The 110,123-nt window shown below is 50.6% G+C and overlaps 1 protein-coding gene and 1 long non-coding RNA gene across 2 annotated transcripts; both read right to left on the minus strand.

Moving 5' to 3' along the window:
• Positions 1 to 10,166: 10,166 nt before the first annotated feature.
• Positions 10,167 to 11,602, minus strand: LOC122374808. The gene is made up of 3 exons (XR_006255288.1): positions 11,543 to 11,602; positions 10,937 to 11,057; positions 10,167 to 10,304 (listed from the first exon to the last, which is right to left on the minus strand). It is a non-coding gene; the product is annotated as an uncharacterized LOC122374808 (long non-coding RNA).
• Positions 11,603 to 21,509: 9,907 nt separating this feature from the next.
• On the minus strand, positions 21,510 to 76,706 carry LOC122374806 (protein turtle-like). The gene is made up of 16 exons (XM_043353791.1): positions 76,594 to 76,706; positions 69,138 to 69,262; positions 67,094 to 67,328; positions 66,384 to 66,499; positions 64,854 to 65,013; positions 63,676 to 63,963; positions 63,067 to 63,257; positions 62,516 to 62,725; positions 58,656 to 58,796; positions 55,803 to 55,933; positions 51,262 to 51,434; positions 49,713 to 49,760; positions 45,055 to 45,240; positions 33,836 to 34,060; positions 32,827 to 32,896; positions 21,510 to 24,551 (listed from the first exon to the last, which is right to left on the minus strand). The coding sequence occupies exons 1-16, from the start codon at positions 76,670 to 76,672 to the stop codon at positions 22,724 to 22,726; spliced, it is 4,206 nt and encodes a 1,401-aa protein (XP_043209726.1). The 5' UTR covers positions 76,673 to 76,706; the 3' UTR covers positions 21,510 to 22,723.
• Positions 76,707 to 110,123: the final 33,417 nt, after the last annotated feature.

Consider the following 110,123-nt stretch of genomic DNA (forward strand, 5'->3'; position numbering starts at 1 on the left):
CCTGTGTCCCTCCCGCGGGTCGGGCACTAACGGGCATCGCCCGGGCTTCTGGGCGCGTGCCCGGCCGGGGTGGAACGGGGGCGGTCATTGACACGGACCGGAAACGCCACACTTCCTGTCAGGGAAGCCTGCGGCTCCGTCGCCGACAGCGCACATCGCAGCGTCTCGTCGCGTACGACGTCGTCCGATGCGCGCCCCAGGCCGCACGTCTGCTCGGCCCGCTGCGGCACGTCTGCTCGGCCCGCCGCGCGTCTCAGGACGAATTTAATCAGCCGAGGATCGGCTCAGGCCGGCCGGGCCCCCTCCGGCCACCAATCACCGTTATGGCGGGCCGGCAGCGCCGAGACGACTGAACGGTACAAACATGTCTGGCTGTGTCGCCGCCGGCGTCGACTGCTCGCTGCCGCCGCCGCCGCCGACGCCGCCGGGCAGACATTTAGCATTTTGTGGGTGCTGAGCATCGGCAGATGTCAAGCTTCGGTGAATAATAATATGACGTGTTTTAGCACGAGTGATTTAGACTTGACACAGGAAATCATAAAAATGCTATAAGGCTTGCTGACCTGACACATGCAGTTCGTTGGGATTTTACTACGAAAAAAGACAAAATTTTGCACCGTACAAAATGATGCTGTCTGTACGATGCTCACAAAGGCGAACACAATTTGTAGAAGTGTAAGCAATAAACAAATATGAAGAAGTGATGTAAAAACCTGCACAAAACTATTGGCATGATCATGGCAATACAAAAAGACATTCTCAGCAATTTGAATGAGACAAAGCAATTGTAAATTAAATGGATCGTATCAAGCCAGCGGAAGGAGCACCGCTGTTAGATGTTCTGCAGCCTCACAGGAGCCTGCAAAGAGTACTGACATGCGGGGCTGCCGAACTGCAATTTGCAGCACCTTTGATGTTAAATTACCAAATAGGAATTGAAGTACGTCTCAGAGAGCAGGGTTCACAGACGGCAGCCGCGTACCTACCTCTAATCGGCAGGTGGCCAATTTAATCAGTCATGCACGTCAAATTAATAAATTAACGTTAAATTAATCCAAATTAGATATGTGAGAAGAAGGACATAAACATCTCACACCATCAACGTTTATTTGAACATAACCCTTTACCTATCCTGTTTTGTCTTGTGTTGCAAGATTGACAACAGTCGCTCGACGTCGCATTTTTTTCCTGCGTATTTGTATGCTGCTGAGGATTTCATCGATCTCCGATCCTTCCTCGAAAGTTCAACAAAAGGCAGGCCGTGCCTTCATAGCCGTCTAGCAAAGGCTGGGATTCGTGCTCTGCACCGGGAGCCCAGTCGACCGTCATAAACTAGGACACGACAGACTCGAGACCCGACTTTATCGGCGCTGATACGTGAAGAAGTCGTCGAAACGGGACCAGGAATACACGGCAACAATCGGTCAGTTGTTACAGCGAGATGCTTTTGAAGGGATCGTCAACAGGCACGGGAATGTTACAAAAGGTAACATTCCCTCTTGTAAATATCTGGTAGGTCCAAACCCAAAGTGTCTGACCGTGTGTTATTTCGTAGGCGCAGCTCGTCTGCGAAGCTCCAAGAACTATGCTAATTATGCTATGCAAGGCATACCTTCTGGCTTCATATTGCTCTTTGCTTCTTGTGAGAGCTCTTCTTATGATTATAATGAATCAAAACACTCTCATTAACTCAACAGCGAAAACAAGCCTCAGTCCCCAACCCCTTTTCTCTCTAATTATTTTTTTTTTGCTAACTATTTCCCGTCAGTTCTCGCATCTAGTCTGCTGTTCAACGAGCAAAAGCAATATCCAGAGTCGAATCGGCTCGGCAGAAGCGTTCCACCCTAACCAAGGTCATGACGTCTGTGCGTCGACCCCTGACCTTTCCCGTCGCGGGTGTCACGTCTGACTAGGACTGCGTTCGGGACTATGACTGCGTTCGGTGCCGATGTTGTGGCTCATGACTAGACCACTGTCTAATCACATTGTCCCCTCCCCCCCCAATGGTCTGTGGACAACTGGTGTCCCTGATGTCAGCAGGCCGAGGGACATCAGGTGATTTGTAGGGTACTTGCCATGACAGGCAGGAACGACATGCGTTTATATTCATGGTCTGAGAGACAGTCAGCCACACGGCAAGTGGCAGAGTATCCACCTATGCAAAAAGCCGTCGCTAGTTATGCTAGTAAATTAGAGACAAATGACACAGGTACAAGAAAAAATATAATGGTGCATCACTCAATTTGCATATAAATATGTTTCTTCAAGTCAATGGCGACGGATACGTATAATTCGATGCATCTTATTGGCGCCGTCTGCTGATGGGTCCGTCTGTCATTATTCATTCCTATTGGCTTTATCTATTTTTCTTTAGTCTGATGATCGTAAGCTTCGTCATAAATCAGCTATCGACGGCCCAGGTCTGTTTTATACATTTGGCAGTCAGCCTTGCAAAATGAAACACCCGAGCTACTGGGAAACGTTAGTGGTCACATAAAAAAGCAAAGGTCGCAGGCTATATATACATACAGCCTGGTGTAGCGCTAAAAATGGGCACAACAATACAATAATGGGAAGCGATCAGGACGATGTGGACTACAAGAGCTATAACAGCCTCAGGCTATCTGATTCTAGCTGACTCAGTTCTCCACTGCTGGCGTGGCTCTGAAAGACCACGCGTTGCAATCTGCGGTGTTGAAAAATAACTACCGTGTCGCCTCCAACACGAAATTGTACGGAGAGAAAGGCTGCTCCAATCCCCAAACTTACTGGGTCAGCGGCGCTTTTGGATACTTTTTTGGGGAAAGGGGAGCAACGTTGAACCTGTTCATATACCATGAAGATCTAAAGCATATAGCAGATATAAATAAGAATGTATAAAAAGCACAATGCTGGCAAATAAAAGAAAGACAAAATGAGAAATTGAAAACATTTTAATAGTCCTTCATCTGGAGCCCAAGCAGTAAGCCGGATAGATGGATCGATCCTCATGCAATGCAGATGCCAATTGTGAAAATTTAATGACTGTGAAGTCCTCAGCTATAAAGTGACGGGCAGCTGGATGATGAAAGACAATAGCTGTCAGTACAAAGTGCATTCAGCACTGTGGTTGAGTTATTGTTGTTGTTTTTTTTGTGTGCATATTACCTGTTACCAAGCAGATAATATAACATCTAAGCTGAAGATATGCTCTGCGCTTACGGCAGGCTGGGATAGTCTGGGATGGACGTATTGCTATTCGCTTACCAACTTCTTCATAATGGATAACTTAAATAAGCCCATAAGCCCCTTAGAGGATACCGACCTTCTACTTAGGTGACCGATCAGCTTCACATCCGCACTCTGCGGCGCAAACAGCCGTATCCGAGGAGCCTGGATCGTGCGCCGCTGTCAACACTCATCACCTCCGGAAGGGGCTGCACAACAGATGGAGCGCCACTCAGCTTTGGAGCTTCACGGTAATTATCTCAACTATGCGAGCTGTGTGCTGAACTATGAGGCTTCTTCGACCCTAAGTTCTACTATAACATAAGGTATTATGTTACAGTATATGATATTTTAGTTTGAAATATAAATAAATGACAGTGTCCAATAGGATTTAGTTTCGGACCGTGGGATTTTCTACGACTAGATGCCGGCAGCGCTCTTGCGTTGCCTTGGGCCAGAATTGGAGGAACGGTACTGAGGGCACACACCGGGCAAAACCACCGAAACCCAGACTGAGCAAGGCAAGGCCCTATATACCAGGTAGGTTCATTAGGGAATTTTTTACGTTCCCCCTACCGGCCCCGGATGACGTCACTGGGATGCTCCCGCCGCGGCCGGCCTATGCATAGAGCATTACTACGGGCTTTCCGGTGGCATTTTTTCGTGTTATAACGCCCAAAAAGCTTTCGCGAGCACTTTTCGCACGAGAAATGGAAAATATGTCGCATTTTAACCCTCGCCCATGTAGGGGGGGGGGGTTGGTGCAACCCCCCCCCCCTGAGGTTTTTCGGAAATAGTGTAAAAACGGCGGCGCGCAGCGCCGCCAAATTTTGGGTACCTTATGGGGCAAGTCTTGCGCATCTTTTGATAAAAAAATTTGACCGGGTCATGTCAGGTCACGGAGTTATGACGTCACAAAGGGAACAGCCTCCGGCCGGATTTTCACAAACTGAGTGCCAACGCCCGAGGTTTCCTGCCGGTGGTACGGACATCGGTTGATGGATCGTGATGAAACTTCCCATGCATGTTGGGGCAAGTATTAGCTATCATATGGTATAAGAAACTTGACCGGGTCAGGTCAGGTCACGGAGCTATGACGTCACAAGAGGAACAGCGTCCGGTACTATTTTTGAAAATCGCCCGAACCACTATTTTGCTAATTCTTGTCAGCTCAATGGGAATATGCAGCAATATTAGCTTCTATAGGGAGCAAATGGACCTCCCAAATCCAAAAATACAATCAGATTTCAAAAATTTAAATTTTGATTTTTCGAATTTCTGCCGCCGACTGTGACCTTGCCGACTTCCGGCGCTCCCAACGCGCCATTTTTAGAGCTAGGGAAACGAAATACATACCAAACGATAGAGAATTGATCAAGGAACACGATAGTGAAGGTTTCAAGTCGATATCTCCCACCGTTTTGCCGCAATCGCCGCGGAAAGTTGAAAAAAGTCTATTTTTCCGAAAATTTGACCTTTGACCGGTCAAAAGTAGGTCAAATGTTGACCTAGGACCAAAAAATATACCACCAATCGCGAGATCTCGGCAAGAGCAATCCGATGGTCTTTTCCGCTAAGCTCTACGACGCTCCGTTTTCAAACGCCAAGGGGGGGGTCGCACCAACCCCCCCCCTGCATGGGCGAAGGTGGCAGATCGCCGTTTACGGGCGAGGGTTAAAGTGAATAATAGTGATATAAGGTCACGTCCAGGAAGAGTGGGCCGAAACCAGCGAGGCTTGTATGGGTCCCAGGGCGCAGGGTTATGGAATCGGACCGGACTTTTGAATCGGATTGTCGGAGTCGAACTGGAGCCGTAAGCGGAGTCGGAGTCGATTTTGGAAGTCGGAGCAGGAGTCAAGAGTCGAAGTCACCAAAAATTCATCGGTTACGCAGACTGCGGAGCTGCAGGGCTGCGAAGTCTGAGCCGGAATCGGTCAGAATAGACAGTTCTCCCGGACCGGAGTAGGAGTCGGAATTAGTTTTTGGAACTAGGAGTCGGGAGTCACCGAAATTACATCGACTCCGCTGCCCTGCTAGTGCGCTCAGGACGGATGCACTGAAATTGCATTGCTGAAAAAAATCGAGTAAACATTGCCACTAAATATTATAAGTTTCACTTACGGGTGGCCGTTACTCACAGCTGGTGGTACAATATTGAAACGCACAGCCGTTACCCAATGCCGAGTCACACAGTGAGTCGCACAGCCGTTACACACAGCCGGAGGTGCACCATGCCGAGTTACACAGCACCAACAGAGCCGGCCGTACCACATCGAGTCGCAAAGCCGTTACACACAGCCGGAGGCACTATGCCGAGTCGCACAGCACCCATACAGAGCCGGCCGCACCACACCGAGTCACACAGCACCACGCTGAGTCGTAGTCGCTACACGAGCCGGTTTACCAGCTCACCTAGAGCTCCTTGCATGATGGCCAACTTTTCTATCGGCTCTTTTCAGCTGCCGGACCTCGTCCAGTCAGGCTAAGGAACCGAAGGGAGAGGTGGAGACGGGTGCTCGCCAACTTCCTGGACACGCGGGTGCCGAGCTGAGGCTGCCTGACGGCGATGAACAGCTTGAGATGCTGTATGACTCGCGGCCACTGATCTGCAGTTGCCCCCATCAGCAGGCAGAAGTTCCGCTCGAACTCCTCCACAGCGGCCACCCAGGCTTGTGACGGAACAAACAGCTGGCCTCGGCTGATCGTCGCAATTCAGCTGTTCGGCAGGGTGTTCACTGCAGACATGTGCATGGATCCGAGTGATGGATCTATGATCTCAGTGGATCTCGAAGCAAAGTACAGATTGGGATCTATGATCCCACCGGATCCGGCGTGAAAAATACATCTTGGATCTATGATCTCATATGATCTCATATGATCTGACGATAAATTAAGAACATGGATCTATGTTCTGAGTGGATCCCACCATGCACCACATTTGATACCATGTTATAACCCTCGCCGGCACAGCCCATTTGGCGTCCTTCGACGGCACAAGGGGGTTGGTACGACCCCCCCCCTCGCGTTTGGCCCCTGATCGAGCTAGAGCTTCGCGGAAAAAACGAGCGTGTTGCCCGTCACGAGAGGAAGCCGATGATACCCAATTTTAAGGTCCTAGGTCATCGGGTGACCTCCCAGGTCAGGTCAATGACCCGAAAACCGGGAAAATCGGGACCTGTTAGAAAGTCGTAAAGTGTGCCTGCTATGTGGTTTTCCGGGGTGCTGATCACGAATATCGTGTTAGTTTTGATCAGAGATGATGTTGCATTTAGACCAGGTCGGGTCAGGTCAGGTCAGGTCAACCGGTAGGGGTTGTGACGGGTATTCGTAATACGTGTCAACCGCCTCTGACAGCTTCGTAACATGTTACGAAGGCCCCAAAACTACTTCGTAAATGTTCAAATGGTTGCTAAATTCGAATTCAGCTCCAAAAACTAGCCTAGAAACATGTAAAACTCGAAAAAGTGAACCGAGGTCACCCGAGGTCACCAAAGGTCAATGACCTGACCTGACCTTCAGGTGACCTTGACACCCACCCTAATGTATGGGAGCAACATCAAATCACATGTTTGAACGTTTGAAACCACGAAAAGCTTGCAAACGCGCGGTTATTGCGAGCCGGCATACGCCGAATCGCGATTTCGGCCAAACATGGTCACGGAAAAGAGGTCACAGGTCAAAGGTCATTGGGGTCAGGGGCATGACATTTTCAGGGTAGGTGTAAAATTGATCAATGCGAAGGTACTGAAAGTTTCGTCGCGATCGGTCGCTTTTTACGCGAGTTATTCGCGAAAAAAACCTTAAGGGGTTGCATCAACCCCCCCCCCCTTTTGCCGGCGAGGGTTAAAGGGTTTCTATGCCAATAAGTGACACAAACTATGGATTATGACGTGCGATCACATAAAATCACTAAAACAGAACGTTAGTGAGTTGAAACAAGTGCTTTTTTGGGATATGTGTTGACAAAAAATAAGTGAGGATCTATGATTTCACTGGATCTCAGGCAAAAAATGAGGCTGGGGGGATCCGTGCTATCGTAAGTTATATCGGACGTGGCTGCGAAACTTCTCTCGGTACGAAACTTCTCTTGATCGGAAGAAAATCGGAGGGATGAAAAAGAAAGAGCGGCAAATCGGAGCTACGTTGTACGTAAGTTGTTTCGCAGCGTTTAAATGCCAGTTTTACTACGATTTAAATGCCAAGCAGATCAGCTGACCTCGTAGTACCATGTCGATAAGGTCGAATTCCCCATACGTCTATAGTGTAAAAGTGACCCCTATTGCAAATGGGCTGTCAGGGACATCTCCTCCTCTGTAAATTTGGAGGGATCATGTGTCGGCATTCCCACGTTCGTTTCGGAGTCCATCTGTTCCATTTGGAGCCCATCAGTTGGCGTCAAGAGTTGGCGCAGCGAGCGCCCCGAAGACTGCGTCTGCGCACGAGGCTTCGCGATGGAGGAGTATTTTGACGAAATCGCCCTCGCTGCAGAAGAAATAGAGGGACTTGTTGAGAAAGAGGAGGCTGCAGTGTGCCGACGACTTTAAACTGTACGCCAACCCCAAGACCAAGGCAATCAGGGGGCGCTCAGATGATCGGGAGGTTTCAATTGATCAGGGACTCACCAGGTGACCAGGGAACCCTCTGATAACCAGGGGTCCTTTCAGTAACCAGGGACTCCTTCAATAACCAGGGGCCCCTCAGTAAACGTGGGCCACTCAGGTTACTGCAAGAGACAGGAGTCCCTTATAACCAGGGACCGGCAAGGTCTCTCAGGTCCGTTTTTGACAAAGCTGTTATTGATGTCATATGCGAGCCCTTTGCACCAGCAGAGGGCCCTTTCAAGCCATTTTAGGGCCGTTTAACGTCGAGCTTGAGTTTCCTTTGAGGCTAAGGGCCTCTTCAGCAACCGAGGGGTCTTTGAGGCCTTTTTGAGGGCCTCTTAACGTCAGCTGAGGACCGTTGGACGCCATCTGAGGACCGTTTGGGGCCTTCTGATGGCCAGTAGATGCCAACTGAGGGCTCTCTGACACCAGCTGAGGGCATGCTGACACCAACTGGGGGCCTCCTGACACCAGCTAAGGGCTCTTTTATATTTGATACGAGCTCAGGGCCCTTTGACGCCCTTTGAGACCTTCTGAGGTCCGTTTGACGCCAGCAGAGGACCCTTTGGGGTCATATGAGGGTCCTTTGCTGCCTTCTAAGCGGCCTTTGAGGCTTTTTGAGGGCCGCTTGACGCCACCTGAGGACCGTTGCGGTTGGACTCCAGTTATGGACCGTTTGAGGCCTTCTGATGGCCATTTTGCGCCAACTGAGGGCCGGGGGCCCTCTGACACTAGCTGGGGGCCCTCTGACACCAGATAAGGGCCCTTTAAGGCCTTCTGAAGTCCGGTTAACGCTAGCGGAGGGCCTTTTGAGGCCAAATGAGGGCCCTTTGAGACCTTATAAGGGCTCCTTGAGGCTTTTGAGGGACGCGTGACGGCATCTGAGGACCGTTGTACTCCAGCTGACGACCGTTTGAGGCCTTCAGATGGACTTTTGGCGCCAGCTGAGGAGGGCTCACTGACACCAGCTGGGGGCCCTCTGACACAAGCTAAGGACTCTTTAAGGCCTTCGGATGGTCGTTTGACGCGAGCTCAGGGCCCTCTGACGCAGGTTTAGGGCCCTTTGACGCCCTTTAAGGTCTTCTGAGGTAGATTTAACGTTGGCTGAGAGCCCTTTGAACCCATCTGAGGGCCCTTTGAGGCCATCTTGTGGCCCTTCATTTGGCCATCTGAGGGCCCTTTGACACCAGATGAGGGCCATTTGACGCTAACCGAGGGCCCTTCGAGACCATCTGAGGACCCGGTGACCCCATCTGTGGGCCCTTTGAGGTCTTTTGAGGGTCATTGAACTTTCACCACAATACCCCTGGCTGCGCTACTGGGCATTTATGGACTCGTATGGGCCTGCTGGGGAACGAGATGGGCCCTCCCGGTCTTTTTAGTCATTATTTCAGTTCATTTTACATGGTCTTCGGCGGTCTAAAGATTAGGGGCCCCAACTCGAATGGGGGGGGGAGGCCCGTGTGCCCTCTCCTGTGTGCGGCCTTGCCGACACTACACCGCTTCCCCTCCCTCCGCCATAAACGCACCGCTGCACTGCTAGGCGCCGACAAATACGGACCGGCGCCGCAACCGGCTCCCCCGCGGCCTGCCTCGCGTTGACATAGCCCTTCCCGAACACCAGTGTAACCCCCACGCGGCCTAGGTATCGCCGCGCCCACCTGTCCGCGGCGCGGCCTCTGATGGCGTATCGGATCATTGATGGTGCGATACATGTTTTGGTCAGATTTTCGCAATTAACGCGAAAAATTGCCCAAAACACTTTTTAAATTTCAAAATTGAAAAAAAATGATTACAAAAATGACGTGAAAGTGACCGTTTTCAACGTGTAAATTTAAAACGCTCTAGCGCAGCCATTTTTGAAGAAATCGACTTCAAATTTTGCACACGTGTTCATCAACCATATTTGTTTAACATATATTTCGGTTTTGTGAAAATTTTGAAAATTTCTTATATTTTTCTCTTGAGAAAGAGGTAAAGCTTCGCTACGATCGGCCTTCCGATCGAGCGAGAAGATTCGTAAAGTTAGTTCGTATCTTCACCATTTGCGATACAACTTGCGTATCTACTTAGCCTACGATGTGATGGATCCCTCCAATATCTGTTCCGATTCAACTTACGTTTGATCGCAACTGCGAGGTGCCTTGCGATCACATGGATCCCCCCAGCCTGAGACTCGGATCTGTGATCCCTACGGATCTCTCGATAAATTACAGAGCTGGATCTATGATCCCGTCGGATCCGAGATCAGGATCCGTGGGATCAGATCCCAGATCCATTTTCCCGGATCCATGCACATGTCCGGTGTTCAGTGTCTCCGGCGGCGCCCGAGAAGTCAGGAGACCGACTGGCGACTACCGAGGGTGGCGTCGATGTGGTGACACTTGTATGCCACGAAGCCGGCAACAAATGCCAGCCCCTCGCGCTGAGCTTCCAGGTTGGAACTCGTCAGCTCGGCCCCGGCCATGGCTGCCAGCGTCGACACCGGCAGCGGCACTGTGAAAGCAGTATTACGCTACATCACTTGAAAGACATTGGCAATTTAATATTGTGCAACAAAAAAAAAAAAACGATAACACTTAAATGAGCCTAGTCTACGCATTGAAAGTGACAGATTTCGCGGACAACGAAAAATTCATGCCCTTTGGCTTTGCATTAATCCATTTTCCTGTTACTGTTGATTATTGGAGCCTCGTTTGGCGACTGCCCCTCAAATTCGCTCGTGATTAGCATGACACTTTTTCAGAAGAAAAAACACTGCGTATAAAAATGTTGAAACACCAACCAAAACTGAAACACCACTCAGCTTTTTTCTAAGCACTAGTTAGGACCAGCATAGGTCATTATCAGAACATTTAGTGGATGTGACTTGAGACATCATCTTATTGGATTGAGTGGCCTTATCCCGACAAAGAAGTTACCATTACTCATGGCAAAAAGAATGTTTTGATGCATTTTAACAATGGGAATAAAAATGATGGTGTCGCTCAAGACGGGCCAGAACTTTTAACACTGATGGATATTTGTGAACACTTTTAATGTGAGTGAAAACATAAACCAACTTTTAACACTGATGGATATTTGTGAACACTTTTAATGTGAGTGAAAACATAAACCATTAGACTTACTTGTCAGAGGTGCCTGCTGGCTGATCTAGAGGTTGCTCGCAGGTTGCTCCCAGAATCTCCTTGACCTCCTTTCTTTGCAGTGGTCCTCCTCAGGGACCTACTCGCCCTCGCCTCAGCTTTCCTGTAAACAGAAAACTTTCAGCACAAACAAATTTGGCTAACATCATGCTGACAGTACAAGCAACTAATAAATAAATGTTGAATAAGATTAAGCACCTACCCATGAAATAACTTCAGTGACCAATTTGAAAATAAACAATAATACCATGCAAAAACATTTTGATTTGTTTTAATTTTTACAGCTCTGATAACATTGCAACGAGATTGAGATGAACCCAGCCCGCAGTATGTGACCATACTATATACAATTTAAATTTTATTGCTAAAAAGTAAAGAGCTCATTTATATTTCAATTTGACACTGTAGTACTAGTTTGTTTACATTGCGTGTTTGCTCTAACCATTTTATTTGTTGAGTGTATCATGTTAGGTCAAGGTGTTTATGCGCACTGCGAGCACTGAAAAATTATTACCAGCTTAATTGCAAAAATGGAAACTTAAAAAAAAAAACGCCAGATTATGTTTAGATCCATTGCAAAATGAATACCTTGGTTGAGGTTCCTCAGCATGATCCCAGCTTGAAATACTTGGTTGTTCTTCATGATATGAGACGAAACGTAATACAAAGTGTGGTTGCCACTTATGTTTAGCTTTTGCGACCTTCAAACACATGAAAACGTGTTTATATTATTAAACAAACATATTAAAACTTTGCGTAACAACCAAAGTAATAACACGCAACGGTCGGAAAACACTGCGCCGGTGCGCCAGAATTGACTACATTACTCGAATCTCAGCGACCAATCAGCTTTCGAGCATCCCAGTTACGTCACATTGGCAGCATTTGGTAGCAATTTCCTTGTACGTGTGTCCCTATGGCGATGAACCCCCCCTGGAGCAAGGACTGAGCTTGGACTGAACCTGAAACCAACCGAAACATCCCAAAAATGCTTGAAAGCACGCGAGATTGGTGTGGAGATCTATATACCTACAGTAAGATATGAATTAACTGCACGTGCATAGTTCATGTCCCAGGCACCCCAGTGCAGTCATTTTCATAACATCATGTAGCGTGTGTCTTATTCTATCAGTGTACCGACTTTTGTGTCGCTAGATCGACGTTTCCCGGGATCAGAGGATCCCTCGTCAAAACCGTTATCCGCCCCCCGCACGCGCAGCTTGCACCCCTCGGATATTATCTCGCCGGAATGTCGTGATCAAATGTATTCTTCTTATGACCTGCAAGTTTTGAACCAGTTAGAGCTGCCGTTTACCCTGCAGGCGTGGCAACGTACGAAGGGGTGCAATCGGCTTGCACGTGCATAGCTCATGTACCACAGAGTTTAGCTCAACCAAATGTGCATTATTTTGGAGGCCTTGCCTGGGACTACCATTGAACCGATTTTGAGGTTGATAGCTTAAAATTTCTTTGAGCCAGAGGACCTCACGTCAAAACGGTTTTCCGACCCCAGCACGTGCAGCCTGCACCCCTCGCAGACGGTGCCCCCCTGGAAACTGGTTCAAGGTGTTACCGATGTGTCCCGCCAGTATGGCTTTGCCCGTGACCTCGGGTTGACCTGTAGCCTTGACAAAAAATTTCGTGTCACCGAAACTTTGAAGCGGAATAGCATGTGCCACGAAGCACTGAGCGAACCGAGGCCAGTACCAAAAGTTTACCTCGCCGGAGACGAGTCGAACGGTCCCACTTTCGTCCCGATCGGTCCACCCATTTTGACTCCAGGTCCAAAAAAGCTTGGACAAACTCACATACTCACTCACATACTCACTCACATACTGACAAACACAAGGACAAACAGGCTTGGCCGAACTTTTCTTCAGCGACCCACCAACGGGAATTTCCGGATGCAAAAGCATGCTATCGCATGCTTTTGATCCTCCAATTCTGGAAAAGGAAATGAGACTTTGGACTATAAGACTCGGTACAGCCCAGAGCTGGCCTTAACCTCCAGTATAAAATTGGATCCACGGCTTTAAACTGACAGAGCAGGACGAGACGGCCATTTTCAGCCTGTAAAGTGTTAATGTCATCACGGAAACTTTCCAGAGTCTTGTTCTGTGAGTTAAATGCGTCGGACTTTTTTTGTAAGAAAACATGAATTTCATTCTGCGCTTCATGTAGCCAAAATCAGTCTGCGGGTAACCTTACTTGATGTGATTTACTTTCTGCAACGTCCTGCATAGTTTTACTGACGTGACTACTAAACCAGTTGCCTAATACTTTAAAATTATCGAAAAGTCATGGAATTGAGCAGGGAATGTTGTTAGCTTTCATAAGCAATCAGAATGCAAGAAGCTGCACCGAAACATAGAAAATGCCCAGCTAACAATTTGCCGTTGTTACAACGTCGTTTAAACGTTGTCAAATGGTTACCACAACGTCCCGATTTGTCGTTGTGATAACGTAATTTTGTAGACTCCAGACAACGGCGTGACAACGTCATCCGACCATGCATTTGAATGTCATCACAACGTTTCTGTAACGTGGCCGTGACGTCCCAAAACTGTTCTTACAACGTCCCGCCAACGTTATGAAATGTTTTCTGTAACGTGCCAACAGTGTTTCTGGGACGTTGTCACCACGTTTCCACAACGTGACTACAACGAGTATAGAACGCTTTGGCTACGTCTCTGTGACGTTTCTGAACGTTTTTATCACGTGCGCACCACGTTGTCGCTACTTCGTATTGCCGTCCCTGCGACCCTGAGTAAACGTCCTAAACATTTTCGCAACGCCCTCTCAACGTGTTCGCAACATACTCAGAATGTGTTTCCGACGCTCTCTTCCCGTTCTCTAGACTTGTAAAAAAGGCATGTAAGAAGTGTATATTTCAATATATCATACAGGTCAATTTACAAAACAAAAAACGACGGCGGCGGCATCGGTGATGGGGCATGGGGCCCAGGGGCGCCCCCATGGGGGCGTGAGACGGAATTGGGTTCTACGGCTCTGGCGCTAGCCGCTAGCACGCCAGAACTGGTGGAAGTTCACTTCTTCACTAACCCTCGCTGGGAGGATCACTCGGCGGACCGTTAGGCACCGGCTCATTTGCGGCTTCGATGTCCCTAGGCAGCTGGCAGTGCCTGACTAGACGGTCTGCGCACCCCCGTTCCGGTCGCAGCTTCCGGACAGCCACTTCGCTACCGCATTGCCGACAGTAGGCCTGCCACAAGGCGCGCTGACGAGTTGCAGGACGTCTGCGGGAAGACATGAGGGAAAATCAGACATTCAATATAACAGCCGCGTTTACATAGGGATAGTTGCAAGCCTCTAGCTCCGCCTGTGATGTTGCAAAACATGCCAATGACGCTTTGCAATTTACACATGTTATATGATATATATATATATATATATATATATATATATATATATATATATATATATATATATATATATATATATATATATATATATATATATATATATATATATATATATATATATATATATATATATATATATATATATATATATATATATATATATATATATATATATATATATATATATTAGAGAGAGATAGAGAGAGAAAGGTATCAGCATTTACTTGTAAAAACACCGCTAATTATTCAGTACCTATAATGTCAAGGTTGTGAAAAACCGTTTTAACAACGTGTTGGCGACCACCAGCTTACAACGTGAACAGTCCAAGTGTTAAAAATGTCAAATTTAACGATGAAAACTGAATATGCGCATTGAAAGTCAAAGGAAATGCATTATATGGCCATATATGTCACCATGCATTATCAAAATATAATGCTGCAAGTGCGCAGTTGCTGCAACGTACCAATAAAACGTTGTCACGACGTTTTACCACGACTTTCGGACCAAACCATGGCTTCACAACGTTCAGAACGTTGCTACAACGTAATTAAAACGTAATTTCGCAACTTACCGAAACACGACGTTGTGACAACGTTGTAGTAACGTTTCCTGTTAGCTGGGTGAGGACGCTGATGCAATGCAAAGTGTCTGGCTGAACCTTCCACTTTGCGTAAAAATGTGAGCATTCAACATAACAATAAAAAGCAAAAATTGCCCGATTACGTATGGTCTGTAAGTAGCTCCCATGAACATGGAAAATAAAACTTCTAGGGTCCATTATTGTTCGATATCGCTTTAAAATCCGGGATATATGACGTTTCTTTCTCAAATTTTCTGGGATGGCTCTGAAATATCTCCGCAAGAGTCCATGCACTTGCTACATAGATGGAGGCATGGATCTGTATCTACCTACTCAGCGCTCCCCACATTCGGCAATTCCCTTGTCTTTGTCCATCCCTATTCCCTAACAGATCTTTGATGTTAGCTGAAAGGCGCACACCACACGGTAAATCAAAGGCCACTCGGCGGAGAGAGAGAGAGAGAGAGAGAGAGAGAGAGAGAGAGAGAGAGAGAGAGAGAGAGAGAGAGAGAGAGAGAGAGAGAGAGAGAGAGAGAGAGAGAGAGAGAGAGAGAGAGAGAGAGAGAGAGAGAGAGAGAAGAGAGAGAGAGCGAAAGAAAGAGTAAGAGACAGAGACAGAGACAGAGACAGAGAGAAAGACAGACAGACAGATAGACAGACAGACAGACAGACAGAATGAGCAAGAATTCACAGAAGTGTCTGATGGCTGCAATGACTGAGGTGCGCGCGTCACCACGGCCCGGTCCATGATTAACGACGTCAGCCAGGAGGGCCGCCCGTCGGCCGCCGGAAATCCTCGGTAACCATGGCAACGCCGGCCATCACGGAAGCGGCCTGTCTGATGCGCGTCGGATGCACCGCGCCACTGGTGACCGACCCGGGTCAATGGACATAACGAGAAACCTACGCAAAGGCGCCACCGAATCATCGTCGAAATGAGGTCACGAAAGAGCGAACTTCTTTCCAAATAGTTGGTGGTGCTCACAAATATGCCTATGCTCGAATATTTCATCTTTATTTAGGCTCGAATGTTCTAATGCTTCCCCAGTCCCCACTCTGATCATATAGCTAACTCAGTCCTTTGCTGTTGTGAGTAGCATGCAACGCTACTTTGTATTTTGTCTCCATGTGCAAATACAGGTGGCGGCCGCGGCAGGCCCTTATCGGTCGTCAGCCGGCGGCGACACGGGCAGGATATATGGTCCCCAGGCGACCCAGCCCGAGGCGCCCGCCTCCATCTCCACCCGGTCACGCACAGTGGGTTAAAACTGCTGCCGAAACCGGCGGACGTCCTCCCTGCAGACACACCCATTTCCGGCGCTCGACAGGAATAGAGAGACCGGAGACAAACACTCGCTCTCCTATAGACGGGAAATGGAGAGGACGGCTCAGTCGGGCCGACATTCACTCGGATAGGGACTCGGAAGCTCGACCGGCGCCTGCGGGGGACGTCTGCCGGTGCTGCGTCCGGCACCCTGTCTGTCTCCGGGGGCGGACGGCGCGGGGTGGTGGGGCTGACCGTCTCACGCCTTAGCCAAGGTCTCATCGCCAGGGATCAATGGCCAGCCATTACCGACAAAGGAAAAGGAGCCGGCGTGAGCCGATCGTGTGAAAGGGAGAAGGAAAGAGGTGGTGAGAGGTGGCGAGAGAAAGGAGGGAGAGGGTGGAGAGGGGATGAGAGAGAAAAAATCGCCAGAACAACGAGAAGGAGGCGAAAAGTATATAAAAAGTATATATGTGTGTATTACAATGAGTCAGGGAATGTGCAAGTGACTTTGGAAATTCAGTGACTGCTACTCTCGGAGAGCGAGAAGATGCAGCGAGATGTGTCACCTTGTATTGAATATGGCAGTGCTGTACCGCTGAGAAAAGTTGTCCCACGAACGGAAAGCCTATCGACGAACAAGCATCCGTTATGTGCCTAAACGGCCACACTTTATGGCCCACACTTATCAGTAGGTAAGTACAACATCCAGTTAAATCTGTAGCCCAAACAGCCGAGGCGCTACGGCGCCAAGCTATGCACCGGACGAGAGCACACCCAATAGGCAGTAGACATTATTGAAAACCCCAGATGGACCTGCATAGGGATTTGAGATGGAATTATCATATGGCAACAGACGACACACAGCGACCGTTTCTTACAAATGCGATGAACCGCGGGACAGCGTCATGAAGCGCATACCAATCCAACAAAGTTACAAGGTGGCTGACGCTTTCATGTAGATACAGGCAAAAAGGCGCCCAATCCTCCGAGTAGTGTTTACTGAGAAGCTGAAATGTGGTGTGATAAAACCAGATCATCACAGACATGAGCCTGGCCGTAAAAACAGGCACTTTTTGTGCGACCAGACGTCATCTGGCATAGTCCAGTCACATGGGGGAAGTGGTTGTCTACACCTTCCATTTGCTTTTGTTTTTTGTTCTATCCCACCCTTTCACGATTTCTTGTCTCTCCCAATTTTCCAGTTTAGTCATTCATGTCGGTCCACAGTAATTGTGGCTGACGTGAGCGCCTTAATCTAAATCAAAACAGTCGAATCTCGTGCAGTGGCGGCGGAATAGGGGGTGCAGGGGGTGCAGCTGCACCCCCATCGAAAAACATGGGGGTGCAAACATATCTTTTTGCACCCCCAAAATCCGTACAAGGGGCCCGTCGCACCATCCAATACATTTCTCCTGAAAACCAGTGATCGGGAAACGAACACTGATGTGGAATCATCCGGGATGTCCCATTATGGTCAGGAACGCCCCATGCTAGTCTTTGGGGCCCCCACACCGGCTAGAAGTGTCCCGAGCCGCGTTTGGTGCTCCACGCGGCATCTGAGGGCCCCACGATGGCCTCAGAGGGCCCTTTTATGACGATCTCTGAGGGCTCCCACTTGAGGGCTTTGTCCCCCGGGGCCCTATAACGGTCACTAAGGGCCCTCATGAAGACCGCTGAGGGTCCCACAGAGACTCCAGGGCCCCAAAGAGACTCCAGGGGCCACGCTGGCCTCTGAGGGCCCCTATGACGGCCTCTGAGGGCCCTTACGATGATCTCTGAGGGCTCTCACGACGAACTCTGTCCCCTGGAGCCCTATAACGACCACTAAGGGCCCTCAGGACAACCGCTGAGGGTCCCACAGGACTCCAGTGGCCCCACTGGCCTCTGAGGGCCTCTACGACGGTCTCTGAGGGCCCTTATGACGGCCCTAGACCCAAATCAAGTCTGAGGGCCCATTTGGCTTCAGACGGCCCATAAAGACCCTCAATATGGCCAAGGACCCTCATGACGACCTCTGATGATCCTCTCGAAGGCATCTAAAGGCCCTCACAACAACTTCTGAGGACCCCAGGACGGTCCCTGAGGGGCTGAGGGCCCTGACGACGACCTCTCTGGGCCCTCACGATGGTCTCTAAGACCCAACGCAAGCTCCAAAGGCCCACACTGCCTGGCGTCTGAGGGCCCCACGACGGCCTCTGAGGGCCTCGACGCAGGCAGGCTCCAGGGGCCATGCTGACCTCTGAGGGCCCTCTTGACGGCTTCTAGGGCCTAACGAAGGTTTCAAGGGCCAACGCTGGCCTCTGAAGAACCCTACGACGGCCTCGGAGGGTCTCAACTCAACGCAGGCAGGTGCCAGGAGACATGCTGGCCTCTGAGGGTCCCGCAGAGTTCAGATTCAGAGGATCCAACGACCTTTGTGGACCTTACGAAATACGAAGGTCTCCGAGAGCTCACGCAGGCTCCTGGAATTACACACTGATTCTCAGGCCCCATGTCGGCTTGTTGAGGCACTTTATCTGCTCTTGGTGCCCCGTCGCCGACCTCTGAGAGTCTCAATGTCGGAACTTATGGGGCCATGGGCCCTACACCGGCTTTTATGGCCCCTACATCGACTCTTGGGACTCATGACCCATGAAATGTGGGTCTAAGCGGCTTTTAAGAATCCCCATGCTGGTTCCAGTAGCCGCCAGCCGAATATTAGGGCTCACACGCGAGCTCCTGGGACCCCGTGCATAGGTACCCCAGGGGTCTACCTGCCTCTAAGACCCCACACATACTTTTGGGGCTCAAACGCTTGCCCCTGAAGGCCCCACTGAGACCCCTTTCCTCTATTCAGTCCTCCATACCAGCTCTTTAGGCTAAACATCGGCTCCTGTGGCCTCCATCCCGGCTTTGGAGGGCCTCCATATACAGGCTTTTTTTGGGGTCGGATGCCGGTTTCTGAGAGCCCTCAAAAGACTTTCGAGCCTATACTGCCTTCTGAAACCTTTCAGCAACTTTCAAGGGACCGACCCTGATCGGAGGGCTCATTCAGTCTGGGGAGTCATGTAGGTCTCTGGAGGAGTCTCTATGTGGTCGGTTTCCAAGGGGCTTCTAAACACGGTCTTCTTGGAACGGTCTCGTAGAGCCCTCAATGGTCCACTGCGGATCCAGAAAAAGTGGTTTGAGACGCTGCGGGTGGTGACTAGACTAAAAGATTAGCCGATAAAAACTAGCTGCATTTGCTTCTTTATGCTTTCATTATTTGAGACAGGTAGGTACACTGCAATTTTAAACCTTTTACAGAACTTGTGCGTATGGGGAGAGTTTTCCGAACTCTTCGTTTTTCATAAATCAATAAAAATCACCCAAAAAAAACTGAAGGGGGCCCAAAACTTCCAGAGGGGCCCCTTCAGAAAACTTTGCACCCCCATCCAAAATTACCTTCCGCCGCCACTGATCTCGTGATGCTTAAGATGGAAACTGGCGACACACATTGCGTGTTACTTAAAAGTGACATTGATCACTGATGGAAAATCATTTTTCCCTGCACGACTATTCCAAAGTGGCTTAGATTTGATTTCGTTAGTAATTAACTACATGATATCAAATGTCACAAAGAGGCCATCATTATTCTGATGATCATCCTGTCTCCTGATGCAAAATCTACACGGTAATTGCAGTATCGAATGTAAATGATTCCTTGAAGCAGCAGCGCCAAATGATCTGTCTATGCTAATACCCGTTATAGCAATGTATGTACGGTAACAGAGGGAACGATAGAGCACAGTCCAGATCGGGCCAATAATTCTAGCCACCGGACCCGCCGACAGTCTGGGCTCCCGTCTAGTCCAAGATTGGTCGGTGCGCTACCTGAATATGTGAATATCCGAGTAACCAGCCCGATACTGGTGGCCAAGGACCGTCCCGGCCGCCAGAGAATTAGATGTGGCGTTATGCGCTGCCCTACTCGGCGGTTCGATCGACTCCAGTCAACGCCCATTCTATTTACTCCTCACTTCTGAGCTTGGTGAACGGAGATTTAAAGTTCCAACTTGTACCTAGCTATGTTATAATGAATGCCATGTTGGGCACGTTTTTTGTGCAGATGTTTCCTGTTGGCATATTCTACTGTTTCGTGATTTAATATTTCTAAGCAAGCAAAGCGAATGAAAGGGCATAAATCAATCACTTCTATACAAGACGAGTAATAACGATCCACAATGGATCATGACGTAGTGTAAAGATGAAACTTTCATCCACCCAATCGCAGCCTATTTCACCGGTGAGTCATCCTCCTAAAGCATAGTATCCCCTCCTCACTATATTTTTCATTCCTCGAACTATCCGAGGCAACAAACACCCTATTGCACGGCAAAGTAATTTGATCATCTCCCAGCTGCAAAACAAATTGTTCGCTCGTCTCTGAGGCGACCTACCGACCGCGGTTTCCATAGAACCCGAGCCCGGATCCACGGCGGCAAAACGTCTCATCCTGCTGACAGGAATTAAATTCCTGTCACCATGCATCCTGCTATTTATTTATCGTGCAGCGCTGTTGCTCGTGACTGTGATGGTGCTTTGTTTCCCTGACGGACGGAAAAGTCGACGGAACGTCAGTCTGGAGCACTGCTTCCATGGCATGGCCTGGCGGTGACGGCTTATCTGAGAGTTCATCGCTCAGGCTTGTATAGCTGACACGACGCCAGACAAAGGACGACACAAAGACTGACACAACAGCACACTCAGTGGTCAGTTGGCACAACAGCACACATCAGTTGATACCTTAGCACACAGCAGTTGATAAAATGGCACACAACACAACCGAACACATATTGATACAACAGCACACATCAGTTGCCACAACAGCACACTGATGCAACAGCACACATCACTTGGTACAACAACGCACATCACCTGATACAAAGACACACTTCACCTGTGACCTGATAAAATGGCACACACCACCTGGCACAAGAGCACACATTAATTGGCACAACAGCAAACATCAGATGATACAATGGCACAAAAACTAAGAGAAAACAGATGGACGGATGCAACGGACAAGGAGCTGGAGACTGAAGCACCCACCATCCAGTACCATCCTCCCGGCCATGTTGGGCCATTCAGCCAATTGTGGCTGAATGTTGCTGTTTGTCTTAGTCCTTCATTCTGATAGCATCGAAATGACTATTGCCCACAATAACGCAGCTAGGGCATCAATTACCGTGATTTCGTTCATTCGCGAGTAAGGTTACCAGCCGTTTCCCCAAACCGTTACCACTTACTAAAGGTAGCCGTTCCTCAAGGCTCCAGCATATTGCACCCCGTAAAAACGCTGGCAATCCTTGTACAAAAGAACACTGTATTTGACAAGTGGTACAATATATAATACATGCGACGCCAAGCAAAGGTGATTCGGTCCGGCCGCCGTGACCCCACCGGCCCACGCCTTGAGCAATGAGCATTCGTTGCGTCAGTGACTAAAACAGCATGCCCGTGAGGTAATATCGAGGGAAGAGAAACACATACTCGGCGCGCGGCCCCCGCCAAACGTGAACAGAGTCCGGGCCGACAGCGCGAACCGCTTCAACAAAACAACGCCGCCAGTCGCCGGCACGGCGGCCCACACACTCGAGCTAGCACTAGACTGCACGGGTCATGTCACTGAGGGGGAGCCGCGGGGGAGAGGGGTCGCGATCGAGCGGCGGGTCCGAGCGGTGCACCTAGTCAGGAGACCGCACGGGGGGGGGGGGGGGGGCGTCCGGTCCGGACCGGACCGGGAATTAACTGGCCGGCAGTGGTCCACCCGTCGCCATGGAGATCAACGGATGGGGCCATGGTTGCTAGGCAACCGTGCGGCAGTCGCGGCCGTCGAACTGGGTGGAGGGTGGCCGCGTCGACCGGTCTGACGGACCACTGCGTTCAAAACGACTACTGGGGAACGGGGGACGGGACGCGAACAGCGATACAAAAGACGGTATGTACACAGACTTGTATGACGTCGCGACGGATCTCGCGCTATGTACAGGTTGTGGCGCCAGTCCGGGGTCCGATTAGACCCCCGCCGGACCTTGTGGGCCCCGCGGGGACCCGGGGCTCCGAGAGGGGCCTCTCTGGCGCGTCAGTTATCACAGGATCGTGCTCGAGGGAGACACGGCCAGCAGACGAGTCTGGCCGACCGCCACCGCCGCCGCCGCCGCGTTAAAGCTGTCACATTTGAACCAAGGAACGCAAATGCAATGCCTCGACAATGCAGTTCACACGCGATAACGACGCAACAAAATGTCTCACCAGCTGCCGCAACAAAAATCACAAACACTCGAACAAAATGCCGGGCGAAAAATCGAGACAAAAAAAACGAACAAAACATCGCGAGAATACCCAATCGAACCAACAACCAACACACTAACCAACCAAACAAACAATAACGCTCGAACCACCGGCGAGCGCAAGCAACGCGCTGAACAAAATCACGCGGGTTGTACTGTGGTGGCTAACGTAAAGCAGAATGGCAGTAGCGTATGTACGAACACAGGGGGTGGGCGGCGGGCGCCTCTCAGCAGACGGTCTCCGTCACCGGCTCGTCACCGCTGCGGTGCCGGCGCGCGCGACGCTGTCGGTACCGCTGGAACTCCTGCCTCATGGCCTGCACACGCGCCTCCATCTCCGGAACGTGCCGGACTCGCGAGCGGGGCAGCACGGGCGCCGCGCCGCCCGGAGACTCGGTGCCCGGAGTCAGCACCGGGTCGAACTCGTAATGGTCGTCCACGGAGATGTCGAGCGGCTGCGCCGGCGGCAGGTAAGCGGGCGGCGGCAGGTAGGGAGGCAGGTAGGGCAGCTGGGCCGGCAGCTGAGTGCCCGGCCGCTCCACCGGCCGCCAGTGGGTGGGCGGCAGTGAGGGCGGCAGCGCCGGCGGCGGCGGCGGCGACGGCGGCGGCTCCGTCAGCTGAGAGTCGGCCAGCTGCTGAGACAGACCCGACGACGAGTGGGTCCGCTGTGAGGTGTTCTTGCTGCTGGAGCCGAGCCCGCTGGAGCTGGACTTTTCGTGCGGCGGCAGCTCATCCTCTGGCCACCGGGAGAGCGCCGGCGCGCTGGCCGGCCGCAGCAGACCCAGCTGGGAGCGCACCCGGCCGATGGCGGCCTGCAGCCGATCGCGGGTGTAAGCCAGCGGCCGGTCGGTGCGGCCCAGAGAGCTGGAGGGCGACTCCTCAGTGGTCGTCCGAGCGGGAACCGCTACCGGGGGCACCACTGCCGGCGGCACGGCCACCGGGGGCACCCCCACCCCTACCGGTACGGCAGGCACCGCGGGCACGGCCGCCGGCCGCGGCACCGGCGCCTGCGGCTCCGCGCGGGTCACGAAGCGGCGCGGTGCCGGCGGGGCGGCCGCCACGGGCGGCGGTGAGCTGGTGGCCAGCGGTCTCTGGGGCCGGTACGGGTCGCCGCCGGCCGCCGACCAGCGCGGCACGTTGGCGTACACGGGCTGTGGCCGCTGCCGGGGCCGCGGCCGCGGGATGTCCGCTATCCGCGGCGGCTCGATGTGGCCCACCGTGTGCACGTGCTGGCCCGAGTCGCGGAACGCCAGCCGCGGGTCGAGCAGCCGCGGCAGCCGGGTGTCGGCCGGGCCGGCCACGGCGGAGCGCCACCGGCCCTCCACGGGCCAGTTCTCGTAGTGGGGTGACGCGCCGGCCGCCGCCGCCTCATGGATGGTGCGCAGAGCCGGCAGTCGCGGGTCGGGCCGCCGCCGCGGCGTCTCCTGCGGCGCCGCGTCGCGCCGATGCACCATCGCCGCCGCCGTACCGGTGGCCGGGGTCGCCCCCTGCGACGGCTGGGACCCAGACGACAGCACCGTGCTGGGAAACGTCCTCTCTATCGAGCCGGGCACGGCCACCGAGCTCAGGTCGGAGAACTCGAACGGCCCCAGCTGGCCGGCCAGTGGACCGGGCGAGGAGGCGCGGAACCGGCGGCCGTCGGGCGACAGCGCCACGGGCGAGGTGGGCGCGTGCTCGGGGATCTGGTGTTTGCCGAACCCGTGACTCACCCTGCGTCCAGCCGGCACCGGCGTGCGCGGAGAGCGGCGCGGGTGGACGTGGTAGATCCCCGACTGGAGTGGCCGTGCCGCCTGCCGCAGCCGCCGCCGCCGCTCCCCGCTCGGCGTCAGAAAGCCGCCGTCGTCGTCACCGTTGACGACGAAGCGCCCGTCTGGCGTGCGCGCGATCCAGGCCAGCGGCTGACTGTACTCCATCTCGACGCTGTAAACCATTTTGGCGCGGCGCGGCGTCAGGTCCAGGTCGTCGATGAGACTCTGCGAGAGGCCGGCCGAGAGCCGCGGCCGGTACAGAAGGTTGCTGGCGTGCCGAATCAGACCCGGTACTCGGCGGACAAGGCTGTGAACACGGCCACACGGTGGGCGATGTGAGACATGTAGGGAGGGAGGAGGGGGTCACACTTAGCACGGGGCCCCGATTCAGGGCGGGGTTTGGACGGGTGATGGGCGGTGATAAATGACACTGAGATCTTACGTTGGAACTTTTACATTGCACGATGCATATGTAGTTAAAAAGTTCATTTAATCATTGAGCCAATGTTAGTACCCAGTGAAGCGAATTGAAGAAAAGACATGCAGTTGATGTTATATATATGTTTTAATAGTCGCATTGCATGCATGTTACGCAAAAGTAACTTACAAAAGTAACAGAGACATGCAAAACAACAGAATCACAAACATGCAAAATAGTCGCATTCTTTTTAACATAAACAGCGAAACGTCGGGAGTTAAAGTGTTTTTTACAACGTAATGAGCGACGGAACGGCCTTGCTGACACTTGCATTTTTACACACATAGTCGCATTCGTATAAGCATTGGTTTGGCATCAGAATGCGAAGGAACAGTTGTATATTTTCAGAGAACTTCTTCAATAAAGCGTCGATTAAATTCGTCTTCCACCTGTTTTACTGCAAAGTGATCGGATCTCAAAAAGTTGCAGTGCCGTTGTATCCCCCAGAATGCAGCCTGGTATCCGTTAAGTACTACATTTCAGGAAAAATCCCGAGGCAAGAAGGAATACCTAACCAGGCACATCATGTAGGCTGCATTATGCGGCCAGAGCCGCATTTATCATCTCTGTCACAGACGGGCGCCATTACATGCATACCTTTCGGCTGTAGGGAATCACAACACGAAATGCAAAATTCCTGTTTAGATGAGATAAATGGATGTCCTAGATTAAATCACGTACCTCGTGCATGTATTCCATTAAACAGCATATATGAAAAACGTCCCTCACAATTCTCCTCATTGAGCATTGAGATGTGCTTGTGGCTATAATCCGACGAATGCCAACAGCTACAAAAAGAGGTATTGGCGAATGTTATTCCGAGGCTGGAAGATTATATGACGGATGCTGTAGCCTACTGAGGCTATATCTACAAAAGAACTTAATGCTGGAGGAACCTCGTATGTTCCTGTTGGGCGAGTCTTTATACTAGCAGTAGAAAAAAGAGCCTGGTTGTAAAAAGGTGAAACAATCGAATAATAATCAATTTATCTATTGGATTTGAGATGTTTGAGAAGGTGCTGAGAGGGAGACTAGCGGCTCGTGTTCCTGAACTCCGGCCGTTCAACAACCGGGAACAACACCACAACTTCGGCCCGGCAACACTCTAAACACAGCGTCCAATATCGTCCCGGTCGCGGGGTCCCACAAATGTAAACCTAACAGCGGTGGTCACCACCACCACGCAGAGTTCGCATTTACAGAACTCGGCAGAAAAAGTGCTCGTCCAAAAATGAAGACAGATGTGTCCCCGGAGGGTGTTCAGCCCGACGGACGGCCGCAAAAAGGCATCGCCGCGCTGCTGTGAAACAAGATCGGGAATCGATGTCGGCAGAAAACATCTGTATTGAAGATTAAACTGAAATCAACACGTCGAATTGAGGAAGCCATTACAATTTGCGGCGGGCTGTGGGCTTAACGTTTTGAACAGGCTGGATAAGGTTGAAGGATTTCGGTGAAGCTTTTAGGATAAACACTAGATTAAAACTGAATGATGATGGCCGGTTTTGACAGCATATATTCCCCGATGCCCATAATTCAGTCACAATCTGACAAGAAAGGTTTGGATATCAATCAACGTTTAGTCAAGCATAATGCAAACATAGCATTAATGGTTACCGTATCAAATAGATCGATACATGAAAAATGATATAAACGGTGATTTTCTGGGGCTATTATGTTGCCTCAATTTAATAAACCATACAAATTTTAACAAAAACGACAGAGATGTTGGCATGACGACGTTAAGTTGTACAGTGAACAACTTCTTCCACTGATATCGCCGTTTATGCGAAGATGACGTAGGAAAGGCAAAGGAGGGTGGCGGGTCGGGGTAAACTGGTCATCGAACCCCAATCAAAGTCCATCAGTGCTCTAGTTACAGTAAAACTCAGCTCGATGAGACGAACGGCAAATAACTTCGAGCTCGGAGATATAATTGGATACCGTGCAAGCTGTTTTCCGTTATAGTTGCTGTGTACAGAGGCTCGGCCCAATATTGCCCATCACCTATCTAAGAGTTTGCCCAATGAAGTTTGGATTCTTAGTAGCAGGCTCTGGAGAATTTTGTAATTACTTGTTCTGATCGGAGCTTTGAACTTATTTTTGATGAGCTACAAACATGCTTCAGTTGCACAGCAACATGCATAAAAACCTATCCCTGATTAATTAAACGACAGGATTGTCGAGAATGAAACAAAAAAATAACAGTTCCAAAGGAAAAAAAGAATCAAAATTACCATAGTGCTCAGTGGTAGAGCCTGAATAATGAATATCTTAAAGGGACCCTCCCACCTTAACATTAGATTTGAGTTGAGATAGCCAAATTGATGGCCATGGCCTGAAAATACCGGTTTGGGCACTCACAACATCGAAAAATGCTTTAATTCGGAGATATCGAATTTCAAACTTGCAGTTTTCGGATTCTAAGGGGCTAATGCATTGGTATGCCCCCTTAGAATTTGTGACGTCAGCGGAGATCTAACGATATTAAATCTTTTACTAAAACGTTTGGTAGCACGCGGTGGTATATGCTGCTTTGCGCGCAACAAATGCCGCACTTTCAAATAAAGTCGCTAGGAACAGCGGAGATCCCAAAAAGTAAACAAAAGTAAAAGTCTAATATCTTGAAAACCGGTGAATATTTTTCGATGAAATTTGGTAGATATTCGTTTTTGCTCTTTCTGAACCGAGCGACATCACTTTCATGCCAATTCATTAACTTTTTTGAAGGTGGGAGGGTCCCTTTAACTGAATAATCCCCTCTCCCTTAGAGCAACTGATCCCGATAATAGTGTTTCGTTGACAGGGCGTCAACGACGTGCGCTACTGTCGTGAGTACCGTTCACGAAACCACTTCCCTCAAATCCGACCAAACATATAAAATACGCCCGTATCGACCCTGACACGGTTGCGCTGCAGCTGACACTCAATTTCGCCGCCATCACGTGACCCATCAAATGGCGACAGCCTTCGTCGAGCCACGTGTCACGTGATGGGAAACAAGCCCACGCGCCGTATCGTCCGACGCGCTGTCATTGAGGGCAATGAGAGATTGTCAGACCAAACCGAGACCTCTCGGCCTCACACTGAGCGGAGGTGACAGCGGCGGCAGCAGCTCATGACGGTCGGATTTGGACGGTCGTTTGGCCTCATCACAGTCGGCGAGAGTTGCGGTGACACCCATCGTGGAGTCAATGACATGGGAGCGTCATCAGACAGTCATGAGCAGCAGATGACGTCTGTGCGACCCTGGACGCCGCCATACGGCGCGGCCATTGTCCGGGGAGCGACGGTCGTTTACAGGGTAATGAGCACGCGCTAGGAGGGGGGGGGGAGACGATTTGGAGCGCTCGCGGGTAGAAAGGTACACACGCGAATAAGAATGTAGCAAGAGGGGTGGTTTGTTGGCTTTCCGACTGTTGTTAGCCTCTTCATGTAGTTTGCTTAATGTTTGTGGTAAGAACACGCACGTTTGACACAAACTTCCCAGAACCTTGCTAGTCATACCTTATCACAATTGAATAGCAGCTGCAAGTTGCGACTAACCTCTTAGCATCTAATACCTATGTCTTTGCGTATAGTGTCTACATATACTGAATGATTCTGCGTTAATTTCACTAATGTGTACTGATTATTCATGAGAGCCAAAGCAACGAAGTTATTCACCGATTTCATTGGAAATGTGTCGAGCTGATAGGCGTCGCTTTGTCAGGCATTGCCAGAAGTGGTTTCACTCTAAACGCATTTAACTTTGGCAATTAGCATACTATTATAGTTAACAAGATTAGCATCATACCCAATTTGGAGCAATGCTAACGCTATATATGTGTGTCTCCCAAAATTAATCGACCTCATAATCAACGTGTTTTTATTACAAATCCACGATTGAAAATTGTCATTATTTCCACACTCAGACACCTTCCCTAAAGAGACCGTTCATTTAGCTGAGACCCCATCTGGCAGGAAACCACTCTCTCGAGAATAATACGCTTCCGGCGAATCCTGACGCTGGCTAACTTTGCAGCCCGACTTCCCGCGGACTTTAGACGACTTTCACGGACTTTGATATCAGCCTCTCGTGGTCGCCGTGCAGGGGTTCTGAAAGCCGAATCCGCTATGGAAAGGTGTTCCGACGAACCTAATAAGTCGGCCCACAATGCACTTGAAATACATTAAAGAATACAGCATTGTGTTATGAAAATCGTATGATTCGCTGGGCGACGCACCATTCTTTTGTGTCAAGTAAAAGCCCTAGTGGCGTGCTGGATGAGCGAAACAAAAGTAAGATAAATTTATTTAGCTCGCTCCCAATTCACTTAAATAGAGTAGTTCCGCCGCAATTTCAACAACTCTGATAAGAAGCACCTCTTATGAAATGTAACATTGTCCTGTACCGCAACATCTTGTTCTAACCGTCCAGTTGAATGAGATGCCCCTTTTAGAAACAAATCATATCAAATCTGGGCACGCACCACTGTCATATTTGTAAACCACCGAATTAACTCGAAAAGGATTACCGAGATTACGCCCAGTTCCAATTACACAGCTCCTCACGATGTGGCATGCCTCACTCTGTCGCATTCTTTAACAATGCAAATGATCACTGGTTCACCAAAGTTCGTTTTTCTTATGCTACAAATGATAAAAGGGCGACCGAAGATCGCAATCCAGTGTCATTAGCTGACTATTCGAGGCTGGCGTTTCCGATGCTCGCCTATGTATTTCTTATATAACCACGCACCTGTTATAAAAAAAAACATTTCAAAGCAATAAACACAATTTCACCGTAAGGCACAAGTCTTTAAAAGTCACGGTACTTTTTCTTACATAATACAACAAAGCAATATCAAGGGCTCTCAATATCCGTCATCGAAGCCCATCTCTGTGCACTGCAATTGTCTCCAATATCGGGCTAGCACCGGCATTACGTTTCGTTCGCAAGGGCTGATATGAGATTTCTGCTATAGCAAGCACGGCCGAAATGAGTTTTGGACAATATTGGCCCTAAAACGGCTGTTTTCGCATCTTCTTGTTTGTCGTGGAATGAATATCGGGGCGGAAAACGCTGGACCAAATACGGGCTATCCAATACGAGATGTTGTATTTGGTCGCTTATAACAGAACAGACGCCAGTTCAATGCCCCTTTTACAGTTCTTTTGAGAAGACATACTTTTCTCTTATCAAACCTGAGACGGAAAATTGCAATAAGAAACAGCTTTTGAAATTGCTGTTGGAGAAGTTATCCTTTTTCAGTTCAGTTGGTTGTATTCCTTCCTTAAAACAGAGGAATATGGAACCGATACATGCGAATAGCGAATGTGTAACTGAACAAGTTCCCTATCCTGCTATGATGCCATCTAAGTCGTATTACGATTTACCTCCCTGTCCTATGGCGATGCCACTGGTCCGTTCAGAATGCTAAATATTGTTTTTAATATTGCTCTCCTATTTGCTTTGGAATATATCCGGCAGCTCATTTCAGTTTACGTCGAGCCCAAGTCAGCTAATAAATCATCCAGCTGATATACAACAATATTTACATTAAGCTAGATGACCAACAACTATTCTCCTTAGTGTTAAATAATTGATCCTACGGGACATTTCCTCTTCCAAATAAACAACAAACATTCCCTCTGAGCCTTCAGGCAGAACACCTGCCTAACATTTGCCGGTAGTGACAAACGACACTGCATGGTACATCCAGCAGATTTAATGAACATTGGAGCTTGGCTCAAATACCACACATGCTCTGAATTATTTAAACATAGATCGATAATCCTAATCCGGTTTACCCAAGCCATTATGTGTTTAAAGTATGCTTAGTCGCGCCGCAAAGCTTTTAGGGCGCAATGCTTTCACGCTGTTAAGTGACTCTGTCTCGGGCGATATGCAAAGTGCTTATTTACACACGACCGGATAAAGACATCATTTTACGTCCAAGCAGCGACGCTTCCGTGAAACCACAGACTAAAAGTGATACGATGTAGATCAATTCAGTATTAAGGCTTTTCATTTACATATGAGACGCATCCTTCATCTAACTGGTGCAAAATAGCACCGAATAAATTGAACCACAGTTTTGTTCTCCAACTTCGTTCCTTTTGTTTGGAAAATCGGCTGCGGCAGAAGAACAGTTTGAGACACTGCTGACGTAAACAGACGGCAGTGCAGGTTATCGTTGCTTAGCGGACACCCTGCTCGCCACCACAGACGTCCCTTCCATCCTACAGATCCGGGGTGTGTGCCTTTACCCCTGCGCACACAACTGGGAGAAGGAATCGGGCCGCCGCACAGTGGCGAGTCTGGTAGTTGGTACCGTATCGGAAGCCGATCATGGGCAAACACACCACTCCTAACACCAACTCCTCTCTCTCTCTCTCTCTCTCTCTCTCTCTCTCTCTCTCTCTCTCTCTCTCTCTCTCTCTCTCTCTCTCTCTCTCTCTCTCTCTCCCCCCCGCCTCTGCCACCCCTATCGCTCCCTATCCCTCCCAGTCTCCTCCACTACCGCCGCTGCCGCCGCCCACACGGCTCGTCACCTCCCTCTTTCGTCGCCTTCCCTCCGTCGCGACCGACGCTGGTCGGCGCGAGCGTAATCCGCGTCGCCGACGTTGCCGGACACGACCTCCGACAGCGGTGACAAACGACGTCGACGGTTATGATTGAGCGGCCGGCCGCGCCGCCAGACCGAAAGGCCAATCGGTAGGCCCAGAAAGGCGGTATACCCGCAATGGCGGCGAGAGATATACAATTGTTTGGTCCTCAATTAACATCCGGTGATTAATGTTTTGCAACAGGTTTGTGTGGTAGTTAGAAGGAAAACTGGTTTGATAGAGGGTTGTATAGGTGATGGCGTGATTGTTGAACAATTTCTTAGGTGGTATTTATAAATAGGTATGTGCGTTTTTGTGCCAGGGTGCAAAAAGTCCACCGTGCATGCATGTAATAAACCCTGCTACAACTACAGATCTGAACGCACGCAAGCTATAAACTTGATAGAGCACAAAGGAAATCAAAGGAAGAGCCCTTATCTCAAAGGCCATTCGTCTTTAAAGGTCAAGAAAATAAAATGTCAATCTTTCCATTGTGCACAAATTCCCAGAAAACAGTTCCATCTTGGCCAATTTAAAATCAAAGCAAAACCGGCACGCAATGCTTTCCGAGAAGAGGAGAATGCAAGCAGCCAGTTGAAAACGCGGACGCTGAATTAAACACCAATAATGTTTCATCTTAAGAAGGTATTTGAGTGCACACACTAGCTGGCATAAACAATTATGATGCAACATGCATTGCTCATTTCCAAGTCGATCGAAGCCAAATCGAATTGCGAATAACTCAGTCTGAACGCGGCTGTGGGCATGCAAAATGTAGTGATGCTGGCATATTCGTGCTGGCTGGTGCAATCTATCGCCACGCTGTTAATCTTGTCTCTACTGAATTTCAACTTGGGTTAGTAGGCTTACACTGAAAAACATGTACAAAACATGAAATAAAGTCCAAAAATATTATATTTTATATCGATAACAGTCTCCCAATGCATTGAGAATCAGTCGGTTCAGATAGCACGAACCGTAATGGATTGGAAAGATCGTCACTAAATGAGCCGAGACGCTCCTTGGGACGGATGGTTGAATAGAACGTAGAGACAAAACGCACAGCATGTTCCTCTGAGCATGCGATGGTGAGGACAGGCAGCCACGGCACATCTAGAGGAAATAGCTCATCTGGTAATTACATGGCCTTGTCTAATAATGGTCTAGTGTCGGTCCGTCACCTTTCTCGAGCGTCCTGACCGGCGGCGTGCGGGAAGAAGAGAGAGCGCACCCGTCACCGGAGCTGTACCACCAGGCAAACACTCGCATCCCGCCCCAGGCGCCTCACACCGCACCAGAGCAAACACACAAACACTTGACGACCCCCGGACGGCGATCCGACGCGGCGGGAGCGCCGGCGGCGACCGAGACCGGAACAGTCTCGGTCCGAGTGTCCCTCCCGGTCCAGCTGCCTCCTTCGGTTCAAGCACCTCTTTTAGTCAAAGTATCCCTTGGCCTCCCTTCACCGACCCCAGATATGGCGAATCTGTCCCAGAGACCAGCTCAGACTTACTTTTTCAAAGGCACGGGACTGTGCAGACCGTTACGAGCCTCGGTGACCCGACACGCCACCATATTGTACTCTGAAACAGGGCGCGGTCCGTCAGGTCAGAGTTACAGCGCAGAGAACAGTGCAGTGTTTTCGGCCACAACCACGACTGACAGTCGCCGACGTGAGCTAATCAAATACCGCGTCCGTTCCCGTCGATAAAACCAAGCCCGCGCTCGGACCTTTGCGTAAAGTTCGATTGCTTTTCCGAAAACTTGTCACAAACACGCTGCAACAAGACGCAAGTAGACCGCGGAAAAAGAGCTCCAATAGCCGGCGAGTGAGCGCAGATGGGACCACTTTGCGCCGCTCCGGTCCCGGCTGATCAGCAGTGGGCCCTCGGGCGATTAGTGAAGGCTGACGCAGCTGCCGCCTTGGCCAGGTCACGTGACCGACCTAGATGTCAGGGGTCACCGGGAATGATCTATGGCGGCGCCCTAAGTGGTGATCCCGAGCAGAAACAGCGGCGTTCGTCCGCGCCTGATGGCCACATGTGCACGCCAGCATTGCCGCGATTAATTTGGCGTCAACGTGCCAGGAGGGTTTTGCGTCTGAGGCGGGGAGATGTGATCGTAATACATTGAGGGAATCTCGGGAACCGCTTCGAGCGCGCGCCGTAGCTGGTTTTGTCTCAAATCGATGTGAAATTTTAGACGACCAGTTTCCAAGCGTTCAGACCGAAATTTACGCAGACATAAATTGGTCATATAGCGCATAATACAAATCTCGACGCAAGCTATGTCTATGGACCGCCAAAAATAGATCAAGTTATGCGAATTATCCGTTCTGTCAACTCCAAATCAAAACCTGCGACAGCTCGGCTCGAATTAGCATATTCTTCACAATCTGTCGGCCCAACTCGAGCGACAAACAATTCCGACGGGCTCTGCCTCGTCCAAAAACTCTCCGGCTGTCTGCCCCGCTCTCCGCCATCTCCCAGACTTGAACCTCCCCGATACCAGCACCGACTTACCCTTCTCTTGTTTCCTTCGTTTTCGTTTGTTGCATATTTTCACGGTGCAGACGGAGAGGATGATGGAGACGATGAGCAGCAGCAGACCGCCGACCAGCGCGGCAGTGATGGCCTTCTGCTGTATCCGGTCCGAGATCTCATACTCCAGCACAGGACTGACGCTGAAGCTGGAGTCTGAGTGGGCGTACACACGGAACGAGTAGATGCCCGGGTCCAGGTTCCGCACTGCCGAGAGGAAGAGAGAGTCGATTCGAGGTGAGTCGAGGTGAGTCAGGAGCAAGTCGTGAGTCTGTAATGAGTGAGGAATGACTAGTGAGACAAGACAGTCGGGGACTGAGTCGTCGAAGTCGAAAATCAGGAGCAACTTTTCATCTCGGGAGAAACTCGGGGGTCAAGTAAGTCGGGAGATGTGACAAAACTTGGACGTGGGAGAGAAACAGAGTCCTTGAATGGACACACCTCACAGTGAAGGGAACGCCTATAATGGTCTGAAAACGAAATTAAATAAGACGGTGGGGCGGACATCCGTAAAGACGTGTCAAAATATGGAATAGCTTTAGGAAAAAAACATGTAAGATGCATTTAGAAAGTGTATTCCATATTACGCAGGCGACTACCTACTTTAGCTTCACAACATGTGATGTTAGTAAACTGCTCGACTAAAACACTTGTGTGTTCACGGTCAACACCACACAGCTCGAGAGACCGGCGGCAGTGTGCGTTTCTGTAATTCCACAGTGGGTCTGAGCATCTAAAGCCGCTGAACTTCCACATTTCTAGGAGATGCATAGCGACATTCAGGTGGCAGCCTCATTTGGAATGAAACCATTACATTGTCTTTATTGCAAACTCGCAAATAACGAAGACAGTATGCGATATAGACCCAGCTTACGCAGACCCTGCAGAGAAAAGAAAACAAAGGCTTTTCCTGTGTTTAGATGGTATTCGTATTTCAGCCTCTTCAATGGAGTATGCCAGCAACAGTGCAATTCGCCCGCCTTATCTATGCATCCAACCGCAAAACAGAGAGCCCGTATCACATTTCTCTGAACGGCCAAGTTCGGCTTTGCATTGTTCAAGAGTGTGGATTTCTTTGCTCCAGAGCTGTAACTTGTGTTCGGGATCTCCATCCCCAGTGGCCAGGCCTTTTGCAGGGCGGGTGCCGTGTGTGTGCTAACAACAGAAACTCGGGGCCTAACTTGCTAACGGAAAAAGTATCACAACTGTCTTATACTACGTGTCAGCGTCACCACGCCGCGTCTCGGGTAAACATGTGTACAGCCTGCCGCCTGCATAGATGTGGTATCATACAAGCTGTAATTAACTTCAATTCATATCAACGGCGATAAAAGACACTTCCAAACTAAGTATGATGATGAAAGAAAACCGAAGCCTCATAATAATGAATGTATTCTAAAGTATGACCGAGAAAAAGGGATTAAGTTTCGGGCATAGCCCATCATCAGACACTTCCAAACTACCTCAGTTACTTCAGAAATATAAAGACTGATATTGAATGACATCAGAAAGTTTCACATACAGTCATTTTCCAAGCTGGAACTATGGAGCTCCACAACTGAATTTTAACAACAAACACATATCGCGTTGCATGTAGGTCACCACATTTCTTTAATACCTGTTTTACAGCCCGGATGAATGCCAGCTCGATATATAACAAAAGACATAAAGCGGTACTTTCCGGATACGGATCATCGATTTAACATCGTCCAGCAAATTAAACAGTGCTTGGTGGCAGATCTGCACGGCACGATTTGGCTTCGGGACGCAGTCGGCTGGCCGGGCGCCAGTTAGCGACAAAGCCCGGCCTGGTTCGGACGGCCGCGGTACGGTCGTTTGGTGGACTGTTTCATCCAGCCGTCAATCTCCGTCCCCCACCCAGATCTCGTATCAGCCCCCTTCCCCTCCCTTAGTGGCAGGACCCCCCCCCCCTGTCCCGTGGCAGGACAGCCATGGCGCAGAACACTGTATGCATACGTCCAAGTAAAGAAGCTTGTAAAAATAGTCCTTATTTGTATACGCCTTGCAATGTCGGGATAAGAGCATGCCATGACATAACTATCGTTTTCTAAGCCTTCGCTTTTTAAGTAACTCCAGCTTAAAAGTAGTGTGCCACCTTTGAAAGATTTCCCATTTTATTTTTCCTAGGATAAGAAGCTTCTGTTTTTACCTAATATCGCAAAAAAAAATCAAAATGGGCCTGGAATAGTGCCTTTTTCGCCTAAAAGTTTATCGGTTTTTCGATATGTATAACAACTGTAGTGGGCTGACCTGCAAACAGGCGTCGGCAACAATCGCGAATGCGGCGCACATGTGACAATAAGCAAAGGTCATTATAGAGTTACAACGTACGGGAATGAGTTATCAGCTGTCTAATCGTAGACAACACAATGTCGAGCCTTAAACTGTAAGCCTGTATTGGTATTGTTTCTTTTATTTGGCTGTCGAACATTATTTATGGTTTGAAATATGATTTTATGTAGAATAATTGATATGAAAAAGCCGTCTCTTAAGTTATGACCCCATTTCACCACACGCAAGTGGCAGAAATGACAATGATCAGCTGACGCATTTTTCTTGGCCGAAGTCAGAGCCCGCGGCCCGACGCACCACCACCGCACCACAAAGTATGAGCAGAAGCCGCGCCCAAAGCCAGGGCCCCGGTAACGTGAGGTAGCCGAGTCGGGGCAGCGTGCGCTGACCCAAGCCGGGGCCGCAGCTTTGGGCGCGGTCTACCGCATCCCCGCGGGCAGCCCCGGGCTATCACATGACACCGGGAGGACGCGCGGCCCCGGCTTGGGTCAGCGCACGCTGCCCCGACTCGGCTACCTCACGTTACCGGGGCCCTGGCTTTGGGCGCGGTCTACCGCACCACCTAACAGGCGTGTTCGAAACCGCAGGAGATGATGATGAACGGGTTTATCGAAACTTGATTGGATGAGCATATCGGTAATAGCGATTTTAGTGTGTGCATTTATTGTTCATAGCACGGTGTGAAATGTGGTTGGGGTACGACCGACAACCCGTCGGGGCGAATTTCGCACTGGGGTACTCAAAATTTGAAGAATTTAACCCTATTCCTGGCGGGGGGGGGCCTCAGGAGCCCCCCTGAGGTTTTTTGGTTATATCTCCCAAACGCGTTGAGCTAGGAAGCTCAAATTTTCTGACTTTTCCTAAAAGGCTTCTACGCAACATGTCTGAAAATTTTGAGTTGATCTGACCTCAGGTCAGGTCACCACAGGCGGTTTGGTGACGCTACCTCAGAAAAGTTTGCAATCACGCCAGAGCTAGAGTTTTTGACCGATCAATTTCTTCTCTTCAGGGTTTAGTTAGGGTACCAGTATGTGCAATTTGTATATCTCGGAATTTTGATATCGGTGACCTAAGGTCAGGTCAATTTCGCGACCTCCCCATTATAAGTCAATGGGGGAAAAATCAACTCCCTGTTTTTACCACTAAAACGGGTCGGAATGGCCCCATATACCATACATGACTTCATATACGATCAACCTTCACTACCTTGAGGTCTGTTTTGCTGTTGGGCAGCTGTGAGGTCATGTGACGTCATCAAAGGTCACCAAAGGTTTTTGGCCAATAACTCCGTACAGGAACAAGATACAGACGCGTGGATGGTCTCATTGTGTTCAGCTCGTCAAGACACATCGAATGATATACATGATGACCTCGAGGTCACGTGACCTGAGGTCAACCTTTGACCTTGACCTTTCGAGGTCAACATATATATCATTCGATGCGGATTGACGAGAGGATCACGATGATGCCCTTAGTTTGTTCCTATCTTGACTAATTCGAAAGTTATTCGAGAAAAACTCTCTCCATATCTAGTGCCGCCATTTTGACTTTTTCGACCCCTGTGACGTCATCTTTGACCTGACCTGAAAATGACCTTAGTAAAAATTGTAGATCTTGGCCGTGCGTATCCGATGCCGTTTACCGCTTGTCGCTATCTTGCTTCGTTCTCGAGATCTCAGGGGGGGGGGGGGGCCGAATCGCCCCCCCCCCCGCCAGTTTCTTGTCCCGGCGGAGCCCGCCAGGAATAGGGTTAAGACGTTTCCATGAGTTTTGAAGGTATGGATAAGTTCTAAAAATCCGGTTCTCCTTATCTGGGCCATTAACTCCATACGGTCCAGGAAAGCTGGCTCACTACCTTTAACCAAACGCAAGTCCCTTGCGACGAGTTTTTAAGCCATGGGGTAAATGCATAATCATATATTGGGGCAAGATGAGCACATGCAAAAGGAGTAACTTTCGATCAAGTGACGACTGATTTCAGACATCAAAATCACATTGCAGGGCTGAATGAGTGACCATGCAGTATAACACAATTCAGAGGAGCAAGTAGATCATTTCGAATGAAGCTTTAGATGACTCGCATCTCGTGATACGCTATGCGCGATCGGCGAACAAGCGAGGTCGTCTTTCATACGCTCATTTGACGGCGTCGATGAACACTTGCAAGAGTGGAGTGGCCTTTCCAGAGCTGGCATTTGCAGAAATGAGAGCCATTCCCCGAATTGAGGTACATTGCCAGGGCGGGCACAAATTTGAACGCGGTGATACGACGAAGATCAGACGGAATTTCGGCTGAAGTGGTACTCGCAAAGGAAGGATACGAAATAGGACCGTCAAGATTACCAGTCGGCGTCTGCAAAGAAACACTCATTTCAGAACCACTTCCTTAACGGCTTATGGCGGGCATTTTGATTTTGACCTTGTTTTAACATCTCACGATCACAAAAATAGATGACTGCGTAAGCAAGCAAAAAGCACAAGAGACCAAGTTGAATGGTACACAACATAATGACAACGTTTCTAACAGAGGATTCAACCTTAAAGAGTATGTCTACAGAGCTTTAAAATAAATTCCCGTTGTGTGTCCTACATTCAATTTCAACTCCTATTTATCATTTGAATGAAATTTCTTGGCTGAAATGAATGTTTCCAGAATGATGCAATTCATTGCACCTGCAAGTTCTGAGAACGAACGAAACGCAATGACATCGTTAGTATAGGCATTTAACTGGCAAAGTCAAAGTAAATATAATTCGCTGCACACGAAAACATTGGTAATTCATAATACCGTTCAAGTCGAGTAATGTCAGATTTCACTTTAAGGTGGGCATTAGACTACCTAGCCAATAAACAATGAATTATCTTAGCGTCTACTTGAGTCAGATAAAACATCAACCGATTATGCATTTATGCGCGATGAGACGAGTTATGCAGAGCGGTTACCTCCCAGCTCCCTGGAAAACAGTTGGATAAATTCATTGGTTATATCCTCGAGCGATTTCGTAACCAGTTGCCAAGATGAAGAAAATCCCTTGAAATGCGAAAAGGAGCTAAACCCTTTCAACACTTGTATCCAATTTGTTATTGAAGAGATCTGAAAATGATTTCATAATAATGCAAGGGAAGGCGTCCGTAAAATGAATTCAATCAAGAAGATAACGTTAATAAAAACAAGTAAATTAAACTCACGTATTTGCAGCAAAGTGAAACGGAATGGGAACGGGCGATACGATTTAAGTTTTGAACAAATGTTCAAAGAAAGCGACATAAACGATTGATAGAAAACTGGGATGGACATGTACCAATAGCTTATCGTTGAGCAGGCATGGGTAGACGTGTCAGCCACCTGATAAAATACATCAAGCTCGAGAAGCCATCCCCAGATGAATAGCTAGTCAGTTTTGTATTAAAGCCTTGTTTTTCATAGCAGGCCTGTAATTGGCTGACCTCTAGATATCAAGGGAGCGTTAATTGAAACTGGAACGATGAAAAACAAGTTCTTAGAGCGCGTTACTTTGCCAGTAAACAGAAAATTACCGTAGCACATCTAACGATACACCGCCGTCAAATAGCACTAAATCTGCTAGCTACAATGTTGGAAAGATATATGCGTTTCAATTGTATCAAAATATGTTAGGAATAAGATAAACAGTTACGCTAAAAGCGAGCATTACAAGGAATGTAGGAATGTATCGCCTAACACTGTTATGAAAAAGATGATTCATTACCACGCAAACCCTCTCTCATCTATTTTGTGGCCTGCCTAGACGGAAGCCGCCATAAAACAATATGGTTATGAGTTACTAATGCATCCATCCCAGCATGCGCTACACGCAGTCTCATCAATCCCGAACAAAGCTGAGCTGCCCAAAATGACCGCATTATGCGATGGCTACGACAGGATTAGCTGCGTGAATAGGGGCCCATGGAAGAATATTGTCTGGCTGTAAACATGTCGAATGGCCTTGCAATATTCTACATAGCCCCCCGCAGACATGAAAATCTTTGCGAATGGCATAAGGGTTCCGACTTATTACCTTTATAATCCCCTGTGAGCGTTAATTTCATAATGCACTGCTAGTTTCAGGACAGCACTAGCCGTCTATTTCTCATTTTGAGCGTTGTGAGCGAACTTGTGCTAGACAAAGTCGGTAATTGACCCGACAAGGATGTCCGGCCCTGAACCAGATCACTGCGGGTCGGTGTGTGGGTGGAGGAGGATTGGCGTGGGATACAGCGGCTAGGGCACACGCCTCTCGCACCCGTGGTAGCTGAGCTCGACACTCCTCCACCGGGCCGTGACATTTGCGCCGCCAATATAGCTCGAATGCAATACTCGCAGTTTATTAACCAGGCTGAGTGTGGCGGTGACGTATGCCGCTCACCGGACGTGGCAACCGGTCCATTCCGGCTACAGAGGCGATAGGGGGAGTCCTGCAGTGACCACTGACGTAGGTGAAAGAAGTGGTCACATGCGGCGCGTCCCTAGAAGAGTTATTTCGGGAAACGGGTACAGTAATTGGGTGAAATTATCTGCCCAAAAGACGGCGTGTAGCGGTGGTTAGTGTCATGTTTCGTCATTAAATGTATGCCTAAGAGAAACGAAAGAACCGTTGGGGATATTTAGTTCGCCAGAACTTCCGGTACTTATATTCATTCATTTTTTAAAAATTATTACCATTAACCCCATGGTGGACTGCGTGTCACTTGGTATTTTTGGCTTAACAGTTTTAAAAGGAAGTGTACGACTTAAGTTTTAATTTCATGAGAATACACAAGAACACGTCCATCGAAAAACTTGCTAGGAATGAATATCACTAAACACATCGTGAGACCCATACGTTTTGATCAAGAAGCCACTGATATTCACCCTACATCAGAAAAGGTAAGAGCTCTACCACATCTGCAGACGATGTGACCCACCCTGTTACAACCCAGCTGTCTCTGGACCGTCCCTTGACGCTCCCCTGGGCGCGCACCACGGCAGCACGTGATACCGCCGCCGCATCTCTGATATTGCAGCCGTCTGGAAGGCCCCGCGGCACTGTCGCCACCGTCACCAGCGACCTTATGAATAATTCACCAACGCAGACACATTAATTATGACCCGACTAACTAGATATGAACTGGGTCACGGCTCGAATTACGGGGTTAACCGAGGACGACGGCCGGCAACAAACAACACCAAATGCTGCAATGCACTGCGCGCATTATGGTTGTTTTGCATTAGCACACAATTTCAAGACAGACAAGGTGTGTGGTTCAGATACAAAAATACATTATTTATGTCAGGTAAGTACGTCACTCGGTGACCCTCGGCGGCGAACGGCGACACTTCCGCGCGAGTGGTCAGTACTGGAGAAGATCAGCGTGTTAGCGCAAACGACCGAGCGGGAGCCAGGTGGCCCGACTCCCGGCATATTGGCGACGTCGGCCGCGGCACCGCTGCCGTCACCAGTGCGCCATATTCGCCGGCCGGCCGGCAATTGGCCGCCGCCGGGGCGCGCCGCATTTCGCCGCCGGGGCGTCATATTTCGCCGCCGAGTGGCAGGGCCATGGGCGGCGCGCAGCAGTCGTTACCGAGGCGGTGGCGCTCGGCGCGGCTCCGCCATTCGCCAATCTGCGGCCACGCGGAGAGGAGGAGCGTCGCCCACGGCGAACTGGTGCCGATTCGGCAACCCCTCCTCCCCCATACCCCCGCCCCCGTCCTGTCGGTACCGACGGTGGGTCGAGCGACCGAGGGCGGAACCCCGGGGCCACGCCAACACCACCACATGCGGCACGGCTGATGGCCCGAATCATGCCACGGTTCATTTATCGCATGATGATACCGGAAGGAAAATAACGAAGACATTTCGAAGTGCAGGCGAAACGGAGTGACTTGAAAGGAAGTCATCTTTTCGACTTCAAAGCCCACAATGAGTTCACCAATTTTTGTGCCGAGTTATCTTATTTGTTTACCGCTGTTGTTTTCCACTTTGTTTTCACATCGTTTTCCCAAGAGTCGATGTTTTCAGAAAAAGAAACACAATACTGAAATAATTCGGCATACCTGCACTGCATTTTAACTATTGTCTTTCACAGCCATCACTTGCGAAACGAAATATGAAGGGCACCTGACGCTGGGTTCAAGGTGAATAGCAAAATTTGTTATGACTGACTGAAAAGCTTTCCGGGAAGCCCTGTCGAAATTGAAAACGTGAACAAAACGAGTGAACTGCTGTCACAGCTTGCGTCATTTGATTAAAGCAAACATCAGAGATTGCATAAGTGAAACAGAATGGGGCTTTGATTAGTATTTCGGCTGTCATTTGAGCCCTGCTTAGATCAGTACTTCGCTGTCAGCAAGGCTCGGCGCACCACAAGTCAAAAATATAATAAATTGTTGAAAGCAAGAAGATTTAACGCCCGAAAAGAGCGTTCTGCGACGCCACCACTGCGGGTTGCCGGTCAGCATTCCAATAAATGACGCCTGAAACAGCCTCCACAGTCGCACAAACGACACATGAATGGGCCTCATCGTTCCGAGAGCCGACTGAATGCCTGCAATTGCGCCAGTGGGGGCGTGCTCAGCCGGCGTGGCGGCCGCGGAGTCAAACCCAGCACCCCGGGCCGGCCCGCCGCGGCAGCACGCGCTGACACAGAGTCAGTCGTCGCTGAAAACGACTGCTGTCGTCGGCAACATGCATTTCAGAAAAGGACGGCCGTAAAGGCTGCAGGGGAGTGGGTGATTTCGGACCGATTTACAGGCGGGGCTGCCGTAACCGTGTGACTTTGACATGTGTGACCAATTTCCGAGAATGAGTTTGATGTTGCATACGTTATCGAATGGTTTTAGGTTTGTGCAATTCTTAAAATCATTTAAATTACAGTAGGTAATGCACTTTACGGCATGATTGCATTGTAGAAGGTATGCATATTGCATAATTGCAACGGACATTGAAAGTTGGCATTGCTCTTTTATAACTGAAAAAAAGAAACGGCCACGTAACTATATGAGGCAATCTGGCAATATATACAGACAGCCGAGTAAACAGAATCATAGAATCGTGAACTATATAAACTCAATCTTCCTTAATCCTTATGTTCATTCTGAGGACTGTGTAGCAACCGTTAGAAGTGTTTTTTTTTTTCAAAATTGAGTTTTCGACACAAGTCACCAAGCCTTCGACTCCGTTCTATCAACAACTCCGAATTTCCCTATTGCCAAGCCAGGACAGATGGAAAGCTGATTTGATATATATTGCAACAATGCATCAAACGTTGCTAAGCGATTGAAGCTCGAAACGAATATTTGATCTGATTATCGGATAAATACTAATTCTGCGAGAAAGCGTCCATAATGAGTTTTTAGTTTCCAAAGGGATTTATTGTGATGAGCCAGCCTTATACTTTACTCCAATTAGAAATATAGTTATACTCGTAAACTATACAGTATATAAATCCACACCATAATCAGATCTTGTTCAAGCACCAAAGTCCCGGTCCTCACTGACATTCGCCAAGAGCTGGAGACGTTTTGTATCCCCGCAACTCAGTCCCGATACCTGTCCCTTTATATCGGTAACTAACTAGTAAGGTTGAAAAATGAAACGTAAATAAGCATTTAATTAGGGTGTGAATGCGTCATCAATCAAATTCATCATTTCTTGAATTCGATTCCAATAAGCTTTTCGTCGGTGGCAATCTAATTCGTATATTTGGAAATGCACAGACGATTGAGAATGCCAGTACCGCAAGCAAATATGGCTGGGCCTCCAGGGAATTTACAGTAGACATGCACATTTCCGGTAACCTAGCAAAGCCTGTCGATGAATGATCTAGTTAGCTAACAAGATTGCCAGTCGGAAATTAGGCCGCAGTCAATAGGTACCTAACGGCATTAGACTACGCATAACTACATCGGATATCTGGTAGGTAAGAATTAGCATTGTGAGAGAATCGCATGCGCGGTTTTACTGATACAGAGTACAGTGTAGTTGATGTTACGAGGTAGAGCTGGTTAGACCATGTGTTAATGAGCCTGCATGTTTTCCTGATCGCCATTCTTCTATAGAGCACGAAAACATGCTCCTGGGTTCCAAAGTGACAAGACACTGCTATTTTTTCTTCGCTCCTTTGAACGGAGGATTCCGGTTGGTAGAAAAAAAAAATCAGAGCTACGCAGTAAAACACCATAGCTCTTTTCACTTAGGGCAAAAACTAATGGACGGACGTGTCAAACAATTGCACCCAGCGAAATGCGGATGAAGCTGGTAAAATAAACGCGTCACACAGTTATGGAAACCTGCCATTACAGCTATCACCCATCACAGAACGCATACCACCATGACTATTGTATGAGAATCTCCTCCGTATCAAGTGTCCCAGGAAATGGGCAGATTGATCCGGTTCTGAGCGGCCATTGCGTCCATATTGGAGACAGATCGGCTCATCTAATGTCGCCCAGAGTATCGTTTGTAGCCAATTCGGGAGCGTCGCGAAGAAAGTAACTCTGAGAATTGCCGTCGGAGCTTGTCGCCGCAGTTCCTGGCGGAGCTGGGAGTGTAATACAAGACCGACATGAGCGGCCTTCAAGAATAGTCCTCCCTGAATACTTTGCCCTTATATAGAAACGGTAGAAGACAGACGCAGGATGAAACTGGTGAATAAGCAAGTGAATTTATATTGCGTTTAACAGGTGTACTGTTTACGCATAACTTAACCCGTGCAGATACTGATTTGAACGACGTTTCTGCATATTTCGTTCAACTAGCTCCCAAAAATACAATAAGAAGGAAATGTACTGGATAGAAAAACATCGACATAAGCAAGCACAGAGTCACGGGAGCCCGCGCATGAGTGAGTGCTCTGAAAGGTATAAGAGTATCAGAGTAGTCGGTACTCACCTAAGAACTCGGTGTCGGTGATTTTGTCCGGTCCGAGCCGCTTCCATTTACCCTCCTCGGGTTTGTACCGCAGTGAGTAGTAGTGTACCGGTACGTCGGGCACCTCCACCGGCGCCGCCCAGGTCAGCAGGTTGCCGTGAGACAGACCCTCCATCTTCAGGTCCCGCGTCGGGTTCGGCTTCGGCCCTGCCCGTGACGTCATACGTGAGTCATGACGTCACCCGGTGTTGGTAATGACGTCACGGGGCGGATTGCGTGCGCCGTCCAATTCCGGTAGCGCGTTTCGTGTGGTGTGGCTCGCAATTAACCCGCCAGACCGCCACAGCCGGCCAGTTAATAGTGCGGGCAACTAAGCGGCTCTAAGACCGGACTGCAGCACTATTGTCGACCCAAAGCCCCTTAATCCATTAATCAAACAGACTGCAATCAACCCTACCAGACAGAGCAGCTCGGATTCTTAGGCTGCCCGGTCACTAGCGAGGCGTCCATAGCAGCAGCAGCAGTGACTGGAGCGGCACGCAACAGGGCCAGGTCACCGAAAAATGACATGACTGACGTGTCCTACTACGGTGGAGTTCCAGCAACACGGGATTAAACATAGCGATACAAAAGCAAACACGGGACCGAATATCGCGCTGGGGACTGTAGGCATAGCACGGGGGCGGCCTTCGGGGAGGCATGCTGTTACCTTTCGAAACAAAAACGGCGGGGAAGAAGCCGTCGGCGGCGGCGTCAGTCGGCAAAACGCCTGTCGATCAAATAAGCAAACATCTCAACATCAAATAAACTGCGGCGCGGCCCGATAAACGTGCACGTCACCGGCGGCTGCCGATGGCCACTAACACACACCGCGGCTGCATACAGTTGCACGCACGTGCTGACAGACACAGGCAGGTAGCGGGCGGACGGAGCCGCCCCCAGAGAGGCGCGGTTCTGGGCAGGGTAGGTTGGTGAAGGGTGAAGAGTGAAGGGTGAAGGGCCATGCGCCGGTGGCCGGTGTGTAGTGTTTCATGTAGTTGGTGCGTTGTTTATTTCAAGATTGTGCTCTGATGTTGTGAGCGAGAGAAAAAAGAATAAAAGTTAGGAAGAGAGAGAGAGAGAGAGAGAGAGAGAGAGAGAGAGAGAGAGAGAGAGAGAGAGAGAGAGAGAGAGAGAGAGAGAGAGAGAGAGAGAGAGAGAGAGAGAGAGAGAGAGAGAGAGAGAGAGAGAGAGAGAGAGAGAGAGAGAGAGAGAGAGAGAGAGAGAGAGAAACACAGACAGAGAGACAGAGAGGATGAAGTGAGCGAAGAGGATGGAGAGAAGTAGGATCAGCAGAGGTCGAAGCCGACTCTCAGGATAGTCGGTCAGTCGGGTGCCACCGGGGAGACGTTCGCTGGCGCCGGATGTATTACACGCGGGACCGCGGTCCCCATTGATGTATCGCCCGGGGGACCGCTGGCCGACTCCCGATCATTGATTGATGCAGGGGAATGCTGATTTGTGCGGGCACAGAGAGACTATTTGGTCCTGTCAGCGAGAGAGACAATGGTAGTGTGCCGACAAATGGTGTGATTTGTTATATGGGTATTGCAAACTTGTGAGGATCTTACATCGGGCCAACAAGGACAAAAATACAGAAGCTTATCACAAAACTATTAGTAACGTAAATGCTAGCGTTTATTGCATGGTAGAAATACTATTTTCTTTTTTCGTCAACCGTGTGAAAAGTGACCGAGGAAATAAGACGGCCATTCCCCGCTTCCCTACGATCAGGAATGTGTCTCCTCTCAATAAGGTTCCACATGTTTTCCGATGGCGGGCCGAAATATGGGAATTGCCAGCCGAATCTCCATTGTATCCCTAATATAACGGCCAGTTGACGCCACCATTCATCCCAGCACAGATCTTGACATACGACCAGAGCGACATTCAAGTCATAGAGCATGGCTATAGAATAGCTCCAGCGCCTAATGGCGGCCTCTTCGGGCCACCAACATGGCAAATATTTTACATTTATGATGTAAGTTCATCGGCATCCGCCGCCAGCTCAGATGAAGACGAACTTCCTGAGCTATTTATGGGGACAGTCGTAGGGGTTTATGGGCGCCAAAGTTTGGCTTCGAGGGGAGTCAGCCAGCCTGAGTTTCTGATCAGGCGGAATTCTCATAAAGCATAGCGCGTGGTTTAATATTGGCGAACGCGTTCCAATTTCTCCAAACTGGTCAGCCATGAAGGCAGCAATACGTCAAAAACTTCGGTAATGACATCCAGCTCAGAGCTGTCATAGATCTTCTGATTATATGAGTAAGACGATGGACGGGGATTACATTTTCATAAGTTCTTTTCTTTTGTGGACCACATCATCTCAGAACAAATTTTCTCTCATTTGTAATCATCCGATTTGATAACTTTACCTATCATAGCGCATCGCCGTATTTGTATAATTACTACAATAGTTATGATTTGACGGACCATGCCCAAAAAAATTATACCAGAGTGTTTACGGTGTCGGTACCTTATGAAACAGACAACTTCGTGGGTTTGCTTAAACTTGCCGCTGAAAGTACTCTTTTTACGCGCAAACATCACATTTATTGCAAAAACATATTTATTATCTACTTCATTTAACCAGCAGCGCCGCGCTCTCATCTCTGCAATAACAGCCCCACGCCACCACTTCAACTTGACTACGGGTACAACAACACTTCCTCAAATAGCCTGAGGGTTACAGCGGACACAGACCAGCAAAGGTCACCCGGACCCGGGCACTCCGTCCTTCTGCCATGACTGGAAGGGCTCTCTAAAATTTGCCGAGCCAGTCTCGGGCGCGACTGCTCGCAGCTCCAGCTTCGCTCCGTGCCACGCCACTCGGCCTGGGCGGCACGCGGGAGCCCGATTTGGGCCGAGCCCCTGCCTCCAGGCCCCTCCGGGCGCCGCCACTCCAGCGCCCGCCGCCCGACACCGGAGCTGCGGCGCGCGGCGCGACATTTTGGCGGGAAAATGAGCGCCCTCCCAGTGGCCGCGACTCGGATTCCGCGCCGTGGCCTGAGATCGATGGCAGGTCTGGAGGCCAGGCACTGGCGCGGCGGCGGCGGCGGCGACGGGCGGTGTGGTGGCGCCCGGTGGGTGGTGGGTGGCGGTGGTGGTGGTGGTGGGTGGTTGTGGGCTGGGCCGGTCGGTGGGGCAGTGGGTATTGGATGTGGGCTGAGCCTGTGACGGTGTCTGTGGGCGGGTGTGGGTTGGACCGGTAGTGGTGGTGGAAAGCGGGCGGCGGAGACTAGTTCGAATAAATAAATATGAACTTAAGAATCGGCAAACTATGATGAAGACAAGTGAAATAAAATGGCAAATTTAAATTATTTGGATCCATTTTCTTGAAGTTAAAACGTAGCTGTGAACTTAGAACAAAAAACGAGCATGTCAATATAACAGATGAATGCCTAAAAACATAGCAACACAACTATCTGCAGACAGAGCGATGGACGCGTCTCTCAGTACAGCGATTGAGAACCGGGCGCCACCCGCGCTCGTGTATTCCCATAAAGACATACTCGATTCGGAGACGGTGGGCGTCGGGCGGTCCAACTTGGGAGAATGATCGCTTCGGCGGCGGATATGGTAGCCCGGGAAGACATGCGACAAAATATGGCAGCCGATGCGACAAAATATGGCAGCCGATCGGGTCCGGTTGGGTACGGCCGTAAAATTGCCAGGGTGAAATAGGATGGAAGCAATCGCTATGAAATGGGACACGATAGCCGCCGCGTTTGTACTGTCTCAATTTGTAGCGGCGGCCGTTCGACCCGAGGCAGACCAGTGTCCTCGTCTGGGATGTTTGTAGAGGCGTGCCAACGACGGATGTATCTTATTGCGAAAAGGTCAGATACTTCTTACTAGCTAATTTCCTCTCGCACATGAGCGATCGTTCGTTTATGCATCCTCGTCTCCGACAGTATTACATTCCTCTGTCGCATATATTTCCTTTTCGTGCCAACCAGAGCAGAAATATGTCATTCCGAAGGAGCAGCTACGCTGCCAGACAAAAAATCCCTCAGGTCGCTCTCGGATTGCCTGGCCGTGGGACTGCCCCTAGGTATGACGTCACCCCTGTCCCCGAGGCACGTTCCGGCGGTTCAGCGGCCCTCGAGGGGCGGTCAGTGGACGGCCATTAGCGCCACCGCCCACGGAGGTGGGAGCCCGTGACCCGCCTGCCGAGCCGGCCACTAAAGCGGCCCGACCGACACGTAATCCCCGAATGGCCAGCAATCATTTCATCCGGCGATGGCCCGCCGGCGATCGACATTTTACGGGGCGCGTCTGTGGTGGAGGGCTGGGAAATGAAGGCGGCTCGTGGCGGAGTGGGTGGGTAATGAGAGAAACAGCACCGAAAATACACAAATAACCACAGGATTCACTGCGCAAACAATAGGGCTGACTACAAAACACACAAAATGGAAATCACATTGTGCACATCAAAACATACAGCTCCCAACAAATCCATGCCAAAACAATGCAAGCACAACACAAAACAAATATGTGCAAAACACAGCAAAATCGCAAAGCACAAGCTCTTGAACAATAACGTACCATCTTTTGCACTACAACATGAAATACACAACATGCAAAAAAAAAACTCGTGCCGTTGTCAATCTGCAGGTACACACTACACATTCCCTTACCGGGTGCCTCCTTCATTGGGGCAGCGGTACCTGCAGTGACACCCACGTCTGGAGGGGGGCGGGGGGGGGGGGGTACGACAAAGGTCAGCCAGGGCCGCTACCGGCGCATCTCTGCTCATTAGTACATGTCAGGTCGCCCCACTATTGTTGTCCCCGGACAATCCGGCCGCGAGATTCTGCAGAAATGACCCGAGGGCCACGCATGGCTGCGCTGCTCCTTAGAAGTAGCAGAGCAATGCATGGGCTGGTACAGAACAATCAGAATCATTAGCGTGGGACGCGAATACTGGCGTAATTAATTTCTTTGATGTTGTTAGCACCATACATGAGGTAAAGATGTGGTGTAGTTGATTTTCCCAAAGAAAAATGTTCTAATACGATCGATGGAAACTTGAAATAGATCGCCCGCGGACTTGATAGATAAACGAATTAAACACAAACAGGCTTATCCTCTTTGAAAGTTCTCAGCCTGATTTTGACTGATATGCCAGCACGTACAGTCCACAGCAGAAGTAATGTGGGGTTTCAGCCATGGGTATGTTCTGCTTCTGAAGCTTAGGAACGATTAGCCAGACTACAATGAAACTTTGAATGTAGCTTATATGTATCGTCACCCTTGCAGCTGCAACTTTAGCTATTGACATCTTCTTTTCGATCACTCCGCATTAAACAATCGCCAGTAAAAGCCAACCGATGAGATTGGTAAAACCCTACATTACTTTAGCGGTGGGCTGTACATACGCCTGCCCAGAGCACCCTAGCGTTTGCTGTATAAAAAAATACCGATAACATATGCTATCATAGCATATCGTATTCCTGCGGCGTATTTATTTTATGATTTTATTGCTCCAATTGCTTGGATATTTATTTATTCAGTCCATTTCTTAAGCTTTTTCCGTCAATACTGATGTCATCTGGGGACTTCTTCCGTCTATTAGTGGACATTGCCGGTAGGCAACATTTTAAAATAAATAACGAAACGTAAACGTACCAATCGAGTTATAATGTATAGCACCATTCGAGTGTTCGCTTTAGCGCCACAAATTAATAGCTTAAGTGGACCAAAGCACGGCGCTCGCTCAGAGGTAATGAAATGCCACTTAAATGGCTTCCAGCTCCAGCTATTAGCAGAATCAACCATGATAGCATCAAACAATTGACACGACGTGGTTGCATTAACATCACTTGCAAGTCTCCGGAACCGGTAGAAGTTCGAGATTTAAATTTCGTTCTTGATAACCGCCGAGTTTACCCAAACATCTATCGTGTTTTCCGAGAATTTCAATACCTGTCTGTTAATCTAATAAAGCTTTCAAAGTGCCTTCAAACACGTCAATTGATCCGATGTACGTCTTCTGAAAATTGAATCCACCCAGGAAAGTGTCGGCGACAAAATCTCAGGAGCTTGTACGATTTCTGGCGACAAAGCATTGCAAACCGATGAATCCCGAGAAAAGATCCTAATCTCTACGCAGCTTTGGACTACCCGCTCCCGGGTTAGCCTTCAAATCCCGGGCGTGCACACAGTTCGGCGAGCTCTGTTACTCACCCAGCGTCTTGACGATGACCTTGTCGGAGAACATGCCGTCGCCGAGGTCGTTCTTGGCGGAGACCATCAGCTCGTAGCGCGTGTTGGGCAGCAGGCGGTAGATGGTGACCCGCGAGGCGCCCGGCGGCTCCACCTCGTATGTGTTCCAGTTGGCAGTGCCGTACTGCTGGTACCTGCCGAAACACAGGGAGTGTAAGTGTATCAGTGAATCGTAACGCTGGTACTGTAAAAGTACAGGAGTGTATGGGTCACACAGTGTGCCGTACTGCTGATACCTGCAAGGTATCAGGGAAAGGATGTGTCGCAACAGTACTCCGAAGTGTTTCAGCTGAACAGAATAGTCACATACAGGGGTTGATTCCTTATTTTCTGTTTCGCATTGAACAGCCCTGCCCTGCATAGCAATTCCTGATTCATGCATATTCAACCAAATTTATTGTATACCACTACTGTGAATGTCGGCAGAATATTCTCGATTGTGGCAAGGACTGCTGTCAATTTGGGTTTACAGTTAGCCAGCAGGGGCGCGGGAACTACTTTCCGACTGGGGGGGGGGGGCACACCATAATAGAGATTAACCTAGGGTACCCCCAAATCTAGTTTTCTCACCGGTTTTAGGCCACTTACCTATTTTTCACCCCTCGGCTTTTTCAACAAAAAAAGAAAACATTTGCAAAAAAAGTGTGGTATTCCGTCTGAAAGCTGTGGGGGCACCGCCCCCACGGCCCCAGAGTTGGGGGGGGCAAGCTGCCCCCACTGCCCCCCCGGCTCCCGCGCCTATGTTAGCCAGCGCTTTCTATGAGCTACTTTCCATTCATATTCCACAGCGGCACTAGGTATGTACATACAAGGGGTCGGTAATACGCCTTCACGGAAGCCTGTATGAGACGGCCTTTCCATTTTAGACACATGTGAGCACTTCAGGGCAGTATAAATTGTTTCGATCACACAGCATTACCCGGGCACATACTACTGCTGACACCTAGCGGCTGGGTGACGAAACTCTGTGTCCTGCGGCACAGCATGCGTCAGGCGCTAACTTTGAAAGCCACCTAGCGGTGGGAATGAGAACTACCGAGCTACCGCGATGCGTGCGGCATCTCCGCTTACAGGAGTCTCCGTCTCATTATCAGTCAGCCAATTATACTACGAGCGGTTCGAGATGAAATAAAGCATTCAAGGATGCAAGTGCTAAAAAATACGATGCCGAGTTTTGCCCATGAGCATTGGACGTGATTAGGAAATGTAGGCATTCATGAGAAAGTGTATCATTCTGTGTAGGGTAAGGGCGGGTAAGAGTACGCGGGCGATAAGAGTACGCATCAGCTGTTTCGGTTGCTTAGCAACGCGGGTTTGTCGAGTTCATGAAGTGACATGAAGCCGCCAGTGCGTGCTTGTCACCAACGGAACGTGGGCGTTGAGCGGCGACGCTGTTAAGTTTAAGGCGATGAATATTATTTTCGAGCGTTATGATATTATTATGGTATGGTACAATAATTTTGATACTTGGCAGTTGAGATAAGGTACATTTCCGTGATTGTTGTGGGAAACTTGTGAGGTTATCTGGGGAAAAATTGTGCAGTGCAATTTTCTGTTTGCGAAGTTTTGCACAACGTTTCGGGGTTGTTTTGTGCGCGAATCGCTTGCACGGTAAGAGGACGCACTGTTCAGGAGGGTAAGAGTACGCAGAATTATACATTAAATCGAATATACAGAAATATAAAATTATTAATCTATCGCTCAATGACGTTTATTTTGTAGGTATATCATCAATGGAGCACTGTGATGCAGATGCGTACCCGAAATTCTTCCAAATGCGAGTTATTCTCCCTTTTGATTGTGCATTTTTTTTTTAAGAAACACACGACATGATTATTTCCTGATTTATGGACTTGAAAGATTTATTTTATGTTTTTCTTTTTGGATACTAGAATAAACTTAAATGCCTGAGTTTGAAGTTAAGCATTTGGACAGTACAAGCTGCATAGGTGTGTGTTCATATGCTTGCGTACTCCACCCGCCTGGCGTGCGTACTCTTACACACCCCATATGGTAAGAGTACGCAACTGCAGCGGTTCAGAAAATGTCACTTTTAGACCACTTCCATTTACGCTGAAGGATCGTTGCCCCATGGGTTGATGGCTAATTCAATGAACTTTAATATTCCCTATTTGCGATTTCTTTCTTTCAAATATTAAACAAATGAGAGCAAGAAATCCACTAAGTGCGTACTCTTATAAGACTTCTCCCTATGCCTCATATGAAGCCACATGTGTTCAAAAGGGTAAAAAGAGATAAATGAATAAGGCATCAAAGTCAACAAAAAAGTGCGAAAAAGCTAATTGGAAATCTATTTATCTAGATCCATAGATCCAAGACCCCTGTATACCGGTATCAGGAGGTCTATGCTAGATCTTTAGACAGCATAAAAAGAGACCCACGGAGTAGCTGTCACCTCTTGTCGCTTCTACGGGGCACGATTTATTGGTTATTTTCGCGAGCATTGGACGAGATTAGAATACCAGAAACCTTTCAGGGGTTATGGAAAAGCGGTTTGGCCTGAGACCTCCGTCTCCATTAATGTCGCGCGTGAGACGATCCTCGGCCCACGCCCAAGTAAATTCAGTTTGGGCCTGGCAGGGCCTATCTATAACCATGTAATTGAGTTAAACGGGTATGACTGGAACATATTTCTGGTAATGTGATCATTCATAGATATACGGGGAAATCGCTGCCCGGCCCGGCCGGCTGCGCTCTCTTTAAACGACACTACGCAGCTGGCCCGTTTGTCTTGTCGGTCCGGCGCTATCGATTTGGACAATGAACTCCGGCCACCGCGTGGCCAGTGCCACTGACTTCACCACTCGGAACATCGGGGCTTCGCACAAAGGACATTGTCCAGCGCACTGGTAGCAGCGGCGAATATAGTCAGCGCTACCACTGGTCTCTTTGATGTAGTGTCCATTTGTGAAAGTGTTCGACGGGAGCGTTCCCATATTGTGTTTCATACTGAATGTGGTGCTGCAAGTTCTTTGTGGACAGTGACGCGTGAGATTGTTCAAAGAGATGTCGATCTGTCGGTTTTTACAATTGACCGACCGACGCGAAAGTGTTGTGTATGCACTACAATAAACACAAAGGCTTGAATTGTATGCATGCTGTTGAAATGTGTCACTATATAGTGAGCATTATTTGTAGAGTGATTCGTAGCGAGTACAGACGTAATAAAGTTTGTTTTAACAATGTTTTGAACGCCGCCTGCGGATATAGCAGGCAATTGTAGGAAACGAACTACGCATCTGCTATAAACGTCAATTACCAAACGTATTCACCCCATAAAATATATGGGTTTGAAGATATGTACATGTGCCTTGAGTAAAGGCCACAAGCCGGCAATAAACTACACACAGTCATAACTGTAAAGTACTTATACAGAAGCAATATGCAGATTAGTCTTCAGCAGTTGATCAACGAGCGTTTGTAAAAAAAAAGTTTTATTATATTCTAGATTACAACTTTTGACAAGATCTTGTATGTATATGGCTCTGAGAAAATATTAAACCACGTTGCATTTCAAGGCTCATTATTCATAACGCTGTGAAATTACTTGCAACCTTAAGCTGAGCACGAGAAACATAATTTATTATGACGAATGTGCGCCATAACTTTTGGACCTGATGTCCCATTTAACTATATCACCCACTACAGTTCATGTGACGTATATAATGTCTCCCAACTGTGACTTCAAGGACCAGCTCTGGAAAAATAGCATTCAGTAGTGGTCCCTACGACGTCTCTCGTTAGCTGTCCCACCCCTCATCCCCCTCACCCCCTCGCCTCGGGTAGTCACGTGCCTAATTGAACACGTGATTGGTAATACACCAGCATCGACAGACCTGGCGCTGCCGTACGCGGCACGACAAACGCAATACGGCAGCCCTCAGCAGCGCTGGGCAACCATCCGAGCACGGCTGCCAAATCAGGTCGAATGATTACGGCGCCCTAGGGAGCGATCCTCGTGATCGTGACCTGATATCAGACGCTCCCAGGAGGTCACATGGACAGGGAAATGTGCATATGAGGGCTAACGATGTTGGTGATGCCATGGCTCATATATTGGCGTTGAGTGAGTAACGTGTGTCGTATCACTGCCCCAACTATCAATTACGGATAAATGACGCGAGGTATTCATGAGGTCGCTAATCAAAACAGCTATCAGAAATGTTGTGGGCGGAGAGATATTCATATTACATAGAGCAAAGGCGGGAGGAGGCATCGAACAATCGCCATGGAAAGGCCAACATGGCAAAATGCACCGGAAATTATCAACGCAGAGTGAACTGAGCCCAGCCCAGCTGATATGAAATTACCTAAAGTACTCCAAGCTGAGCTAAGGTTTTGCGATAACTGAGTCAGAGCGAGTCTTTCTCATTCCAGCGAACTCGAATGAACTATTTTCAGCTGGGTACAAACTAAAAGCCCCTAACGATGTTAACAAGAACGTCCCCAGCAGCAGACTTGTCACCACCCCACCCACTCACCAGACGAAGTACTTTTGGTCAAAGTTGTCGCCGCCGCTGTACCCGGGTAGCCACTGGATGGTGATGGCGTAGCTGGACGCGTTGGTGGTGATGTTGTAGGGCGCGTGCGGCGTCGTGCCCTCTACCACCAGCTGTGGGGGGGGGGAGAGGGGGTCAGGTCGTCCCCGTTCGACCCGTGCCGTGTCTCCATGTCGCAGCCGGCCCACCGATGCGGGCCCGACCTTTTCGATATCGTTTACCGAGATTGGCCGATGCACCGAAGGGAACAGAGCGGCGTGCTGTCTCCGAGTTTGCCGTTCCGTAACGTCATTTGCCGGTTTAATAGACTATTGGTTTCTGCTCCGAGTGCCCCAGATTCTCGGAGCACGTCCCAAGGCAATGCAGCTTTGATAAGCATGAAATCAAATCAGGTAGCCTTCAGGCAGTTTAAGTAAAGGAAATTCCATAGTAAGCGGCGTATGAAGCATTGTTTCAACTGCCTATCCCAAACCTAATCATGTCAAAAGGCAAATAGTGTCACTTTATGACATCACAATCAAAGAAAAAATAAACTGCATAGTGTCAATATTCGGGGTTGAGCGACCAAGAAACTCTCGACGAAAGAGTGGATCGTTTAGAGTGGTCTGGAGCTAAGGTCTGAGTGCTATGGCGAGTTTTCGACGAAACACTGAAAACCAAATAAATGTTACCAACATAAAAGTCACACAATTTAACTGGTTTTAGTTTTAAAATGGACCTGAACATAAAGCACTTAAAAAGTTGTAATTAACCCTAGTTCTCAATACAATGAAATACGCCTTATCAGCTGTCCAAATACGAAGCTTAATTAAACTCAATAGCTTTCATTAACGTCTTTTTCGGGAAAAACAGGCTACGAACAATGCTTCGTCATTTTGAAAGACTCGCAGCAGAAGAATTGTCAAATGGCAGAATCAATGCCGCAATTTCCGTCCATTTTACTCGAGCACGCGACCTCCATTGCATTGCGATTCCTTTGAAGTCTCCCAAGAGGTCGGCCTGTTTTTGGTAACAGCAGACTCGCGGCGCGTGGAGGGCTCGCAGCTCACGTGGGACCATCCTTCAGCGACAGAAAATACGCCTTTCACAGCTGAAACTCGGCCCCATCAAAGCTTTGTCACGCCCCCAGCGACGGCACAACGCACGTCTGATCCATAATTGAATGCATGCAGCATAATGGCGGTAGCAACACATTTTAAATTTGAAGCAGCTAGCAGCAAAGATCTTAGAGGACACTAATACCGGCGCACCATAAGGCTTTCCTTCCCGCTGGTATGCATTTGATATGGGTAAGCAATAGGGGATGGCGTAGTTAATTTCCATGGTATCTTCCATTCGTTGTCACTTCCATGGACAATTTCATCGTTGAGCAAATCAGAAAACCTTCGAAGCTTTTGTCCAAAATAAAAGTCAGACCAAACATATCTAGTCTAGCGAGAGCATTCAGCAATATTGATTTAGGTGGGAAAAGAATGACCATTCTCCGGTCAGCTCCTGAACACTTATCCCCGGATCCAGAAGAGGCCTCTCCCTACAGACTGCACAGTCCCTCACCAGACCTCACCCAACTCCCTGAGGTCAGTCAGCACCCCTCGAGCATCTGTCTTCGTTCAGCTGCCGCAGCTCCTCGGGGTTCCGCCCCAGCCCTGATGATCGCGCCAATCGGTTTCGACGACATCGGCGCCGCTCCATCACCCCCTGATGACGTACTGACGACATTGCTGACGTCATCAGCCGTGTGTGACGTCACAAGGTCGGTGGCTGCGGCCGACTGCCCCCCCCCCCTTCTCTTGTCTACGGGTAACTAGCCCGACTCTTCCCTCGGGCTGGGGAAAGCACGGAGCGGGACTCTCAGGCAGCGGCGGAGCGCTGTGGTGGACTCGTAGCGAAAATGCACCGATCGTCTTATTTATTTATTTATTTAACCTTAGTTCAAATGACTGGAGCCAGCATGCAACTTCTTGTGGCGAAACAAGCTTTGGTCCCAGTGTAGTTACATAAAAAATACAGGAATCGCAAACACCATTTCGTGGAATTTTGGTGTGACAGCTGTCTCGAGGGCAGCACCACAGCACGCTCAATTCCATGCCTCCAACGAAACCCAACATTATCGTAACATGCAGGTCTCTGAGCGCTCTGTTTAAGCAAAGTGATCCCTGACAATGGAAGTTCATAGAATATTTCAATGAGTTTTTCGTGTGATACCGAATCAATATTTTATCACCGAAATATTTTCACCAACTGTGCAAAGGCTTAATTTACTTAGAAATTAGGTAGGTGAGCATGAAGCCGTAATTGCCACATCATACGTGGGAGGCTTTTGATGTCAATACAAATTGTTAAACGAAATGGTCGGGCGGACACCGTGATTAGCTCTGTGGTACAGTAGCGCGACAATCTCCATAAAGATTATACCAATTATACTCTGAACATGGAATGGGATAATGAGAACACTTAGTATCAATTAACTACGACAGAGTAAATTGTCTTTCCAGGCATCTACATAGCATTACTGTCTAGGGAATTGCATTAGTGTAATGAGATACTTAATGGTACATTTAACTAAAAAAAAAATGTGCAACGGTATCGAGCTTGGCCTTTTATGCTGCTATCTCAAGCAGCATCAAACAGCAATAATAATACTGTACTTGCTGATGAACTGTAGGAGCCGGAAAAGCCGATCTTCCATATTATAATTTGCCATAGCATTACATTCGAAATTGAACACTTTGCTGAAGGCCACGCGCTTCCCAAACTAAATCAAGCAGCAAGGACAACCAAAACTTCACCGCGTCTGTGACTTAACCAGCTTCATACACAGCCCGCAGTTCATACCTGAGTGGATGTAACAATGGTGGCGACGCTGTTCCGCGCCACACACTCGTAGTAGCCGAAGTCGGACTTTTTCAGCGACTTGATGGTGATGTTCCCCTCGTTGACAATTGCCCGGTCGCTCGGAAGGCTTTGATTATCGTGCTGTGGGCAGAAACAACGTTATATAGATCGGCGAGCACACAAAAACGTTTTTACGGGCGAACGAGCACAGCTCAGAGCCGGCTTCTGTGCAGCGCTCATCAGGCGAGGTGGAAGTACATAATACACGGACGTTCAATTATTTCCAAACAGCTAGGTAGGTCGTTAGTGCCCTGCGCTCCGTAATTGGCCAGTAAATATGTGTGAGTGCACAGCGGCAGACGTGTTTATCAACGCCCGGTTTATCAACGTGCCTGTTTATCAACGCGACAAGTACGCGGCGTCACCCAGGTGACGCTAAAGGTCACCATTATTAGCTGCGGTGGGGTTACCTTCCCGCCGCCAAGTGCCGGGGCAAACATATTAAATGGTCGTGCTGAGGGTGAATAAGGTACAGCAAAGGTGAGCCATAGAAGGCAGCTATTGTACTGGTTTGGTTTCTCAGTAGCGGATAAATGACAACGAAAGTCAACCATTGCTAGAATGGGAAATGAGCAAACAGAGAAAGGACATGTATTATCGTGGTAACTGATTATGCCGACATAAAAGCATAGTAGTAACCACGAATTGCAAAAGCAGAACACCTTTCAGCTATAAAACAACGATTACAATAGCCTAACAAACGTTGAGCGAATGAAAATCAAACTCATTTCATAATGAAGCCGGAAGCGTACGAAAGTTTGATTAAAGGGACCCTCCCACCTTCAAAAAAGTTAATGAATTGGCATGAAAGTGATGTCGCTCGGTTCAGAAAGAGCAAAAAAGAATATCTACCAAATTTCATCGAAAAATATTCACCGGTTTTCAAGATATTAGACTTTTACTTTTGTTTACTTTTTGGGATCTCCGCTGTTCCTAGCGACTTTATTTGAAAGTGCGGCATTTGTTGCGCGCAAAGCAGCATATACCACCGCGTGCTACAAAACGTTTTAGTCAAACATTTAACGGACGTTCGAAAGCCTGATGACGTCATCAGATTCCCGTAATGGTTAAGAGATAGGGACCACGCTGGTCCCACCCTGCAAGTAAAGGGAAGAAATTTCTTGAACACCATAAAGCTGCGGGGGTTGCGACCAGGATAAATGGTGGTTTCTGAGCCTGGCCGCAAACTTGGCTATCTCAACTCAAAACTAATGTTAAGGTGGGAGGGTCCCTTTAAGCCATTTAATGTAATAACCAGTAAAACGCCTTTTGGGCGACCAACGGAGCGAGCGAGAGGATGGGCCTTGCACGTGCGAAATTGCGAGGGGGTACCTCCAACTAACTTGTCCACTGCACCCTACTAACCGGTCTTTAGCGATGTGCCAAATTTCAGCGCAATCGGCCTAGCCGTTCTCGAGATCTGGAAGCGGCACACTGCACGTGCGCACGTGCAAGCGGGGTCCAAACTGACTTTTGCACGGCACCCTACTAACTGGTCCCCAACCGTGTACCAAATTTGAGCGCAATCGGCCCAGCCGTTCTCGAGATCTGGGAGCGCCCCCTGCACGTGCGCACGTGCTGTAGCACCCCAACCTTAACACATGCAGATGAATTATCTGATGGAGACCTAACTGTGTACCGAGTTTCAATTCAATCGGCCCAACCGTTGTGCCGTTATTGAGGTTGCAATTTTGGGGGTTCTTAAAAAATGTCCAACTTTACCACGCGCCACGTGCGGTGGTTGGCAAGAACGCATGGTGGCCATCACACCACAGAACTTTTACGTCCAAGTGACATTCAGTAAAGAAGACCGCTTGTCAATCGGATGTCCCGTTCCTAAGATATTAGCTTTTGAAGAGCGTCCCCACGGCCGGCCGGCCGGCCGGCCGGCCGCTCATACATTAAGGGAAATGTACTCAGGATTTTCCCTTAATTCAGTACCAGTATAACGCCTTTTGGGGCGACTAACGGAGCGAGCGAGAGGGTGAGCCTTGCACGTGCGAAATTTCGAGGGGGTACCTCCAGCTGACTTGTGCACGGCACCCTACTAACCGGTCTCTAGCGATGTACCAAATTTGAGCACAATCGGCCCAGCCGTTCTCGAGATCTGGAAGCGGCACCCTGCACGTGCGCACGTGCAAAACGGGTCCCAACTGCCTTTTGCACGGCACCCTACTAACCGGTCCCTAGCCATGTACCAAATTTGAGCGCCATCGGTCCAGCCGTTCTCGAGATCTGGAATCGACCCCTGCACGTGCGCACGTGCAGCAGCACCCCAACTCCGGCACATAGATATACATATTGCATTGCCTAGTGGGTGCCTACCTGCATGCCAACTTTCAGCGCAATCGGCCAAGTAGTTACCGAGATATTGCAACAATTACAAAAGTGACACCTCTTCGTTTTGCACGTGGCGTGGCACGTGCATAAGGGGTCACCCACATGCATCGGGAATAGTCCAATACTTGGTAGAAGGAATGAAGCTACTCTACAAAAATTACCGCATGTAAATCGGTCAAGTGGTTGCTGAGATATAAGCGTCGCAGAATCGTGACCACGGCCGGCCGGCCGCTCATACTCAGAAATTTCCGTAAGACTCCGCTCGCTTCGCTCGCTCCGTAATAAACGCAAATATTGCATCAAACCATACCCCTACTCGATTTATAAACATGCTCTTTTGACAGCCCACGTAAATGATAAACTCGCAAATTTTCGGCAAGGATTCGTTAGCCTAGCATACAAGAACCCTACCACGAAGCTGCCGGCAACTCTTAGGTGTACCCTATATCAGAGAATAAGCCACCCAAGTCCCCGCCGCATCTTGGCGTGTTGCCAACACCAGTGCACATCCGAGAGAGAAGCCCTCGCGTCCCGCTGATCAGGGCCCAGAGGTAAGGAGCTATTTTGAGACGCACAGAATCCATGCGTGCCGCGGATTAGGTTCCGCCGAGGCCCGAGGTGGTATCACGTAAAATGTTATCGGAAGATGTGTGCATGTATATGTGCGATGTGTGTATTTCCAATTGATGACGATGAAGAAGAAATATGATCTGCAAATCCGCAACTCAGGAAAATGTTTTTTTTTCTAACAGTGTTTAACCACAAACGACTAAAATCCTCGCTCTTATCCTCGCAGCTCATATTTACGATTTTATGCACTTTTGAGCACAACTTTCACTGACCCGAAACCACTAGTTTCATTTGTGTGCAGGCTCGCATAACATTAACTTCACCCCAGTATGTCTCGTCCTCCCATCTCCTATCGTCCTTCCATCCTCTCTAGCCATTCCATCCACTCCAAGCCTCCCATACCTTCCGTCCTCCAAGGTCCTATCATCCTTCAGCCTCTGAAATGGTCTCGTCAGACCAAAAGAGCCTAACCCAACAAAACAAACAGGGCAGGAGAGGATAGGAGGACAGAAAGGAATGGAGGATAGGAAAAGATAGGAGGACGGAAGGGGACTGGGGGCGGGAGGGCTAGAGGGCGGGAGTGGATTGGAGGACGAGGGATGCAGGGGGAGACATTGGTCTGGGCAGGCACCCTAGAGAGTCACCGGGGCTCAGCTCATCCAATGTATGTACAGGCCGCCCAGTCCCCCCAAACACTCACTGCACCCGGCTACGGGTGTGCCCCAGTGGAGCTGTACGCATGGGGTAAAGTTGCCCGTCCAGCCAGGACCAGGGGCTGAGGCGTGGAGGAGAAGGATTTGACTATCCTGAGGATGGAAAAGATGAAATGGTGTGCTACTGCTGTCCTTCCATTCCATCCCTCCCCTTCCATCTTCTTCTATGTAACTCACCCGCCTCCAGACGACTTTGGGTGTGGGCGAGCCCTCCACTGTGCACGGCATCTCGATGGAGTCGTGTACCTTCCTCTGGTACAGGTTCTTGGGCCGGATGACGAACCTGGGAGGCTCCCTGACCACCACCTGCATGTTGCCGGACTCGCCGCTCGAGCCGTGAGAGTTGAACGGCCGACACGTGTAGACGCCCTGGTGCTCCGGACGCACCTAGAGGGTAGGTGGCGCCAGAGGTCAGGGGAGTGGAGGTCTATGGGGGTCGCTGCAGACAGAAAGGAGCCCGACATCCAGATGGCAGGGCCGATGTCGATTGCGTTTGTTGAGCAAAAATGCATGGAAAATGTGGTTCGGCTTACGTGGCATTACATACAGCATTACCAATGAAATCACATTAGTTCGAACAGAAAGAAATGACTGTCTGTGTCCCATCCACGTTCGTAAGATTTACTCGAAATGTAGGTATGAGTTTGACGTTAAATGCATCCGAACATCACATGTCCAATGATCACCAAACAATCAAAGAGCATCATAATCGCAAGAGCTGCACTCACCGTATCGATGAGTATTGAGCCGTTCATGAGCAGTCGGAGGCCAGGTTCGACTTTGGGGTCGAACTCGCGTTTGTTTTTGTACCACTTGATGAACTGGATGGGTGGGTTGGACTTGATGTGGCAGCGGATGACCCCCTGCAGGCCGGCCGGCAGGTACTGCATCGAGGGCGTGTATGGTACGTGGGCCGCATCTAAAAACACGGAGTACGGGACAGGTGAGACACGTGAGACGTGAGACAGGAACGCTAAGTGTTCAATAATGAAGGATTTACTCCCTGAGAAACACACCTGGCTGTCCGGGGATTAAATGGTCACAATCTGATGTCACATCGAAAAATAGCCGACATAAGCAGCGATTGATATAGGCAGATCATCCTTGAAATCAACAGAAGCATATCAGGGGATATACACCGATCACAAAATATAGCAAAAGAATGGCATGAGCTATCTAAAGCAAGTAGCGATAGCTAATAAGGACTTCATACGTTCAGACAAAGCTCCTGGTCGCATTGCATATGTGCAAGTGTTCCATTAGTCATGCTCTACCTACAACGTCTCATGCTGTTGCTCACCCAAAGTTCCCAAGGAGTTCCCTCGCCCGGCACTTACACTCGACCTCGAGGAATCCCGAGGCGCGTTTGGGCGCTCCAATGCCGTTGGACACCTCGCAGGTGAACATGCCCGAGTCCTCGGCCGCCACCGGGTCGATCACCAGCGAGCCGTTGTTGGAGATGTGGAAGCGCCGCTCCAGACCGCTGTGCTGCTCCACGGGGATGTCATCTCGCAGCCAGCGCATGGTGAAGTTGGCCGGCAGCGCGCGGCCCTCGCAGGTGAACACGGCCTGAGTGGCCTCCATTCGGGTGAGGTTGGCAGGGCCGCTGGTGATCACAGCGCCACCTGGGAAGTGGAGAGCGGAGGTTACAGCGACATCTGCGGCCGACGCAGCACATTACAGACTGTTGAGCAGTCCGAGGCCTAACGTGGTGCGCTGAGCACTTATATAGTGTTGCACACGCTTACCACATTTACTGGTAGTTTACCACCCCGGGCAGTCGTCTAGTCAACCGGGCCGGGTCATACCCCGGGGCGAAGGGCAACCAATCAGCGACCAGTCAGCTGGCCACGCGCATGGGCGGTCACGTGTGCGCAGTGAGGGAGGGCAGGCGGGACCTCTACAATAGCTTTACGGATCGCGCTATATTAGCCGGATGAAGATGGAGATTTGTTCCCTTCGTTTGCATTTTCTTCTTTATTTATTCGCCTCTGTTAGTAATTTGGCGAATCCATGATACGCAGCCAGAACCATATCCAACTGTTCTCGGTCTATTTTTATCCCTTTTCCGCCAACAAATCGTCGTTCTGTCGACTGCAAAGAAGTTCCATGTTAAAACACTGACTTAATCGCCGATAAATCGTCTCTGGGCGCCGTTAGCGTCAGCGTCATCCGACCGACCCGGCCGGGCGAGGACAGCAGAGACAAACACACTGCTCTGGCCTTCTCCTGGTCACTCCGCAGAAAACTGTCACGGCCCCCTACAGCCCACGCAGATATAAATCAGCTCAACTGCCCCAAGCTTTCAAGCGCAATGATAAAAAATGTTAGCTACGATAAAATGGAATTGGTTTTGATGCAAAAATAACCAGCTGAATAAGGTCACGCATCGTAAATTTTCAATTCTCAAACATGGCACGTTTTTACGATGATATAAATAAAGAAATGCAGCCGGCTCGACAAAGCTACAACCTATCCACGGTCCGGAAACTGATTATGTGACGTCATATCTCACCTGCTAGGATAACTTTGGTCGTTGAGTGTACGCTTCCCTCGGTGTTTTCAGCCACACAGATGTAATCTCCGGTGTCGGCCTCACTTATTCGAGTTATCCGCAGCTCTGTTCCGTCGTTTTTTACCGCCACCGTCTCCGTATCCTGAATTCGTTTGTCCTCCTGTTGGAAAAAAGGGCAAAGTGTTACATCTAAGAAAACAGCCATAGCATGAATGAAATATGAGAACATATGGGAATTGGGAAACATGTGATCATTACCAAATAAAATAGTGGTGATGGGTCAATATTAAACGAGGCGAAATAATCGATAGAAATTAAAAGCACCGTCGGTAGATTTAAGATTTGATAACGAGAATGACATTGAGTGTTTAATACAATTTATTAAAATTGCAAGGGCACAAAAAGGGACTGAAAGACCGCACTAGCCTCACAGTGTGTATTTTAAAAGTCGCAGGGTCGGCTGAGCTAATAAAGAGCTGCGTGACATCCGCCGACAACCACCAACAGCGCGGCCGACAGGCGCGTCTGACGGACGCCGCTAACTTGTGACGTCGTGTCAGCGCCGAGACAAACCCGGCGCGGCCGCAGAGCGGCCGACCGACGGCGCCCTGTCCCCGAATTAGCCGACGGAAAACCGCTCCGAGCCGCCAAAAATCGCCAGAGGACAGCGGCGAACCGCCTACGAAAAACAGCGATGGAAAGTTCCCGACGCGTTAACTTTTAATTTATGACAATAAAAGATCCCCGGGGTGGGTTGAAACTTTTCAACAGCAGGCTAGAAGGCTTTCTACTAAAAAGATGATTGTTGTTTTAGGAGGGGTATGAGATAAAACGGAGTGAACGTCACATACGAGTTAATTTCGGCGGTGAAGACGGCAGAGAAGTAATAAGGCAAACAAAGCTGTGCTATTCTTTCTTCTTTTTTGAATAAAAAATTTACGTTCGAAATTCAGATTCATTATGCTTGTTATTCCAGCGTTTGTCTGAGTGCGTGCGCCTTTTATCACGCATCACGTGCTCCAGAGCCTTCAGCAACAAAAGGAATTCCTAGGGTCGGGGACGGCGCAGAAAGCCAATGAAATACACGACTCTAAAATGTGCCACCAAATGAAAAGGAACGCCGTGCACAACTTCCTAAGGATAAGATGTTATAGAAGCATGGTGGTATCAGGCATGTATAATAAATTTATCGCATAAGAGGTTTTACAGCAGAGCAAGTCTTAACAACTGCTCGAAATGAATAATTAATATACGAATTTGCTAAAGCACCTGCATTGTCGCACCATTACACTATCTGCTGACAATCTCTCATGCACCAACTTATCATTTAGCATAGTGTGAGCAAAAGAGAAACCGGCCCTTTAAATGAAATAAAACAAAGATATGCCGCCTAAGCTGGCGGCTTATGTCCCGCGGCTCCAAACGGATGCTCCATTCCGGGCCGCATTCCCGGTCCCAGTGCCACCGGACCCTTTGACCCGGCCGGACCGTCACCCGACCCCCGTGACCCCTCCAGGTGACCCCACTGACCTTATACCACTTGATGACAGGCTCCGGTGTGCCCTGTGCCACGCACGCCAGTATCTCCGAATCACCGAGGTTGACGAAAATATTAGCGGGCGGTTTCCGCACCAGTCTTGGTGGCGCTGAAACAAAAACACACGCCGAGAATTACATAGAGCCCAACTTCAGACGGCCGGGCCCGTCCGAAAAACGGGCGACTAGATAAACATTGGGCGGTGACGTGCCGGATAACAAAGATTAGCCTGGCGCATACACAACACCCAGAGGACGATGTTTGTTTGGCAGATGGGGATATGCATGAAGATATATGGACGCGAAGTGATGTTTCAATCGTGGAAAAGGGGCAGCTTTTGCAGGGAGGCATAAATCTATCGATGTTTAGAGAATAAGACATGACTGGTGACATTGATTTAGCAAAGACGCCTTGGCACAAACAATCAACAGATATATCGAAATACACATCTAACTTTTAGCACACATCCATGAAGCATTAACAGACAGATACATTGATACACTACATTCGCTAGTAAAACATTAGCAATAGAAACTGGAAGCCATCAGCAATCACCATCTTACCGAGAACGTCTGCTTTCACCACATATCAGCACTGACTACAACCTCTCTCGTCATCGTCTGACCTAATCTGGCTAGGCCACACCGCCCCCTTTATTGAACGTTACATCCCCCATCCCCCCCCCCCCATACCGTATACGTACCATGCACGTCCAGATGGACCCAGGTGCCGTTCCCGAGCACGGCCGGCGACCGGTCCAAAAAGTGGACCACACACTCGTACCAGCCGGCGTCCGACTCCGTCACATTGGTCATGTTGAGGGAGGCCATGCCGTAGTGCTTGCTGCTCAGGTCGACCCGCTTCACTCGGCCTTTGTACGGGTCGGCCACGTGCGGAGGGTATCCGTCGTACCAGATGTAGAGGGGCGTGTTGGAGTTCTGTGGGAAACGGGTGGGGAAAGACGTTAACACCGTGGACTAAAACACAGAGAAAAAGATAGTGGTGAGAGCAGATGAATCCCGTCTGACAGCCGGAGTACCTCAAAGGTACGCTGGGGCAGCGGGCTAGCCAGCGGCACCGCACAACACTAGGCAGGCCAGCTACCTCACCCTCCCCTTCATTCGAACGGAGTCGGGAAGACGTAGATTGTGCTACCGAGGTGTGACTCGTATGAACGAACTTGGAGTAGAACCAGGGACATTGTCGTACCGGGCGAACATCCGAAAGGTGCTGCTGTCTAAGCAACAGACATGAGCAATAGCATGTATGGGTACGTGTGTGGGAATTTTGCGTGCTGCACACTGTTCCTCGTTTTGTATCACACTATCATGACGTGGACATGTGAAAAGCCTCACTATTGAGAGGACCTTGTCTGAATATATCTGTAATCTGTAATCTGTAATCATGCATAAAAAGTTGGTTCCTTGCTTACAGAAGCTACGTACCTAACAAACGCTAAGCAGTTAATGTCCACACACAACTTTTCCAATATTGGCGATAATTACCGTTAGTAAGCAATAAGCATTGCCAAAATGCTTCGCTGTTCCCCTGAGCATTTCTCACAGTAGGAAGTATTCATAATCCACATACGTTCAGACATCATGACACAGCTCGCAGAATCTGCCACGTGTCCCATATGACATAACTAGCATCATCAACTAGCATCATCACAAGCCGGGGACGGCTGGACATTGGCAGCGTTATGATCCAGGCTAATCCAATAGAGGACACTCGGGAGACGCGCCCAGCGAGAGACAGACACCACGCTGGGAGCGCCGAATAAATGACGCTGATAATTGCCGCTCCCAGACAAGAGAGGCAATATACGGCTTTAATTAACTGTCGGCCCGTGAAAGCAGATGGATGTGGATGCTCGACTTAGTCGCAGATCGCGGTAGTGTATGCGCCTGTTTTATGAGACCAGAGAATGAATGGAATTGCGTTATTAAGGCGTTAAATTGATAAATGACGTCCTAATGTTAGAATTATTTCAGCGAGTTGCCGAGTGGACAGGAAATAAAATGCATTATCATTTCTGCTGAACGAATTGTTGGACGTTTGCTGAGGAATATCTAGGACGGTGGACGTTGTTCCGACGGTATAACTTGACGTGAGTCAACATTAATTAGATAATCATTTTAAAAAGAGATAGAGGTATGTGGTCTAGTAAAAAAAACTACCGTTTTAGGCATTCCAATCGCCAGCCGGATAGGAAAGACGCCGCACGGCGAGCGCCGGCGACTGGTAGGTAGACTGCGCCGCACTACACCACTGACTGACGGTTATACTGTCCCGCAATACACCTCTGGCGGCCGGGCGACTCCACCGGCTGACGAATGAACGATAGCTGCTCTGTAGTCTGTACTGCGCATCTGACTGGCAAGATGTTACAAAAACTAAGAGGATCATACTCCTGGTATTTACACAAACCCTTATAGCAGGATGAGAGCAAAGAGCGTTCGTTTCATGTAAAAAAGAACGTAACACACTGTAATGAAAAAGGATGGTGTGACGGTTTCGAAACGGTCATGTATGCATACTCGCATTTGTAGCTGCACCAAATCCACCAAGCCTCGCACAAGCTGCGACAAACCACGTCTGCTGAAGGACAGTAATGGCTAATCGATGTCGTTATTTTCCATTTTAATGCCGCTCCAGTTCACGTCAAGTAGAATGTCGGCAATATCTCAGCGTATTCGAGCCAGTTACGTCACGGTTGACTGACCAATGAGCGGCCGAGAACTCGCCTGTTTCTTCCATTCGATGACGTAGGGGACAGGCTGTCCATCGGGGAAGTCGAGAGGACAGTCCAGGATGACACTTTTCCGGCCCACAAGGGCCGTCACGTGCTTGCCTCTGCCCATCTCCACTCCTGCGGAGAGAGAAGAGGTCACAGGTCAGGTTACAAAGAAAATGCAGTGAGCGAGAAGTGAGATGTGCACCTACCACGCTGTAGGTCGCGAGCAATAATGGTGAACGCAAGACAGCGGGAGCTACGTCTTTTACCAATTAAACTAACAGAATGACGCAAATTCCAACAAAATAATTTGTGCCCATATGTCAAACGAGTGTCATGCAAGGAAAACAACTTTTCTCTAAACCACAACGAATTTTCCTCTCATCCCAGATATATCAGCCCATAGCCCATCCTCGCCAAGCAGATGTCTGATCTTTACCACGGCAAGTGACTGCCCGCCGCGCCGGCGACGGACGTCTGACACCATCACTTGTTTCTCGTTTTGCCCTCCTCCCACCCCACCCACCCAGTCGCGGTCATTAGTAACCAACGGCTGCGAGCCGTGCGGGCGATAATGAGAAGCAGACCAGGGGTGACGACCACTAAACCGGACCATTTGCCGGTCCATTCCTCTTCCAGGGACCCAGCCCGCGGTCCAGCATGGTCCAGAACGACCCTCACTCTTTTCTTTGACTTGGGTTTGATGAATGCATTCGAATACAATTCCCACATTAACACGGCTCGTTTCTTTATTGATTTGACCAACGCTGCCAAAAAGTAACTTGAAGTGACTAGGGATATTGAGGGCTATGAACTGGAAGCTGAATCAGAATAAGCCCCGCGAAAAAAAAGTTTAAAAAGATGTTCCACGTGAAAATCGCCATAGAACAGAGATGCTTGTTTTCATGGATATCTATAAAGCAAATGAGAATTGATAAAAATAATTAGAGCCCTTAAATGATTCACGAAGTTGTAATTGAGAATGCATGCTGTTGTTGCAGGTTACAACAAATGTTTTCACATTGCCTTTGCCGAAAGTGAAACATATGTTCCAAACCAAAAATATAACATCAGAGCACCTGTGCGCTCAAAACTCAAAATATAGCACCAGAGCACCTGTGCCGGTAAGATCCAACAAGCTGGGCACTGAAAAAAGCCAAACTGGATGTCCCATCGACCTGTGTCGTTACCATTCCTACAATTGGATGAGCATGAATACAAATGCCGCTGTTCCCCTTGAGAGCGTTTGTGTCCCAGAGAGATGACACGGCTGTCTCCAGAACAGAGACAAGATAAATATCCAGTCCCCGCGGGAGCTCAGGCTAATTTCCAGGGAGGAAGCATTTGCGCGTAGAAAGAGCGCAGCAGGCGAAGGCAGATGTAATTTGGATGTAATGCGGCGAAGTGCATCGCTGTTTGGCTTTTGGTGCTTCAAGAGTATTTGTCATCTAAGTAATTGCTCATATTCATCTAGAAGGTCAAGATTGATATGAATTACAACTAGCCATAACGATTCGCACGAAATCTGCCATCGCTATGCATTATGAAAGAACCAAATAAAAGACGACAAGCGATAAAATAAATCTGAAAGGTGAGAGTGTTCGACTGAGGATAAGAATATGTCAGGATGCTTGTTTCGAAAAGATGCTTTTCTCAAACCATTGATGATACCATGTTGAATGTTCCGAATTTTCAAGCGAACGTTGCCAAGAGAATAAAAATATGACCCGAACCTGCTTCCGCCGAAGGCCGATCAGTTATCTGCGTGATAAAAAGTTTCAGTTTCAAATCGAAACACCAAATTTTCGAGTCTAAAAAAGATAGTTATTTAACGGTTTAAATAAGAATATGGCTATTGGCGCTTGAGGCTGCAAACAGTTAGAGGACAATGGCAAAGCTGTCATCGAAAGCACAGCGTCACTTAATAAAGCGATGTCAATAAAGCATCATTCCGAAAGCCGCAGCGTTCGCCTTTAATTTCGCTTCCCTTGGGTATTGAGCGGCAACAACAAGCACAGCCTCATGAATATTTATACAGACGTCGATGGCCACAGTTTGACCTGGACACGGAGAGGAGACACAAACGAGTGCCTATTTCAGCTCAGCAACCGACCCGCGCTACCTCAGCTCCGACAGAATGCCGATATCCACGGAGGGAATTCTACACGGACAGGATGTAACGACGGGACGTTGCCACGGAGTAGCTGGAAGTGCAGCCGATCGATAAAAAAACTGGAGCGGCGTTACGAAACATTAATCGATGGAGATGTGTGACTTTTCCTACAAACGGCAAACGTGGGCCTTTGTTGATGCTTGAAAACAAAAATGTTGATGGGATTGAAATGCCACTAAACATAAGCCGTCTGAGAATCTATCTCGAGTTATCGTGAGAGCCGCACGTGCAAGCGAATGCGGCAGGAGGCAGTGATAAACCCCGTCGTGATCTCCCAGCCGGCGGAGCCGCGGCTCCCATCTTCACCGGTACATCGTCGGCGTCGACTCAGAGTGGGTGTGAGTCGACGGCACCGACGCGGTCCGCGCCGCCGAGCGGTGCGGCACCATCGATCCAGGCGAGCCGCCGACGCCACTCCGACCCGCCGACATCTTTCGATCAGACGCTTCGACGTCATGCACTTCTCATCTCCCCCCGAACCAACGTCTCTCTCACCAGAACGAACCCTCGCTGGGCAGCGACGATCGGTTTCTTTTCCATTCGTTTTTTTTTTTTCTCCCCGTGTGCTATATTCATCCGGGGAATATTTTCTGATCAGACGGAGCGATATCTATTCCGGGCGCGCCCCAGCCGAGCTGAGTGAGTGCGCGCGTCACCCAGGACAAGCGCCGAGCAATAATCGCCGTGCCACCGTCACCGCCCGCCAATAGGCTGATGATAGGCCGCGCCCGGAGCTGATGGCACACCAAACGGATTGGTGTCACTCAGGAGGAGAGGGGGCGTCGGAGGCGGTGATCCGGGCGTTCGGGGTGTTCCTCTGTGACCTCTGGGGTGTCTGAAGGTGCCTCCCTGTGACCTGGGAGATTTGTGGAGCGCCCGCTGTGACCAGGGAGCTCTGTGGGAGCCTGTCGATAGCTTAGGGGTGCTCCAGGTCTGAGGGGTTACATAGGTGCTTGTGCGAGGTCGGGAGATAACTAGGTGACTACGTATGCATGCGCCCCAAGGGATGACTAGCCAGGAAGGGTGAGAAGCGGAACTGGAGGGTGGGACTGGTAAGAAAATGGGGTCAAGAGATGCTCTGCGACCCAAGGAAGAGGGCAGTGCCAGGAAGGGCCAACTACTCGGGAGCCAACAGGCTGAGGAGAAACAACGGGAGGTCAAGAGTCGCACCCGGGGAACCAGAGAGGCAGTGTCCCGCGCGGGTCGGCCGTCCGCTGTGGAGGGAGATAGTAGCTGCACAAAGAGAGGCCGGGATCGCAAGGGATCCCGCCGAGAGCTTCGGGGAAGAGGGCAGGAAGCTATCGGTCAGCGCCTGTTCCCGGGTGCCCGGTCGGGTAGGGGGCAGGGCCGACCGGACGGGGCGGGGGATAGGTCCTACGGCAGCGGAAGGCGCGGTGTTTGTCGACCCGTACAGATATTTGATGTCACCCTGTGCAAACCGAGGTCTGTTGTCGACTGATGGAGGCTGACATGCTCGTTTTCGATGTTGGTAGACCATTATAGTTAGTTGGCACTCATCTGCCGCAGCGTCTGCCGTTAACTAGGCCAACACATAGCCGTCGCACAATGCGCGTGACGACGCATTTTACAGTCAACCGATTTTCTCTTTCCAGCTCAGCTTTTCTTTCTTAGTTCTCCAGTCGCTGCTTTTTTGATGACTCAAGAGCTTTCCGGGCAGATCTAAGGAGCCTGGTGTAAGCTTTTGAAGCCTAACATCTTTCCGCGACCTTACCATATCAAAATTATCACGTTTTCGTACCACCGACCAAGCGAAAAGATGCATCAAAACTTCAAGCATTTTCACAGCTTACATAGGCTGTGCGAATTCGTTTTCGTCATCATTCCGCATAAGAGTGGAGCATTTCCTTCCCAGCGAGATACTTCAGGAAACAAATGGAGCATTAGAGATGAAAGAACCATTCGTTTCCTCGCTTATTACAACAAATGAATGATCGCTTTACGGAAAGTGCACTCCAATAGAGCAGGGGCCTGGCTCGGAGCACTAACTGTCATCTGCGGCAAAGGAGCCCAACGCGGCGCAGCTCGACAGATTTATCGCACAACTCGGAAAGACGACAAACCAGCTTTGCGGTTCTGCCAAATTCAGTCAGATTTCCAAAGGCCTTTGCCGCGAATTTCTCGCTCGAACAATGGAAAAGATTATCGCCAGAGATGGGAAAATGCAAAGCTATTAGATTGGAATCTAAGCTGCGGGGCTTCGCAGCCAACCAAGCGGTAAAGGAAAATAATGGACTATGGTGGAACAAATCCATTTTAATTCGAGAATAAATGCCGGTCAGTGTTCGGCTATTGGCGGAGACGTATTATCATCGATTTAACGTCAGCAGCCGCCGAGCCTCATACAGAAGCGCAGTGTGGTCCACAGAGGCCAGATTCGGAGCCGCTATTTCGAGTCGCTGAGCGATATCAATTTGGCATTGGCCGAGATTCTATCTGTGGGATAGTCCAGATAGAATGATACAAATCAGAGATATCGGATCGACGGAAATATATAAAACGAAACATTATAAAGAACCTCTCAATCAGAATTCCTCTAACACTGCAAAACATAGATCTCCTTTCACATAAAAACAGTCAACGGATCAGTGTTTTAAGTCCAAATACATATACAAAAACAAATGTACCTTTTCGGATCCCGTGCGGACTGAGTGACGGAAGGCAGACGGTTGACGGTGGTCGGTGGACGGTGGACGATGTACGGTGGATCGACGGTGGACGGTGGATGGTCACGATGGACTGTGGACGGTGGATGGTGGATGGTGGTCGGTGGTCGGTGGTCGGTGGACGGTGGACGGTGGACGGTGGATTGGCAGTGGACGATGGATGGCAGACGCTGGACGGTTAATAACGAATGGTGCACAGTATTCAATTGACGTCAGTGGACATCAAGACACATTGCCCCTATCCTCTGACCAGGTTCGGCGAGCGGCGAGTTCAGAGAAAACCGCCATCAGCAGCTTAATCAATACGGGCCACGGGACTGAGCGGGCGGCCACGGCAGCGATGACTGACACGATCAGACGCGTGGGGCACCGAGAGGGTCGGGTAGAGTAAGAGAGGGACGGGGAGAGTGTGGGAGGACGGTGGATGGGCGGGTAATGAGTGGGAATATTGGGTCAGACGGGTGTACATGGAGAATCATTGCTATCAACGGGGTAATTTTGAGGTGGATAGGCAAAGCTTGGAAGAATATGGCGATGTCAGAAAAAAAGAAAAGATGAAGAGAGATTGAAGTAATAAGAAGAAGGGAAGGAAAAGAGAAAGAAGAAGAAAATCTAATATCACAAAATGTTAATACAAACCAATTAACGTTGAGTAGACCTCACCTGGTCGAAAATCACAGATCGGAAGTGGGGTGGTGGGAAACAAAGCGCATGCGATTGGAGCATCCCACGAATAACTAATGTTTCTACCGTGAGCATCTATTTATGTAAAAAGGCAAACCGATTGTCCAGAATCAGGTCAGGCGAAGCAGCAGCGACCACGATTTCTGGAACACGGATAACGATGCCGGACTTCTCTGAACAGTTGCAGGTTTTTGTCACTGACCATTTCCAGCGACTGGTCTGATTGACCAAACGTGACCAATCAGCTGACTAAAACAAACGACCCACGCTTACACAGCCGCCGAAATGCATGCCACAAAAACCGAACACGACCGTCGATCAATGGTAGATCGTGAGGACATGTGACCTCACGTTACAAGCCAGTTTACTCATTTTCTGATGTTCAAACTAACAAAATAAATATTCAAAAAAATAACATGATATATACAAAACGCTTCAAAATATCACACCGTCAGAGCCACTGCAAGCAGTGAACACCTACTAAAAACCTACATTCACTTTGCAGCCGCGCTGGCATATTGGTCCAAATGCACGTTCCACCCTCGCCAGAGTGTAAACTGCTTATGACAGGCCACTCTGTCGAGTGCTTCGGCCCCGAGGTGGAAAAAACGTTTAAAATTCCGCCCGTCGCTTTCGCCGGTGACTTTGCGATGCATCTGACCGGGTCACTTTAAGGTCGCAGCGTCAGCTTTGGACCTTGACACAAATAGGGTATTGGCTGTGACAGAAACGAGATTGTCGGAGGAATACCAAACGACGCTCCCGACGGCTCTGCAGTTTCTGACAGTGCAGCTGTAAAAAATGATCTAGAATAGCCTGCCAGCTTCAGCAGTGAGCTGTGGGATGAAAGAGTGAAGATTGACGAAAAGGTTATCTATGTTTATCTGTGTGGTTATTCCAAAGGTTATCTGTGAACTCGCACTGATTCCTTTACCTTACCAGTATAACGCCTTTTGGGGCGACTAACGGAGCGAGCGAGAGGGTGGGCCTTGCACGTGCGAAATTGGGAGGGGGTACCTCCAACTGACTTGTGCACGGCACCCTACTAACCGGTCTCTAGCGATGTGCCAAATTTGGGCACAATCGGCCCGGCCGTTCTCGAGATCTGGTGGCGGCACCCTGCACGTGCGCACGTGCAAAATGGGTCCCAACTGACTTGTGCACGGCACCCTACTAACTGGTCCCTAACCGTGTACCAAATTCGAGCGCAATCGGTCCAGCCGTTCTCGAGATCTGGAAACGACCCCTGCACGTGCGCACGTGCAGCAGCACCCCAGCTCTGGCACATGGATATGCATTGCCTAGCGGGTGCCTACCTACATACCAACTTTCAGCGCAATCGGCCAAGTAGTTACCGAGATATTGCAACAATTACAAAACTGACACCTCTTCGTTTTGCACGTGGCACGTGCGTGAGGGGTCACCCACATGCATCGTGAATAGTCCAATACTTGGTAGAAGGAATGAAGCTACCCTACAAAAATTACCGCGTGTAAATCGGTCAAGTGGTTGCTGAGATATAAGCCTCGCAAAAGCGTGACCACGGCCGGCCGCTCATACTCAGAAATTTCCGTTAATCTAAGGAAAGACTACGCTCGCTTCGCTCGCTCCGTAAAAAGTAGTTTTTAAGAGTTGAAAGAAATAAATGCCCTAAAATGCTGAGCAGCGTCGACGATTTTCTTAGAAAATACAGACTGAAAGGTACTTTTCCAGTTGTGCCACCTTGCGTCACATATGATGTCATCTGACGTCTAACTTCTGCAACCAAAAAATATCCCCGAACGAACGCCTTGACTCATCACGCCCCCCAAACACCCAACGAAATCGGCGGCCCACGCCCGGCGCTCCGGAGCGGCAGTCCGCTGTGACGTCACTCTCACTGTCGGCCATGGTGACGTCACAGTGACGTGGGTTCCCTCACTCACCGGTCGTTGCCGGTAGGTATGCGAGCAGTAGCATCATCCAGGCCGTCCTCATACTCCGGTCCGGCCGGCGGGGCGGCATGGCCCGCCCATCAGAGCCGGCCGGTCACCACCTGAGGGCACACAGAGAGACATACGGGGTCACACGAGGTCACAGAGGGCGCAGAGGGTCTTTGAGGGTCAGAGAGGGGTCACACAGGGTCACGTGGGATCACGGAAGTTCATTCGAGGTCATGTGGGTCACGCAGGGGCACAAATGGTCACATTATGGTCATGCACCGGCCATTAAAGCCGAGCCATTGCTGACTGACCTAGCCTAACATGTTCAAGAAAACCTGTTCATGCAATCGAATGATGTCACAACAAGGAAGCCACCATGACGAATCCAAAGTAGATACCTGCCACTCTATCGTAACGTGCCGTGACAGCACGTGACGCAAAACACATCACCCGCCAGCAAAAACGGCTAACAAGAAACGTCCTGTTTGACAATCCTGATCCCGTGATGACATGAAAGATGGCTTTTTCATGGTGACAAAACTGCGAATGGTTGGGCTTCACCACGCGGCGGGCACGCGATGCTGAATAATGGGGCTTGTAATTACAGGTCGTGTTTGACCTTGCCACGAACACAGGATCAGAGGCGCGCCATCGTCTTATCTAATTACGAAGTTGTAGCATCACCATCAACGAAATTATTAAAACGCTGAGGTATTGAATTAATATTTAGAGCCATTTTCAGGAATTGTGCGCTATTGCTAGGTGCATACGGTGCATACGGCCTTCATTTTTTTGCTAGAAAAAATGAAGCAGGTAAACAAAGCTAACTCATGTAAGTTGCATGCGTCTAAGTAATCTTCATTCTTCAATGAGACAAAACAAGTCCACTAATCACTCGCTGTGCTCAAGCATAATATCCTCATTTATGCCGCTGTATCCGTGTCTTCTAATTTTACACCGGCTGCCTTTCCGGCCTCTCTCTGCCGGGCCGCGCTGCGCTGGCCGGCCCGCGGGGCTCGTTTCCATTCAGCGCGCGTCCTCCCGGTTCTGATACGGCCACTAAAGTGGCAGCTCTGCGCACACAGTGGCCCGGGGCGCCGCTCAATCGAGACAAAACGGACGTCAGTTGTCTGTCGCCCACGAATCACTGAGCTTTGAGACAGGTAGCTCGTATTGTGGAGGGGTTATGTTATGCCGATCTTCACAACATCCCTCGTCAATAGTTGTTTAATAAATCGCTAGCTCAATATTAAGACTACAATCAAACAGATCAAACAGTCGGCTGAATCAAAGTTTGACATTCTAATTAATCCGATTTAGAATTGCACGCTATGTTGTTATCATGATGCTGCACGCTTCCACCAAAGACCGCCTTTCGCAGGCTTCCAAAAATACGTTTCTACGACCACATCTCAGGTCTCCCTAGCACCACACCACTCCTCTCCTCTCTCTCCCCTCCCGCAATCTGCACGGCGGCCATCCATCTCTCCATCTGAGCGCCAATCCGATGAGCCTCGGCGTGTGTGTGTGTGTGTGTGTTTGTCCGGCGCGTCTCGCCGATGGGGTCGGTAACGACGACCGCCGTCGTCGGGAGCGACGACCACCGTCATTACCGCAAACACCCCGATCGCGCGCCGCCGCCGACGCGTGACGCCGCCGCGGGTCTGGAGGAGGGTCGGAGCGGAGGCGGAGGGGTGGAGGTTCTCCCGAGGGTCCGGGGAGGGTGGGAGGGGTGTCTGGATCCGCGCAGGGCGGCGGCGCGACGGCCGACTGATGGTCCCGATGATGAGGTCGAAGATGATGATGGTTATGACGCCGGCGGCGCCGATTTGAGTTAAGGAGCGTCCAAAGTGCCGCCGAGCCGGCCGGTATTGCATGCATGATGGAGTTCGGAGCGAGAAATTCAACGAAAACATTGAGCGTTATATTTGGTTTTATTTCATTTCATATCGTTTTCGCTAGAAAAGCAGGTCGACGTTAGCGATAAAACACAACTGTCTGTGATGCGGCCAAAGCTGGATAAAGACCGATGTCAGTGTTAGCTGTCTGCTCAGCTCAGAGATGCCCGAGAGAACTTCGTACTTGGTACGCTACACTTGGTACTTAGCTAGCGCAACGGTGCGTTAGTAATCGTACCAGATTCATACAACCCAGTCGAATTAGGCATTGGGAGGTGCTATAAGTCGCACATGCAGAATCGGGCAGACGGGCGCCATTTGGGGAATGATTCGCCCCGGGCAGACGCCAACCACCTGACCAGTTAACGGCCTACCAGCCAACTGCTATATTCTTAGTGCTTGTAAAGATATTTAATTTTTCCAGCATCATTTCCAGTTAGTCTGTTTTGCTTTGTAAATCATCCTTCAAAAGTGCCGTAGGGAAAGGCCCGTTAATTAAAAAGTCCCTCACATCTTTTTAACCTTAGATGTTTAAAACAGACAACCTAGCAGACATTGTACGGTATTCCAGACAAAAAAAAAACGGTATTCCAAACCAAAACATCAATTGGTTTGATTAATAAAACTACGCTTACTAAACAACCCATCGTTTCCATATTCTGTAGTGCGCTCTCTTCAAATTTCAAACACCTGGAAACGAGTAGCAAATCCAACCGAGCTGACTGGCTACAATGTAAACATTTCAGTGGCTAATAAAACCATTTTCTACGTATCCACTCCGATTTTGATGGTGTCAAACAAGGGAGTCCCTTTTCCCCGCCACAGAATCTGACATCCGCCGTCAGAGGCGGTTTGCTAACTTCTTGGACACCACCGCTCGGTCAAGTGCACCCGCTTGGAACGTGGCTTTCCGCTGGGCTTACCGCTCTGAAAGTTGGACGGAGACCCGAGTGGCATGTGGCATGTGCTGGTCAACTGAGTGACTGACAGACTACTGTGCTGGTCACAGACTGACGGAAAGACTACTGTGCTGGTCAACTGACTGATGGACTGGCCACTGTGCCAGTGAACTGACGGAAACGGAGCATGTTTCTGTGCTTGCAATGCTCACTGACGGACAGACTGCTGCGCTAATGACGGATAGGAGCATATTTCTCCCCGAGAGGGTAAATTACAAGATAAAAGATTCGTTCATGTTCAGAGCACCCGAAGCATACATGGCATGCCCAAAATGACGGTACCGATTGCCCCCAATGTTTACAGTACACATGCCGTGTATGAAGAATATCATCGAACTTGAATTTACACACGATAGAACAATTTGTGCACTGTTTATAATCACGGCCACGGGGCATTTGAGTGCAGCATGGAAAGGCTGAAAACCAGCATTTGTGACGCCTCGCGTGCAATGCGAGTGTAATTGAAGTGGAGCGGATTTAGGTACTTGAATTGCCAGTTGCAGACTGAAGCCAGGCGATTGAAAACAAGATGTGTGACATGATATGGCCCTGCAAAGCTACCTTAAGCTTCAGCTCGCATGATATAGTGATGCACTTTACAATAAATAATAACGAAACTGCATTGCAACACTAAAAGTGAAAACAAGTAGGAATACAAGTTTGAAACTTTTCGACAATGAAACTAGGCAAAAAAGCCACGTCGCACACTTTGTGGGCAATCATGTGATGTACACCAAAGATGAGCCATACGTGATGCTGAATATATTCATTATGCTCAGCTCATTTTATTATCATTTTTCCGGAGGAATGGCCGCGATGTTGCCATACATTACTAGCTAAATCCAGCCGGGTGGCGGAGCGCCAAAGACTTATTGCGTCCATAAATAACCCTGGCACGGTCCGGTCTGTCTACCATCTCACGCCACCATGGTGATCGTGTCAAATGCACCATGCGTCTCGGAAGGGAGCCTATTTATAAAGCACGGGGATGTTATACATACACCGATACATCTGTACCTACTGAAGCATTTTTGGCCGACCGGAGACAGAAGTTACCATCTTCATTTCAATTTGCATCCGAGGTGGACAGTATTGCGCAATGCGCATGACACGTGTTCACAAAACATATCTTGTAAGTCGAAAAGACTGACTCCCAAACCTTCAAGCAATATCGCTACACTGTATAGCGATTAGCGATATCACCAAACTTCCATCCAATCACTGGGATCAACAACGGCTCATTAATCTAACACACCGAAAATACCGTTTGAGTGTTCCTCTCGTTTCACAAATGGAAAGCAAAACAAACCACTCAATCTTTTGCCCGATGAGTTGATCGATGTGTTCTCACATAATCTGCATACAAAGTTGGAAAACAACACGACTCTCCAGTCAGGATCCACGCTGGGCTTACAATACGCACTATGGACCTTGCCAGATCGGTCTCGAGTCGGGTATTTGTCGGCGAACTCTCGCCGCGGAAGTGATTGAAAAGAAGGAAGACGAAACACCAGAGGGAGGTGTGGCGATGAGGGCAGTGGCAGTGGCATCAACCGACCTACCATGAGACGTGGTGCCACAGAGCAGACCTGAAGGCATGACCTTCCAGATGACGTAGGGAAAGTGTGTTTGTGTAACGAGATATTGGAATAGCGGCCCCTCCCATCGCGTCGATTGACTTCAGTCTAGCCCTGCCAGACGCCCGTTGCATGGCCGAGTTCGGGCCGGGATGGGGGCGGCGGTGGCAGCGGGAGGAGAGCAGGGTAGTCGGTGGAGGTGGGCGGACCTGGAGACCCCCTCCCCTCCCCACCCCCAGCCGTGGCTCGGTGCCGCATTTATCCCCCGGGCTGTTCGGGGCGCCGGGTCTGCCTCTCCGGCCGGCCAGGGGGTATTCTGGGCCGGCTATATCCGTCGCACACGGTTGGCTCCACAGTTCCCACACTGCCGAGCGGCGCTCTGATTAGAAGACGAGACCGGCACCGGCCGCGCCGCCTCCCCGAACGCCAACTCTTTTCACCGCCGGCGCAGAAGCCCGTGAACTCGGCTCTTGCGGAAGCCGCCGGCAGCCGTCTACCGCGAACGGCGCAGAGCCCATACAAACCGACCGGCAATCGGGCCGCCCAACTCAAACACTGGTGTCAAACAAATCAGCTCGGCGGAAACGGCCGACCGAGGGGTTTCCTAGGGCATCCCTCTCCCACCCGTCTGCCGTTCGGTCCCCTAAAGGAGACTTTACGACCGGCCCGGCACCGGCACGCGGCGGCTGACTAGGGTACCGTGAGAACGTGTTTTTACGAGCGTCGCGGAGGGAGGGCAGAGTTTTTGCAGACTCGGCCCGTCGCGCAGCCATGCGACAGTCTTCCGTCGCCTTTCCCATCCGTCCCTTTCGCCGAATCCGGCCGGGCTTTCGGGTCTTTCCGGCGGAACCGCTGCGAAGGTCATCACTACGTCGCGAGTGCTGGTCCGAGGTATCGACCGGGCTCTGCCTCCGGCGACAGAAAGGTCACACCACACCAGGCTCCGCGAGATACTCCCGAAAAAACACAGCCTGGTTCTGTTTCTGTGATTCATACCAGTCATTTACAAAACAGTTGAATTGGTGCGGAAAATGTCACAAACGTATGTAACATCAAAAAAGATGTCTGGACTCCAGTGAGCGAAGAAAATGTCCGGAAAATAGACAGATCAGGTTAAAACCATCTCAAGCGATCAGTGTCGCCGAGAGCAGATTGGCGAATCATTTTTCTGTGTCAACCCTTTTATCGGCCGGCACCTTTTGGTCTCCTCAATGGCCTATCGTCTCTCTAATCCGCTTATCCTCCCTGGCTGAGAGCTCTCTGTCGGCCACCCTTCCGCCGGCCCTCCTCTCGCCCCAGCTCGTCGCTCTCATCTCTCCGTTTATCCTCTTCATCTCCACCACCTCGCGCCGGCCTGGTCGCGGGGCCGGTCGGCGCTCTCCGGCGCTTCATAGAGCCGCAGCTGTCACGAAAGGTCGGCTGGTCGCCATCGACCTGCGTCAGAGAGCACAGAGCACCCGGTCGGCGACAGAGACATAAAACATGGAGACATGGAGGGCCGGCACAGCGTGCAGACGGCACCCAGACAAAGGGTACGACAGAGAAATGCGGAGCGAGGAGAATGGGAAGAATGACGGGCAAAAGGTAGAATGGGTAAAACTGGATCAAAATCTCTACAAGTTTAAGGCAAGAACCAGGCACCAGGAAGGAGTCAGAAACATGGACTGCCTTGGGATTGACTGTCCGCGATATCGGACTGTCCGGAAGTAAGTGAGGGATAGAAAAACGAGGTTTCACTCTGAGGTGACTGCTAATCACACAGAAGACACTCCGATCGAGCCCAAGAAAGTTATCTGCCAGTTTCCGTGCGCTGCACGCTGGTCCTGAAGCTATAGCTGAGCGCTAAAGATATGCTGTGCCCTGTCCATCCCAGCCATCCGACCCAGTTCTGCGTCGGTAGCGACAGCAGTCGGTGTCCATCCCGACGGACCGTCCGACGACGCTCCGTCGCCGTCGACAGTCCAGCCGCCGCCGGCTGCAGACGGTCCGACCGCGCGATAACGACCCTGCAGATAGGGAACGGCCGCCGCCTGAGGCCAACGACGCGAGCCACGATGGAAGACGGCGGTCCCCGAGCGACCGGGGGAGCGGGGACAGCGACGACCCCCAGCGGCCGGGGGAGCGGGGACAGCGACGACCCCCAGCGGTCGGTGGAGGGGGAACGGCGACGACCCCCAGCGGCTGAAGGGGTTAGGGACAGCGACGCTGGATTTTGGGAGGGAAGGGGTGGTGTCAAATGGGAGGGAGAGCGACCAGAATAAGACAGAGTGCTTCAAGAATGGCCTAGTTCTCGACAGTTCTTATCAATGGTCATGAGGGACTTCGAGAAACTGAACCTGTGACAAAAGAAAATTGAAAATCAAATGAGACATCAGTTATCAGCCAACTCCTTCAACAAGACAGAGAATGGCCATAGTGCGGGACCTGTGACAAAAGAAAATTGAAAATCAAATGAGACATCAGTTATCAGCCAACTCCGTTCAACAAGACAGAGAATGGTCATAGTGCGTTCGACATCGAAACTTTCGGGTGACTTTTGAAATGGGTTCATTAGGGCAGATTCACAGCCTTGTCAATTCCGTTGTAGACGACTATCACGATAAACTTCTGGCATAAAAGGAACAGTGTTCCAAACGAGTTTTATAGATCGCGTAGTAGGTAACAAGAATCAAATCTATGGTTTTCCAAACCAAATGTTTTAGACAATGATGGTATGAAATATTCGAGCGCTAGTGCAATAGGATTATTAAACAAATAATGTGGAATTGCAGTGTCAAGAAATTGTGACAAACGAGAAACAATGCCTAAAGCTTTCTTGAGTTGTCACTATCATTATTTCAAATGGAAATGTAGCTTTAGTAATTTCAAATTCAAGCGAGAATATTACCCTCACACATTTCTTAGGACAAATAATGAAACGAGTTCCACATATCCAGCTGCTCAATTCTATTACCGTTGGGCTAGCAGTCGCTCTATTGATTCTGTGTGCCTTTTTATTTCATAAATATCCGCACACAACAGTGGGTCATTCTTCATTCTCCATCACATTGATTTGTGGCCGCTCTTTGAGCCAACTGGATGTCAGACGGCGTCCCAAAAGGCGCTGACTCGGCACTGGCGAAGCAGTTCCGAGACGCGTGTCCAAACGGCCCCACTCCGACCCCGTGTCAAATCATTTGGACGGCCTCGCCCCGACCCCGCGACGTCTCCTATTGGCCATTGACGGTCACATCAGCCGAGTTGACCTGGCAGGTCAGGTTAATAAGCACTAGCGCGCGAAGAGACCGATTAAGATATCAGGGTACGAGCAGCGTAAATTTAGTGTTCTTCAAGGTGGTGTTTTTCACCTGGTTTATCGGGACTTCCTAGTTTCATTATTATTCGGAGATCGGTCTATATATTCTGTCTGAAATGTAAATTCGGCTTGGCAGAAAGTAGCGAACACTATTAGCCGCCTATGCCAGTCCGAGTAGCAGCAGATCAACCACTTTCCCCGCCAAGCGTCCGACCTCTTCACAGCTTCCCCTACCAGTCCAACTGGCCGGCAGTGGAACGAACACTCCTCACCCAGTGCGACCGGCCTCCTTCCTGACGATCAATAGCGGCCGTGAGCGCTACACGACAGCCCTGCCGGCCACAGGACCGTCCAGGACCGTCCTTTACAGCTGCCTCTCATACGGTCATCTGGTGTCGGCATGGAGCCCTCAGGTCATCGAGAGAGAGAGAGAGGAGGAAAGTCTATGGCAATGGTAGCAGTCTCGGGCGGAGGGACGCACACCGCCCGGTTCACTCGAAATAACGGGCCGGTCCCCTATACTCACCGCAGGAGCGACTGCAGTCTACAAACCGGGCACAGGCAGCGGCACACTTGGGGACCTTTCCGCCTCTGCCCGGATTCGTAGTTAACCCACCAGGTGCTAGTCAACAACCCGCACGTGGACGCTTGACGTTGGACCTCTCAAAGCCCTCCGGGGGATCGGTAAACGACCGTATCAATCAAAATAGCTTTCGAGCACTATACCACCATCGCGGAAGCATGTTGACCGGTTCGCGCTCGATGGGCACAGCGCGCTAGCAATAATATCCGGCCACCCTAAATTCCATTTGGTGCATTTGGCGTTTTGTAAGGGCTATCCTACCCTATAAACGAGCCGACGTGAGTGGTTCCGGCCACTGACAGCCAACCGGGGAGAATGACCGGTGAGATGGCGCGGGCAACGGGGTCCTAATCAACTCATAGCGGCGACGCGGCTATGGAAGGTTAGGACCCTGCCAGGGCGCCACCGAACGTGACCGTGGCTAATCGCCCCGTCGACAGACGCAGGGCAGCCCCCGGAGGGGTGTCTGGGAGGGCGCGGGCCGCGGGACCGCCGGGCCGTCGACTGGAGTGGCACGAACGGCAGTCGTCGACGGCGACGGGCGGCGAAAGGGTCGTAGAGTGAGCGAGAAGTTTCCCACCCACCCTCACCAATTAAAAGATGCGATCTTAAAATAAGTGGAACCTTACATATCCTCAATCCAGACTACATCCCGTCGTTATCACTCCGGCGGTATCGTTTTGTAAGGGCTATCCTACCCTATAAACGAGCCGACGTGAGTGGTTCCGGCCACTGACAGCTCGGAGTCTTATGGATCAGGAGCAGCACCAGCAGCAGCAGCACTTACATTATGAACACACATGGCCTAAGCTGCAGATGGCAGAGGCCAGAACCAGAACTGCACAGCTGTAGGTATTGCTAATGCGGCAGTATGTAAGCGACAGCAGCACCAGCTGAAGAAGCGAAAGAAGCAGTTTCAACGGCAGCATCCCCATCGACAGTGGTCTAGCGACAGTAACAGCGACACCCCACAGTTTCAGCGTCAGTAACAGCGCCAACACCATCGCCGCAGCTCCACTAGCTCAACTGCACGGCGCGCTTTCCGTGTAATGGCGAGGCGGACACGGCGCTAACGGGTCCATTTGTCTCGTGGGCAGCCGCCGTCGACCTGTTTGTTGTTGACCAACACCGTCAGTGGTGGACGATGGCCAGCGGAAGGGGCTGCGGTCGGGGAGAGACGCTAATGGTGAGAGCCTCCCGGGAGTGTCTCGGACGTAAAGGAGGTCCGTCAGCCAGCAAACGAGTGCATTATGGAGGCACCGACTGTAAAATTGTGCCAAGAATTGAAAGGAAAATGAAGCTTAAAAATGTTGCCCACCAGATATGATCGCAAGAAATACCTGACATGACATGTCTCTTTTTATTTACTAAGAAGCCCTGATTGGATGAATTCATGAGATTTATTTGGATAGGTAAAGCCTACGTGTTTGGCATTAATAAAATTCATGAGGACGCACTGTGAAACGTTAGACAAACGGATCTATCGCCTTCCAACATCTGGAACGCCTCTCCCAAGCACCGCCAACAACACCGCTTCGAAAACAAGCCGATCGAGCACTCGATGGGGCGTAGCTCCTGCCCGAGGCCCTCGAGACTCCACAGCCTGGCGGGCCTGACCCCGCCCTCCGCCTCGGGCGCTCCCTGCCCGACCGACCTGAGGAGAGGAGAGAGGAGAGAGGAGAGGAGGAGCAACAACGCCACGTGACCGGCAGATATAGGTCACACAGGATGTGAGGAGAGGACGGGGAGGATAGGGGGGGCGGCTCTGTCCTGCGCTCGATGATTGGTGGACCGAGCATTACGTTCTGTGGGAAGGGGAACCGCCCGAGCGGCGCAGGAAGAGAGAGGGGTTCGCTGTCGGACACCGAGCAGGCATGGTGATCACAGTATGTACTTACATTTATCTCTCTTAGGCATCATTCATAGACGTGCCATCATGACTATGTTGTCAGTACTGAGCAAAAAAGTAAATGAGTTTCGATTCCTCTTGAGATCAATGTGTGATAGCAAATGATCGGATTAAGTTGACTTTTCCTTGAAGAGAAACAGCGACTCGTTCCATCAACATCAGAAGAAGCCAGATAATGCCAATACGTTTCTCATCATGCTGCTGATCTAGGCAGTGTATCGTTTTCCACTCACAAACTGCAGTGGAAGCCTAACAAAGTATCTTGCCAGTCACTTTTGCTCTGTTGGTTTCCCATCAGCGCGGAGCAACAGGCTGGGAAGCCGATATTTCTACACTTCATCATCATCAGTCATCGACAGATTGGCTTCTAAGTCGATGCACATCCCAGTCAGGCCAACTTTCAGATGCGTTCACTGATGAAGCCAGACGGGCGAACGGAGCACAGGCTCTGGCGGGTCATCTCAGTCTGAAAGAGTGCGCTGATTTCCGGGAGCCGAGGTCCTCTTTGTCCCGCCCACTCAGCCTGACCCCATTCGACGCGCTGCTTGTATTGAACTCGGAGAGGTTGTATTGACGCCCTGAAAGGCACTTCTCAAACTAGCGTCTGACATCTTTTCAGAATAATATTGAACGCCTCGAAGGCTCGATACAGAAGTAGCGCATATTTGTATCTTAGCCTGGTAATTGGGTAATTGGAATGGGAATGTTTAATCATTTGTTATAAGATTATGCGTATCTCCTTTGTACGGCTTCACAGTCTATGCCCGTATGCTCTGTCCGTGTTCGCAGTTTTCGCGTACCCCCCCCCCCCCCCCGGTCCGCCCGTCACGCCGGCTGCCCCGATGATGGACGGGTGTGAGACCGGCGCGGTGAGAACTCTGTCAGGGTGTGAACGCTCACAATGACCGGCCGGCGCCGGCAGGCGCACACACCAGGCACGAATAATACCGCCCGCTGTGTGGGGTGTCTGAAATGACACGAACCGCGACCAGACGGGCACGTGAAACAGGGGGATACAAGGAAGGCCAAGACTTGGGTCATACACCGAGTAGAGAAAATTGGCTAGCCAGCCGGGGAGGTCTCTTATGTTGCTCATGTTTCCGTATGGCACACAAAGCGTTGTCATTTATACTTTGTGAAAAACAGGCAAGTTGCGCCGGGCTTTGCATCACGGCCTATCATTCTACAATCTACATAGTTGGACAAGGCCGCAAGTTGTTCTGACCGGTTCAGATACTTCCAACTGGTTAAGCTCTCTGTCGCATGGACTTTGAGCGCAATCGAGCGGATATCGACAGCTACAGCAGACAAAATTTCCCAGTTTTAGCGCAGAGCAAGCTGCTTTATTTTGTTACTAGAGGTACAGGTTTACGCGATAACTGTATGTTTTGATACGTATGATTAACGGATGCATTAGTTTGGGTGTAGAAACTTGCATTTTTATTGGCATTACTTCTGTAGAACTGGGTAACTGCTTTTAAATGAACTGTAAAGTATGATGGTGATGCATGCGAGTTGTTCGAGCCCTTTGTATAAGTTAGGATGTTACTCAATTCAACCCTACCCTACCCTACCCTAACCTACCCTACCCTACTCTACCCCTACCCTACCCTACCCTACCCTACCCTACTACCCTACCCTACCCTACCCTACTACCCTACCCTATTCTACCCTACCCTACTACCCTACCCTACTCTACCCTACCCTGTCCTACCCTACCCTCCCCTACCCTACACTACCCTACCCTACCCTACCCTACCCTACCCTACACTACACTACCCTACACTACCACCGACAGTCCAAGTTTCAGTTAAATCGGCCGAGAAACGGCTGAGATATTGCAAAAACAAATTAATTGTATTTACTGGCGAATCCTCTTGGCCAGCGGTGCCTTGTGTCGGCCTTCGTTGTCAAAGGTCAATGACCTGCCGGCTCTGTTGCTTTCCACTCAGTTTTTTAAGCGAACAACTGAGCCTAAAGCACGTGCCCTCTGCTCGGCGCCGGTCGCGGCCCCATCACGTGCACACCGCTGAACCCACACCCTCGAAAATTTAATACGACAAATAAGTGCACGCGTCCGACTTACAGCGAAAATTTCACCCCCGTAGCCCTTACCGTTCCCGAGCAATAGCCTGTTGCCGATTCTAGTGTAAACCCTATGGCACACCACGTGAGCGCGCGCTACGGGCGCACCCCTGGCCGCATCGTGCCCAAAATTTAATACGACCTGTTGAATGACGTGACCCACGAGCCGTGAAAATTTCACCCCCCTGCGTCAATCGACGGCGCCGCTATAAGCGTTTTTGGGCGTTACCCCGACGGCGGACTTTTTAGGATTTATAATATAGATAGATAAGAAAGGTTCATGGATTGGACAAGTGAATCATATGGGCAGCCCTTTCATGAGACAGGTTTCGTAAAAGGTAGAAGTCGTTTAGCTTCTTATGCAAAAACATAGTTCCCACCGGGTCCAAAAGAATTGAAACTAATAAGCAGACTGTCGTCGAATGATAAGAACAATGGAACAGCAAGAACTACGTTCCAATTATCGTTTCCAACTGGACGAATCGGCACATCACATTGTTCACAGGATACCAGCTGTTTTTGCTCAGCATTCATTCAGGAAGAAAAGTAAAGCATCTACGACATAAACTAGGAGATCACATGACAGAGGTCGGCAACAATGTCGTTCATTCGCCTTTACAAGTTGGAGTTTCCAGATTCACTTCAGCAATAGGTTTTAGGTACTTCTCAGATCTCATACTAATTGCCGACAAAGAGTTCACCATTTGTTATCTAAGGTAATCATGTCCAAGAGGTATGCATGTCCTGAAGGCCGTTTCTAGAAACCTACCATAAGCAAAAAAAAATGTTGCTAAGAAATTGCCTTTGCTGCGCCGCCTGTGCCGCCAATCACCGTGAGTGTACCATAATCCTCTTTGGTCGCCGGTTCCCGGCTCTCTCAGTAGCCACTCGGCCTGTATTATAAATGCGCTCGATCTTCCCCAACAGAGCACTGTCTGGTGTGCAGGCCTCCATACCGGCGCGGCGCGGCGTCAATACTGGCGCAGCGGCGGCGTGGACGGCGCAGCCAGGCGACATTGCCACGCCTGACGGTGGCCTGCAGACTCCGTGCTGCCAATCGAACTGAGATCGGCACACGGCAGGAGCCGAGTCGAGATCGGTGGCACGTGGTGCCGTCCTGTCTATCAATGCGCGAAGTATGGGTACTGGCGGGGTTTGACAAAAAAAAAAAAAAACAAGTTAGGATGTTGGTTAGGCTGAAAGTTTCTAATAAACCTGGCCCGTTTATCGGTTACGAATTAAGACAACGGCCGTGCATTTGCAACGTACCGGCAAAGTAGTCGTTATGCATGTAGATTGTAGATTTCTCAAGTTATACATTTTAGGCTAGAGTATTGTTGTCAATCCTTCCTTCCATCCACCCTCCCAAGATTTGTTTGACCCTTCCTCCCCTAAAAGCCAACCTCTTTTAACCCCCGCGCCCTCCGGGTCACACCCATCCTGTTGCCGCTCTGTGTGGCTCTCGCACTCACACCACCCTCTCTGAGAGGGCTTTCATTGCCGCCGACGGCTGTGGCACTCAGTCACAGGGGCCGTGATCTGTTCATCGTCGTAGAAACCCATCCGTCTGCCGGGACAGCGGCTGTGAGACTGCGTGATGGTCCCGGCCGACCGGCTGGGGTGGGAAGGAAGGACAGAGAGGTGAGGAGATACACCCAGGTGGGAGCCGATACACTGAGAGAGATTAGATGGATGGATTTGAAATAATATACGAGGAGAGGTTGATATCGGTTAGGGTTAGGGGAAGGGTGGTCGAGAAGCAGAACGGACACCGGACGGAGTAGCGAAGGAAGGGAGGGAGGTGCTGCGAAAAGACCAGCTACTATGGTACAGGGGACTACCCCCACCAGTCCGGCCCCGTCCCATGGCAGTGACCCGGGTCACGGGGGCCGGCCGTCAGTGCCTCCCCCCCGCCCCCGGCGACCCCCGTCCCACATCCACACTCGGTGGTATTGATCCTTCGCGGGCGGCGGGCCGGCCGTCCGACGGGCCGCCCCACACCGCTCAACACGGCCTCGACAAGAGATGAACACACGCTGGACATATGAGTGACCGGTGAGCATATAGTGAACAGGGTGAGCATAAAGTGAACAGGGGTGAGCACACAGTGAACATACGACAGACACGGTGCAGCCAGAGAGACTCGGTGGTGGGTGTGTCGATGGTGACGTGGAGCGCATGTTAGTGCATTTGTAACAGCTGCTTAGGTACTAAGTGATGCTCTCCTCACAGTGTTCATACTCGTACATACAGATCGAAAAGTTACATACATACAGAAAATGCATTTTCAGTTCAGGGAGCGGACTCAAAAGTATCAAAACTGTTGTATGTTGCAATGCTCAGTTTGCAAGCAGGACAAAAGCTGAATGCATGCCGAAAAAAGACGATAAATTCAGGAAGCGATCTGTAGACTGAGTGGGTCAATATTGTGTACCCACATTTTAAAGCTGAAACATAACGAACCAGAAGTGGAGTCCAAACAAGGCCCGTCGGGCTGCACAAACAGACTGGCGACCAATCGACATCGGGCGACATTCCCAATTTGATACGCAAAGTCCAATTACAACCCAATCAGCTGCAGCTGGATGACGCTCGTAATTCGGTGGCCAAAATCGGCCACAGACAGCACGGCATATATGAACCAAAATATCGAAATTCACATTGAGTGAGGAGACTTTAGGTAAATCATAATTAATGTTGGCGTTGCAGTTACCCACTGTGTAAATCACGACAAGATGTGATATTGGTAGGCGATGGCTACGCGTAGCTCTGCAACATTTTGACTGCACGCTCAAATGAAAAGTCGGAACTGCGAATCGGAAAAAACGACGGCATAAGCTCCCCAATACCATTCCACTCCTCCCAAACAAGTGTCGAAGCGCACAAAACGGCGCACCGGCTGGCGCTCGGTTCGTTCCCGCTCTCCGTGTGTGATGGGTGATGTATTTATTGACAATGTGCGACGCAGTAGCACCTGTTGGGAGTCTGTTGGCCATCGTCCGCCCCCTGGGGACAGCGGAGGAGCAGACACGCCCCTCACCGCCCCTGACCCGCCCCTGACCCTCCCCTGACCCGCCCCTGCCGCCCCCGAGGACACGTGGCCAATACCTATGGGCTTCTCACGCATATACGGCGCGGTGGCTGGCTGACCATAGCCGTTTGTTGACTCAGAGCATCCGTGGCACGAGCCAGACAGACCTCTCTCATCTTCTCCCTTCCCTCTCACCATCTTTTTTCTCCTCTCCCCACCTCTCACCCTCTCTTCTCTTCCTCTCCCCATACACACATGCCGGCAGGTTTTTGCTCCCGTCAGATGAGATATGGGGAAGGGTGCCCGCTCCCAGGCACAGGAACGCCGCATATGGGAAACGTGGGTAGGATGGCGCAGCGAACGAGAACTCCCTGCCCTCAGAGTCAGAAACGCCATTCTTGGAAAGCTTGTTGTCGCTTCTCATTTTGTAGCTCCTATGCGCACATGATCTACGTCCTGTCGAGGAAAAAATCGAAGCCAAATGCGGGGCCGAGCGTTGAAGAACATGCTCAATTTGTTCCTGTCCTCGCATTCATCGTGCTAATGTTAACTTAACCCGCGCGGGGCTGGGGGGGGGGGGGTAAATTTTACCCCCCCCTCGCGAATTTTTGCAATATCTCGAAAACGGCCAAACTTTCAGTACCTTTTCTTACATCAATTTGACACGTTCTCTGAAAATTTGAGCGAAATCCGTCGGAAAATTTTTGAGAAATTGACGTTTTAGTGACGTCATGTTCGCCATTTTCGCCTCAAAAACGGCAAAAGTTCAAACGCCGCTAACATCTTCATTTTTAAAGGAATCAAGACGTAACAAAAAAGGTTATACGTAATTCTACTTTGTCTATCAAATGGCTATCTCGGTTTTTTGAAAATTTTAGATTTTGGCCAATTTTTTTTTTTTAAAACTGACTTTTTTGGGAAAATAATTATAAAATCCAAAATTTTGAGTGTATCGAAAAAACCGGAATATATGTCATAGAAGTGGTCTATGTGCACCTACATACCAATTTTTAGAAGAATCGGTTCAAAAATGTGGGAGTTATTCAAGATTTTATGACGTCACGACACACAAAAATTTTGAAAAATGATTTTTTTTTGGAAGTTTTAGACCTCGTACGGAAACAAAAAAAGCACCATTCGATTCGCCGTGAAAAACTGCATCAGATAGATACCTTTTTAGGCCTTAACAACCACTTTCAAAATTTGACCTCACTTGACCTGACCTTGACCTGACCTCGACCTGAAATTCATCCAGAGGTGGTCCATATCACTTATTGAGTGTGCCTATTGAATTCTATGAGTAAAATGACCCATAAAACATGTGTCGCACATGCCCTTTTCTATATTTTGTTTTTTGGTGACCTGACCTGACCTGACCTGACCTTGACCTTGACCTCTGAATGATATTGTATGCAACGAATATTGTCTTGGTAGCCTAAGAACACGTTTTGGGCAATCAGTCTCAGTCGATGATTCCATTCTTCGGCAACTACGGTGCAAGGCCGATACTGTAGAAACTTGCAAATTGTACCCTTGACCTGACCTTGACCTTGACCTCAAACATTAAATTAAGTACATGTTTTTAGTTGTTCGTGATGAGATCTTTCGATTGGCGTTTGATTTTTCCAAATCCGACCATTAGTTCGTGAGATAACAGGGGGGGTAAAATTTACCCCCCCCCCCCCCAGCCCCGCGCGTTCGGCTGGAGACCCCAGCCCCGCGCGGGTTAAAATCTCGTACGTATTGCACAAGACGTTCTGATCAATGGCTTTGCTGGACTTTGAATCCAGAATCCAATTGATATAGCAACTATAAAATTTTCGTAAGCTTGACGTCAGCAGCTTGGACCGATTCCGACAGCCCCTCCTTTTCTCAGCTTCTCTCGCTGTCTCTAGCTGCGCTGCCAGCCACCACGATCGAGAGGCCGTTTCGCCGGCGCTGCCCCATTTGACCACATTCCGACCGGATCCGAGGATCTGAATCGGATCTGCGGATATCTGAATCATCTGTGAATCCATCAAATCAACCGCCCGCACCGCCGCGCAGAGCCCGCTGCGAAATTCGATGAAATGTCTGTGGGTCCGGCCGCGCCGCGCCGGGGGTCCAGGACCACCCTCAGATCAATTCAACAGCGCCGGTCCACCCGCAGAGCGGTGAGACTCTGTGTTTTTCTCACACCGCAGCAGACGAAAGGCTCTCGGGCGAGTGTTGTGTGTTTGGTTTCGGTCCGATCTGTTCCGAGATCGTCCCCTGCATGTGACGCGGCAACTTTGAAAACATCGCGAGGTGTTTAGTTTGAAAGGTATTGTGAGGCCCGGCTGGTGGCTTAGCCGGCGTCTCCGCTTCCACGAATAGCGTCCACTTGAAATGGAGCCCAAACATGCTCCCAAGCACGTTTAATGCATGTCAAAATCGACAGAGGACCGCGCGCCTCGCGCTACATGAATACTGAACGAAAATCCCCGCTTCGGCGGCGCCGTCACGCAAGCGGCCACCCACCCTTGCCCGCCTGTCACCCGCCGCCCCACCCCCTCCCCAGGCCGCCGCCGCCGCCGACGCCACTTGATAGGACATCGTTCGTCTACGACGCAACTGCATTCGTCGTTTCCGACGATAATGAGCGCCGCGGTGGGCGCGGGCGGCGGGAATTAGATGGACAAATAGGCGCCGCTCGGCCGTCGCCGCCGCCAGCGACGCGCCGCAGATTCGTCCTCCGATTGCGGCGATGGAGGATGAGGAAGCGGCGATAACGTCGGGTCTGGGAGGGACGCGGCCGGCGGCCAAAGCGCAGGAATTCGCCGCAGGCCGGCGGTGGTGACAAATAATGCATCCCGGCGCCATTATGAGCTGCGATGGCGACGCCACGGCACGCCAAAACGCGAGTAAATTCCGCTGGATAGCGGGGAGGTCCGGCGGCAGGAACCACAGCGGCACCACTGGCACCACCGCAGCACTACAGCGACACCAGTACCACGCCTGGTGCTCTGAGCAAGGGGCATGACCCGTCAGCAGACAAGTCACTAAACCAGCAAGCATTTTAACGAAGAGCATTTTAACGACTCGAATTCCGCGCACTAAACACGCACTGTGCGACTCTTTAGACAGCAGAACAGCAGACTATTCCGTACCTCACTCCGCACTAAATGGACAGTGAACATGTTACACAGAACACACGCGCCAACGACCCCGGCATCGACCGGCGCGGCGGTTTGTGGGGCGGAGGGCGATTCGGGTACGCCGAAGGCTAACTGAGCACACCCGGGGGTCGCGGGCAAAGCTTCCTGGAGGGGGGGGGGAGGCGACAGCCGAATATGACAGCAGATGTCATGCCAAATTGGAGGTAATAGGCTTACGAGATTGGGACGAAGCAAAAAAAAAAATGATGATGTCTCACTTTCAGTGATGACTTCGCTATAAAGACGGCAAATCATAAAAACATCATTTTCCGTAATCACAATATTCTTGTATAGCCTCTCAAGCCCAACAATTCCAGCCCCCCCCCCCCCCTCCTCCGCCTGTTTCTCCCATTCATTTTCTCAGTTATCCGAAACCACCCCCTCCCCTACCGCCTGCATCCCCACCACCGTCACCTCCACCGCCCGTGGGAAGGGGCCCTGCCGATCCGCTCCAAACATTCCTGGACCGCCTGTTCACATGACTGGCAATACCGCCAACAATCCGAGCATGTGTGTGTCCGTCCGTCTGCCTGGCTGTCTGTCCGTCCGTCCGTACGTTCGCACGCCTGTCCGCATTCGCATGGCCGGTCCGTCCTTCCGTCCGTCCGTCCGTTGGTCTGTCTGTCGTATGTCCATCCGTTCGTTCGCACGCCAGCTCGTCAGTTCTCCTGCTGGCTGCTCCTCTGTCCGTTGTTCGCTTGCCCGTTCACATGCCTGGCCGTCCATCCGTCCATTGGATTGCCCGTCTGTCTGTCCGTCTACCCGTCTGTGTATCCGTCTGTTTGCTCGTTCGTTTGGTCAAGTGAGCTGCGAACCACAAACACAACCGAACGCAGCAATCACAACCGATGGTGCAGTATTGGATACAGACGTCGATGTGTGATGGGTTGGGTGGCGGTGGCAGTGACACAAGGTCAGTGAAAGACGGTGACAATCATGGTATAGGTGATAGGCGGCGCCGGACGGTGGGCGGTGGATAGTGGACATTGGACGTTAGGCGGTGGATGGTGGGCGGTGGGCGGTGGTCGGTGGTCGTCGCGGAGGCGGAACCTAGGGGAAATGGCCGTGCCAGAGAGATCTGCGCGCCAGACGCTCGGCGCCTCGCAAACAACAAACACAATGGACCGAGCCGGTCGGCGGGTCCTCGGATGTGGCGCAGTCTGGTCAGCAGACACACAGGCAGACACACAGACACACACACAGACAATACAGGCAGTAGCGCTGCCGGCCGCGCTCGTCTGACCCAGCGGCCGCGGTCGGCAGGGGCGAGGTCAGAGGTCAAGCCTCTGGCGGCAACAAAAACGGAGCGGTCGTGGCACCGCTAGCTGGCGGCAGTACCGGAGCAATTACCCTCTGAGCAGGCGAGGTCCGACTACCGCTACCCGAGTTCACAGCGCCACCGCAGGCAGCTCGTATAGTGAGCACCCGGAAACGAGCCAGCCTGTCTGTGGGTTTAGTCCTGTCAGCGCCTGACCGGCTACACTTACGAGAGCTCCGAGTAGTTATCCTTGCAATGGTATTCTCCAGTTATTTGAGATGTTGTATGCCTACATGATTACATACCAGGCTTTGTAATCAAAATTGTCACCATAGCGTTAACATTCATTGCTTCACTGTGCTTCACTACATCGCCTATTTTTTGCTCATTCACCCAGGCCATTATTTCATTATTGTTCCTTTCCGAGCACGCATAATAGGTACGCCGAATGCTAAAAGTGGTGATTAGGCGGGGGGCTAGGGAATTCCGATGTCGTTTTTTCCACCGCTGTCGGTCGATCAGGTTTTTGTGGCACAATCGACGGCACCGTTCGTTGTTAGGTGTGAACGACTTCGTGTGAGGCTGCACGTACCACCGTCATGTCGCCTGCCACGGCTTTTGTGGTGAAATATATTATGCAAGTGGTTGCCTTTTATATGCGCGTGTGCGATGGAGTGTGAACAGCATTGACAGCCTGGGAATCTCGCGGTATTTGGCTAGGGGAGTGATGAACATTACAGTGGTCTTTGGTCATTATATGTGGGCGATTTGAAAGGTTTGTCACGAGAGATCGCATGTTCTTTAGATGCTGTTGCATACAATGCTTACATTTTTATATAACTTGAGCCTACCCTACCTATAGCATGTAATACATCTCATATACTCGTAGGCAACCATTTTGGAGAGCTTGTTTGGACAGGCCGGCTTGAACTGACTGAAGTGCGAAATGAAATGCATATTGCACACGCATTACCCAGCCGGTAAAAATTTCAGTCCCAGCGATAGCCGAAACATCTATTTCCGAAAATAGCAATACAGTCAGCATACATGGGCGTATATCAGTCGCACAAACACGGCCCAAACTGCCGTTGCTGGACGGCAAAGGCACTCATTGTGTCGTCACGACCTCAATACGTGTCCTTTGCTGTTCCCAAGCGGTTATTTTCTGTCCCCATTCTGCGGAACGGTTTCCTAATAGCCTCGCCGTCGCCCCTCGCCCGATCGCCCGCTGTTGACAGAATGACAGGGGCACCTCTAATTATCCCAGCGGCGCCTCACTAATAACTCATTGAGCCGCTGGGTGCCCCTGTCTGACGCCGACACCACCCGTCCCCCTCCCTCCAAACCCGTCCAATCTGCCACACCCTCCCCTACCTCCGCACTCGTACGTACATTTCCTCCACACCCCTCCCATCTGAAGCCATCCCGGACCGCAGAGTATTTACCACTCGACGGCTGCTCTGCGCTGCGGCGCTCGCGGCGCACCGGCGGCCATTCCGGCGCACCCTCCAGCGAGCGGGTCAACAGGTGCCGCCCGAGTGGGGCGGGGGCGGGGGCGGCCACCCATGGCGGCCCGCGCCGCCCAAACAACCGGGCCGCATCAATGAGAGGAATGCGGCAACGGAGGCGCTAAACAAACCAAGAAACAGCGGTCCGGAGCGCGCGGCGCGCGGCGGAAGGGTCAAGTGGATACAGGAGGGGAGAGGAGAGAGAGGGAGGTACGGACGGAGGGAGGAGGGAGAGGGTAACTGAAGCCGAGCGGCGGCAGACTGGCGCAGGTCGTCTGGTAGACGCGATGCTGAATCAGTCGCGCTAATCTGCACGCCGGAGAGTCAGCGCTCTCAGTGCGCCGTGCCAAAGTGTTGGCGTAGATAGCCATAACGACGCAGCAAACCTCGCGATATGGAGGCGCCGGTCAAAATAGGGGGCGTGACGCTCAATAGAGTGGCCAAATCTGCTGGAACTAACAAGTGATGACCATAGCTGATACTGTTTAAGGGTGTAAATTTAGCACCGTACTGATGTGTAGCTGGTACACGGTGGCACTAAGAGCACCTGTGAGCCACGGTTACCATTGAGCAAAGCTAACAAGAATACACCACAAAACATCTCGTGTCCCTCACAAGGTTTATTTGCGGCATCATTAGGCTCGGCTAACCACCCTCTCTCTTTCAACTCCCGCGAGCGGCGTGCTCCTGTATCTAGGGAGCCGGGATGGGCACAGCGGAGCACCGTCATCCTCCACGCGTGTCACGGTCCCCGTCACGTGAGGCCGGCCGTAACGTGGCGTGACATGACCTGCGCACGGCGGCCGGGGCTCATCTCGGAGCCGACCCTCCGCGGCGGCCGGAGGCGGGGAGGAACTCCATGCGGAACAGAGCGAGACATCACCCTCTGCTGCATCATCACAGAGAGAAGGAGGGAGGAGGGAGGAAAACAGACTACTAGTGGCTTTGGAGAGATAGTTAAGGATAGATAATGATGTTTGTCCGAGGTCTTAAGATGGCCACTCGCAGGCTTACAATCGCTTAAAAAAAATGAAATGATGAAATATTTGCGTAGCACCAATGTATCAGAAAGCTTTCAGTCAGTTTAGTAATCCTCATGAACGTCTTGAGCTACTGAGCAGTGCATCGATGTTTCCCATCACAATTGGAGGCAACATATTTGCCCTTCGTCGTAACTTCACTGGCTCTGAGCATCTAGCGTCCACCCATACCTCAGAGGCAAAAGAGCAAGCCTAGCCAGTTTCCCACCAGACCGTCTCCTCAGTGCCTCCGCTGTGCGGCGGCGCACACAGCCGTAGGCACCGCCCGCAGCACCGCAGGCGGAGAGGCAAACGAGCCGCATCGCGTGACATCCGCTATCGCGGCGCGACGCGACAATCACGGCGCCGGCGGCGGTCCTAGCGCACCAGAATTAATTACCGCAGCGGTCAGTAGCGCCGCGCGGCGATCAGTGACGCGGCTGAGGCGCTGGCGGCGGCGCGTTTGTGGCGAAGGCACGCCGGGACGCGCGGGAACCCGACCTACCCCAACCGGCGGCCGCTGAGACTCCCGCTAGATGGCAGGGAGGTGGGGAGGATGTGAGCCGGACGCGGCCACGGTACTTCCGCGCCAGGTCACACGGGGCTCGCAGAGGGTCAGAGAGGTCGGGAGATGATGGAAGAGGGGTGGGAGGGGCTGGTGAGGGCAGGTGGGGTCGGGCGTTGGAGTGACCGAGTGAGGTCAGGAATTCTGACAGAATGGAAATTCCCACAGTCTGAGAGAGGTTGCAAGGAGCTGACTGGACTGTACCTATGACGGCGAGCAGCAAGGATGGAGTCTGACCAGGTGATCAGAATATATATCAAAGGTTGAACGTACATGATACAATATACATGTAGATGATGGTTGCGCTATCCTGAGCCAGGACCTAAACCACCACACACCTCGAGGCAACGACCTAAGACCACAGCGTCCTTGACAGAACGGAATATTGACCCCGAGGCTCACACTGTACCTAAGTACTTACAGCCTCGCTTGCCGTGCCGGATCGCTCGTGCTCGCGCCGATTCATTAGGGTCATCCACCTCCGCAATGGGATGCGCCGAGACGGCCGCAAACGCCGCCTCGGACCAGCCTAATTATGCCGCTCTTGGGCCGACCGAGCGCCGGCCCTGTACCGGAGACATGATCGAGAGGCGTGTAGGGACGACGGCACGACGAGCACACAGCGATACAGAGGGCGGAAGATAAGCGACTCTTGTCGAGCGTCGAGGCGATGCGGGAGAAGATGGGAAAACGCGAGCGAGTTGGGCAGAAGGAAACCAGTAAAAAGCTACAAACCTCGAAGATAAGCGTGGGTGTTTGTTCTTATTCGTTTTTTCTTTCCGAAAGAGAAAAGGCCGTGCGGGATGACGAGCTCGTGCATGATAGAAGATACCCAAGAATTTGACAAGAAAATTGTTCAAGCGTAATCCACGAGGTGAGCTGCGTCAAACGCAGATTAAATCCCAATGAGATAGGAAGACTTCGGCCGAGTATGGCTAAGCCAGGTCGAATTAGGAGGAGCCAAATTAATCCAGGCAAATTAAGAGCGAGCCAAAACCCTTCCAGCAGAGACAGACTGAGGAAAGTTCTAAACTAAAGCAAGTCAAGCACATCTAACCCGACACAAAGCGAGCTAGTTCGGCCGGCTGAAACCCAGGCAATCCAACAGACCCAAGCTAATCAAGGCTAGCCAAGTCAGACCAAAGTCGAGTCCAGTTCTGTGGACCCATTCGGTGCCAAACCAAGACAAGTCCTGCTGGGCCAAACGGAGCCATGTGGAGCAGACAGACCGAGACAAACCGAGCCAACTCCAAAAGAGGTACGCCGACTAAAGCTCCACCCAGCCGACCCAGACCGAGCTGAGCTAGACTTGTGTCGTGAGCCGCACAAGTCAAACTCATGCTAGGAGAGCTACGCTGAGCCAAACCCAGCCGAGCCGAGCCAAACTGAATCGAGCCGAGCCAGCCTCAGCAGTCTTGGCTAAGAGAGCCCGGCCGAGCCACCCCAGGTCAGTTGAACCAGGCTGGTCCGGATTGAGTCGAGCCGAGCCAAACCCAGGCCAGCTGAGTCGGTCGAGCCGAGCCGGGTCGGACTGAGCCGGCCCTAGTCGGTATATATCGGTGCGGAGGCGGGGTCAATTGGACCGAGTGCTCCCGGGGCGCAGCCGGCGGCCGACGTCGGCAGCCAACCGGGCGCGACAGTAACGATCGCAGAGCGCGCCAGCTGATCAGCGGCGCGCGGCGCGCTCAGGTGCGCCAGACACGCCGCGCCGCGCCGCCAGCGCCGCCGCCGGGCTGGGAGGGTCGGGTGAAACGGTGGGAAGGGTTGCCCGGAACAGGTGTGGGGTGGGGGGTAGGGGAGGAATGCCGCAGAGTGACCGCAGAGGGTGGATGGATGCAGAGACGACCGGGCGGGAACGGGAGAGTGGTGTTGACGCAAGGCAGATGCTGACAGGGCATACGATAACGTGTGTGCAAGTGACAGGAGACAGAGAGGTGGAGGAGGATAGAAAGAGGCGGGAGCTTGGGATGAATAAGGGATAGAAGGAGCAAGGAAAAGAAGGCAACAATGCAAATATAGACACGAATAAGAATGAAAGATGGGAGGCGGAAAAAGAGTGGAGACTACGCGGTCGGACAGAATGCTGTAGCGGATAGTAGAGAACTGGCAGAAGGGACGTATGAAGTGACGAAGTGACCAGAAGAAGCGACTAACAGCTGAAGATGTGGATGAAAAGGGCAGCAACTGAGGAAGGGATGAGAGTTGCGGAGAGAGCGGCAGAGGCAGGGAGGGTGGAGAGCGTCTGCGGCGGCGAGGAAGCGGTGGCGGCGTTACGGCCGCTCCGGGTGGGAGAGAACAGCGGGGTTATGTGGGGAACAGCCGCCGCGCCGCTCCGTGCCGCCACCAAATGGTACCGCGGCAAAGGTCAGCGCCGTTCAACCTGCCCCGGTTTTTAGCCAGAAGGCTCCAGAAAATAGAGCGTCGGCATCCGACAGGGGATGTCGTATTGATCGAGCGCCACCGCCGCCGGCGGCGACCGGCACTCACGGCGCGCGCTGCAATGTTAATAGTCGCCCTGCAAATGCTCCCTACTTTACGACACGCGGGCGCGCCGGGAAATAATACTACCTACAGGATGTTTGATTTTCAAAGTTTACCTGTTGTGGAACAGGGGATTTCTGCAGCAGCCATCTTTCGCTGTCGCCTGCGCAGAGGACCATTATTTCTATCTCCCTTCCGCTCGCCCGAGTGACGAGGTCTTAACGGTTTAGTTAACGGCTATGGAGATAAGTGCACTTCTGGGAACGTTTGTAGAGGAACGACAAAAGAATCTCACTTCAACGAATAAATCGCCTCCGAAAAGCGGAAGACCGCCAACATAAAAAGGAAACGAATGTGCTGAAAGGCAGGAAGAGAGATGGAGGGGAAGAAAGAGGGAGAGGAGGCCGGCGTATTTATGAGTCTGGTCGGGTAAGAATAACTTTGTGGCCTGAACCGATTGAAAGTCGCTGTAAAACAGACCAATATTTGGCATGTCGCAGGCAGAGTGGAGACCCGTGACAAGAAAAAAAAAAAACAAAAAGATTTAACGATACAGAAATGAAACTCCCTTGCTGCATTTCACAGTTGTTTTTAGTCGTTGCTATTTATGCGTGTGGTTATCTGGTATCAGAAGATCTGACTCCCAAGCACCTGCCCAAACATTGCTATTTGATTTAATGGTGCTCTGGCGTTTTTCGTCTCGAACCTAAGCGCATTCCACTAATTCCGCCCCTCCTCCCATCCACAATTATCCAATCTGATGGTCGTCTCCCGTCATTTAGCTTTCGTGGCGAAGAGTGCATTGACTTCTGCGGCTACACGGCGCATAATTCCATAATAGGCTTCCCCATTCCGGGCGGGCCGTGCGCGCTCAATCGCCCTCCGGCGACAAAGCCTCGCTGCTCGCACACGGGCTAATACGACCAACCCTCGGCTGCGCAGCTCTGCTCCATCCTAGCACCACCTCTCAGCGGGCAGGGCTCACCAGCCGAGCCGCAGAGTCGGCACGAACCGCCCCTCCCCTCCCCTCCCCTGCCCCAGCGGTAATGACCTGCGCGTGAGCAGATCTGAAAGCGGCGTGCGGCGGCGGCCCAGCCAGAGACGCCGGCCGGCCGGCGAGGTGCCGCACAGTGCCCCAGCCGGCCCGCCCAGACGCCACTCCAGCGCGCCGGCCGCGACTGAGGGGACAAAAGAGCGCCGCTGATTACCTGTCGGAGCGACTGCTGACCGGGGAACGGAGGACCGACAGAAGGCCGTCCCAGCGCCGGCTGGTGTGTCCGAGAGGACCAGAGAGGACGGGCGAAGGACGGGCGGCGTCTGAGGTGCCGCCCAGCAGCCGGTTGGGGCCGGGACAGGGCCGGGTAGGACCAGCGCGTCTGGGACAGGGCCGGGACAGGGCTGGAAGGTGGGGAGAGGAACGCCGGGAGATGGAGGAGGGAAGGTCACACCACCGGCTGGCAGACGGAGGATAATGGACCAGACGGCACCGAAACTCCCCGTCCGACAGTATGAAGGAAAGTAAAAGTTGGGCCCGATGGACAGCCAGGAACAGACGACTCACATACAAGAAATGCATGGATCGCGAAACAGGACTGGTTTCGACCCAGAGCAGCGGTATTCTGTTCAGCGTGGCCAGCCGAATAGTCGCCGTGGTTTGAAAGCAAAAGGAAACGTTCAGAGTGATGAATGCTGACAAATGACTTTGCTCAGAATTGAAGATGTGAATCCACAGAGAAACCCAAACTTTTGCCCGAGAGTTATTGCCTTCCAAACGCAATTAGTCTTCACCTTTCTGAGCGTGAAAACGCAATTGATGGTCCGACCGACCCTTCCGTGGATTAAAATTCTTCTCTCGTTTTCCGCAAAAGCCTTAGAAACCACAGCGGTGCCAAACGAACGAACCCTCGCAAATCTCCTTGAGCACGGAAGTTAATCCCCCGACTTTTCGACTTCAGTCCGGCCGCCGCGCACCAGCGGTGGGATCTAACGCTCACCTATCGGGAACTACGCCAGCGAGCGATCCAATCCTGTCGGAGCCCGCTACGCGCCGCCGCCAACACACGAGCACCTGACTTCGGAGTGCGTGACCTGACCGAATCACGTGATCACGCACGCACCGCCGCCGCCGTGACCGATAACGCTGCGGGCCGGGCGGTGGCGAGCGGAGGCGGTCGGCTGGCAGTGCTGGGACGCCCTCCCATCCCGCGGATCCGATTCAGCGTCCCTCCCTCCCCGCCCGGCTCCGGTGTCGGCAGGTTGCAGAAGGTGAAAAAGTCGCCCCGGTTCCGTGACAGACGACCTGCCGACGCCAGCGGCCTCCGGAAGCTCCGACGGCCGCATCCGCCGGCCCCATTCACGGGCGGCCGAGCGGTGAAAAGGGTTTCACACCCGTCCGCAGACCACACACACGGGACACAGACGGTCTCGGTTGGACACAGCGGACCATGCCGGAACGAGCGAGCTCAGACGTCGGGCGGAGGCAACGAATGGTCCGCGCCCAAACAAAGCCACCGAGACGCAGCCGTAAAGTAGAGATTTAGCACGGTCCGTCCGTCTTGTGCCGCGTAAAGCGCAGGCTCCGCCTGCCTCCGTTGTCTTTGTAAGAGCAGGGAACTGATGATGGCACAAATGCAGACTAGAACCGGATAAATGGAAAATATCGCTTTATTCCTATCTGAGTTCCTTCCGTGATCGACTTGCTCAAAATGAATTATCAAACAAAAATATTCAGTATAAAATATTTTCGGTATCTCATGAAATATGCTCGACGACATTACAATGGCAGCCAATATAAGTAAGGAGAAATAATTATTCAAAAAATATCCACGCTAACAAGAGGGAGGCCACCCATAGCACCAGAAGGAGCCTGGTAAACTTAGAAGTCGCCCAAACCTCAATCTTCCGAAACCATCCCGACAATTTGCAGACCTCACAGGGAGAGACAGAGAAGACGCACAACGGAGCGATGCTACAGAACAGTTCAGGGCGCCGTCGCACGAATCTAAACGCCGCCGAACGCAGCAGCAGACGCCGCAGCACGCAGCAGCGAGACGCAGCGGAGCACAGCGAACGCAGCGGGACGCCGAGGGTCCACCGGTCAGTGTCCGCAGCGGACGGCGCCCTGCACCATTACAAGGCACTGAGTGCTGGCGCCGCGGGGAGCGCGAGCGGCGTGTGCGTTTGTCTGAGCGAGCCGCCGCCCCACACGCTGCAAACGCACCGCCCTGAGGCCTGAAAGCTCGCCCGCCCGTCTGTCTGTCTGCCTGCCTGCTGGGAGTGGGAGCGGTCAAAGCCGCCCAGCTGACGCCGTCGTGGTTGCCGGGAGAGACGACACCCTGCAGAGGCGAGTGAACAGAAGCGTCTCCGACCCTTCCGCTCTGTCCAACGAGCTCCTAGCGCTGTGAGAGAGAGGGGATGAGGAGAGACGGAATGGGAGGGAGGAAGGGTTGGGTGACAGGCAACAGAGATAGCGCAGACCAGCAGGCAATATTTTGTCCCCGGACTTGTCGGGCAATTTATTGGCCGGTTTCACAATGTAATCGTTGTGTATGCCGCGTGTAACTTAGGCGGGTATTGGTGGCTGCAGGGAAACGATACTTATTCGCCGTTGAGCAAGCGTTCAAGCAGGATAATTATCGCTAAGTGCTGCTGAACATAAACTAATACCACGGGCCGAAGATTTATGCCCTGCTGCGTCCTCGGGTCTTCCTTCTGCGATTATTTTCTCAAAACAACCGAGCCGCTGAAAGCCAGACAAAGCTCCGATGGAGACCTCGGCGGCGGCTGAGCCCCGTTTTCGTCGCTTCTCGTCCTCTTTCGCGCACGCAGCGTTCGCGGGCGGCGGCAGATTTACGTGCGGGCGATTTACGCCCGGACGTAAATCTCGGCCATCGGCTTAGCGACCGCGCCGGTTCGCCCCCCCCCCCCGTCGGTGGGGGGGGGGCGAGGTCTTATCTGGCTCATTACGGAGGTGAGCGTCCAGCGACACGGGCCGCGAGCCCAGATAACCCAACGACCCCGTGATAAAGCTACTAACTAACGGTGGACGGCCGACGGCCTCCGGTGGATGGAAGACGGTGGTCGGTGGGTGGGGCGGTGGACGGTAGGCGAACGGTGGGCGATGGAAGGTGGACGATGGAAAATGGACTGTGGATGGTGGATGGTGGATGGTGGATGGTGGACGGTGGACGGTGGGCGATGAGTGGTGGATGATGGATCGTGGAATCTGGACAGTGGACGGTAAACATTAGAAGCAATCGGTGGACATAAACAGAAGGTAAAGTGGCCGTTAGCTCAACACACGGTGAACGGGAACGCGCCTCAGTGCCAACACTGTTCTTCCATTCAGATAACGAGTGTCAGTGACACCGTGTCACGAACAGTAACAGAAGACCGCGATGACCCCAGCACCGACCGTGTTCGGACTTAGACGTGGGGTCAAATGCATGCAGCAATGCAGCATGTGGAATGCATGGAACTCACGACCACAGACAGCTTAGCTGCTCAAACGTTCGCTTCCAGAAAAAAAAAAAACAGGGAACTACATAGCTTCAATTATATCACCATTTTTCGTTTATTATTCAGCCTAACATGAAGAACGAAGAACGTAGAGTATGTGGACCGTAGGTGCCTGCCTAAGTTGATTCGCTTGAAATTCTAGCGGTATCCAGGATTTGAGCCATTAACGGACAGATTGTGGATATTTCGTTGGCTCCTCGCACACCAGAGCCCGGATAAACGGCCCTATCGAGCCGCCTTGGTCGCAAACTATTCATAGTCTCACTGACTCATCTCACTTGATGCGTATTTTATTGGCAATCACAATAAAAAAGTTTAACGACCATCCTGTCTGTCGGTTTGGCACGCAACAACAGCACACTGTTCTGACTAAGAGTTGGCGTCAGTCAACTTTCCCGTCACCCCGGCACTGGGTCGCCGATTGGTGCCAAACAATGTGCAGATATAAGCACGGTATGACCTTGATCATCGCAGTGTTGGATATATGGCAGAATTGGATATTTGTACTCACTGGTTTTTGTTTTATGCGGACGAGACAATATTTAGCTGATGTTTTCAGTAGACAGAATTTTGGGTTCATCATAGTGGCTTCTTCATAGTATCTTGAGATCCACGAACTTACCTGAAAAGATAAAAAAACACTCAATATGCTGCACAAAACAAAATACATACCTATGTTACAACATCCGATTAACATGCAAGTGGAAGTTGTAACCTATTTTTATACGACACAACAAACCACTGCGAAAGACAATGGAACGAGACACTCGAGGAAAGTAAGTACAATAGACTATACGTTGTGCAATATTATGCAAGAGTGTCACAAAAGGGAATCAACAACTACTGTCAGTGTGATGGATATCAGACCGTAAAACCGCCACATCTGGGCTAACGTCCATTCCCTCCCATAAAAGATCAGCGGGTTGTCGACAGATAATATCTACAATTACATACATAATTATATAGACTGCGTAACTAGACCACAATGGATACAAGCCGAGCTTTCATTAATTGTTGCACCCTGTCAGTTACTGACAGAAATAGCACAGACCTGTCATCCCGAGCATGGAGACGACTCATTGATTTCTAATTGCTAATCACCAGCCAGGTAACTGGCCAATCACAAAAAAAGAACCCCGTTTAGGGTGAACGGGTTACGACCCAGAAACTGTTGTAGCCAAAAGGCTATAATTATGTGGCTAATACAGTTTCGACGGTCGAGGGTAATGTGGGGCAGACAAAGCAGGCATGGCTAATTGAAATATCACCTCGCCAAAGCCGGTTGTCTTTGTATGCACGTCAAAAACGTCTACCGAAGTCATTGCTGATTTCGTTAGGAAAACATCTATTAGAGAATCATACGACGGGAAAAGCTCAATAAATAAAGGGTTAGTGGCAAGTACCGCATACAAATGTAGAGCTGCGGCAACTTCGTAATAAACTCACGACACATAAATCACTTCCAACACATGAAATCCCGTGTTTTGTTTAGATTTAAGCACTCTCTCACAGGGAATGCACGATGCTGAAAATTGCGCCGGATGCAGGTTTGCGAAATCGGCGGCACTGCCAGGGCGCCGGGACCCGGCATTGCAGTGAACCGTTACCCTCGCGCAGCTGGCATGCAGGCTCACGACCACAAAATGGGCTTAACTCAGGCCCAGTCACGATTCCTGATTTCTCGGTCAATCCAGCCCCCTGAGCTGGGCTAAGACCTTGCCGCTTAGCGCCGGCCAAGACCTATGAAAATCCCACCACTTGCCGCAGCCTTCAGCAGAGACAAACTCCAACCTAAACGCCAACCACCACCAGTCCCCGGAAAAAAACCTCGTGCGCCGGTGACGCAATCTCCGCGCTCACTCGGTCACCCGCGGCTCATGACGCCAACAGAGCTCCGCTGACTCACCAGTGAGGATTCACCGAGCTTAGCACAGCCAAGGCCGGCCACCGAACTGCTCACCAGTCTCTGCAGGGAGTACTGGTCAGTCCGTCCGCTGACAACAGCCAACCGCCGCCCAAACCGGCCCGGGGTGCGGCGGGGACCCCGGAGTCACCTCCGGCGACCGGTGAGCTGCAGCCGGTTTGAAGCTCCGAGCTTCCGAAGCTCGCGACCGTTGGGTATTTAAACTGGAAATTTTCAAATGGCCGACGAAGCCGTTGGCTGCAGACGATCGGCGACTAGGCCGTTCTGATCGGACGCCCGATATGTTAATAGCCAGCATGAGCTGCCGACGTTAGCTGATGAAAATGCATGCGATCGCTTCCCGGTAGCCCGTGTCCGTTGCGATTTAAAAAGTTCGTCATCGATGGCGTTAACTGCGCATGGGCATGTGTTGTTTGTGTCCTGGATGATACCAAATACGTTAGAGGGTGGCGGATCCGCAAAGTAAGCTCGGTCCGTTTCAGAACGGCAAGCCGAAGCACATTAAACATAGAATTCGAGCTCACGTAGAAGTAACTTTGTACTTTGTACACGTAGAAGTACTTTGGACTATCTTGAAGAAGTGCTTAGGCAGCATTTACATATGCGTACGCGTGACCCTGAGGGGAAGGGAGGCTTTATCAAAGCAGCGGCCGCTTTGATGTGTTTATGGTTTAAGGCATTTAGGATGGCTCCAAGCTAATCCACCTCTTCAAATTAATCGGTATAATTATGCCAGTACATGAAGTGGCAGTGCGTCCGTTATCCAGTCGTCAGCAGAGCCGCAGTCCGCACACTGAGCCTGTATGAGTTACAGCAATTGCGCATGTAAACACACTTCACAATGCCACCAATAAATCGTCAACTACCTGATGCATACATGTCCACTTACGTACATACGTCATCTGCCAGTCTCTATCAAATGCACGCTTCACTTCAACCCTCAGCATCCAACCCGGACCACCCCATTCGACCAGCGGTGCCGGTAATCCAAACACCTCACCGCTATCCGTCCACAGCCCCAGGCCGTTTATTTACACCATGCCCGGCTTATCTGACCCGACAACCGGCATTGCCGCGGCCCGATGATGCCCGCAGGCGACTGTCCGTGTCGCCGAAACGGTAATCGCCGCGGGCGCTCTGTTATAGTGGGCGCCCGCACCAGCCGCCTGTCGCTGCCATCGGTCAGACGCCCGATAGGTCGCCCGTGTTCTGACCGGGATCAGAGCCGTCTTACAGCGCGGCCCACGCCCGCCGAAGCCAGAATGACCCGAGAGCTGGGTCGATTTTAGATCCGGGTCAGGTTGAATGGTCAGTTGAGATGGCTTTGCTGTGAGTTACAGAATGTAAAAGTAAAAATGTTTGGGAAGCCCGATGTGGGAGTCAGTTGACATTTCACACCACAGAGAGAACAATTTAGGGCACAGGTTTCGCGAAACGAAATCACAACGGACCCGCCTCCAAATTTAAACCCCAAATGTTTCAAGCAAGACGCAATACGGTGATCGCTGGACCAGAGTCCCGTCATGTTTACTTTCGGAGTCCCGTGGGAGAGTGTCGTCAGGCCCTCCCACCCGGGCAGTCACAGGACATGAGCCGAGCCCAGTGGTTTGTCTGACAAGGGTGAGGGAAGTTGGCGACGAACCTTCTCATTAGAAACCGCGTGGGAAACGAACAGAAGGCAGGTAGAAGGGGAGACATGAACAAGCCAATCGCACGGCGCTCATGAAAATGTGAGTTGTGAAAGGCA

This window comes from Amphibalanus amphitrite, unplaced genomic scaffold (assembly GCF_019059575.1).
Source record: "Amphibalanus amphitrite isolate SeventyFive unplaced genomic scaffold, NRLGWU_Aamphi_draft 001716F_arrow, whole genome shotgun sequence".
NCBI classification, from domain to species: Eukaryota; Metazoa; Arthropoda; class Thecostraca; order Balanomorpha; family Balanidae; genus Amphibalanus; species Amphibalanus amphitrite.

What these genes read in the sequence shown, in the direction of transcription:
- LOC122374806 (XM_043353791.1), bottom strand. Translation starts at nt 76,672, where the DNA reads ATGCCGCCCCGCCGGCCGGACCGGAGTATGAGGACGGCCTGGATGATG. An exon ending in CCAAAGTCGTCTGGAGGCGG is followed by an intron (nt 58,797 to 62,515) that starts GTGAGTTACATA and finishes TTCTGCCCACAG; the next exon opens with CACGATAATCAAAGCCTTCC. An exon ending in GGTCATCGTCAAGACGCTGG is followed by an intron (nt 49,761 to 51,261) that starts GTGAGTAACAGA and finishes GCCCCCCTCCAG; the next exon opens with ACGTGGGTGTCACTGCAGGT.